The sequence below is a fragment of the Myotis daubentonii genome, chromosome 3, assembly GCF_963259705.1.
Source record: "Myotis daubentonii chromosome 3, mMyoDau2.1, whole genome shotgun sequence".
Classification (NCBI taxonomy): domain Eukaryota; kingdom Metazoa; phylum Chordata; class Mammalia; order Chiroptera; family Vespertilionidae; genus Myotis; species Myotis daubentonii.
The window spans coordinates 67,620,351-67,764,529 of record NC_081842.1 but is presented as its reverse complement, the minus strand read 5'-3'; the positions used below and the strand labels follow the sequence as shown (position 1 = coordinate 67,764,529).

General features: G+C 42.6%; 3 protein-coding genes across 11 annotated transcripts in view; 1 reads left to right on the top strand and 2 right to left on the bottom strand.

The window, feature by feature from the left end:
• The window catches only part of LOC132229610 (cell surface glycoprotein CD200 receptor 1-like), a 151,797-nt gene extending 130,603 nt beyond the window's left edge, over positions 1–21,194 (bottom strand). Inside the window, exon 1 of the mRNA XM_059686167.1 lies at positions 20,853–21,194. Coding sequence (XP_059542150.1) covers positions 20,853–20,919 — 67 coding nt within the window. The 5' untranslated portion in view covers positions 20,920–21,194. The remainder of the gene's footprint in view (positions 1–20,852) is intronic.
• A 23,290-nt stretch (positions 21,195–44,484) lies between these two features.
• GTPBP8 (GTP binding protein 8 (putative)) lies at positions 44,485–119,303 on the top strand. 5 transcript variants are annotated; one of them, XM_059687845.1, is made up of 6 exons: positions 44,485–44,855; positions 50,155–50,253; positions 53,248–53,378; positions 54,240–54,339; positions 56,044–56,162; positions 119,185–119,303. In XM_059687845.1, the coding sequence occupies exons 1-6, from the start codon at positions 44,517–44,519 to the stop codon at positions 119,255–119,257; spliced, it is 861 nt and encodes a 286-aa protein (XP_059543828.1). In that variant the 5' UTR covers positions 44,485–44,516; the 3' UTR covers positions 119,258–119,303. The 5 variants fall into 5 exon arrangements, with proteins under 5 accessions (XP_059543828.1, XP_059543830.1, XP_059543831.1 ...); XM_059687847.1 differs by lacking the exon at positions 119,185–119,303 and adding an exon at positions 70,435–71,168; XM_059687848.1 differs by lacking the exon at positions 119,185–119,303 and adding an exon at positions 70,424–71,168 and having other exon boundaries at positions 44,486–44,855.
• NEPRO (nucleolus and neural progenitor protein) lies at positions 68,168–84,608 on the bottom strand. 5 transcript variants are annotated; one of them, XM_059687838.1, is made up of 9 exons: positions 84,465–84,608; positions 82,208–82,362; positions 79,206–79,285; positions 78,638–78,769; positions 78,113–78,190; positions 75,725–76,086; positions 75,353–75,414; positions 71,730–71,986; positions 68,168–69,271 (listed from the first exon to the last, which is right to left on the bottom strand). In XM_059687838.1, the coding sequence occupies exons 1-9, from the start codon at positions 84,565–84,567 to the stop codon at positions 68,809–68,811; spliced, it is 1,692 nt and encodes a 563-aa protein (XP_059543821.1). In that variant the 5' UTR covers positions 84,568–84,608; the 3' UTR covers positions 68,168–68,808. The 5 variants fall into 5 exon arrangements, with proteins under 5 accessions (XP_059543821.1, XP_059543823.1, XP_059543822.1 ...); XM_059687840.1 differs by lacking the exon at positions 82,208–82,362 and having other exon boundaries at positions 84,465–84,585; XM_059687839.1 differs by lacking the exons at positions 78,113–78,190; positions 78,638–78,769.
• Positions 119,304–144,179: the final 24,876 nt, after the last annotated feature.

Genomic DNA, 144,179 nt, shown 5'->3' with positions numbered 1-144,179 from the left:
ATGTTTGTTCTTTCTGAGCCAGAATTTTCCCAGGGAAAAACACTGTTTTGCAAACATCTGAAATTCTAGGATAAAAATTATTTATATTAATGAACTACAACTACAAACTTAAACATGGGCACATCTCAAACATAATACTGAGTAAATAAAAGCAGTTATAAAGTAATATAGACACTATGATTTCATCTATGTACAATACAAAAAAGTCAAAACAAATATTATTACATACATGGTAAAATGTAAAGAAAAACAGGAATTAATTATCCCCCAAAGAAAATGATTGTCTCATCAGATAATGGCTACCTTTAGACCAAAGGGTGAGGGTATAATTGGAGAAGAACTGTCAATAGTTTATTTTTTAATTTACATGGATATTCACTGTATAATCATTCTTTGAAATGTATGAATATCATATACTCTGCAATATGTTATTTAGGTTAATATAAAAAACTTAAAATAATAAATACCAAGAAACACAAAAAGTACAATTAACACCTATTTTTTAAACAGTGTCAACAATTGATCCTGGTATCACAGCATATATTTCATGTTGTAAACACTTTAATTTATGAAAGTGATTTACATTTTGAAAGACATTCATTTAGTAGAAGACAACACCTAGTTAGGTGTTCAGTAAACAAAGTAATGGTTGGAAACCCAGTTTTAGTAGAGACAAAAATAGAAAGAAAAAAAAACACCAACATTTTTAGAGTAAGAAAATTGACCTTTTGGCTCTTCCATTTATTACCTCTATAATCTTGCATAGATTACTTTCTGAACCTCAGTTGCTTCATCTACACATGTAGAAATTTAGTATCTGATTAAAGTGGTCATTCAAGTTTGTAAGGGGAAGGAACGATGATTATATCATTGATAGGAGATATTAGGGGGAACTAGCTAACCATTTAGAAAAATAAGATAAAATAAAACCAAATTTCTGTCTCATTTCTCACATAAAAATATAACAAATAAATCAAAGATTTCAATATAAGTAAATAAGTAAACAAGTACTAGAAGAAATATAGGTAATTTTTTTATGTTAAACACTAGATAAGGTGATAGAATTCTGGTTTGTCTGGGACTGAGGGGTTTCTTGAGACATAGGAGCAGGAAAGCCCTAGGAAAACTGGGACAGTTGTCATCTTAAGTGAATAAACTTTTGCAGCCCTGGCACAAAACATAGAAATTATAAAGAAAAATATTGAGAAATTTAACTCTACAAAGAATTTCAAATTTTTGTAGGCAAAAATATGCATAAAATAATGTTGACAAGCAAAACCTTGTGGAATATTCACAACAGTTATGATAAACAAAAGGCTGCTTTACTCCCAAAAATATAAAGAAAACATAGAAATCATTTTTTTAAAAAAAAAGAGAGGGACAACCTAATTGAAAATATTGGCCAAAGATATGGAAGGCTGACAAATATTTTATATATATGTTGAAGTGTGACTTAGCTAGTATCTATAATTATACTCTTCAGATACTGAAAGGCGCACCGCCCGCCTCTCCGGGCGGTGCGGGGGGAGGAGTCTGACCGCCTGGCTCTGAAATCCCTCCGCGCCCGCCGTAGGGCCTGGCCTCCCCGGAGCGGTCGAGTCTCCGGACCGGCTGCGCGGTGGCCGGCGGCGGGCCGAGGGGTGGGGGCCTGGCGGCGACCGACCACAGGGGAGGTCATGGGGGCGGAAGGCCTCACCGCCTCGCTCTTTCCTCCCTTCCCCCGTGGTCGGCTCCCCGCTTGCCCGCGCTGAGGCCGAGGGTCCATGCGGCCCTCGGGGCCCAGTCGGGGGGGACCGGGGCCTGCGTGGGCCGACTGCCGGGCCCCATGTGGGGGGCCATCCTGCCTTGTGGCGAGTTCGAGCAGCAGCAGCAGGAGCCAGACAAGGACTGCGCCCTCCATCTTGCCTTGGGGTCTCCATCTTGGGACAGGACCATGTGCACCCTCCATCTTGCCTTGGGTCCTCCATTTTGGGATGGGGCCACGTGCTTCCTCACGGGAAGAAGCCGCTGCTAGCCACACCCAGGACTTCTCTGAATTAACCAATGGTGATCAAGGGAAGTGCACGCCATCACTATGACCACATCCTGTACCGACTCGCGCCTGGCCAATCAGCCGGGCCCACAGTGCCCTCTCCTGCCCTCACTCCATCCCCCTTTAAAACCCCCTGTCCCATCAGGCCTCGCTCTCTCGGCCACTAGACTTTCCGCTGTGTCGGTGGGTCTGGTGAACGGGGAGCGCAGGCCGGCTTGCATAATAAAGGACTCTTTGCTTTTGCATCGGACTGACTGGCTCCCTGGGGGTCTTGGGAACTTTGAAATCTGGGCACAACATTTTGGGGGCTCGTCCGGGATTCCCAGGACCATCGAGGGACCCGCAATCCGGAGAGTCTGACTGACCGCGGCAGGGGTAGGTGTGTTGTTTGTTTTGTTTGTTGTGTGTTTTGTTCAGTGTGAGCTCATTTCTGGAATCTGTAATTGCCTGAGAGGGTCTAGGTGGACGCACCCCAAAAGACCACAGGCGGGGGGGAGTTGGAAGACGTTCCGCCCCCCCAGGAGGGATGGATATGCCCCTCAGAGGGATGGATATGCCCCTCGCGGAAAGCAGGTCGCTCCTGCTAGCTAGTTTGGTATAAGGCCATTGTCTAGCGTTCGGGTTTGGCTTCCATGGAATTGGAAGCCTGTTTTGGTTCTGCTTCCATGGCGTTGGAAGACTATATTTTCGGGCCCGTTTGTTGTTTGTGTTTGTGTCTTTTTGGTTTTATTTTGTGGACTCACTGGACGGACATTATGGGACAGACTCAAACTACCCCTTTAAGCATTATGGTCGATCATTTCAGAGAGGTAAGGGAAAGAGCCAGGGACCTCAGTGCAGAGGTTCGGAAAGACCGGTGGCAGACTTTTTGTTCCGGGAGTGGCTGGGGGCGGAGTTCTGGGAGTGGCTGGGGGCGGAGTTCCGGGAGTGGCTGGGGGCGGAGTTCTGGGAGTGGCTGGGGGCGGAGTTCTGGGAGTGGCTGGGGGCGGGGTTCCGGGAGTGGCCTCGGTAGGAGGCCCGCCTCTCACCCGGCAAAGGGCTCAGCGGGAACTGTCTGCTGCAGCACCTGACTCCACTATCAAGACCCTGCCCTTACGGGCCGCTGGACCCCCGGATGCGGATGGCAACCAACCGTATCATTATTGGCCTTTTTCAACATCCGATCTCTATAACTGGAAGGCACAAAACCCCAAGTTTTCTGAGAAACCAGGGGGACTTATTGACTTGCTAGATTCTGTTCTTTTCACCCATCAGCCCACATGGGACGACTGTCAGCAGCTTTTACAGGTTCTGTTCACGACGGAAGAGAGAGAAAGGATCCTCAATGAGGCCCGGAAAGTGGTTCCAGGCGTGGATGGAAACCCAACTGCCAACCAGGTCCAGATAGATGTCTCTTTTCCCTTAACTAGGCCTGAATGGGATTTCAACACGGCAGAAGGTAAGGAGAGGCTTTCGGTCTATCGTCAGACCCTAATGAGAGGTCTCAGAATGGCTGCTAGAAAGCCAACTAATTTGGCCAAGGTGGGGAATGTTCAGCAGGAAAGGGATGAGTCTCCAGCTGCCTTTTTAGAACGGATCATGGAGGCTTACCGTACCTACACCCCCATGAATCCAGAAGCTCCTGAAAACAAGGCAGCTGTGATCATAAGCTTTGTAAACCAGTCGGCCGCGGATATTAAAAGGAAACTACAAAAAGTAGATAGGTTGGGAGAGAAGAGTTTACAGGATTTACTGGCAGTGGCAGAGAAGGTGTACAATAACCGAGAGTCTCCAGAAGACAGGCAAGCTCGTGTCGTGGCTGCCTCTAGCAGTAGGCAAGCTCGGGACCTGGCTAGGGTCCTGCTGGCTACGACCATGGACTTCCCCAAGGAGCGAGACCGTCGCTTCCGACAGCTTGCAAGCAATAAAGGAAGAGGTAAGCAGACCACCCAAGAGGGGAGGCGGGGGCTACGGAAGAATCAATGTAAGTTTTGCATGGACATAGGGCACTGGGCTCGAGAGTGTCCGAAGAAGGCCGGTGAGAAGGGAGACAGGACTGACCGAGTCAAGGTCTTAGAGCTGGGTGAACTGAGTGATTAGGGGAGTCAGGGTTCGGACCCCCTCCCCGAGCCCAGGATAACTCTCAGAGTGGAGGGGACTCCTGTTAACTTCCTTGTTGACACCGGGGCACAACATTCGGTCCTCCGTACCCCGCAAGGAAAACTGGCGAATAAAAAGTCCTGGGTGCAAGGAGCAACTGGTATGAGCCAGTATTCATGGACTACCCGAAGGACAGTAGATTTAGGAACAGGCCAGGTATCCCACTCTTTCATGGTAATACCGGAATGCCCCTACCCACTATTAGGACGGGACCTACTGACCAAAATTGGAGCTCAAATAACTTTCAGACAAGGGGGGCCTCAGGTCACCGATGAGGAGGGCCGCCCCATTCAGGTCCTGACCATGAGGCTAGAGGATGAATATCGCCTCTACCAGAAGACTTCCCTGGTGGAGGGCAGTATGGACAAATGGCTACAAGAATTCCCAACAGCATGGGCAGAGACAGGAGGGGTGGGGCTGGCCGCCCACAGGGCCCCAGTCCTAGTAGAACTAAAACCAGGAGAAGGTCCGGTAAGAATCAAGCAGTACCCTATGCCTCAGGAGGCACGGAAGGGGATTCAGCCTCATATCAGGAGACTGAAGAGCTTGGGGGTGTTAGTTCCCTGCCAGTCTGCATGGAACACTCCCCTACTGCCGGTTAAAAAGCCCCAGACAAACGACTACAGGCCAGTACAGGACCTCCGAGAAGTAAATAAAAGAGTTATGGACATACACCCAACAGTCCCAAACCCGTACACTCTCTTGAGCTCCTTGGCACCCTCTAAAGCCTGGTACACGGTATTAGATCTGAAAGATGCCTTCTTCAGTCTACCCCTAGCACCTCAAAGTCAGTCCCTGTTCGCCTTTGAGTGGCATGACCCAGAGGAGGGCTTCAGTGGACAGCTGACTTGGACACGCCTACCCCAGGGGTTCAAAAACTCGCCCACCATCTTCGACGAGGCGCTGCACGAGGACCTGGGTGAGTACAGAAGGGAACACCCCAACCTCACCCTCCTCCAGTACGTAGATGACATCTTGATTGCTGCAGACACAGCCAAGGACTGTGAGCGGGGGACCCAAGATCTATTGGCCACCCTGGGGGCCTTAGGGTACCGGGCATCCGCGAGGAAGGCTCAGTTATGTCGAGAAAGGGTGAGTTACCTGGGATACATCCTGGAGGGCGGGCAGCGGCGGTTATCGGATGCCAGGAAAGAGACTGTTTTGAAAATCCCTACTCCCACCTCCCGAAGAGAAGTAAGGGAATTCCTAGGATCGGCCGGCTACTGCCGCCTCTGGATACCGGGTTTTGCCGAAATCGCCAGGCCCCTATATGAAGCTACCAAAGAGGGAAAGGCGTTTGACTGGACTGAGAAAGATGAAGCTGCCTTTAGGCAGTTAAAGAAGGCCCTTCTAGGTGCCCCAGCCCTGGGCCTGCCAGATATTACAAAGCCCTTTCACCTCTTTGTGGATGAACACAAAGGGATAGCGAAAGGGGTCTTGACTCAAGCTTTAGGCCCCTGGAGCCGCCCAGTGGCTTATTTGTCCAAGAAGTTAGATCCTGTAGCTGCCGGCTGGCCACCATGCCTGAGAATTATCGCGGCAACAGCGCTCTTAGTCAAAGACGCCGACAAACTGACCCTGGGGCAGGAAATCTGGATTACAACCCCACATGCCATTGAGGGAGTCCTGAAGCAGCCTCCTGACAGATGGATGAGTAACGCTCGTATAACCCATTACCAGAGCCTCCTACTCAACCCTCCAAGAGTACGGTTCCACCCCAGTGCGGCCCTCAATCCTGCTACTTTGCTGCCCGACCCTGACTTAGATGCCCCACTACACGACTGTGCGGGAATCCTAGAGCAGGTGCATGGACTCCGGAAGGACTTGACCGACCAGCCCCTCCCTGATGCAGAGGCCACCTGGTTCACGGATGGGAGCAGCTTCGTGCGGGACGGGTGCAGGTACGCGGGTGCAGCGGTGGTCACTGAAACGGACACTGTGTGGGCGGAGGCCCTGCCCTCCGGGACGTCAGCCCAGCGAGCAGAACTCATCGCCCTTACTAAGGCACTGACGCTGGGGGCTGGAAAGCGGCTTAACGTTTACACAGACAGCCGTTATGCATTTGCTACAGCTCATGTCCACGGAGCAATCTATCAGGAGAGAGGGCTGCTGACGGCAGAGGGACGGACAATAAAAAATAAGCAAGAGATTCTCGATCTGCTTGCAGCCTTATGGCTTCCTGCCAAGTTAGCCATAATCCACTGCCAAGGGCACCAGAAAGCTGATGACCCGGTAGCAAGAGGTAACCAAAAGGCTGACCAGGCTGCGAAGGCAGTAGCCCTTACCTCGGTCCCTACCATGGCCTTACAACTCCCAGACCCAGGGGACCCAGTCTTACCAGGCCAGCCCAAATACTCCCAGGAAGAATTGCAACGCATCAGAAAGCTCCCCAGAGCCCATGAAATAAAGGGATGGTGGCATACACCAGAAGGGGAACTCATACTACCAGACCGGCTCGGGGACACGGTATTAGAACATATGCACCGGTCTATTCACCTGGGGACCCGGAAAATGAAGGACTTAATTCGACATGCTGGGATCAAGATTCACCAGCAGGATACCAAGATAGATCAGGTTGTATCTGCCTGCAAGACCTGTCAACTCACAAACACAAGAGCTGGATCAAATGAAAGAGGGACCAGGCTCAGAGGCACCAAACCGGGAGCACAATGGGAAGTCGACTTCACTGAAATTAAACCAGGGAAGTATGGTTATAAATATCTTTTAGTATTTGTAGATACCTTCTCTGGCTGGGTAGAGGCATACCCAACCAAGCATGAAACAGCTCAGACGGTGGCCAAGAAGCTGCTCGAAGACATCTTACCCAGGTATGGTTTTCCTGCTATGATAGGGTCCGACAACGGGCCAGCCTTTATTTCACAGGTAACACAGGTAGTAACCAGGGCTATTGGGGCAAATTGGAAATTACATTGTGCTTATAGACCCCAGAGTTCAGGTCAGGTAGAAAGAATGAACAGAACTCTAAAAGAGACCCTTACCAAATTAACCATGGAGACTGGTGGGGACTGGGTGGCTCTCCTACCATATGCCCTTTACCGGGTAAGGAACTCCCCTTACACCCTGGGCTTTACTCCCTATGAAATCATGTTTGGCAGGCCACCCCCTATCATTCCTAACCTTAAAGCTGACCTTGTCACTGAATTTGAAAATCAAGAACTATCTCTTTCTTTGAGAGGGCTCCAGAAGGCACATGAGGACATTTGGCCACGCCTCCGCGCCATCTATGAAGCCAGCCCAACCCCAACTCCTCATCAGCACAGACCAGGAGATTGGGTCTACGTCAGAAGGCACCGCCGGGAGACCCTAGAACCACGTTGGAAAGGTCCCTACACTGTGGTGCTGACCACCCCCACCGCTCTCAAGGTAGATGGCATCGCGACCTGGGTCCACCACACTCACGTGCGGTCAGCGGATCCATCCATGACCCGGAAAGACTTCATCACCAAATGGAGCATCGATCGAGATCAATGCAACCCGCTCAAGCTCAAGCTACGGCGTGCTCGACCTGCCTGATGCCGGTAACATGGCTCGCGATCACTCCTGTCACCAGGAGCCCCCACAATACTGTGTAATACACGTAGATAATGCCTGCATCTTCATGGACAAGGCTCCAAAGAGACAAGGACAATTTATGGGGTCACATGTTTAGTAGCAGAAGATTCGGCTGCCTAAAGCAGCCATGATGTTTCATTGTATTGATATGTTATATTAACCTTTGATTCTTTTGCAGGTTTCGAATGTATGTTGGCTGTCCTGGAAGGGAGCTGTGTGGGGTGGCCCCCAAAAGTAAAGGGTGTCTAGCTGGCAAGGGGGCAGGTGCCCAACTGGGCAGGAAAGGGTGCCCATCAGGTTTTGGACTCTGTTGAGAGACAGCTAACAGCTGGCAGCCTATATACTGCCTTGCAGGCCTGAGTCACCATGCCCATGTCAGGGGTAGTAAAGCTAAAAAAAAAAAAAAAAAAAAGAAGCCTGTTTAGAATAGAAGGTTAGGGGGATAGTTATGCATAGGTAGAAGGTTTTATGCCAACAGTTACTGTTTTGTTTTAAATCTATGAAAAGGAAGTAGCAAGGAAAGTCAGAAAATCTTAGAGTAGATCAGTATGTTCTTCTCCTTATGTAATTCCTCCAGAATCTGGCGATATGTGAAGGGATTTATTCCCTCCTGAGAAGGCACTTAAGCATTCTGTATTGCCAAAAGGATCCCAATTGTCTACAGCTGTTGTCTGAGCTCTCCGTTCAAGCTGGGTTTATGAAAAGCTGGTACCGTGGATCTGTCTCTTGCCCAGTGGCGTAAGCTGGGGCCTCTCTGTAGACGAAACCTGGACTCCCCAAGAGATGTGATCAATGCCGGGACCCCGCCAGCAGGCGAGGGGAACCCAAGGCAGTTGCTGGGCATGGAGGCCAGAGGGACATAGGCTATCAAGGAGACAGAACTGAACCTCACATCACCCTACTTGGCCCAGAGATAGCTGGTAGTCAACGACGGGTAAGATCCCACAGGGTGGGACGACCTAAGACAGGCACAGCTGGGGGCCAGTAGGAGAAAACTTGGGGTGCAACAAAGGTGGGGCACAGATCCTCACCCCCCCCCAATGGTGCACGGGCTTGAACACTCGCCCCTTCTGAGGAAGGTCTCCTGTCCCCGTGGCTGCTTCTTGCTTCCCATGCCCAGCCCAGACCAGGAACCAAATAACAGAAGAGACTTGGTCCAGCTGAAAATGGTGCCCAGAAAAACGGAGGCTTAGTTCAACAGACTCTAAATTTAAACCTAGCCTAACAAACAGGAATGCTTGAGCCTCTTCAAGGCAAATAATACTAAATCTTGATTTGTTTTTTTATGATAACCATGGAGGAATTCTAAGAAGAAAGATCCTATTTCAATAGAAGTTATTAAATCTAAAATGGTTTCTTTCACTTCCACCGGACCATTTGTTAGCCTTATAGGGATAGTTCAGTTGATAGTTTTGGTGGAATAGAATTGCAGCCCGTCTCATGATTGAGCCGGAAGTTCCAAGACAAGGGGGGAATGAAAGGCGCACCGCCCGCCTCTCCGGGCGGTGCGGGGGGAGGAGTCTGACCGCCTGGCTCTGAAATCCCTCCGCGCCCGCCGTAGGGCCTGGCCTCCCCGGAGCGGTCGAGTCTCCGGACCGGCTGCGCGGTGGCCGGCGGCGGGCCGAGGGGTGGGGGCCTGGCGGCGACCGACCACAGGGGAGGTCATGGGGGCGGAAGGCCTCACCGCCTCGCTCTTTCCTCCCTTCCCCCGTGGTCGGCTCCCCGCTTGCCCGCGCTGAGGCCGAGGGTCCATGCGGCCCTCGGGGCCCAGTCGGGGGGGACCGGGGCCTGCGTGGGCCGACCGCCGGGCCCCATGTGGGGGGCCATCCTGCCTTGTGGCGAGTTCGAGCGGCAGCAGCAGGAGCCAGACAAGGACTGCGCCCTCCATCTTGCCTTGGGGTCTCCATCTTGGGACAGGACCATGTGCGCCCTCCATCTTGCCTTGGGTCCTCCATTTTGGGATGGGGCCATGTGCTTCCTCACGGGAAGAAGCCGCTGCTAGCCACACCCAGGATTTCTCTGAATTAACCAATGATGATCAAGGGAAGTGCACACCATCACTATGACCACATCCTGTACCGACTCGCGCCTGGCCAATCAGCCGGGCCCACAGTGCCCTCTCCTGCCCTCACTCCATCCCCCTTTAAAACCCCCTGTCCCATCAGGCCTCGCTCTCTCGGCCACTAGACTTTCCGCTGTGTCGGTGGGTCTGGTGAACGGGGAGCGCAGGCCGGCTTGCATAATAAAGGACTCTTTGCTTTTGCATCGGACTGACTGGCTCCCTGGGGGTCTTGGGAACTTTGAAATCTGGGCACAACAATACAACATAGAGAAATAAAACACCCAGCTAGTTTTTGAAAAGGAGAAATGTTTAAGAAAAGTAATAAGTTCTAAAACACAAGCATTCAATAATGATCAATGAATGGATAAAATTTTGAAATCAAAAAGAATTGTGATAAGTAACAAATTTGATCTTTTCCAAAACAATATAATCACAGAGTCTGTATCAGTTGGTTATTACACAGTGCTAATAAAAACCATATTGCTGGGCCTAATTTTTTTTCCCTGAGGATAATCACAAAGTCTGTATCAGTTTGTTAGGACACAGAGCTAATAAAAGCCATATTGTAAAGCTAGATTTTTTGCTCTTTTGTTTTCTGGTGGGGTTTTCTTTTGTTGTTTTTTGAAGGGTTTCTTTGGGGAATTACTATCCCATAGCCCAAAACTAATTGTTGGAGACAGATTTTTTTTTGTACAAACATATATTAGTGGTAACAAGGATCAAGGTGTTTAATGAATATATGGTGAATATATATGCATATCAAATATGCAAAGATATATGTACAGGATATTAATTCCAGCATAGATTTTCATTCCAAAAAAAATGTAAACAACCAAAAAGCCCATCTGTAGGGGCTAATTAAATATTATGAAATAATATCTATGCAAGTGCTTTGAAAACCACAAAATGATAATTAAGGTACCATTTTTTGAATGTTTATAAAATTAAAACACAGTGCTAAGTGTTTTATATACATCATTTAACCCAATCCTCACAGCAATCCTAGACAAGGCTTTGGGGTAAAATCCTAAATCAAGGCTTTGGGGTAAAATCTCCCAATTTTTAAAAAAATTAGAAACTAGTTCAAATTTTTAAAAATATGACATGAGCCAACTAAAAGTGTCTGCAAGCCAGATCTAGCCCAGGGGCTGCCAAATTGCGCTCTCTGATGTGGAAATTAGAGGGGGGAGGAAACAAAGCCAGTCTTGAAAACATTTAAAATTAGGAATCTTTTGGAGGAAATGAAGTTAGCAAAAACGATGAAAAACATAGAAAGTAAATGCAGTTCCTTACACCAGGAAAGAGGAAATTTTAGGACAGGAAAGCCTTAAAATAAGGACTAGGAGGCTTTATGATTTGCTGACAAGAAGGTGGTCAGAGACCTTTCGGAGCCGTGAAAGAGTGGAGTCAGTACAGAGAGAGGAGCAGCCCCAGACTGCAAGGACCCAAGCAGAAGCAATTGTCAGCAAATGTGGGCTTATTCTTTCAGGAATTTTGACCTAGAAAGTATTGGAGAATAATTTGATGTGTTTTTTTTCTTTCATGTCAAACCGGAAAGAGATGGGATAAAGCTGGAACTATGAAGACTGAGAGGGTTATTTGAGAATAGAGAACACAGGAGATTGAAAGAGGGTGCGCTGCATTACAAAACTGAAGAGGCTAAATGGTAAAGCAGGATTCTAGAGGTGCTGGGAGCAAAATGGATGTTAGCTTTTGAAAAGACTGATACTCGGTCTCTGAGAGAGGCGCAGGAAGGGAAACAGTGGTTAGAGACGCAACAGACATTTTGAAGAAGTTTAGGTTGACAAACATTTTCTGAGTATACCTACTCAGCATCAGGTAGCTTTGGGAATGGTAGGCAAGATCTCTGCCCTAAGAAATCTTGTTGTCTGGGGGAGGTAAAGATGCCTACACTGGATGATGGATAAACCAGAGGGTGAGCAGCCATGTGCTGAATATAAGGAACAACAGTGACAGTTTGGGTGATAAAGAAAGACCTAGGACAGTGTTCTTAATCCTGGCTCCATTAGAATCATCTGCAAAGATGCCCAGAATCTATACTCTGAAAAGTCCAATTAAATAGTCTTGAGCAGGCACCACAGTATATTTTAGGCTCTACAGGCAACTCTGTCTGTCAACCTGCTTTAAATTACTGGTTTAAAACAACCTTTGGGGAGGGAGTTAATAAAGAATAAGATAGAATTATTTTTCTGGAGAATAAAAATAACTAGATTTCATTATTTTGAATCTACCAAGTTGTACTACTTGGATATTTTTTCAAATATTTGTCAGTACTACAAAATGCATCATATATTTAGATATTCTTATATTATGTAGTAGATAAAGCTTTGGGAAAAGATAGTATTTCATGGTAAATTAACAAAATGGAAAGGACAAAAAGAAATCACTAAGCAATTTAAAGCTACATATGTACATACCCAGTTTGGAAAAACACTTCTACCGAATCGTTGAATGTTTTCAAATGATACTCTTTGAACACATTCAGGTTTCTCATATGTTGATTGGGGTGTGGGGCGGGGATTAGATGCTGCTTTCTCCTTCTAGCTATCCTTAATCCATTCTTTGCTGCCAGGCTTCTAGAACGAGTGGTCTGTGCCCACAGCCTCGATTTCCTCCCCACCCACTCTCTCCTTGATACCAGCAATCTTGTGGCTCCCACACCCTCCCAATTCAAACCACAACTTTGAAGGGATATCGTCACTTAGTCTTTCTTCAGTGCTTTGTGATCCTGGATTCCTGGGCACATTCAGATGCTATTAACCACTTTCCTCTCCTAAAACCCCTTCCTTCATGGCCACCACTACCCTCTCCTTTTCCCTGTTTGCCTCCTTCTCTGCAAGCCTGCCTGTTTCCTCGGGCATCTCAGTGTAGCATTTCCCCAAAATCTCACCTGCTCTTCTTTCTCATTATTCTGTATTCCATTATTCTACCCACCCCCAGAACTTCACCTGGGCCTCTACACAGTTGATTTCTCCTGTTTTACCACTTTAATCACAATTTAACTCTTTCTGTCCTTCATACAAGCTGTTTAACCTATCTGGAATGTTCATCTTGCTGTCTGTTTCTGTTCGTCTTCATCTTAAACAACACTTCCATGGGTAAGTCTTCTTTAGCCCTCAGAGCAGATTAGATATGCCAATCATGTATTTCTATGTCATCCTCTACTTCTCTTCACACAATATGTATAATTTAATTATTTGCAATGATTTATTATGTATCTTTCCTAGAAGATTCTACGCTCCATGAGAGCAGGACCTGTGTCTGTCTTGTTCAAGTATCCTAGTATGAAGCACAGTGTCTGACACATGACAGACACTCCCTTACTTATTGACTAACAGAACAACTGACCCAAATTTTAACTTTGACTTGTTTTTCCTAAACAGGAATCTCAACTCTGTAGCTGTCCTTTCTTTTTTTATATTACTTTTTTTTATTGTTTAAAATATTACAAAGAGTAGTACATTTGTCTCTTTTTTTCTATTCCAATGCCTTCTGACATTTTAGTTGCATCAGATCTAAAAGTCATAGATTTTCCCACATGTACTTGCCACACGTCTTTTCCTTGCTATTTTTTGGTGCTATGAAGGAGTTTCAAGCTCAGCTCATCCAATAAAAGTTTGGTAATATCTTTAACAATTCCTTGAACACTCTCGGGCTTTATTTGTCTATGTATAAAATGAAAGGATTAATTTGAAGGTTTCTAAACTTCTTCTTTTATGAAAGCTCTATACTTCTCCATAGTTTCACACATTTCCTTCATTTCACAAATGAGGCTATTACTGTCTAAAGAGAGTAAGCAATTTGTTAAAGATGACACAATTATATCTCATGACATACTTTTAAAGCCAACAAAAACATACATAAGAATCTAGAAATTGGGGAAAAGAGGAGTGTGATTTTGTTGAGGAAGTGAAAAATACCAAGATATTCAATGTATGAATGAAATTTAAAAAGCAAAAGGGCATTTAATAATATAACACATTCAATCTCAATGTCCAAAAACAGTATAACCAGCCAAATCAATATCAGTTGACAAAAGCACAATGATATTAGCCCTAGCTGCTTTGGCTCAGTGGATAGAGTGTCAGCCTACAGACTGAAGGGTCCCAGGTTCGATTCCAGATCAAGGGCCCATACCTGTGTTGTGAGCTCAATCCCCAGTCAGGGATGTGCAGAAGGCAGCCAATCAATGATTCTCTCTCATCATTGATGTTTCTATCTCTTTCCTTCTCCCTTCCTCTCTGAAATCAATAAAAATATTTTTTAAAAAGCACAATGATTTTAAAAATACATGAATTTGAAGAAAGTTGCACTTCTTTTATAGCAAAATAAGCTCTCACATATAACTATAAGTTCTGGAAAAATATAAAAACAACTATCTAAAGCCACTGGAGAGTGGAAAAAGCAAGAAGAGTCTTGAAGAATGTCAATTATTGGAAGAAGGAAGTGGTTCAGGGTTGAGGGTGTGGGTTCCCATTTTTTCCCATTTTTACCACTTTTAGTCTCAAGAAAGGCTGCAATTGGAACCACACTGAACTTTTTAAAGCTCTAATAGAAAACCCACAGTTTTCTGAAGAATAAAAGGACAAATTTTGGAGCAACCTTGGTCTCTGGAAATTGAGAGAGGCAGAGAGAGAAAGAAAGAGTTCCAAATTCTGTGTGAAAGAGTTCCAAATTCTACCAACATCTCTCTTGCTGACTCTACGTCACACGTGGCAGGAAACACCTGAAGCCAACTAGCTAAAGGTAAAAGCACATCCAAGAGGAAGACTTAGCCATTTGAGTCCAACCAAGTTAAATGTTTTCTGGAGGAGGGGGTGGAGTTAACAAAGCAATATGACAAAATCCAGAGTCTCTATGATGCAATATTCAATATCCAAATAAAATTGCTCAATATACAGAGAACTAGGGAAATGTGGCTCATTCTTTCTTGGGAGAAAAAACCATTAAAGGGAAACCAAACTTAAGGTGATCCAGATGTTGGGATTAATCAAACAAGGACCTTAAATCAGATATTAAACTATGCTCAGTGATGTAAAGGAAAATATACTCACAATGAATGAAAACACAGAAAAATCACAACAGGAAAAAATAAACTAGTTAAAAAATAAATGGAAATTCTAAAATTGAAAATACAATATCGAAAATAAAATATTCCCTGAATGGGCCTAGCAGATGAATGGAGATGAGACAGAAAATCGTTGGCAAACTTGAAATATATCAATAAAAATTATCCAATCTGAATAAAAGAGAGAAAAGGGAGATTAAAAAACATAGTAGCCACAGAGACCAGTGATGAAATAGCAAAAGTTCTTTGAACATATGTGCAATTTGAGTTCTAGAAGAACAAAAGAGACATAGTTTGCAGAAAATTTATTTGAAACAATAGCAATTGAAAATTTTGCAAAATGTGCCGAAAAGCATAAATATACAGATTCAAATATCTCAGTAATCTCCAAGCAGGATAAATATGAAAATAACCATACATAGACATATAACATGTACTAAAAACAACAATAAAGAGAAAATGTTGAAAGCAGCCAGAGAAAAATGACAGATTATAGCCAGGGAAACAATAATTTGAATGTCTCCTGACTTCTTATCAGAAATGGTGAAAGAACATTTTTAAGATGCTGAAAAATAAAAGTCAAGCCAGAATTCTATATCCAGCAAAAATATGCTTCAAGAATGAGGCATATTTAGACAAAAGGAAACTAAAAGAATTCCTCACAAGCAAGCCTACACTACTAATAATGATAAAAGAAATTACTTAGGCTGAAGAGAAATAACACCAGACAAAGTCAGAAACTCAGGAAGCAATGAAGAACATGGAAATAGCAGCTCTGGTGGACATAGTGTGTGCACTCAGAATCTTGAAGGAATGACTCTTTGCTGTTACTGCTGGGAGCACTCTCAGCAGACAGCCTTCAGTTATCAGCATCTTCAGAGATCAACTCAATTATTCTGCCCAAGTCAGACCCTTCTCAGGGTACCGCACATTTAATGACTGACTGAGATGAAGATATAAAGGTCCAGCCACGTTGATGAAATGGGGGGCCTCTCTAAGATCATTCTAACTCAACAGTTTCCCATGGGTGGGGATCAGATAAGGTGTCAAGGATTGAGATTGAAAATGGACTTCTCCCTCTGCAAACTTGCCCTTCCAGGTGTTTCTTCCAACTGTCCTCCCTAATAAACATTCTCTACTCAAAACTCTATCTCAGATTTTGATTCGTAGAGAGCCTGCAACAGCAGCAACAACTCAAAGGAGCAGCTATTTTTAAAGAAAATTATTTGCTTCTAAACCCTTTCAGCTTAGTTTCTAGTACTTTTCTAGACTGCTTTCCATGAACACACATAGGATTGTGTTGTTCAGATTGTTTCAAGGCTTTTTGAACAGACAAGGCATATGAAATAGCTAAAAAAAAAAAAAAAAAACAAAACAAAAAAAAAAACCACACTTCTAAATTGTTTGCTCAATGTTCATGCATGAACAATGTTGTTTCTTCCTGCAAACAGTTAACTGATTGTGACCCTTAGGTGAGTTTTGTTAGAACATGCAAAGCTATTTCATAACCACCGATCTCCCTAATCCTAATCAGAAGTTACCAAATGTGTGTCACTGAAAACAAGGAGGAAAAGTATATCAATGATTACTGAATTTTAGTCACTGTGCAATCTGATTTTTTATATAAAACATAAAATCAAATGACAACTGAGTTATTTTATTGACTAGCAACATTAACTGAAACACTTATGAGTTATTGGGAGGCACTTATCTACTGTGAGAGTGTGGAACTGTCTCATCTCCTTATTTCTATTCTCAACTTATTAGAATCTCTATATTTATCTTTTCATCTAACTCCTCAATTTCAAGAGTTTTCTGCCCTAGCTTGTTTTGCTCAGTGGATAGAGCACTGGCCTGCGGACTGAAGGGTCCTGGGTTCTATTCCAGACCAGGCCCTGGTCAGGACGTATGCAGGAGGCAACCAATCAATATGCTTCTCTCACATCCATATTTCTCTCTGTCTTTCCCTCTTTCTTCCACTCTCTCAAAAAATCAATGGAAAAATATTCTCAAGTAAGGATTTTTTAAAAAAGTTTTCCTCTTCTTATTTAAGGTTAAAAATTGCCTTGCCTTCTCTTCTCAGATCTTGCTCTCTGTTATTGAGAGGAAAGAAATAATTATTGCTCCTAGGACCCAAATACAAAAATATATAGTGCCTATTCTACCATTTTTATCTCTATGAAGACTCCCTTTGTGAGATCCTCCACTCCATGAATGATTCACAAATCCTAGATTGTGTTATATTTCCAGGTACATACATGAATTTTCCTCCTAGTTCTCCTTCCTCCCTGCATTGAATTTAACATCTTCTTCTGCAAAGAAACTTCTCTTCTCAGCCACCAATGTCTCACAGCAGAAACACAGGACTTTCTAAAATAAAAACCCAAGAGTAGGAGCTCTTGACTCCTTCTGCAAAATTAGTCTTTTACCAAAAGCCACTCCCACTGAAGGGGACACTGCTGCCACATTATTCTCTAAAACTATCGCTTTATTATATTATTTTCCTGTTCACAAAACAACAGATGGCTCCTCAATACTTACTGCATAGTATCCAAGTTCCTCTATTTAGTTATCAAAGACTCCTGAAATTCAGCCTTATTGTCTCTGATCATTTCACACACAATCTCCATTCCATCAGGCAAGAGTTCTTTCTCTTCCCAAAACAACTTGCTTTTTTTTCCCATACTGCACATCTGCTCCTCCTTATTTCTATCTCTACCTTTCCACATCGACCCAAACCCATCATTGAAGGTCCAGCTCAAGACCCATCTCCTCCACAAAGTCTTTGACAACTCCATCCCACTGTAATTCCTCTCATGTTTTACTAGATTCATGGACAATTTCTTGCCCTGCCCGAGTAGCTCAGTTGGTTAGAACAGCATCCCATTATGCCAAGGCTGTGGGTTTGAGCCCCAATCAGGGCACATACAAGAATCAACCAATGAATGCATAAATAAATGAAACAACAAATTAATATTTCTCCCTCTCCTTTTGTCTGTCTCTTTCTAGAAATCAATAAAATTTAAGAAATAATAAAAATAAACACAGAAGGCAGAAAGGAGGACAGGAAGAGATTAACCAAAGAAGGTATATGCATCTATGTATTACCTATGGACACAGAAAATAAGGTGGCGGAGGCCTATACCAGGGCAGGAAGCAGGAGGAGGGAGGCAATGAGGGGCGGGGTGGGGAAAGGGGACATCTGTAATACTCTCAACAATAAAGATTTTTTAAAAAAGTTCTCTTAAAATGTCATCTTAGCTTGATTTCTCTAATTTAGTCTGCTAATAACTTTTAGGCACTATTCACAGATAACACACACCCTCCATACACACTCAGTCTTCTTAACAATGGCTTTTGATTAATTTATTAATTGTTTAAGCATGGATGTTTAGAGAAAACATACCTAAAAATATGTAAATTTGCAACTATCACAGGCCAAGAAAGGAAGATAGAACTGAAATTAATGAGAAAAAAAACCCTTCTTTTGCACAATTGCTTTTTTTTTTAAGTAGTATATGATTTCACAATTGCTTTTAATCGCTTGTTCCATTTTTGCAAACCTGCTGAAGCTATCAGTCCTGTCTTGATTATAACTCTTTTTCTTGTTACTGCCTGCCCCCTAGTGGAACATAATAATAAATGGTCAAACTTAGCCCAAGTAAGAAAAGGGGAAAATTTCTTTTCAGTAATTCACACATAATCTCAGCATCGGTGACTTTTATAAAAGGTCGAATTGTATTAATTGGAATAGCAAAATATAATTTGAACACAAGAAAAAAAACTAGAAGATAACTTGCTAAAATAAGGAGGAAGAAGTGGTGTGGGGTGAAGGGAATACAAAGAAAGGAGACCAGACAAAGTTGCAGGTTTGGACCATTTACGATGTTTTAATCTTTCCCCTCAGGTATTTTCTGAATAAACTTTGTCTACCCACTGCCATGTTGCTTGAATTTATAAGCAAATTAGTAAAGATGAAAGTAAATAGATTTTTTAAGTGCTATGTTTTACATTGAAGTCATTAGCTGAATTTATGTTGTATATTAAAGTGAGTTATTTATGTTTGGCAGTATTTCTAGGTTTTTTGAACAGAGAAGGCATATAAACTCTACCTAAAAATAACTTCAAATCTGTTTGCGCAATGTTCATGAGTGAACAATATTGTTTCTTCCTGGAAATGATTAACTGATTGTGACCCTTATGTGAGTTTTGTTAGAACATACAAAGCTATTAAAGTAGTACCAGAAATAAAGGCAAATTCATGCTCCAGGTGGTTTGCTTCTCATTATTCTAAATTATTTCATGGTGAATCTATTATGCCAAATCACTGCACAGATCTTGCTTTCCATATCTTGATTCTAAACATTTTGATAAGTTTATAATTATTGAAGCACAGACTTCAAGTATTTGATATATGTAGTATCCCTAGTTGTGCTTAGAAATAGTTTTAAAACTCAAACCTTTACTATTAAAATTCAAAATTATCAATTATGTTTTAATCTTTTAAGGGGAATGAAATGTTTATTACTTCATGTATAGTTGACATACAATATCATATTAGTTTCAGGTGTACCACATAGTGATTTGGCATTTATGTATCCTATAATGTGTTCACTATACTAAATGTAGTAACCATCTGTCATCATGCAAATGGCTTCTCTGACAAGTTGGGTTCTGCACAGGTTTTTGTACTAGCTTACTCCAATAAGATCTCAATTATTGAAAAATTCAGATCACTGAATTTTTTTATAAGTAAATATCCCACTAAATTTACAACCAATATTGGCTTAACTTTTTTTTTCCAGTGGTGCTATAAATAGTGGTGTGAAAAGTATATGGCTAAATATTGAGGAAAATTGCCTAGTCAAATGTTTAGTGATGCTTATAGTTGCACCCACTAATAGTATATGGTGTGACTCTGCCACATACTATTAGTGTTGGACAAATCATTTCACCTCTCTAAGCTTCAGTTTCTATCTTTGTAAAATGGAGAAATGCTTCTCATACCTGTTTCGCTGAGTTCCTTTGCAGATCAAAGGAGAAAAAGTATGTGAAAATTCTGCACAGGAAGGTACAGTAGTACAGTATGGTTTTTTTGTGTGTGTTCACCAGTAAGATTATCATGTGGAAAACAGAGGTTTTTGCTGGAAGATAGGCAATACTTTGAAGTCGCTCATATGAGAAAAAAAATAAAAAAACCTTTTCTTCTTTCAATTACCAAATTACAAAATTTTAAATTAACTACACTGTTTCCTTGCCACTACTCCCTTTACTAAAAGCGAAACCTAAAAGCTCCCTCCCAATCAACTCCTACCAACCCGCTATAGTGAAACCAGGACACCCCCACAATAGTCCCAAGTCCTCTACAACACCTTCAGCAACCTACACATTGAAGAGCATGTCCTCTAGCACAGAACGTGTCTTTTACAGCCTGCACATCTTAATGCTAAGCACAGACATACATTGCAGATGCACCACCAAACTCTGAGTATATTATGTCTTAAAAAGCACCTGGTCATAGAAAGTGCTAGAAAGCAATAAAATTTCCTAATTTACATTAACAATATGGGCTTAAATGGGTTTAAATTATTATTTTAATTTTTTTTTTTTTAAAAAAAGAGAAGACAAAGAGGACCCAGATGACTTGGATTGCTACTAGAAAGTATTTAATGTATTCATTCAAAAAAAAAGGGAGGGGAAAATAAGAAAACGGGCAATGAGGTAAATCATAGAAATGAGTGCACTGTAGTAGGATACAAAGTAAAATAAGTACAACAACGAAGAAAATAAGGATAATAAAGCGAAATAAATCTGGGAGCAGCCCTATGCCCCATATCTGTGAGTGTATTTATCTTGTACTGCACCATAAGAAAAGCAAAGAAAGCTGCGGAAAATCTGAGACCAGGTTTTTCACCAGTCATTCTCTTGTCACTCTTCCAAAGACAATTCAGACTTACCAGCCACTAAGAAGACAGTCAACATCAGTAGTAACTGCAGGTCAGAAGTTCTCCAAGAGCAGGGCATTTCTGTTCTCTTCTTTTCCGCCCTTCACTCAGCCCTTCTCCTCCACATAGGTGAAAAAGGAGCTGTGGGCATGGTGAGGCTCTCTCTGGCTGACTTCTCCGTGCTGAATCCTCTTAGTCCATCAGCAGCCGGACACTCCTTCCCTCCTGGCCCCTTCCTTCAACTCTATGTGTTTTTGACTGATTAGTAACTTGGAACAGATGAAACTCTTCTCTGGAACTTGACACAGCAATAGATTTCCTGTATGAAGCACTGAAGCAAAGACGGAGGAAGCAGATTGATTGAGTTATCTTTCAGCTCATTGGTTCTCCTCTCACTTCTGCTGTACAGAGATAAACTTTACAGTAAGGCATTGACCGTGCCCAAGATAAACGAACTTGTCTAAACGTGGATTAAAAAGCAAAACAGAGTATTTATCTATTTTTGGCCCATCCCATTAAACTTCCCAATCATGATAACTTTCAGAAGCTCTCTCCAAATTGAAGGGGTGGACAGTCTCAGTAATGAAGTTTGTAATAAAATATTTCCCTTGAAAAATTTTGCATAAAATTGCTGTCTGCAATATTTCCAACTCTAGATGCATCGTAAGTATATTAATTTCCTATCACTACTGTAACAATTTACCACAAACCGAGTGACTTAAAATAACACAAATGAGTCTAGTTCACAATGGACCTTGTGGGGCTAAAATCAAAGTGCGGGCAGGGCCATGTTCTTTCTGGACACGGTGAGAGAATCTATTCATTGACTTTCTCAGCTTCTAGAGGCCACCAGCATTTCTTGGCTTATAGCTGCATTATTCCCAACCCCTGTTCCAATGTCACATTCTCTTACTGTAACCCTCCTACTTCCCTCTTATAAAAACCCTTGTGATTATATTGGACCACCCAGATAATCCAGGATAATCTCACCACCTCAAAATCCTTAATTTAAGCATATCTGCAAATTCCCTTTTCACATATAAATTAACCTACTTACAAGTTTCAGAATTTAGGTCACAGATTGGGGGGGACATTACTCTATCACAATTTCATACTTATTTCCATTCATTTTCACTTTTGAAGAACTAGACTGGTCATTTGAACCAAATTACAAATAAGCACTCATCTTTAGTTGTCACAGAGCTGTAATTGAGAATTACAAAAAAACAAAACCAACAACAAAAAACCTCTGCCTTAAAGTGCTAGTTCATGTGCATTTGGATTGTTTGGAAGAAAGAAATTCTCTATGTGCCAAGAATTTCCTACTCCAAGGCAAAACTCTCCAGGAAGAGGAAGAAAACATTGCAAACAGGAAAAAGACTAAACAACATGCAATATTTTTCCTGTAAGTTAGCAGTTTCATCTTTCCTCTTGCCAAACAGTAAACTATATATATTCTCCCCCTTCCTCTTCTCCAGCTTTCCTTTCAGTGAACCAATAATACACAGTGAGACCAGGTGCTTGAGGGCATGGAATACTTGAAGATATGGGCTATGTGACAATGTGGACTATAGCAAAAACAACTTCCTGATGTCTAAAATTGTACCATCTGTCAGAAAAATCAGTGATGAAATGTCAGTTCAAATATAGCATTCTGGTTTCCATCACACTGGTGTTAAAGTTCATAGTAGTTACAACCATGAGTTTTGATATCAGATAGACCTAACATTGAGTCTCTGCTGGGCAATTATTAGTCAGATCATACTGGGCAAGTTTCTTAATCAAATCAGTAGCCTGTTTGTTTGTTTTTTCATTTATATTATCCTTACATGAGTATTTTCTTATGCCATCAGAACTTCTTGGTGACCATTTATTTTAATGCCTGTGCAATGTCAGCCAAAACCAAAGCACAAAAGGGCCATGTAGCCTGCTAATGTCTCAGAATGACTTGGTGACACAGCTAGGAGTAAAACTCACGTTGCTCGTTTGCTAGCCTTGTGTTTTTCCCACTCAGCTCCTCTGGTTTGAAATTTCAGGCAACAACTTTCATAGACATTCTCCCATACACTTATCTCAGGTCAGACCACAATCTACCATCAGCAGTTTAACAATCAAATGAATGGTGTCAAAAACTAGAATTCTAGAAGTAGATTTGGCAGGATGAGACTTCCTCCCCCCACCCTTTATCCCCTTCACCCTAATTCTCAACCCCCACCTTTACCTCCTAAGGACAGCAGGTGTTTGGAAGAACAATAAAGGGGCCAAGTGTTGGTTAGCATAACCATCCACCAAAGATATACCATGAGAGTCAATATAATAAGAGAAAAAAGTGCTTTTCTAGTTAATGCACATCTATGGAAACTCTAAAGGGCCCAGGTTCTCCTTAGATGTGCCCCTTGGGCACCGGAACCCAAAATGAAGAGCAGAAGAGCAAGACAAGATCAAAAGAAAGATGCAGCTCAAACCAGAAATCGAAAATTTTTGCTCCACCAATCTTCTAACTCCTCTCTAATACTACCAATTATGAGTGAGGGCACAGAAAAGACTAAAGAAACAATGTTATTGCTGGTTAATGTTGTGGTGGCCAAAACAAAAGGGCTTGGTCAGCTTTAGTAATTTAGAGCTGCTTTAAAACATAATGCCCCCAAATTTGCACATTTGACTTACTCACAAGTTGGTTTAAAGCTTTTGAAGTAAATTTTTCTCAGTCAGATGTATATCTGTCTCCAATGTCAGATTCAGACTTAGCTGCAACCTTAAACCAGTTAGAAGACATTGCTTATATGCATGTATACAAGTCCTTCGGTTGATCTCTAAACTGCCCCCCACCCACGCTCCCCTGCCTTAACGCTGTAGTTTGACAGTCTGTTCGATGATTCTTTGCCTCTGTATCTATTTTTGTTCATCAGTTTATAATGTTCTTTATATTCCACAAAAGAGATCAACCGAAGGACTTGTATGTATGCATATAAGCATAACCAATGGACACAAGACAATGGGAGGTGGGGGCTGAGGGCATGTGTCAGTGGGTAGGGGAATCCGGGGAGAAGTCAATGGGGGAAAAAATGAGACATATGTACTACTATTTGTAATACTTTAAACAATAAAACAAAAAATAAAATATTTAAAAATTGTAAAAAAGAAAAAAGAAGAAGAAGAAGACATTGCTATCTTGCCATTGGTATACCTCCCCTTTATGTAGAAGGTTTACATGGATCTTGAATCCTTAATGCTCAGACACTAATAGCCTTTTATTCCTGACTTCTTGTTCTCCATTGCCTGCTCTTTTAACTCCTGAATTTGAGTCTTGACTGCCTAGAACCCAAATACTCACCTGCCTCTGATACCTTAGCTAAACTTTCTGGGTGTATGCCTTTGCAAAAATATGGGGCAATATTTACTTGCCTTGTCGTTTTTACTTTCTGTGAACTCTCTTAGGTGTGTGGCCTGACAGCCTCTCATAGCATGCACACACATGCATATTCACACACACTACTGCAAACTTGTCCCAAGTCCCTCAATCTACCCTGTCCTTATGCTGCCCAAGTACTAATGTAACATTTTCAAAGAAGTGAAAGAACAATGCCTAACAATGTGAAGAATTTCAAGGAGCTCACACTTTACAATACTCCACTCTAGTTTGCTTTCCTCCCTGCCCTCGTAGCACAACGATTAGAGATATGAAACTAATGATTTGCCCAGAGGCATATAATTTAATGACTGCATAAAATGGCCGCTCTCCTGGCCAGGTCCTAGTTTCCTGTCCTCCAATTCACTTCTCTGCAATCTTCATAGACCCACGCTCCGAAGACATATCTGAAATCCTGGATCTCCTACACAATCACTAATTGTACTAACGAGAAACCTAAACAAGCCTCACAAAAATGTATATATCTATTTTTGTATTCTACTGTATCTTTGATATTTACCTTGAAATTTTCCACTTTCAATATACAGTTGATGCCAAATCAACTCCATAATTCTCCTTGGAAAGTTAGACAAAATATATATCAGATGAAGGTTAATCATATTTTTCAGTATGAATTCACAGATTGTATAAAAAGAACAAATTAGAAATAGATGCTTAAAAATAAAAATGTGTGCAATAACAAATTAAAAGCAAAACCGGAGAAAAGAAATTATTAACCACAGTTTATATTTTACCTAATATCAATTTTAGACCTCAGGGGTCATATCGATATTAAATAATCAATCCCTTAGCTTAACACCCGGGCCCTGTTCTAAGCACTTTATAAATATGGCCTCATTTATCCTCTCAACAAATCTATGAAATAAACTTAACTGTTGTCACCATTTTGAAGTTGAAGAAACTACCTGACCAGTGTGCCTCACTGGTTGAGCATCGAGCTCTGACGAAGCAGGTCACAGTTCGACTCCTGGTCAGGGCGCAAGCCCGGGTTGTGGGCTCAATCCCCAGGAGGAGTGTGTGCAGGAGGCAGTCGATTAACGATTCTCTCTCATCATTAATGTTTCTATCTTTCTTTCTCCCTTCCTCTCTGAAATCAATAAAAATATATTTTAAAATTTTTAAACTGAAGAAACTGAAGGTAGAGAGGTTAAATAAATTGTCCAATCATATAGCTAATAAGTGGTGGAGACAGGATTCAAGCCCAAGAAATCTCACTCCAAAGTTTGTTTCTTAGTTATGTGGCTAATTACTTTACTAAGTATTTTTTTTAACTGTCTTGTCTCCGATGCATGTTCCACAGTCTTCACCCCTCCTGAATCTGTTCATCTATTCACTCACTTTTTCTTCTAGTTGAGCACTCTTACAACTTCATTGTTTGTTTTGAAGAGAGAGAGACAGAAAGAAAAAGAAAAAGAAACTGCATTTCTCTAATTGTATTTGCCTTAAGAGCATTCTCTGCTGCCCCCTGCAGATAATGTGGTGAAGCCAAAGCTAATGTTTACAGCTGCACTTTGAGAATTTGATCACAAAGTATGCTAACATGCTAAACTTTGCACATTTATTTATATCTTTTGGAAACTAGTTAAACAACTGGCTACCTGATAAATACCAGTAGTGTGGATATTATAACCTGAAGAAATATTACTGAATAAGAAGTAGAATGAGTCTTCTGAAATGCCAGGATGGTTTAATAAAAATAGTAAAGAGATAGATGGGTGGGTGGATAGATGGATAGATTAATGAATGGAAGATAGATTCAATGCCTTGATTCAGACAAATTTGAAGAAGATTGTCATAAGTTGTGTCCCCTGTGAGGCAAGCCCTGAAATGGAGTTTAGTGTGAGGGGAGGTTATTAAGGAGTAATCTTAAACCGTTTCTTATAGAACTAAAGAAACAAACTAGAGTGGGCAGAGGGAGAAGTCAAACTATAAGGTAGGCCCATAACAGGCTCAGCTAACCCCTGGGGAGATCTGGAGTTTGAACTACCCTTTAGAGATGTCCTCTGTTGAGCTGAAATGGCCATATCTTAATACTCCTGAATCTATCACTTATTACATATAGCTCAGAAAAGGGGCATGATCTTGGGTGAGGCAATCCATAGAAGTATTTCAGAACTGCCGGCAATACTATCCTCCCTGGAACAAAGTCCTTCTTGAAGGGAGTCAGGTGGTACCTCACAATGTGGATAAACACTGGAAAATGAGCCACTCTAATTCTGGTCTCCAGTACAGTGGTATCCCAGTCAACCAATTATCTTTCATTCCCAAGACCAAATTAATAAGTAGAAATCTTGTTGAAAATTTTATTTTGGAGGAGCTCTGCATTAAGATGCATGAGAACCTGGGAACCCTTGCTTCCACTCCAGCACCCATCCCCCTCCTGGGGCCCACCCACACTACATCCTCTTCCAACATCCTCCTACCCCACCTTACCCCCAAAGAGAAACTGGACATGGAGAGGGGGAAGTGTGCTGGCCAGAAAAGAACCTTCTTCCTGTGGCATTAGAAAGCAGAAGGACAGCCTGGCCAGAGTGGCTCCGTTGGTTGAGTTCTCTCTCTCTCTCTCTCTCTCTCTCTCTCTCTCTCTCTCTTCCTCTCTATAAACATGACCTTGGGTGAGGAGAGAAGAAGAAGAAGAAGAAGAAGAAGAAGAAGAAGAAGAAGAAGAAGAAGAAGAAGAAGAAGAAGAAGAAGAAGAAGAAGAAGAAGAAGAAGAAAGGAAAGAGCAACTGGGAGTCCCACCATCCATTTCTCCATTTCCTCTCCCTCCAAACTTATGTTTGGGCCTCTTCATTACTTATAGACACCCCTCAAACCCATGAGTCTTTGGTGGTGATTTGGCAACTTCAGTAATAAATGGCAATTCTCTCTCTCTCTCTCTCTCTCTCTCTCTCTCTCTCTCTCTCTCTCACACACACACACACACACACACACACAGAGTCAGAAAAAAAAACTTTAGAGGCAGTTATATTGTTTTCATCTCTGAGTGACAACTGGAAAGGGGAAGTCCAAAAAATTACTGAAATGAATTGAAAAGACTAAAAAGCCAAGTCATGTACCTTGGCTAGAAACTAACATTCAGGCAAAGTATTCTGAAAAAAGACCAGTATCATCTGATCTCCAAAATGCCCTAATTACTAGAGTCAAGAAGGAAATTTTTTAAAAAAATAGCCAAATGGAGTCACCTTAAGTGTTTCGGACAGTATTAAATTAATAAAATGGTTTTTGTGCAACTTTCTAGTAAAAGAATATGAAACATAAAAATTATGTCAGTCATAGAAATTATCTGTCTGCAATTTCATTCAATATTCAGTGGATATTTTATCATGATTTTATTATATCAATTGCTTAAAAATTTTGTTCCCAAATTATGTATTTGACCATGGTGTCTTTTATAAGATGATGTATGTTTTTAATAAATAACTAGACAGTAGTTTAAGTTGGTTGAACTCTAGTTAAATTTGGAAGTTTAAGAATGTCATAATTTTTTCCTAGTTTTGAAAGTAGCTGTTAAGACTATGGCCCCTAAAGTTGCATTTCCTGAGTTAAAATTTCAGTTCTGCCACCTATTTTTGGTTACTGTATATCTTGCATTTGTTTTAGAATATCTATTTGATTCTTTTTTCAAATCTGATGTCATTTTTTATAATTTCTATTGTCCCATCAAAATATTTCTCTTTGTCTTTTGTCTTCTTTAACATAAAGATAATACTTTAAGGTCTCTAATTCCAATGGGAGACATATGTAATACTTTCAACAATAAAGAATAAATAAATAAATAAATAAATAAATAAATAAATAAATAAATAAATAGTTTCTGATTCCAATATTTAAAGTGGCTTGTGAAGTCTGGTTTTCTCCTGTCCTAGGCATTGTGTTTTATTTTTCCAAATAATAGAAATAATTTGAGACCAGGTAATTCTTCATTATTTTGAGAATTTCCTGATACCTTCCAGCATATTTTATTTATTTACTAGAGGTCTGGTACATGAAAGTTGTGCACTGGGGGGTGGGGGAGGTATCCCCTCAGCCTGGCCTGCACCTTCTTGCAGTCCAGCACCCCTCAGACCCCTGCAGGGAGCGGGCCTAAGCCTGCAAGCAGACATCCCTCTCCCAGTCTGGGATCCCTCACTTCTTACCACCCACCTGCTCGCTGTTCCTTACCGCTTGGCTTGCTGCTCTCATCAACCATGAGCTGAGCTTCTGGCTAAGCAGAGCTCCCCCTGTGGGAGTGCACTGACCACCAGGGGGCAGCTCCTGTGTTGAGCATGTGTCCCCTGGTGGTCAGTGCGCATCATAGCGACCGGTTGTTCTGGTTGTTCTGCCTTAAAGGTCACTTAGGCTTTTATTATATAGATTTATTTATTTGTTTGTCTGTTTATTTATTTATTTTAGCTTTTCTAATTGTCTGGGAGAGTTGTTCTAAATGTCTATCTGATATAGAAGTTCCATCCTTTGATTCTTCACTTTTCCGTTTACTCACAATCCATCAACAAATCTTTTTGGTTTCTCCTTTAAAATACTTTCTAAACCTGATCATTTCAGTAATCTCCACTGTACTGCGTTAGGAAAAAAATTAAAGTTATTATTTCAAAGCATGGTTTTAAAATAAATCACTATGTCACTTAATTTGTGGGCAGCAGCAAAAGGATAAACAGATACTAGAAGCTGAAGAATCCTTGCATTTGGTAGCTGCTCCCTTTTGTAACAACTTTTTTCCATCTGTTCTATTGAAATCCTTGTTTATTTTGGTCACTTATAACACTGATTATGTTAATGCCACATAAAAGCTCACATATTCTATACATTAAATTTAAGAACTTTAAAAGTTAGAAGTCTTACATTAATATATTTTTCCTTAAGGTAGTTCATGCTGCATTAATATCTTTCTAAAGTATGTTTTTGTAACTATTTTCCTATTAGTGATCTTTCTTTCTTATATGCTTTAATTCTGCTTATTTTTTTAATATGCTACTAATGATTTTGGAGTGGTTTCATATAATTTGAAAGTATGTCTAGGGGAATTTTTTAAAGAATATTGTTATGATTATTTCACCTTTGGAAAAGAAAAAGGGTTATAAGACTTTTGAAAATGTTTACATGATCAATGCTCCATATCGAGAAAAGGAAGTAGATAAGATCTCTTTTTCTTGATTTAGTGTTTCTATATTTTACTTGGCTGAACATGATAAAGCAATCAAACCTATAAGAAGTGGTGCCCTGCTTCTAACAAATTTTTCCTACAGAAGGAAAAAACAGTTATGACTGAGTTCCTGCTGGCAATGCAGCAACAGTGGGGAGAATGAACCAGGAATGAGCTTGCACCACAAGTTGATCGGTAAACCCCAGATCTTCAGCAGGAGAACCCCAGAACCAACAGCAGTGGGAATATGAGCAGCCGTGCCTCTATCTTCAACCGTAAAGCACTATCAATCTGTTCAATGCTTCTGTGTCTCTGGTCTGTTTTTGTTCATCAGTTTATGTTGTTCATTAGATTCCACAAATGAGTGAGATCACGTGATACTTATCTTTCTCTGACTGTCTTATCTCACTTAGCATAATGCTCTCTAGGTCCACCCATACTGTTGCAAATGGTAAGAGTTACTTCTTTTTTACAGCCAGGTAGTATTTCCATTGTATAGATATGCCACCGTTCCTTAATCCACTTGTCTGTTGATGGGCACTTAGGCTGTTTCCAAATCTCAGCTATTGTAAATTGCACTGCTATGAACATAGGGGTGCATATATCCTTTCTGATGAGTGTCTCTGATTACTTGGTATATGTTCCTAGAAGTGGGATCACTAGCATAACCCATAGACACAGACAATAGGGTGGTGAAAGCCAGGGGCTGGGGGGGCAGGGCTGGGGTGGGAGAGGTCAATGGGGGAAAAAGGGAAAATATGTAATACTTTCAAAAATAAAGATATAAATAAATAAATAAATAAATAAATAAATAAATAAATAAGAAAGAAATCCTCAAACAAACCAAAGGTAAAACACTATAAGGGCACCTCCACCCAAAGGGAGGACATCCCGACCGTTAGAATTTCTTGGGAGATACTTTTAGGAGCAGGGATGTGGGCAGCTATGTGCAAGTAGGCTGCTTTTATCTTTGTCTGTTGGACATGTATTAGATAATTTTTGTTTAAAGTGATGTGTTTTATGACTGCTAAAATTTGGTTTGCTGATACAAGAGGATCAGGAAAAGAGGGGAAAAATAAATTATTACTACTGGCCAATAGAGTTAAGTTCTCCTAGGAATATTTCATCAGGTATTTAACTCAATATTTGTCTTAGGTCCATTTGGAAGCTAATGACAACTTAACTCCTTGGCCCCTGGGATATCAGTATTAATAAGACTCAAGGCCCAGATTGGATCTAGCTTTTTGGAAGAGACATGATGAAATACTTTCCAAGTTTTCTTTGTTTGCTTTTTTTGTTTTATTTTTTTGTTTTGTTTTGTTTTGCCTTATTTTCAGTCTTTTATTCCACTGTTATACTTCCAAAAAATTTCCCTTTATTCAAGTAAAAATATTAACTAACACAATTACGCTCTACATATACCAATTTTTATCTCTATTAAATGGAATTATTTAAACAAATGATTTTAAAAGGCTATCAAAATAATACTTCCGCAAGGCAAAGAGATGCATAATGTAAAATTTGCCTTCCAAAAAAAATAAATTTAAAAATGACTGAGGGATCAAAATATATTTGTAAATAGCTGTTATAAAAGTACTATCTTCCTGGCAAAAACAGTTTAAATGGTAGCACAAAATGATATTTTTTTAAAGGTGAAAATCTTTTCCAAAGTGCTCTGCTTTCTACCTGCCTTTCCATTCCCACGTTTCATTTGTGATAGACAGAATAATGTCCCCCACCAAAGATGTCCATATCCTAATCCTTAGAACATGTGACAATGTTACTTTACATGGCAAAAGGGACTGCAAATAGGACTACGTCAGTGAGCTTGAAATGGGGAGGTTATTTTGGATCATCAGAGTGGGCCCAATACAATCACAAGGGTCCTCATAAAGGAAAGAGGGAGGGAAGAGAGTCAGAGAGAGAGCTGACAGATGCTTCACCTCTGGCTCTGAAGATAAAGGAAGGGACCATGAACTAAGGAATACAGGCTGCCTCCGGGCACTGGAAAAGGCCAGGAAGACGTTTCTCCTCTAGAGCTTCCAGAAGGAGCACCGCTTTGCCAACACCTTGATTTTTTAGCCCAGTTAAAGCTATTTTGGACTTCTGACCTCCAGAACTATAAGACAGTGAACTTGTGCTGCTATGAAGCCACTAAGTTTGTGCTACTTCGTTACAACAGCAACAGAAATTAATGCACCATTTAACCATTGCTGCACGTGTAGAGTCTTCCGAATATGTACAAAGGCCAGCTGTGATATTCTTTTATTATTCTTCCACTTTTATCAGGCTGTCCTCTAATATTTGCGTGGCCAAGGTGAGAGTGTAGATGGAATATATCTAAATATTTTAAAGTTAACAAGATAAAAAAGTAAAATATCTTCTATCCTCCTACATTAACAAATATAACTTCAAAACAAAAAAAAAGACTTTTGATGTAAATATAGGATTGTATAAGACCAAATGTTGGCAAAATATTAAAGGTGGCCAAATGTAATTACTATTACATAATTGTGGGTGTTCTCTTGATGGTGCATCTGGTTTGGATTCATTAGTCATTATATAATTATGCCATAAGCTCTTTTCATTTTTCTACAAAATTCCATTTCTTCCTCAGTAAATTGACCATTCATATACTTTGCTTAGCCTTTTCTTTTTCTATTTGGGTTAATTATATTTTTAGGTAATATATGAAATTTCCTTAAATTCTGGATATTTATTCCCTCAGCTGCCTCTTGCTTGCAATAAACAGTTTGTAAAAAGAAGTTAAAGAGTTTTATATTTTTATTTTAAACTTTGTCTCAAAGACAGCATGTAGAATTATCTGCTGGATTTGAACCTTGCCCCTTCCTTGTTTCATTTGGTTTTGTTTTTACCAATATAAGAAACCTGTCATTTGTTAGTTTAAACTATTTACACTTACTGTATTGCTGTGGTAGTAGGCCTTATTTTAGCCATCTTATTTCCAGTTATCTATTTACCATACCTTATAAGTTTGTTTACTTATCCTTGTCTATTACCGTCATTACAAGTATTCAGGAACTTCTGGTCAAGATGACAGTGTAGGTAAATGCGGTACTCACCTCCTTCCATAACCACATCAAAATTACAACTAAACTACAGGACAACCATCATTCAGAACTGCCTGTAATCTGGCTGAATGGAAGTCGTATAACTGAGGATATAAAGAAGAGGACACATAGAGACTGGTAGGAAAACAGGCTGGTCCCACACCTACATGTGGCAGATAAAAATTGGAAGAAATATCTCAGCTACAGTGGTCCCTCCTGGGGAGCAAGGGCTCCCAGCCCCATACCAGGTCCTCCAGCCCAAGGTTTCAGTGCCAGGAAGAGAAGTCCTCATAATTCCTTGCTGCAAAAACCAGCAGGGTTTGAAACTGAGGTAGACAGAGGGTGTCTGGTGCCCCGGGCAGATCCTCTTAAGGACTTACTTTCACTCCCTCCCTCTGAGCTTCAGCGCTGGGATAGCTTGAAAGGCACCAGAGACATACGGGAAGGGACTGAATTGTCCAGCATCAGGGCAAGAGCTGGGGGCAGCTTTATTCCAGACAGAAGTGCTGGCAGAGGCCATTGCTACTTTGATAAGCATTCCCACCACAAAGCCAGCACATGGGTGCCATATCTGAGACCCAATAACCTAGCTCACACTGTTAGCCTTGGTATTTCCCTGAAGCCCTGTCTCCCCTCACCCGCCTCCCCCAACTTTCTGCCTCACCCAAGCTGTTTCCAGTGGATTTTCCTTATAAATGCCCCGTCTTGGCTCATTATCTTGGCTCTCCATTATCTTCTTCTATTTGTTGTTCCTCTTGAAAAGTTCAAGGCCATTCTTTTTTTTTTTTTTAATCAAGAACAGACTTTATTTGAACATGAGTTCTATTGTGTGTGTGTGTGTGTGTGTGTGTGTGTGTGTGTGTGTGTGTGTGTGTGATCAATACGTATTTAGATATAGGGAATACATGACTACACAGTAACATTATTCACCACCATTAAAAATGGTGTTTTGTTTGGGAGGATTTTGTTTGGAAAAACAAAATTTTTGAAAATTGCACTCTAAAAAGATTTACAAAGCTTCGACAGAGATAAAAGATACAGACTTTTTAAAAAACATTATATTCTCCAACAGGATTGTAAAATAAAATATGGTTCGGGGCTGCTCTGTTTATGAATTTAGACAGAGTAAGACTTATACCGTAAAGTGCAGATTAAGTATTTTTAGCTTTTCTAATGCAAATACAGTACTTCCATTGGTTTGGTTTTGAGACATCAAAATCCCAAGCATTAAAAAATGAATCTTAAGTTTAGAATAGTACAGTAAATTCAGTAGTGACCATGTTTTTTTTATTTCCATTAACAACAGAAAACCTTAACAACTCAATCCTAGTTTATAAATTCTGCCATTTTTATACTTTCTTCCAGTAAAAGCCAATCATTAAAAAGAAAAAAAGCCTGTCTTGTTGCCAGTTATTTTATAGTTAGCAACAGCACCTTCCACAAGCCTACTTTGGCTTGTCGTAAATGTAATTAATATTTTAAACAAAATGAAGAACCTAATTCAAAAATAATTTTGGATACTTTGGTTTCTCTTCAGATCGCATAAATCTTTCGCCTTTTACAAAAATAATTTTGGCATTCATGCTCACCATATTGACCACAAAGTCTAAACAGGTATGTTTTAAACATAATTGCTCACAAAATCCATGACAATAGACTTAGTCATTAGCACAGACAGTAAACATACATGTTTTTTTTTTTTTTATCTTCAGGAGGAAGAAATTATTTAAGAGTAAAAAAAAAATCACTTAAGACTGACAAATTGAATAACCACACGCCCTCCTTTTGCTGAAATATACATGCCACCTACAGCTTTCTCTTACTGCAATGGAAATAATTTTTTTTAAATTTTAAATTTCCATTGAAGTTATTTTAATGTATTTATCTCTGCACAGTTTTCTGCAGAATAACAAGGTAATTATGAAATGTAATTTTAGAAAACAATATTTTGCAGTCTATTGAGACCCATTAAAATATCAATCACCCGGAGCAGAGTGAACAAGAGGCAAGAACAACCCCAGGATGACCACAGCCCTTGCGTCTCTGTATCCCTGTGCCCAGCACCTGTGGCCCGCCATGGTGACCTTCCTCATCCTGCCCTGGAGAAAGGAGATAAAGCCAAGGTGAAGGGGGAACCATAGAGAAAATCTGCCAGGTTACCTGCTAAACCTGCTCCTCCGAAGCCAGGGCCCAAGCCTAAAAAGGCCCCTGCAAAGAAGGAGAGAAGGTACCCAAAGGGGAAAAGGGAAAGCTGATACCGGCAAGGATGGGAATAACCCTGCAGAAAACGGAGATGCCCAAACAGACCGGGCACAGAAAGCTGCAGATGCCAAGTGAAGTGTGTGCATTTTTGATAACTGTGTATTTCTGGGACTGTACAGTTTGAAATACATTTTTATCAAGTTTTATAAAAATGCAGAATTTTGTTTTACTTTTTGTAAGCTATGTTGTTAGCATACAGAACACTTTACTGTTGTTTTATTGCTAATAGAATGTTTCCAAAGCTGAATTGACATGGGAAAAAACACCTTTCCCTTCTAGTTTTGAGAGACTTCCTCTTGGCTCCTGGGAGGAGGGATCTCTTGATGATGTTGACACACGTCAGCCACCTTGGCACAAACACTTTGTGGTGTGGAAAAACTATATCCTTTTCTCCCTCCCCACTTTAAGAATAGACTTGACTCCCTTAAGCCCAGAGACCTGTTGGGCCTGACCACCCCAACCCCCACAAAAATAATTGGTTACTAGTAGGATGTGCAATCTGGACTTCCCAATGTCACCACGGCAATGGCATCCCTCAAAAGAGCGGCAGTTTCTTTTTAGAGTGTGGATCTACAGATTGATAATCCTGCCATCCTCATCTCATTTCCTGAAAGTCAGGATGCTTAATGTGAAATGTCCGCCCTCACTCTAAACCAGCGGTTCTCAACCTGTGGGTCGCGACCCCTTTGGGGGTCGAACAACCCTTTCACAGGGGTCGCCTAAGACCATCGGAAAACACATATATAATTACATATTGTTTTGTGATTAATTGCTATGCTTTAATTATGTTCAATTTGTAACAATGAAATTGGGGGTCACCACAACATGAGGAACTGTATGAAAGGGTTGGGCATTAGGAAGGTTGAGAACCACTGCTAAACTGTCCCTCTTCAGAGTATCAGATGAAGACCTCATTGGATTTGATGGTGGTTTTCCGATTTGGGTAGTTTATTGAAGAAAGAAGTTTGAAAGTTGAGTACTGTTAATGATTGTCTGTCCATGTCCTGCCTGAAATACCATGATTGTTTGTGAAAAGTGTCCTTAATAAAGCTGGGGTGGTCCCAGGGCCTGTGTTGGATCTGGGCACGAAGCTCCCTGCCCTGCAGCCAGGTCCACACCTGTCCCAGGATCCTGTTCCTCTTGCCCACATTTTATTGGATTCCATCTGGGCCGTGGCCGGCCTGCTCTGTCCTTTGATTCTGGTGGGACTCACAGGTACTTCTTAGATGCTGGTAAGCATACATAGTAAAGGGTCTCCTGTCCCCTCACTCTAGGAAAACCCTAGTCGTGGTCCTCTTACTGCTCAATCTGAACGATGGGTCCTTTACCTCCCCTGAGGGAGGCGTCAGTCTCAAAGCGGGACTCTCACTGGTCCTGAGTGTTGGAGCAAATGTTCCCATGACTTGGACTGACTCGCTCTGAGCTACAGCACTGGCACAGCAGCTCAAACGGCACCACAGACACACAGGGAGGAATGGCACTGTCTGTCATCAGGGTGAGAGCTGGAGGGGCAGCTTTCTCCAGGACAGAAGTGCTGGCAGAGGCCGCTGTTCCTTTTCTGAGCTCTCCCCATACAGAGCTGGCTGGTGGGCACCATATTGAGTCTCCATAAACCTGGCTATCCAAGAATTCAATTTTCTTATTCTATTTTAAAAGATATACATACTATTTTTATTCCTATGGTGGATAGCCCAGTTTAATAAGATTCACAGTGATGCTTATTTTTCCACCATAAAGTTTTAAAATTTATTATATCCAAGTCTTTTCTCCACCACAAAACTGAGACAAATACCTATGTTCTCTGCCATGTCCCTATGGTCTTGTGCACCTCCACCCCACACCCTCCCCATAATGATATCATCTGGAGCAGTGCTACTCAAAATGTGGTGTACAAACTGGAGAGAGAGAGAGAGAGAGAGAGAGAGAGAGAGAGAGAGAGAGAGAGAGAGAGAGTTGAGAGCTTGTCCTAGTGTGAATCTACTGAATTACTTGGCAAGGTTTTCTCAATAAAAGAAGCAGTGTATTGATTTATATTCTTGTACAAGCGCTTTATCTCATCTAGACAGATAAACTATTCTTGGACTAGCACTTTGACTAGCAGTGGTCTAGAGTTTTAGTTCTAGATTGTTAGAATATGCTTTTGTATGCCATGGCTTATTTAGTCAACAGTAAAATTTACTAAGCTTAATGTTTATTTTCTTCAACGCTTTAAAAATGCTACTTTATTCCTTTCACTCATCCAATGCTGTTACTCAGAAAATTTAGTCTGACTTTTATTGCTTGGTAGTTGACTTACATTTACCCTTTGGAAACTTTTAGCATTTGTTTTTTGAACTTAGTGCTCTAAAATGTTAATTTAATATGTCTAGGTATAGTTTCTCTCATCTAGTCTGTTGTATGATTCCTTCCAAACTAAGGTCTCACATCCTTCATTCTGGAAATTTTCAATAATTATTTTTTGAAATCTAACTTTCTTTTATCTGTTTTGGTTATTCCAATAATATGATATTAACATTCCCTCTTCTATCCCCCATAGTTCTTAACTTTTTTTTTTTATCTTATTACCTTTGCCTAATGCTTTCCTAGAAGATTCCTGACCTGATTATCCAGCTCACTATTTTGCTCTTTGGCAACATATATTTATTCTGCTATTCAATTATTAAATCTGTTCATTGCAATATTTAGTTCAACAATATTATATTGATTTTTTAATATCTTTAAATCTTCTTTGAAGTTTCTTGTTTCATATTTCCCATATTCTCCCTTATGTTTCTGAGGATATTTACTGTTTTTATTTTAAATTCTTTGTCCACTACATCCATTCATTCTGATTACTCATGATTTTTTTTGTTTTTATCTTTTTTTTAATTGCTTCTGTATTTATAATGTGCGCTTGTGAGCTCCTATTATCATGGTAAAATCAGTTAGTTACCTTGGCAAATAACGGATAGCAGGGAGAAGACTGTAAGTGTAGGCCCTAGCTTACGGTGGTTGAGGAAGTAGAGGGGTACATCACAGCATGAAGACCATCTGGCATTACACTCCAGGCTCAACCACTCCTTCTATGCCCTGCACCCATGAGATCCTGCCTATCAGGCAAACTGCTGAGTGCTCTACCCCAGGCATTACTCCTTTCTAAAAGTAACCACAAAAAATATATTTTCTAATTTGTTGTCCAGACTATGGAGAAGGGTGAGTAAAGAGGTTGGTGGGAATATTCCAGTACTTAGCTCCACTCAACTCCAGCTAAATAGGCCAGGGCTCACCTAGTCAACTGAGGATCTGCTGCTCATACCCATTTAATCACTAACATTCATTGAATTGCCCTCTAGAGACCCTGCACTTCATCACAGGGAGCTGATGCCACAGCTTTGATTATAACCTTCTTGGACATAAACCTACATGTCCTGTGATAGAGGGCTGGATAAAGAAGATGTGGTACATATACGCAATGGGATACTACTCAGCCATAAGAAGATGAACTACTGCCTTTTGGGACAACAGGGTGGACCTTGAGAATATTATGCTAAACTAAATAAGTCAGAAAAAGCTAAGAATCATATGGTTTCACTCATTGGTAGGATGTAAAACTGAAATTCATAGACACAGACAACAATATGGTGGTTACTAGAGGGACATGGTATAAGGGGATAACATAGGGTAAAGGGTTCAAATATAGGGTGACAGAAGGAGATTTGACTTTGGGTGGTAAACACATAATGCAATATACAGATGACGTGTCATGAAATTGTACACTTGGAAACTAAATAGTTTTATTAACCGCCAAAATTTTAATTTATAAAGGATTTTAGTTTTGCCATTTTCCATTAACATGACTAAAGCAGGTTTATTCCACTTTTCTCAAAAATCTCCACAGAAATCATTTGTAATTAGAGCAGAACCTGGAATATAACTTTCCTACAAGTATACAATCTCATAATAAATACAGATGAGAACCTTTTCATTTAAAAATTATCTTACTTACATGCAGAAAAGGGTTAACCTAGCAGGCCTGCGACTGCTGTACTTAGAAAAGCTTGCTTATAAGAGTGACCATTGGCCGGCATCCAAGACTTTGATTAGAAAACTTGCCCTAAATGACAACAGCAGCTCACCATATCTATTCCATTTCCACAAGCAATGTGGTTTATGCTGAACACCTGCTCTCCTTCTTAGAGTCTGGAATTTCAGTGACTAGAGCCCATCACACAGGCACTATGTGCTTATATGGCCAGCTCACAGTCAAAACTCTGGAGTCCTAGGCTCAGGCCAGAATTCCTGGAAGACATTTCTCACCTGTTATAGCTCACTGCTGGTAGAATTAAGTGCATCCTGTGCACCTCCACTGGGAGAAGACTCATCAAAGGTTGGGGCTGGTTTTCTCCAGACTTCACTTTGAGTGCCTTTCCCTTTACCAATTTTGCTTTGTATATATCCTTCCACTGTGATAAATGGCCATGAGTATGATCACATGCCGAGACCTGTGAGTTCTTCTAATGAGTTACCAAATTTGGGGAGTTGTCTTGGGAACCCCTGACACAATCTGCCTGTGAGCAAATTAAACAGTCTCAACACCTCTGCCTCTGGAATGCCATCTCATCTACTCAGTATGCCCAGAAAGCACACCATTCACTGCCAATAAGGCAATCTATATACACTGAGTGGCCAGATTATTATGACCACCCCATCAGTACAATGAAGTGAATTAGTTATGCAAATAATAATAATAAAAATAATAATAGTAATAAAAACCTTGAGAGTACTTGCTTAGGAAGTTTTCAATATTCAGTATTTTTGGAAGTGTTAATGAAGTACTGATGGGGTAGTCATAATAATCTGTCCACTCAGTATATATAAAAGCCTAAGCAACCAAATGACCGAACAACTGGTCAACCAGTCACTATGCCCCATACTGACCACGGGGGGCAAACACTCAATGCAGGAGCTGCCCCTGGGTGGTCAGTGCACTCCCACAACCAACCTTCCACAGCCTGCCCACTTCCTGTGGCTCCAATCAGCCCCAATCACCCACCAGGCCGAGAGACCCCAACCATGCACAAAATGGTCCACTGGGCCTCTAGTAAAGATATATATTACAGGCATACTTCAAAGTAAACTTGTCCATTAAAATAACTTGGCCTAACCCTAGCCAGTTTAACCCAGTGGATAGAGCGTTGGCCTGCAGACTGAAGGGCAGTGGGTTCGATTCTGGTCAAGGGCATGTACCTCAGTTGCAGGCGCGTGTGGGAGGCAACCAATAGATGTGTCCCTCTCACATCAATGTTTCCCTCTCTCTATCTCTCCCCCTCCCTTCCACTCTTTCTAAAAATCAATGGAAAAATATCCTCAGGTGAGGATTAACAAAAATAATAATAACCTTGCCTAAGGGTAATCATAATTAAAATGTTAAAAAATGTTATCAGTGAGAACAGCAAAGTCCATGCCTTTCTCCTACAAAAAAAAAAAAACTGAATAAAAATACAAGTTGAAAAGTGTTCTAACATATTTTAATAGATTAATATGGCAGAGAGATCAAATACACAATTACAAATGATAAAACATGGCTACATAAAACAATTGTTTTTCTCTCTAGTGAGAAAAATAACCTTCAGGGAAGTGAAGCACTACACTCCTCCTCCTCCAAACCCAAATCATTCTAAGAACTCACCTCCTACACATGAGCACTGTCTGATATTTAATCTCCAGATCTCTTTAGAGAAATCTGTTAGTACATCAGGCTCAACCTTAAAAGAAAGCTTAAAAAAACCCTCTCTGAAGTTAACGATTTTTCTTTTTCTTTTTTTAATCCTCACCTGAGGATATTTTTTTATTGATTTTAGAGAGAAAGGAAGGAAGAGAGAAACATCAGTTGGTTGCCTCCCCTACGCACCACAACCAGGAATTTAACTCAAAACTTAGTTATGTGCTCTGACGGGGAATCAAACTTGCAACCTTTTGGTGTATGAGATGACACTCCAACCAAGTGAGCCATCTGGCCAGGGCTAGAAATATTTTCTAAAGGTTCATTAATATAATATACAGTAAAACTAAATTACTTAATAAGCTCCCACAGAAGAGGATCACAGAAAATATATCTCTGGCCCTGGCTGGATAGTTCAGTTGGTTAGAGCATTGTCCCAATACACCAACATTGTGGGTTTGATACCCTAGCAGGGCACATACAACAATCAACCAAATGAATGAATAAGTGGAACAACAAATAGATGGTTCTCTCTCTCAAAAATTAATAAATAGCCTTGGCAAGTGTAGATCAGTTGGTTGAGCATTGTCCATGCACCTAAGGGTTGAGGGTTCGAATCCTGGTCAGGGCACAAATCCAGGTTGTGGGTTTGATCCCTGATAGTGGGCGGCATATGGGAGGCAACCGAGAGACATTTCTCTCTCTCTCTCTCTCTCTCTCTCTCTCTCTCTCTCTCTCTCTCTCTCTCTCTCTTTCCTCTCTCTCTAAATCAATAAAAACCTATCCTCAGGTGAGGATTAAAAATAAATTTAAAAGTCAATAAATAAAAATTTAAAAAGAACATATATCTCTGTTGTTTCTTGAATGATGGTAAAATAATAAATTTTCAGAATTACAATTTATAGCTTAACTAGAAATTACATGGGCAAGTAATATATCTTGTTGCATGTGTGTTCCATAAATTTGTGTCAACATGTTAGGTGATATCTAACATAAATCTTTTAAAAGAAAAAATAGAATTAAATGTATTTTAAATTTAAAGCATTCATCCTGACAGTAGTTATTCAGATTAAAGCAATTTAAGTTATATGTGGAAAGTTTTCCCATGTTACTCTCATTCATAAAATGCCTCTCCCTCCTTTCTTTCTCCCAATATTTTCTTCCCAATACAAGAGTTTGAGGTCCAATTAGATTGTGACCATGATTTTCTTGTATTTTATTCCTGGCACCCAGATTAATTCTGGCATAGCCCGTACTCAATAAATGTTAATAAATGTTGTTAAAAGAAGCAGAAATTTATGATAGGAGAGGGTCTTGTGTAAATTACTGAGATCTAATCCATTACCTCTCTGCATCTAGAACTAACTTTCCCCAGAATCTTGTTTCTGTCAGAGCATTTCTAGCATAGGATGAGAGTTAATCTGTGCATGCTATGCTTGCTCACTCTCTGATGTCCCTGATTCTGCTTACCTACCCAGGCCTACATTTGCTTTCATGTCGTACATGGATTCCATAAACCTGATACTTACCGGATTTGGATGTATATTGAGATCACTCTGGACCCAGTGACCAGTCATTATGGAGGCAGACATTACTGAAGGAACGGAGATGATCAGATCCTAATGGTAAGACCCCACCACTGTTCTACCTCTGTTCCTTCCATTCTCATTAGATGAACATGACAGAGTGTAACTATGGCATTTAGGTCAGACAGATTTCAGCATTAGAAGTTGATTCTGATTCTGAAGAATGTGTGTAAAGTAACTTCTCAAGTCATATATTGAATGTATTGACCTCCCCTGGCTACCAGTTTAGCAAAGTACATCCTGACCTCCCTGCTTGAGGCACTAGACCAGTGGTCGGCAAACTGCAGCTTGCGAGACACGTGCGGCTCTTTGGCCCCTTGAGTGTGGCTCTTCCACAAAATACCGACTTCTGCGCATGGGCCACGAAGTTTCGATCGCACTGTACATGCGCCCGCGCGTGGTATTTTGTGGAAGAGCCACACTCAAGGGGCCAAAGAGCCGCATGTGGCTCGCGAGCCGCAGTTTGCCGACCACTGCACTAGATCAAGGGTGGATTTTCTGCAGTGCTTTGGGAGGAGTGATCAAATGCCCTTCTTAAGTCAAACCCCATCTCACATCTTCATTATGTTTGCACAATCTGCATGACTGAATAGCTGCTTGGATGTCCAATCCATACTTCCTTCCCCCACTAGGACTTAAATCCTATTCTGAGTCTCAGCCCTAACACCCAGAAGGCAACATCCTGACTCGAAATGCCTTATTTACATAGATACTTGAAAAAATAGAGTGAAGGAGGAAAAGGGGATGATTAAATAAATTACGTGATTTTCCTTGTTATATTTATTTACAATGTATTATTTGACTCCCCAAACTTTGGATTGAGACTGAAACCCAGCTATATGCCAGTAATTGAACGGGCAACTTTTTGGTGCATGGGATGATGTCCAACCAACTGAGCAACACCAGTCATTTATTATTAGGGAGTAATTTGGAACAATTCCTTCAAAGGATATTTTTCAATAGAATTGTTAAAATGTAAGTGCACATATCCAATACCCTCAAATCCTCTTCAAGAAATTTATTCCACACTCACAATTGTGCAAAGATAATTTATTTATGAGTGTTCACTGTAGCACTGTTTTTAATAACAAAATCTAATTAGTGATCTATCAGACTACGGGGAAATTAATAAAATGATATGCCTCCATTAAAAACAATCATGTAGGTCAGGATGTGCTGATATAGAAAGACTTCTAAATATACTGTTGAAAGGCAGGAGGAGGATTTGGAACAGTATTTTGAGTTAAATACACATACACACACAATAATAAATGTATCCAAAATATCTGGGTGTTTACAATATAGTGTTTTATCATGGAGATGCAAGGGGAAGGAAGGAAGCCTAAAAGCCTAATGCAAAGATTAAAAATAAGGCGGCCAGCAGCAGGTCAGACTACTGTAGAAGTCATTGGTCTTGTTCACTAATTTTTGTATGACATTCATTCAAGAATTGCCCTGATTAGTCCCTTAACAACCTAGAGCCGTGGTCGGCAAACTACGGCTCGCGAGCCACATGCGGCTCTTTGGCACCTTGAGTGTGGCTCTTCCTAAGCCTTATGAGTACCCTAATTAAGTTAATAACAATGTACCTACCTATATAGTTTAAGTTTAAAAAACTTGGCTTTCAAAAGAAATTTCAATGGTTGTACTGTTGATATTTGGCTCTGTTGACTAATGAGTTTGCCGACCACTGACCTAGAGAATCGTTCAAGAGGCTTGCATTACGATTGCTCTGCTGTTTGGTGCTGATGTTTCTGAAGACTTATATAGTCTTTTAAGCAGGAATACTTTTTAGGTATTCATTTCATAGTGATGCATGTATCTCCCATTCCCGCGCTGATGAGTTTGAATTGCTTTGAGAATAAACTTTTTAAATAAGTTGTCCTTATGTAACTTCCATGAAACAACTCTGTGACACCTGTGCAAAACTGTTTTTGCTTTTATTCTGTAAGACATCTCGAAAATGTAGTAACACTTCCTGCAGCTAAAGAGAGGGCGGAAATATAAACCGTCTCTTCCCTGTAAACCAGATGCCGTTTCAACCACTTTGTCACCAGCCCTTTTGTCTGCAAAACTGTTTTTCCTAGTGATGTGTAGGTCCAGGTCAAAGATCTGTGAGACAACCTGAAACTGTGAAGAGTAGACGGGCCTGAAATCTACCACAACTTCACTCGTTCTCTTCTTCCCTTGAGACTTAAGGGCACACAGCCAGATGTGTCCTTTGACTACTGGAAATCAGTCAACAGTCTTCCCACAGCGGCAAACAAGTCAAAGACACGTCACCAAGGTGTGAACTGCGCCTGGGGTATTGCTCCCCTCCCACACTCCGCCTGCCTCCCAGCTCACTCCAGGCAGACCTCAGGACCGAAAGGAGAGGCCACAGGAGACTACAATTCCCAGCAGGCGTAGAGGGACGGGGTCACGCACGCGCAGCCCACACGCTAGGCAGGAGGTCCTGCTGCGGGGGCTTCTGGGAGAGAAACATGGCGGCGCCCGGGCTGCTGCCCGGCGTGGGCCGACTCATTGAGATGCCCTCCGCGCTGGGGCGCTTGGGCCGAGCTTACAGCAAGTCCCACGCCTTCAAGGAGGTTCTACAGCTGCCCAAAATGGAACTGACGAAGCTCGTGTTCCCGTTACAGGAACTCCAGCGGCATCTGCTCCCTGACGCCCAGCCTGACCTTCTGCAACTGAGGATCTTTGACCCGAGCCTGGAGGCCATCGCGAGGGCGGAGAGCTTCTTCACGGCCACCCCGCGGAACCGCATCGAGTACGTCAGCTCGGCGGTGCGCCTGGACCACGCCCCCGACCTCCCCCGCCCGGAGGTGAGCGCGCTGCCCGCCCGGGCTGGAGGCTGGGGAGAGGCTTTCTAACTTTGTGGGAGCGTGCAACTATTTTAACTAAATAAGCAAGTCTAGTTTTAATTACTTCGGTAATGAAAATAGGAGACTTTAACAGGTTTCAAAGACAAAATTTAAGTGTTCAAAAAGTTATCCTTGTAATGTTTTTCTATTTAATTTGTTAACGTAAGAAACATTCAAGCCTGTGAAGAGTTTCTGAGAGTTTAAGCCAAACTGTAGACAGTTACCGGGAAGCGGAACAGCAGTGCGTTGAGGTAACGCCCCTGAGAAAGGCAGTTTTTCGCCTTGTTTTATACATTGCGGTCTAAGGAGCCCGCAGCGGGCTGCCTGAGTCCACCGGTGATAGATGGGGGCGGTGGGAGAAGGCCGAGCAGGGACACCTGGGACTGGAGGAAAGTGAAGTGAGAGACACGTGCCGCTTTTACTCGGGTGGGCACAGGATAGCTGACAGCCAACAGTCAACACATAACAACAGCCAGGGAATTTGTGGTCTCCTCCCTGGCACACTGGTTGTGCCCCGAGGAGGCAGGGAAAAAGGCAAGTGACAGGTTACCCTGACGTTCCAGAGGTATGTTCTCTTGGTCCAGTGATGGCGAACCTTTTGAGCTCGGCGTGTCAGCATTTTGAAAAACCCTAACTCTGGTGCCGTGTCACATGTAGAAATTTTTTGATATTTGCAACCATAGTAAAACAAAGATTTATATTTTTGATATTTATTTTATATATTTAAATGCCATATAACGAAGAAAAATCAACCAAAAAAAATGAGTTCGCGTGTCACCTCTGACATGAGTGTCATAGGTGCGCCATCACTGTCTTAGTCAGTGGTTCTCAACCTTCTGGCCCTTTAAATACAGTTCCTCATGTTGTGACCCAGCTATAAAATTATTTTCGTTGCTACTTCATAACTGGAATGTTGCTACTGTTATGAATCGTAATGTAAATATCTGATATGCAGGATGGTCTTAGGCGACCCCTGAGAAAGGGTCGTTCGACCGCCAAAGGGATCGAGACCCACAGGTTGAGAACCACTGTCTTAGATGCGGAAAGACATAGGCTCAGTTAAGGTCAGAGTTGATCTTTGTCAGGGATGACACCGGGTTAGGACTTGACTGTCCACCAAAAACTGCTTTCAACTTAAAGTTTAATTTCAGACCATCCTCTGTGACTTAGGTCCCTGAGTTTGCAAGGCAGCCAGGCAGGCCTTCTCTGAGCTAGTCAGCTTAGCATGTGCCCTTGTTCATCCACAAATTGAAGTTATTTACTATTATCTGTATATATTCTGTATATATAAAAGGCTAAGTGACCAACCATGCATCCATCTTACTGGCCAGCTGGTACATATGACACACACCTGCAATTTAAAAATAAACGTTAAAATTGCCCTAACCGGTTTGGCTCAGTGGATAGAGTGTCAGCCTGCAGACTGAAGGGTCCCAGGTTCGATTCCGGTCAAGGGCATGTACCTTGGTTGCGGGCACATCCCCAGTAGGGGGTGTGCAGGAGGCAGCTGATGGATATTTCTCTCTCATTGATGTTTCTAACTCTCTATCCCTCTCCCTTCCTCTCTGCAAAAAAAAATCAATAAAATATATCTAGAAAAATAAAAAATAAACGTTTAAATAAATAAATAAATATAAAAATAAATGTTGACTCGCATATGTGTGATACATATAAAGCTCTCACTGGCACCAATTGCATGCATATGCTTCTATCTGTCATTGTCGATCGTGAATTTGGTTGACACCTCTATTACAGAGAAATGGCGAATAGCGATATTAAAATATTTCTTCTAATTAATTTCCTTTCAACGTGCACGAATCCGTGTACCAGGCCACTAGTTTTTTTAATACTTTTTTTTAAATTTTGATTTCAGAGAGGAAAGGAGAGGGAGAGAGAGATAGAAACATCAATGATGACAGAGAATCATTGATTGGCCACCTCCTGCACGCCCCCTTCTGGGGATCAAGCCCACAACCTGGTCATGCGCCCTTGACCAGAATCGAACCCAGGACCCTTCAGTCCCAAGACCAACACTCTATCCACTGAGCCAAACCAGCTAGGGCCACACATTGAAGTTAGGAAAACAAAGTGAAGAAAATGAAAAGAATATGAAATGTTGTGATCATTGTCAATATCTAATTTTCACCCAATCTAAATTTCCTATCATGTGTAAAAAAATGATACATAGATAGTAATAATGTCGACTTAAAAAAATACTACTATTTTTTATTGATTTCAGAGAGGAAGGGAGAGAGAGATAGAAACATCAATGATGAGAGAAAAATCACTGAATGTCACTAAAGCTGCCTCCTGCACTCTCCACACTGGGGATCGAGCCTGTAACTGGGAACACACAGGCCCGACTGGGACTCGAACGGTGACCTTCTGGTTCATAGGTCAGTGTTCAACCACTGAGCCACGCCAGCTGGCGGCAATAATGCAGATTTTTTAAAACAACTTTAGTGACATTCCGTGATTGTGACAGTGTCTTGGAAACAGACTTTAAGCAACATAACTATAACGAAATCAGTTTTACCAAAGGCTAATTGATACAAACGAGTACTAAGTTCCTATGGCATATTTCTGGTCCCCAAAACATTACCTAACATCTAAATAAAGACCCAAAACATTTATAATATTAAACATTGAAATAAAAGTGAACTATACATACATTTAAGAATGAGTACTAAAAACAAGTAAGGTAATTATTTTCCAACCTATTTATTCCAGTTCAGGGTAACTGCCAGAGCTTCTGCTGGCAGCTCAGGATGCAAGGCAGGAACCAGCCCTGGACAGGAAGCCATGCCGGGCTCGCTCACACACACCCACATTCACTCAGAGTGGTACACTGTAGACTCACTCGCAGGATCGCCTAATGTGCACATCTTACGGACGTGGGAGTACCCGGAGGAATCCCACACAAACATGGGGAGAGCATGCAAACTCCACACAGTCAGTGACCCTGCCCATGAATTGATTTTTTCTCTCTCATCAACTTTATAACAAAACGACCATGAAGGAAAGGATGTTATTCAGGGATCCGCTGTATTTGTAGTAACTGTACCACTGCATTGAAAATGTTCTTCGAATATATTTAGAACTACTATAATTTAAGAGCATATATATCATTTAATAATTTTGAGATAGCATTGCTTTTAAATTATTGAACTTTTTGAGTATTTGTTTTTTAAAATTCAGTTTTATTAAAATTCAATTTTATTATCTGTAGATTATCTTTGGATTTGATCTGGCAGAGCATTTGAAATTTAAGCAGGATTCAGATCAATTCATTTTGAAGGACTGACCACAGTTTTGCACAATATATAGCATCCCTGACCCCTGTCTACTAAATGCCATCTGATCATATTGATAATCAAAAACTTTCTCACAAATTTCCAAAACACGCCCTCATTTGGAACCACTGATTGGTATTGTACCCTCTTCAATACCATGTTAGAAAGCAGTCATGTATATTAATGGTTACTATCAGGAATATTTTGTTCCTTTCTACACTATAGAGCAGTGATTTTCAACCAGTGAGCTACAAGAATTTTTAAAACATATAATACCTGACTAGTCAGGGGCACTGACCTCTTTTCCCCTAGATTCTCAAATTAAAAAATGACAACAGCCAACACAATAGCTATCTGGAGTGAATGAATCAAAATTATACCTTTTTTTTTTGGTCCGATTAGCAAAAAGTAATATGTATTTTTTAGTGTGTTGCAGAATTTTAGTAATCACTTTATGTGTGCCCTGAGCTGACTATAGTATAGAGCACTAAAGGAGAAAAGCTTAATTGGAAGAAGAGATTTCAAGAGAAAGGAATAACCTCTTAATTACATTGTACTCTGAAAGTTTGTGGGGAAATGTGGTTCTATTTTCAAAAAACTTTGTAAATGTAGGATGCTTAATAAATGTTGCAAATATTCTTGAGTAGCATAGTGTAATTAAAAGCACAGGTTCTGGATATAAATGTCTGAGTTCAAATTTCAACTCTTACTTTCTAACTGTATAATTTTGGGCCAGTTATTTAACCTCTTTCTGCCTCATTTTATCATCTGTATTATGGCGAGGCAGGAGTGAATAGCTTGACAGGTTTTTGCAGCTAATACATCATAATAATTTTATATATTAAGCTAGTACTCAATTTAAAAATTGAGTTTTCTCTTTCTTCTTTAAAAAATTTTCTTCTTTAAAAAAAATTTTTTTTTAATTTATTGGGGTGACATCCTATATTATAAAAGCCTAATATGCACATCGACCGAACAGCAGAATGACTGGTTGGCGGGGGGTGGGACCAGCAAGTGGGCAGTGCCAGGCCAGCCAAGGAGGTGCCAGTGGGCAGAGGGAGGGGACGGCAGTGGGGGGGCAGCAGTGACAGGTGGTGGCAGAGGGGTGATCAGGGAGCGGGCTGGCCACTGACCAGCTGATGCCGTCCCCGATTGCCCCGCCAGTCGCCTCCCACAGAGGGAGGCCACTTGTGGCGGCAGGGCAATGGGGGACGGGGTCATCTGCTCGCCAGCCAGCGCTGTCCCCTGGTTGGCCCGCAGGTCACCTCCCACAGAGCCAATCAGTCGGACATCCCCTGAGTGCTCCTGCTCTGCGAGAAGGCGCAGGTCAGGCTGAGGGACTCCCCCTGAGTGCATGAATTTTCATGCACCAGGCCTCCAGTTGGTTAATAAAATTATATAGGTTTCAGGTGTACAATTCTATAATATTAGAGGCCCAGTGCACGAACTTGTGCACAGGCGGGGTCCCTAGGCCTGGTTGGTGATCAGGGCCAATTGGGGCCATCTCACCCAGTCCCGAAGTCCCAATCGGGACCTGCCTGCCAGGGGGAGGGACCACGAGAGGTTAGCCAGCCACAGGGAGGGACCAGGGAAGGTTGGCCAGCCACGGGAGGTTGGCTGTGGGAGTGCACTGACCACCAGGGGGTAGCTCCTGCGTTGAGCGTCTGAGTGCCCATCATAGCAACTGGTCGACCCGTCATTTGGTCATAACGGTCGCTTAGGCTTTTATATACAGAGAGATATAAACATCATCTGTATATTGTATTATCAGTTCACTACCCAAAGTCCAGTCTCCTTCCATCACCGTTTATCCCTCCTTTACCCTCTTCCAACTCCCCCCATCCCCCTTTCCCTCTGGTAATCACCATACTATTGTCTATGTCTATGAGTTTGTTGTTTCAGGTTTTTTCTTTTGCTTAATTCCTTCACCTTTTTCACCCAGCTTCCCTTCTCTTTTTGTGTATAAGGTGTGTTTTATAGGCAGAAGCAATGTTGGAAAATCCTCTCTAATAAAGGCTTTGTTTTCATTGGCTCCAGAGGTTGAAGTCAGAGTCTCCAAAACCCCGGTATGTTGAAATTTCAAATCTGTTGGAACTACCTCTCAATTGACGAAGATGAATAAAGTGTTGGGGGAATACAAGAAATGATAATAGCCAAGTTTCTAGAAAAGTGATTTCTTTCAAACAAGTAGTAAAGTAAGAGATTACATCAATGCCTTTGTATTTCTTTGAAGAAAAGGAAATGTGTCTGGATTTATTTTAGTAGTCTTGCCAGTATCTTGAGGAAATCTTCCTTGGTCAAAATCTTTTCCAAAGAGTTGTTCTTTTGTTATTCTATACTAGAGGCCCAGTGCACGGATTCGTGCACTGGTGAGGTCCTTGGCGTGGCCTGCAGGAATCGGGCCAAAGCCAGCAGTCCAGCATCCCCCGAGGGATGTAGTAGTGTGTGAAGGGGCAGGCAGCCGGGGAAGAGCCCCAGCCTGGGCCAGGTGCTGCACCGCTCCCGCTCATCCCACGCCCGCTGCACCTGCCGCCACCACTCAGTGGGCTCACTGCCACTCTACTGCAGTCTCTGCATGCCCATTCTAGGGTGATACTAGTGTGCCCATGACTGAAAAGCATCCACGGGCTAGCGCCCAGACAGTCCCAGTGCTGGTCCCGACCGTAGTCCCGGTCCAGATAGGGGAGGGGCGTGCAGGGGGAGTGTCCATGGGAGAGGCTTGTGCCACCACAGCTGTGCTTGCCAGCCATGCGTCTGGTGTCTGTCACCCGTTGGTCAGCTGAGCAGCGCTCCTGCTGGTCAGTGCACATAGCGACCGGTCAAACGGTTGTTTAGGCTTTTATTAGTATATATATAGAGAGATTTGCTTTCAAGAATGATCATCTTAGTTCTACATTGATTTCAGAGGAAACGGTTGTATGTTATTTTATGTTTTTTTCCTCCCTGTAATCTTTTATACTTTGCTAACTCACACATATACACCAATCAGGCAAACCCTAGTCTACACCGGGCCAAATCATGTGCTTATTATCCCAGCCCGTCTGCATGTCCTACATGCTTTCTGTCATTTTCTGATTTCCTCTATTTCCTTCTCCATGACGCAGACTACCAATATCTAAGCACTTCAGTACTTCCCCCAGTTCCTCTCACCTTACTATCTATCCATGGCAAAACATTCCCACCAACCCAGTGCTCACTGCCCTCTTTCTTTGCATTGGAACTCTTCCAAGAGACTTCACTAGGCCTCTCTTGCTTCTAATTTCTTCATAAAGCTGATTCCCTGGCTCTGTCACTGATGATGGTTGTCATTCGTTAATTCTCCTGCCCTGCCTCACCAGATAACACAGCTAAACTCTCTCTTCTAGGCAGGGTGTTTGGTTCCTGCTATGAGAGGACAATGCAAGAAATGTATTTTTGACATTCCTCATCTATAATTCTAAAATCATTTTCTTACTGATACATAGTGACTGGGAACCTAAGCACAATTCATAACACCTTTCTTCTGAAAATATTTGTTCTAAGTTCCAAACAGTTGACTGCTTATTTATCTTAATCTTTCCTTTTCTGATTAATAAATGTCCATAGAGATAAAATCTTGAATAATCCACTTATCATGACATAAATATTAGTTTCACAGATGTTTAATAGTGTTGTACATGCTTTTTAAAAAAATGGTTTAATGAAAGCACTTAAACCCACCCAATGAAACATGCAAAACATGTTGATTTTAAGGAAGCGGTAATCCTATATAATAAAAGCCTAATCTGCTAAGTGTCCAGCCGGCTGGTCAGCCATTCAACCAATCAGAGTGTAATATGCTAATGATATGCTAAGGCCGCTCAACCACTCACCATGACGTGCACTGACCATCAGGGGGCAGATCTCCGACCAGTAGGTTAGCTTGCTGCTGGGGTCCGGCCGATCGGGACCGAGCGAGACGGGCCGGACATGCCCTGGAGCCCTCCCACAATCCCTTCCTGGCCCTGATGGTGGGTGGGTGGGTGGGAGGTAATCAAAGACCATCCTATATATTAAAAGGCTAACATGCAAATTGACCAAACAGCAGAATGACAGGTTGCTATGATGTGCACTGACCACCAGGGGGCAGACACTCAATTGCAGGAGCTGCACCCTGGTGGTCATTGCGCTCCCACAGGGTGAGCGCCGCTCAGCCAGAAGCTTGGCTCACAGCTGGCGAGCTCAGCTGCAGTGACAGGAGCCCCTCCCACCTCCGTGGCAGTGCTAAGGATGTCCGACTGATGGAGCGGGCCTAAGCCGTCAGTTGAACATCCTCCGAGGGCTCCCAGACTGCGAGAGGGTGTAGGCTGGGCTGAGGGACCCCCCCTCTGAGTGCATGAATTTCGTGTACTGGGCCTCTAGTCTAGGCATAATAAACTATCAGGTTTACATCTAGGTTTTATGGTTGTATGACTAACAGTATTTAATTTAACCTGTGCCAAATTCATTTACTTGAGATATATTACTCATCAGAGAATATTGACTAGTACACTCACACCAGGTTAACTTTTTTACTGAGAACTAATGAAATAGGAAAGACTCCAAAATATTTTGCCTACATATTTCTAATATGGAATCTAAAGTTCTTCTTAAGTCATATATATTATTTTAAAATTATGAATTGGAGGGAAGTAGTATCTAAGCATATCTCCAGCCACTTCTATCTTTTTAGTTTTATTTTTTTTTAATCCTTACCCAAGAAGTGAGGATATTTTTTGCATCAATCCTAAAGAGTGTGGAAGGGAAGGGGAGCAAGAGAGAGAGAGAAACATCGATTGGTTGCACGGGGATCAGACCTACAACAAAAGTATGCACCCTTGACCTTGGAATTGAACCTGTGACCCTCCAGTGGATAGGCTGATGCTCTAACCACACCAGCCAGAGCTTTACCTTCTTTTTCTGTTTATCAGCATAGCTGGGATTATATACAGAATATTTATACATGTTAATAAATATGATTGAATAGAAAATATTTTGAGGTATAAAATATATACTGAACTTAGTTGAAGAAAGTTTTCACTTTTTTCTATTTATTTTATCAGGGGCACACAAAGAAAATGGATTTTTTCAAAGTTGGAAAATATTTTACATTGGTGGACATGCCAGGTTATGGCTATCGAGCACCTGAAGATTTTGTTGATATGGTAGAGACTTATCTAAAAGAACGAAAGACGTAAGGGGAAAAATGCTTTATAATAGTTATACATTTAAACCAAAAGCATATTTTTGGTAATAGAGCATTCTACACGTGATGACCACTTCAGTTTTATCAAATGACTTTTAGAAAGTCCATTTTATTCTCATAATATTCTGCAACACAACATTTACAACCAAGGTATTTACTGCATGCTTTGTTTTTTTCCTGTAGGTTAGCTTAATCTGAAGTTCAAGTGTTTTTCTAAATTGAGACTACAAAGGGTACTTCAGCAGAGTTTACTAATGTTTTTATGCCAAACTCTTAGACGGCTAATTTTGAAAATGAAAATTGTTGGTTAATGTGGTATTTACTAAATATAAACAGATTTTGTAAATTCTAATTGTTCTTAAAGTACTCCTGACATCAGATCCTTTGCAAATGTTACCTTTTATGGTCTTCCTAGGTGGGCAAGTATTTCAAGCTTTGCACATATGTAGGAAAATTTATGTTAAACTTTTGAAGTATAAAGAAGTGTTAAGTATCTTTCTTGTGGTTTTACATAGAAATTAATATCAGATATTTATACAAGGTATTTATAGATGTCTCTTTCTTTCACTAGAGTTCAGGCTTTTAGAGGAAGGGGCTTACTCACCTTTGTATCCAATTCCAAGTATAGAGTCATGTGCAATACATGCTACTGAAATAAATTAATATTTATGTAACTATTGGACTGTAGGATGGACCTGGTGAACTGAGAATTCCTTTTGCCTAAAAAAGTTTTTAAATTTGGATTGAAAATCAATCAAAGGAAAATTTATTATTATAGCTTGAGGGGCGGGGAGGGAGGAAGGAATGAATTTTATATTGCCATTAATCTTCATTTCTGCATTCTTACAGTTTGCTGAGAACATTTTTGTTAGTGGATAGTGTTGTCGGAATTCAGAAAGCAGACAATATTGCCATAGAAATGTGTGAAGAGTTTGCATTACCTTATGTAGTAAGTATTTCTTTTGAATCCTGGTTACAATTAGAAATACATACCGGTTGTGTGTGTGTGTGTCTTTTTAATGAATAAGTAAGTTTTACCTCTTCAAGAGATAAAGGAGTACCTTTTGTATAATCTTTGCCATTGTTAGCCATTAATAAAATAAATCCTGTACTACTTTTATTCTCTTTTCCTTTTCTCAGCTTTTTAAGTTTTCAAAAGTATAGTCAAAGTAGTTTTTTAAAGCTGTTTATTTAGTGCTCCTAGGTGCTTTTCTTTATGATGTTGTTTTTGTTTTGTATTTTAATGGCAATGTGAATATTTGTCCAAAATGTTAGCAGCTCTTTTAACAGCAGCTTGGCAGATAGTACTTAACAGTATGTAAATAAAACTGCAACTGAAAATTTGTTAAACTAATTTGGAATTTAAGAACCATTACAAGAACATAGCAGGCTCCAGCACACACAGTAGGATTTTTATACTGTATTCTTAAAGAACACAGGATTTCTTCTGGGAAAATCTTACCAGTGTTCTATTGTTTGCTTTATAATAGAATACTGAATAGTAGGTTGGTAACATATTCATTTTGCTTTGTGTGTTTTACAAATGAAGTAGCACTCTTAAAGTACCTAAGGAAAAGTGAAGAACCCATTGGCTAAAATTTGGTCTTAAAAAAAAGTGAGACAACTACTAAAATGTAATACTGGAGTGTAATGCAAGTCAAACCATTAGTAGTCAGCAACTTTTTTGTATTGTTATAGTTATGGAATTCTTCAGGTTTGCAAAGCCTTTGAAACATTAGTGATAACCTACAGTTTTGAGGAGCCGAAGGGTTGATAAACTTAATCTACAAAGTAAAAATGCCTAAGTAATGCCAAACTTGGTTTTTTTAAGTGATAATATTCCTGATTTGGTATCATAGGTATCAGTTTATGAAATCATATATTTTCTTCAGTTTTAACTTTAAAGAAATATAACTTTCCTTTTTGAAAAAGAGTTTGTACTAGAGGAATTATGTTTCCTTTTAAATATCATCATTTGCCTTTATAAGGAAAGACTCCCATTTGGCGAGTTTCACAGGTCATTAGAAACCACACACTTTTTGCTTCTCGCTCCCTCTGCCAATTTACATTTTTATAATTGAAAAGTATGAATGATGAGTCAGGAAATTTAATTTTATAGAAACTCCCCAAGGAAATCTGATAGATCAAGGTTTTACTTTTTAATTGATTTTATAATGAGCCATGCCTTGGCCTTACCTCTAGTATGTAATTGTCTTTGAATAAGTAAATTATTCAATGTTATTATTTACTAGTAAGCCTAGTAAGTTCTAGGCTTACTTGGAATGTAATTATATAAAACTTGGAATAGTGGATACAACCTACAAATAGCTGGATTTCTAATTTTTTTCTTTAGGTTACATGTGAGATGGAACCATTTTGTATGTCAAAAATGATTATAAATTGCCAATTTTTATATGAATCAACCCAACCCAATAATACTAACATATATCTTTGATCACAGATACAGAGTGATGATGTGAAACATTTGGTTTATGGTAGTTGCAAATATGGCTTCAGGGTCCTTTTCACTGATTTTCAATTAAAGGTAGTATAGGCCTGTGTAGTTAAAGCACCATTAATTAAACAGCAAGCACGTAGTGTATGCTTTATAAATTGCATACATTAACTCATTTAGTCATTTGTTTTTTTGCAGATGGTGTTAACAAAAATTGACAAACCTTCCAAGGGACATCTTTTAAAGCAGGTGCTCGAGATCCAGAAATTTGTTGACACTAAAACACAAGGATGTTTTCCTCAGTTGTTTCCTGTAAGGTAAGAGTTCCATTGTTTTTATAGCTTTATATACTATCAACTTTTAGTATTAAATCAATGTTTCTTGTCATTTCTCAGCCTTTTGACTAAAAATTAGGAAAGTTTGGAAGACTATGCACTTAGCCAAAATTTATTGTACAGCCCATCAGTGCTTATATTTTTTCCTTCCCTTTATTTCTTCCTTCTGCAAATTTTGCTGTATCTTCCTGGTAAGGCATTTTCATTCTCTTTCTTCCTCAGCCTAGCTCAACCCTATACCACAGCAGAAGTAAAAACTTTTTACTTCTTTTTTTTTTTAATTATTATTTTTAATATATTTTTTATTGATTTCAGAGAGGAAGGGAGAAATAGAAACATCAGTGATGAAAGGGAATCATTGATTGGCTGCCTCCTGCACACCCCCTACAGGGGACTGAACCTGCAACACGGGGCATGTGTTCTTGACTGGAATTGAACCTGGAACCCTTCAGTCCACGGGCCGATGCTGTATCCACTGAGCCAAACTAGCTTGAGCAAAACTTTTTCCTTTTTAGAATCAGCTAAACAACCATTACAATAAAGATACTACCATCCCTTTCTTAGCTCCAAAGAAAAACAACTTATCTTTATGGTAGAAAACTCAGGCTATGAGGGATAAAAATATTCCTTTAAAAGGACCAGATGTAAAGAAGAAACGCTTCATATAAGTTAGAATTAAGTATTTGTAGCAGAAGGAGTGGTTATTTCCTGAGCTGGCAGTTTTGAGATATTAGATGTGGTTTAGCGATGAACCATGAGTTTGTACTTCCAGTGTATACCGTGGGCACAGTAACTAACCTGTCCTGTTGTAGAGACACAGTCCCCTCCCCTCTGAGTAAGAAAATCATACTCTTAACTTCTTTGTGAAAGACACTGCGAGTTACTTTAAGAAAAGAATGAAACCAAGTGACAGTTACATGTGGAACTGTCCTTTAAGTGGTCATTCTACTTCCTACCAATGCAAATCACATTTAAATTGTTTGTAATTATGAACATGCCTGTCAAAATCCTTCTTCATTCATTCCGACAAAATGCTCTTCTCCCTTTACTTAATTTTGAGTATTTGTCCAGTTCATTTGTCTATGTTCCATATATACAATGAAACTCCTAGGGGCAGGAATGAAATCCTAATTCTTCTTAGGGCCCTGAGCATTATCATAGAAAAATAGCTGTTTTTTTTAAACTATCTATAATAATAAAGATGAAGCCGGGGCTGCGAGGTAAGCCTGGGTCCAGGGTGCCTGCCAGCGGCCAAAGGGAAGCCCGGGTCCAGGGTGCTTGCTGGTGGCCAGAGGGAAGCCTGGGTCCTGGGTACCAGAGGAAAGCCAGTGCAGGCAGCTGGGCGGGGTGAGGGACGGGGGGGGGGGGGGGGGGGCGGGATGTTGGGGGGCCGGGGGAAGAAGGCCTACTCTTGCACAAATTTAGTGCATCGGGCCTCTAATTTAATAATAAGGAAGTGATTCTTCAGCTAAAAAGGCAACATAAACATAAGATGAGCAAATTATGCCTAATAGCATTTTTTTTAAAACAATTCAGTTGATCGGAAGCTGAGTTTGAGTTAACATATGGGGCTAGGGAAAAACTGACAGTTTTTTTGAGCTACATTAACAGAATTATAGAGTTTAAAACAAGGGAATGATCAAGCAGTAGTCCCACACTGCTATGAGCTCTATGCCACCAGACTAAGTAAGATTGTGGCTCTACTTAAGAACAATTAGCACTATCTGAAAACTGATGGTTGTGGGGGAGGTTATAACACTAGATCATTCAAAACACTTAATTGATCCTCACAGTAAACATTCCTATTTCACAGTTACAAGTCGGAGAAGTGAAGTGAGTTCAAAGAGGTATTGGCTGTAATAGAAAGAGCATAAGCCTTAGAGTGAGGCCATAGTTCTGCATGGTTCCTCTATTTCTGTGCTATAGATTTTAAAGCAATTTATTTCATTTTGAGTCTTTTCTCACTAGTAAAAATGTGGTTTAAAGTATCAAATAAAATGCATTGTCCTAGTACACAAAATATAATAGATGTTAGTTTCCTTCCTTGTCAAAGGTCAGTCAGCAAATGGTAGGGTCAGGCCAACAACCCAGAATATCAGATTCCCTAGTACTTTTTAGGGGAATTCCCTTCTTTCTTTTTTTTTTTTTCTTTTTTTAACTTTTAAAAAATTTGATTTTAGAGAGAGGAAGGGAAGGAGAGAGAAACATTGATGTGAGACAGAAACATGGATCAGTTGGCTCCCACATGTGCACCGACCTGGGATTGAACCCACGCCTCGTAATGTGCCCTGACCGGGAATCAAACCTGCCACCTCTTGGTGTACGGGATGACATTCCAACCAACTGAGCCATACCAGCCAGGGCAGAAGTTCTCTTCTTTAGATATGCCAGCATTCACTGCTGCATAACCCTGGAATGACTGCTGCCCCTGAACTACTCACCGTAGGTGACCAAGGCACTATAGAAGCCACACAGCACTTAAAGTCCAAGAATTGAGACACGGGAGCCCGCTGACTTTCAAGAACGTCAATGTTCACTATACCACGGTGACCACATAAAGGAAATTGGCAGGCTGTACTCTATAGTTTTCTACACCCAATTTAGAAAGTAGAGTTAAATATAATCCTTGCTTTTACTAGCATGACCAAATCCCAGTTCATCCCTCCAGATGGATATTGGACTCGTCTCAGAATAATTATTATAAAATAAGTTAGGAGAAAGGTGGAAATGTGAGTAGACGTGTAATCCAGAGAGATTTGGCCTTTAAGCCTTAAGTCAAAAGCTAACCTTCATGTCTGAACTCTGCCCCGGCTGAGTGGAGAAGTATAAATGGTGAAAGGCTCCTAAAGATTGATACTGGGATCAGTCTATTGTTATAAATGGTATAGAAGAACTATGTAAATAGGCACAGTATGATCACTTCTGTGGTTTTCTATGTAGTTAAATTCCAAGCAAATGAGAACTGATTGTAATGACAAAGAAAATCATGAGTTGACAAATGTTGCAAACGATTTCAAGGTGTCATAGTTAGTGTGTGGACTATCTAACTTGTATTTCCCCTTTAAACTATATATGTATAATTCCAATTATAATCCAAGAATCCTTATGGACTATTCTGAACCAGGCAGGTTTGGTCAAAAAGTCCAAAATTCTGTACTTTATCAAGAAGGGAATTAGCAATGCAAGAGAAAAGAATTATTTACCTATTTTATATACAAGTATACACCATACCTATATCCATAAAAGTCATAATATATTCCATAAAAGTCCATATATCCTGAGGAACCAACTAGTCACTTTAATGCTGACACATAGATGAATGGATATGGATGGATATACTAAGACAGGTAAATAACAGATACAATAATGGTTATGATAGTTGTTTAAAAATCATGAGAAAAGGTCTAAATTATCAAGGTGATTACATCTTGTCATAAAAAGAATAAAAGATCAAACAGTTTAGTCTGGGAAATAAAAAGCAAAATGGTAGATATTCCAGTGGCATTTTTCAGTGAAATAGAACAAACAACTCTAAAATTTGTACAGAATCACAAAAGACCCTGAATAGCCAAAGCAATCTTGAGAAAGAAAAACAAAGCTAGAGGCATTATGCTCCCTGACTTCATACTATATTACAAAGCTGTAGTAATTAAAACAGTATGGTATTGGCATAAAAACAGACACAAAGATCAACAGAACAGAATAGGGAGTCTAGAAATAAGCCCATGCATAATGGTCAATTAATTTACAACAAAAGAACCAGGAATATACAATGGGGAAATGACAATCTCTTCAACAAATGGTGTTGGAAAAACTGAACAACCACATGCAAAAGAATGAAATTAAACTACTATATACTATACACAAAAATTAACTCAAAATAGATTAAAGACTTGAATGTAATACCTGAAACCATAAATTCTTAGGAGAAAACATAGGCAGTAAGTTCCTTGACATTGGTCTTGGTGATAATTTGTTGGATCTGATTCCAAAAACAAAAATAAACTATAGACCCTGACCGGTTTGGCTCAGTAGCTAGAGCATCGGCCTGCAGACTGAAGGGTCCCAGGTTTGATTCCGGTTAAGGGCATGTACCTTGGTTGCAGGCACATCCCCAGTAAGGAGTGTGCAGGAAGCAGCTGAATTAATGTTTCTCTCTCATCGATGTTTCTAACTCTCTATCCCTCTCCTTCTCCCTTCCTCTCTGTAAAAAATCAATAAAATATATATTTTTAAAAATAAACTATAGGACTGCATCAAACTAAAAAGCTACAAAGCAAAGGAGATCATCAACAAAATGAAAAGGCTACCTAACTGGGAGAAAATATTTATAAATCATATATCTGATAAGGGATTAATATCCCAAAATGCACAAAGAACTCATTCATACAACTCAATAGCAAAAAAGATAATAATACAATTTAAAAATGGGCAGAGGATCTGAAGAGACATTTTTCCAAAGAAGACATACAGACGGCTAACAAATACATGAAAAGATGCTGAACATCACTATTCTTCAGGGAAATGCAAATCAAAACCACAGTGAGATATCACCTCCTGCCTGTTAAAATGACTGTTATCAAATAGACTTGAAGTAAGTGTTGGCAAGGATGTGGAAAAAGGAACTCTTGTGCACTGCTAGTGGGATTGTAAATTTTTACTGCCATTATGAAAAATAGTGTGGAGGTTCCTCAAAAACTTAAAAATAGAACCACCATTTGTTCTAGCAGTTCCACTTCTGGATATTTATCCACTGAACATGAAAACATATTCGAAAAGATATATGTACCCCCATGTTCACTGCAACATTTTTTCAATAGCCAGGATATGGAAGCAACCTAAGTGTCAGTCAGTGGATGAATAAAGATGAAGTGGTTAAATACACAGCGGGATACTTTTTGGCCATAAAAAAGAATGAAATCTTGCCCGTTTGTGACAACATGGATGGACCTTGAAGGCATGCTAAGTGAAATAGCGAGACAAACACCATATGATGTCCTTTATATGTGGAATTTAAAAAACAAAAACCAAGCTCCTAGATAAAGTGAAGAGATTAGTGGTTGCCAGAGGAAGGGGATGGCTGGTGGGAGAAATGAATGAAGGGGGTCAAAAGGTACAAGCTTCCAGTTGTAAAATAAATCCTGGATGTAATATACAGCATGGTGACTATAAATAATACTGTATTGCATATTTCAAAGTTACTGAGGGCAGATCTTAAAAGTCCTCATCACAAGAAAATAAATTTTGTAATTATGTATAGTGACGGATGTTAACTAGACTTACTGTGATCATTTTGTAGTATATACAAATATTAAATCTTTGTTATACATCTGAAACTAATATAATGTTATATGTCAATTGTTCTCCATATAGAAAAACAGAAACAACTTTTAGTCTGACAAATAAAAAACAAAATAGATAATGGTGAAATTTTTAGAATCATGAAGGTAATAGAGCAGATAGTATGGAGCACTAGATTTAGAGACTCAGGAAGAGGAAAGGCCAATTTAAGATGTTCTCTTTCATACATGAAACTCAGTTTGTAAACAGTTTTTTTGAGTTAGATGAATTCAGATCTGTTACTACTTCTGAAGTAAGGAAGAAAATGTTTTTTCTTTTCTTTTCACAGTGCTATGACCTATTCTGGAATCCATCTGTTGAGATGCTTTATAGCAACTATAACAGGAAATCTTAAGACTAATGAATGGCATCTAACTTTGCTGAAGACTCAACGTATTTTATGCCAACTGGAGTTAAACACAAGCATTTCAACATTGTTTTAAATGTTGCATATCTGCAATTTGCAGAGGTTCAGTTCAGCTCTAAAACCTACATCTTCTCAAAGCAAGAATGAATTTGTGCCTGGGGGAAGAAGGGTTTATAGATGATTGAATTATGCAGTTCATTAGAACAGATACTAGCAGTTTTTCCTATTTTAATAAACTGACAAACAAGAGCAACATATAGAAGTCCATAAGATGAAAATCTATTTACTACTGTGTAGAGAAAAGTTTGCCATGTTATTTATTGGGTTCATCTTTTTAAAAATGTCTATTATGTATATACTAGGGGCCCAGTGCACAAATTCGTGAACCTTGAAAGGAACTGTGGGCTGAGAGGCTGCGGTAGGCACAGGGGCAAGTGTCGGCCCATCCTCTGTGCCTCAGCTCGGCCCCTCCCGCCATGGCCCCGGTCCCCTGTCTGTTGGCAACCCTGCTCCTGCCGCCACCACTCCCACGCACTGACGGTGCTGGCCCCACTCGCACCCGCTGACAGTGTGGAGTGATTGGGTCCAGCAGCAGCAGCAGGTGTGAGCGCTGGGCAGGACCATGGTGCGCGGGAGCAAAGAATTTTCAGTAACCACCAGAGGCTTGCCCCGATGACATCAACCGGCGCCCCACTTTGGTCTGGCACCCCTGCTCACCTCCTTCATCATCCTGCCATGGCCGATGCCTGCCCTGTTCCACACACACCCCCTGGTGGCCAGCGCACATCATAGTGACCAGTTGTTCCACCATTTGGTCTATTTGCATATTAGGGTTATATATATATATATATATATATATATATATATATATATATATATATAAAACATACTAGGATGTAATACACACACACACTAGAGGCCCAGTGCACAAAATTTGTTCACTCGGGGGCGGGGGGATTCCTCAGCCTGGCATGCTCCCTCTTGCAGTCCGAGAACCCTCGGGGGACGTCCCACAGGGAGCAGGCCTCAGCCGGCAGTCAGACATCCTTAGCGCTGCCGCAGAGGCTGGAGAGGCTCCCGCCACCACCGCTGCGTTCACCAACCATGAGCCCAGCTTCTGGCTGAGTGGCGCTCCCCCGTGGGAGTGCACTGACCACCAGAGGGCAGCTCCTGCATTGAGTGTCTGCCCCCTTGGTGGTCAGTGCGTGTCATGGCGACCAGTTGTTCCGGTATTCGGTCGATTTGCATATTAGCCTTTTATTATATAGGATATATATTTTTTAAATATTAAAATAGAATAGGTAAAAAAGGAATTTTTCTATTAAGCTATGATAGGTAGGGTAAAGATAAATGATCCTATGTATGCCTATAATTTATCTTTTTCTGAGTCCTTATTTGAATATTTAAAAAAACAAAAAACTATTGATAAAATTTCAGTGGGTCCAATGTAGAAACAACCAATAAACTGAGGCTGGGATCAGTCACCTTCAGGTGAACATGGGATTCAGAATCAGAAGACTAGAATTCAAGTTCTAGTTCTGTTATTTTTTACACATTGGACCTTGAGCTAATTACTTCATTTCTCTGAGCTTCATTTATAACTTGAACCTCACAAGCTATGAAGATTAAAGTGGCATTTATTATATGGGAAAAGGACATCTGCATATTCTGCATGTTTGTAAAGGGAAACCAACTTAATACAGCAAAATATACAGTTCTATTCATCACAGATAATATCTTCTCATGGAGGAAGTGACACTTTCCCTAGTGAAAGACAAAAAAACACATATTTAACTGAGTAAACTGATTTGCAGAGAGTGAGAACAAAGTCAATAGGACTTTTTAGAAACATTAAGATTCAGAATGGAAAGATAAAGCCTTACTTTGAACTAAAGTTAATGGAAAAGATTTTTATTAAGATGCTACTCACCTATTCATGTAAGTGGCTTAGCTTTTCAAAGTGAGGGTGAATATTAGGAGGTTATAGCAATAGCATGGGATAAAAAATTAAGGCTGTAAAACAATTTTGTGGCTTTTTTAGAAAATTCAATTCTGAATGTATTTTCAGTTTTATAGTTGATAGCTCTGGTCTTTCCTAACCAGCAGAGTTTTTTTTAAAAAGGGGAGGGAGAGCAGGACTTTGTATATAGGCATTTGCAAAGTAAATTATATGGTGACAATAGAACCATCTTTCTATCTGCGTGTTACTTTACTGCTTGTCTTAGCTTTGGTTCTCCTCAAAGCATAGCCCCAGATTTCCATGCAGTTTATTTAGGAAGGGATCCCAGGGAACAGGGGTAATGGAGAAATGAAACAGAAGGAAGGAAAGCTAATTAAGGATGGATTGAGTTGGATACCACATAAGCACTAGTGCTTGATCTTGATTTTCTGAGGAGCCTTATGAAATACTAGAGGCCTATTGCAGGAAGATTCCTGCAAGAATAGGGCTTCCTGCAGCTGGAGTGAAGCAGAGAAGGGAGCAAAGCCCGCTGAGGCGGGCTTCGCTCCCGCTCCGCCGCCCGGCTGGTTTCCCTCCCACCTCTGCCACCTTGGTTCTGTTCCTGTCTCCACCGCCTCTACACATTGTCTTCAGTCTTCGCTCCCAGCTGGTATATGTAAATTAACCGCCATCTTGGTTGGGTTAATTTGCATTTAGTCGCTCTGATTGGCTGGTGGGTGTAGCAAAGGTACTGTCAATTAGCATCTTTGTCTTTTATTAGTGTAGACTAGAGTCCCAGTGCACAAAAATTTGTGCACTCGGGGGGGAGGGGGGTCCCTCAGCCCGGCCTGTGCCCTCTCGCAGTCTGGGACCCCTCGAGAGATAACGACCTGCTGGCTTAGGCCTGCTCCTGGGTGGCAGAGGGCAGGCCCAATCCCTAGGTGCAGCCCCTGGTCGGGCACAGAGCAGGGCCGATTGGGGAGTTGGGGCGCCGCCCCTGTCATGCACAGAGCAGGGCGATCGGGAGGTTGTGATGCCACCCTCAGTCACGCTCAGGGTAAGGCCGATTGGGGGGTTGGGGCACCGTCCCCTGTCACACACAAGGCAGGGTCGATGGGGAGGTTGCGGCACCACCCCCTGTCATGCACAGAGCAGGGCCAATCGGGGGGTTGGGGCACTTCCCCCTGTCACCCACAGAGCAGGGCCCATCAGGGGGTTGGGGCACTTCCCCCTGTCATGCACAGAGCAGGGCCAATCGGGGGGTTGGGGCACTTCCCCCTGTCACCCACAGAGCAGGGCCCATCAGGGGGTTGGGGCGCTGCCCCCTGTCACGCACAGAGCAGGGCCCATCAGGGGGTTGGGGCACCGCCCTCTATCACCCACAGAGCAGGGCTGATCAGGGGGTTGGGGCGCTGCCACTCTCACACTCAGGGCAGGGCCGATGGGGAGGTTATGGCTCTACCCTGTCACACACAGAGCAGGGCCCGTCGGGGGGGGGATGCTTGGGGCCCCGCACCCTGTCACAAACAGAGCCGCAGGGTGATCAGGGGCTTGGGGCGCCGCAGCCTGTCACACTCAGGGCAGGGCTGATGGGAAGGTTATGGCTCTACCCTGTCACACACACAGCAGGGCCCTTGGGGGGGGGGGGTTGGGGTGCCGCCCTCTATCACCCACAGAGTAGGGCCAATCAGGGGGTTGGGGCGCTGCCACTCTCACACTCAGGGTAGGGCCGATGGGGAGGTTATGGCTCTACCCTGTCACACACAGAGCAGGGCCCGTGGGGAGGGGGGGGGGGGGGTTGGGGCACCGCACCCTGTCACATACAGAGCAGGGCCGATCAGGGGGTTGGGGAGGTCCTCCCTATCAGGCACAGAGCAGGGCTGATAAGGGGGTTGGGGCACCGCACCCTGTCACACACAGAGCTGCAGGGCGATCAGGGGGTTTGGGCACTGCCCCCGTCACACTGATCCTGGTGCTGGGAGGCCTCGCGGCTCCGCTGATCCCGGTGCTAGGATGCATATTACCCTTTTACTATATAGGATAGAGGCCTGGTGCACAGGTTGGAGCCGGCTGGTTTTCCCTGAAGCGTGTCCTGGATCAGGGTGGGGGTCCCCACTGGGGTGCCTGACCAGCCTGGGTGAGGGGATGATGGCTGTTTGCAGCTGGTCACACACCCTTCATGGTGGGGGTCCCCACTGGGGTGCCTGGCCAGTCTGGATGAGGGGCTGAGGGCTGTTTTCAGGCTGGCGGATGACTGAAGCTCCCAACCGCTCCTTTTATTCTTTTTTTTTTAATTCTGGGCCAGCTTTAGCTCTGGCTCCAGCTCTGAGGCCTCTGCTGCTGAAAGCAGGTATCTGGTTTGTTTGGGTTCTATAATCAAAACACTGTATCAACTCCAGCTCTGAGATCCTGGCGGGCTGAAAGCAGGTTTCTTGGGTTTTGTTTAGCCTCTATCTTTGTAACTATGTTTCAAACTGCAAGTTCAGAGCCCAGCAGCGGCAGGCGGGGAACGTTGGAGTCCTCTGTCACTGAAGCAAGCAAGCCTCATGTTAGTTTCAAGCTGCCTGGCTGCCGGCTGCCATCTTGGCTGGCAGTTAATTTGCATATCTTGCTGATTAGCCAATGGGAAGGGTAGCGGATGTACGCTAATTACCATGTTTCTCTTTTATTAGATAGGATGCCTCTGAATTGTTTTTGAAGGAGGGAGGGTGACCCACACCTCTTCCGAGTTATACACCAAGGGCCAAGCAGTTTCTGCAGCTTGTCAGAAGCCAAGAGGCAGGAAGTGAGAGGCCCCTGGAGCAGGAGGCAAGGTACAGTTGTCTAGTCCTACTCCACATTGTTTATCATGGCAGCAGCTGAAGAAGGGCAAGAGGATTTGAAGCCTCACCATCCTTATAAACGACTTGACTGTTCTGATGCCACCAGAAGTGGTTAAATTGGTATTCACTATGGCACTACAGTAGTTTCTAACGTAATTTACTAGGTAAGTTATGGTTTTATTTTAGACTTTACTTTTAAAAACGTTAAACATTTGAGTTTAAGTTGTTTGGAAAATTAACTAATATAGAATACTACATTCCTTATAAATATATATAAATTATCATTTCGTAGTCTTGAACCTTTTATCATATGAAGCCTTTTACTATTTTTCTCAGAATTGTAAGGGGCACAAGATAAGGAGATAATGAAACTTACTCCAAGGAACATTAGTAATATGGAAAAGAGTGCTAGGTTCATAGTCTATTCAGGTCTTTATAGTTTTACCTTCTTAGACAACTCACTGACTCTGGTTTTTCCAATGAGGGATAATCAGTCTCTTTCAACTGTAAATGATTCTTGAACAGCAATGCTACTTCAGATGAAGAAACCTAAGCCCAAGGAAACTGGTCATGAGCTCAGTGGTCATGAGCAAAAAAAAAGCAGAAGCAAGACTGGACCATAAGTCTTCGAATCTTAGAAACTGATGGCTATTTCTAGACTTGTCATGAATGAGATCCTGCTATTGTCCATGTTTTAAGGCCATTAGTAGCTACTACCACTTGGTAGGAAGATAGGAGAAATAGAAACTGAAAAGTCACTCAAGATTGATTAAGAACTGTGCATTAAATCAGAGTGTTCAACTTTTGGGAAAGGAAGCTAAACCAATATTCATCTGACTGCATTTTGGGCTCCTTGTTAAAATTGCAAACTTCTGGCTTTATTTTGTGGCTGTGTTTATCTCTTCAGAAAGGACTAGGAATCAGCGCTTTTAAACCACCCACTAGGTGATTCTCAAACAGCCTAAAGTTTGAAAACCATTAGTACAGATAAGGGGAAATGGGCAGAAGCACAAAGAGAACGAGGAAGGCCAGATAAAGAAGGGAAAGGAAAGAGAAGAAAATGACAGGACGGCTGAGGAAAAGGATGCGGTATATACGAAAGCACTGTTTCATTTTTTTTATGTCTGTATAACATAAAACTTAAAAGCTACAATCTACTTAACAAAGAGAAGCTTATTAACCTTTCTAATGAGCTAGAACATTCGAAAAATTACCTCAAACTTCACACCATTGCTTGAAAATACGTAAGTTTACCCTCTTGGAACAACTGAACAAGCAACATACAAATGTGGGGGGACAGCAACAGTCCCAAATTATAAATACATGGTTAGCCTCATATCCGGGTCTATTTTGTGTCTCCTAATTCTATCTTCTCATTTACCTTTCTCACCTACTTTTACTTGGTTTTATCCTGTTGTATTTCATGTATAACCCTGGGTCACGTTACAGTACATCCTTTCCAGAATCAGACACACACACACACCCCATAAATAAAACAAAACAAAATAATCCCACAAACTTGAAAATTCCAAAAGCATTTTAATATCCTCTTCTATGAGAAAAGGTGAACAAATAAAGTGAAATAATGGTTGTGCCTGGCCCTAGTAATACAATTGTTGGCAAAACTTTTGAGTTCCTTTAATGATCAATTTTAATGTATCAACAAGACAGCACTACCATAGAAGCTACAAACCTTGATGTTCAGAAGTGGACTTATCTGTAATGGAGCCAGTAAGGCCAATGTGGTCTTTCAGGTGCTTCCTTGCTACTCCCCACCTCCACTCCCCATTTTTCATAAGGCTCAGAGTAGGTTTTTGCAAACCTAAGTATTCGGGTCTTTATTCCCAGGTAAGTTATAAAATTACTATTTTTCAGGGACCTACCAGATTCCGTCAGGATAGCTGCTTTTCAAGGGCAGGATATAGATTTTTCATCCTAACACCTGGCAAATTGGACTATTTAATAGTCTAACATCTGCCAATGAAATGACACAAAGCTATAAATGTTCACTGAACTGAAATGAACTGCTAATCAATGTTGCAGTAAATCTCTTGAGTCCAAGTGGTGCTTTCAGATCTTTCCAGATTTCAGAAGTTCCACTTAAAACAGCAGAACACTGGACTAGCTAGCTAATCACTTAAAAGTCTCACAGATGAGTATCTAAACTCCCATTAAAGCAAAAATATCATCAATGTCATCTGTCTCCTTAATGTTTCCTGATGTATTGTGTTTATTTATTTGCATCATTGTCCATGAATCCCTTTCATTTTCATTGCTTCCTGTAAGATTTTCATGATTTTGTTTCTCCTTAGTTGGTATGACAGGATTTGAAGCTCTGCTACTCAAGAGTTGCTTACTGTTAGCGTAGACATTAGTTTTATGAACTGCACGGTGTGAGAGTCTCCGTTTACTGATATCTGTCGAACTCTGAGTCCCTTGAGGGGATTGCTGAGTTTCCTTTAAAAGCGCCGGCTGCAACTTTCTCTGTGGTTTTCTCTGTCTCAGTAAAATCTTATTCTGTGATCTTCTTAGTCTCGGATGATGCTTTGAAGTTTTGCTATCTGAGCCACGAAGAAGGCAGTTGCAAATCGATGTTTTTATGCACTCTAGTTTCTTGGGCAAACTTTAAAGGACAGAGAAAGGAAAAATTTGAGATTGTTAAGTGGCAGAGAAAACACTCTCAAAAACTTTTAATTTGTCTCCTTTTCACCAACTTGCAACAGAAAAATACACAATTTATCTAAGTCCCATTCTTGTGTACAACCCCAGAATCATGATGAAAAATAAGGAAATAGGAACTTCAACTCAAATCTGTGTTTTCAGAGCACAACTTCCCTCATTCAGGGTGTAGGCAAATGTGTCCCCATTATAGTCCCAAAGTAAAGCAGCTCCTACAGCTGCCTAGCAAGGTAGCTTAGTGGTGAGATACCTCCATACTTAGTGCCAGAGCTTTTTCCTGATAATTGCTAATCTGTTCATAATGCAATTAATACGTAAAATACATTGAAAATACATAAGTGGAACTGAGGAAAGGATTATCTCAAATAGAAAAAAGTCTGTGAGGGGTGCATTCATCCATTTCTGGATAAACAACTTCCTGTTGTAGCAGGAATTGAACAAGAAAAAGGAATAAAAGTGAAGGAGTTTATATAAAGAATGAGAAGACCGGGCTTCTGGCACACCGAACTAACAGCCTTGAGCTACCCAATTTGTGATTCATCTATATCGTCTTCAAGTTTGGGAGTTCAGAACTCAAATAGCTGACTTAGGTGTTTTGCTTCTGAATAGGATGCACTGCCACAAGGAGCTCTGGTACCTTGCTAACTGCCTCACTGTTTGCCGTAGTCAGATTTCAAAAAGATTAGCATGGGTCTATACTTCCTGCCCAACCATCCTCCCCTCTTCCTTTTTAAACATACAGAACTTTGTGGGAGCCCATTATGTTAGTAATTCATGATCTCTGTCTCCAAACTACTTTTCTTGTCTTAATATAAGCAGAGATTTTTAAGTGGGGAGAGGCTAGATATACTTCCCAGTTGAAATAGAAATAGAACCCAGCCGGTGTTGCTCAGTGGTTGAGCATCGACCCATGAACCAGGTCAGGGTTCTATTCCTGGTCAGGGCACATGCCTGAGTTGTGAGCTCAATCGCCAGTAGGGGGTGTGCAGGAGGTAGGCAATCAATAATTCTCTCTCATCATTAATATTTCTATCTCTCTCTCCCTCTCCTCTCTGAAATCAATAAAAATATATTTTTAAAAAATAGAAATAGAAAGGATGAAAACAGAAGAATCAGAGGATTTGAATTGACTTGTAGATCTCCAACACCCTGAGCAAAACCCTTCATTTCCTCACCTATACAATAGGGATAATACTGCCTACCCTACAATTACTGTGGACACAAAGTAGATTTAAAATATTCTACATTTTTGAACAGCAAAACAGCACTATATATTTGTGCAATACAAAATAATGGTTTAACCAAATAAACACCAGTTGGTTATCCTTTTCATGAACTTTTAATGATTATCATCTCTCCTCATTTACCTCTGACATTAAATCCAGTCTTGAGCAGGACAATTCTCTCCATCTACGGCTGTTTCCACCCTGAGGAGATCCCTTTTAGATGGACAGGCCTTGTGGGGATCCCAATGTGAAAACCCTTCCAGAAATTTATTCCTGAGGAACACTTAATTTCTCCCATATCCTTTAATCAAAACTCATTACAAAACCCTTACTGTATCAAATTTTTTACTAAAATGGGAATATTTTTTCCATAAATTTAAAAATTTAACAAATTTTAGACAAAATGGGAACCATTTTAAAGTCCTGAATAGATATATGTCTAACTATAGATAAGAAATTATAGTGAGTGCACAGAATATTGCTTGAAGGATACATTAAAACCTGGTCAGAAGGACTGCCTCTGTGAAGGGGGAATAAGGATCTTTATAGCCATTTGTGGCTGATATTGTTACCATGAGCATCTATTATTTTTTTCAATAAAAATAAAGCCCTAAAGTGTCTAATTTCATGTATTATTTCAAGCAATACTTACTGGCTCACAATCAAAGATGCTATCCTTGGGCAGTTCTATGAAAGTAAGAAATCAGTACACGGAGAGTCTAGCTCCTGTGAACGAACATTACCTGACCCTGACCTCGGAGTGTGGTGTGTGCCCTTGTGGAAGGCAGGCACCTTCTGCGTCTGCTCTCATTCACTCATCCTGCTGCTCTGAAGCTGTGGGAAGACTGGCCATCATTTCAACTAAAGCTAGCATCCTGTGAGGATTAAGTCTGTTTCATATACAGTTGTATCCCCAGACATTCCTAATGCTTCTGAATGAATGGATGGAATGGTGAAAAGTATAAATGAATAAATTCAATTAACCAAGTTTACTCCTCCCAGTGATATAACTTTGCCCAACAAAAGCAGCAAATAAAATTACAGATTAAGTATATTCCACTTTTAGCCCCCCTTGGGCTACTGGACATGCCATTTTAAAGAAAGCTGACTTGAATATATATACTTATGCCCTAAATGACAACAAAAAAAGGAACATAATTTTTGTAATATACCTACCTATAACCTTGAGCTTCCACATGTTTAAGGCGGTTACTTTTAAGAAGTTTATTGCCCAGAAAGGAAGCCTGAGCCTTGAGTTTTTTGCTCCTGCACCACAGAATCGCCATTTGGATTTCTTCAGAAAGTTGTATGAAAGTTTCAGCCTCTTGGAATCTTTGCACAAAAGTTGTGGCACAGGGAGTTCCTGTCACTTTCTGAGAAGGTTTCGTTGCCTTTAGTTGGGATTGAGGACATTTAAACTCAAAGCTGGCCTTCTGAAATATGGAAAGGTGATTTGTTACTGAATTGTAAATATATGACAAAAGAGAAAAGCTGACTCAGACTATCAAAATTTGAAAATCCGTCTTTTTAAATATATTTTTATTAATTTCAGAGAGGAAGGGAGGGAGAGAGAGAGAAATATGATGAGAGAGAATCATTGGCTGCCTTCTGCATGCCTGACACGGGAATTGAGCTGCAACCCGGGCATGTGCCCTGACTGGGAATCAAACCTCCTAGTTCATAGGGTGATGCTAAACCAACAGCCATGCTGGCTGGGCTGAAAATCAGTCTTTTTTAAAAAAGAGAAACCTTTGTTAGTTCACTGTACCTTCCTTTTGTCCTAAAAAACTTAATTTTTTTATTCACTCACCACAAAATTTGTCCCCCTCTGAGCTACAATAGATCCCATCTACAGCTGAATTCAGTTGCACAAAGGAAACAATACAAATATTCTAACACATATATCTTTCACCCACACATAAGAATAAAGCTCCACATGATTAAATATTGGTCAAAGCCTATCTGATGGGGGGGGAAAAAATCACTGACGGGCCCCTTTCCTCTGTACTACGGGACTCTCACAACTTGTTTTTCACTTCCTTATGTACCCCGAGTCACGCTCCTCAGCGACGGGTTATAAATGTTACTGAAGACACATGAAGACAGGGATGATTGCTGAACATATGTTAAAATGCTTAACTAAGTACCATTTTCAATTTCAATTCAACCATCTTTTGATGTTGCACCTTTGTCTCTTCAATCCACCTTTCTGTATCAAGTCAAGTATGAATTTTATCAACTTACTAGGGGCCCGGTGCACGAAATTCGTGCACTGGTTGTGTGTGGGGAGGGGAGTGTCCCTCAGCCCAGCCTACCCCCTCTCACATACTGGGAGCCCTCAGGCGTTGACCCCCATCACCCTCCAATCGCAGGATCGACCCCTTGCCCAGGCCTGACGCCTCTGACAGAGGCGTCAGGCCTGGGCAGGGGACCCTCATTTCCCCCCATCACTGGTTCTGCCCCCAGCCCAGGCCTGATGCCTCGGCCAGAGGCGTAGACCCCCATCACCCTCCGATCGCCTGATCGGCCCCTTGCCCAGGCCTGACGCCTCCGCCAGAGGTGTCAGGCTTGGACAGGGGACCCCCATCTCCCCCTGATCACTGGCTCTGGCCCCCGCCCAGGCCTGAGGCCTCTGGCCCAGGAATCATGCCTGGGCAGGGGACCCCCATCTCCCTCTGATCGCTTGCTCCACCCCCCGCCCAAGCCTGACGCCTCTGACCCAGGCTTCAGGCCTAGGCAAGGGGACCATCATATCCCCCCAATCCCCGGCTCCGCCCCCCACCCAGGCCTGATGCCTCGGCCAGAGGAGTTGACCCTCATCACCCTCTGATCACCAATCACCGGATCGGCCCCTTGACCAGGCCTGAGGCCTCCAGCAGAGGTGTCAGGCCTGGGCAGGGGACCCCCAGCTCCCCGCAGTTGCAGGCTCCGCCCCTGCCCAGGCCTAACGCCTCTGGCCTAGGCGTCCGGCTCAGGCAGCGGGGACCCGCAGCTGCAGCGGCCCCACGATCGTAGGCTCCGCTTTAGGCCCAGGCAAGGGACCCCTAGCTCCCGGGACTGCCAGCTTCGACCGTGCCCAGCTCCCATCGCTGGCTCCACCCCTACTTCCTGCTATCACTGGCCAGGGCGGCAAAGGCACCTGATTCTCTGATCATGGCTGGGGGGCAGGGCATAGGCGGCCCTGCCCCCCAGCTCTTAGCTCCCCTCTGGGTTTCCGATCACTGTCAGTGGCAGGGGGCTTCTTCCTGCTTTCCCTTTCGCCTCCCTGCATTGTGCCTACATATGCAAATTAACCGCCATCTTGTTGGCAGTTAATTTGCATATAGCCCTGATTAGCCAATGAAAAGGGTATCTTCGTACGCCAATTACCATTTTTCTCTTTTATAAGATAGGATACTATTTCTGAAATTATGCCACATATTAGGTCTGCTTCCATCTTTCAATCAAAGCTTCCCTTCTTCCAAATTTCTTATCCTCGAGAATATAAAAATATATTTATATTTTTATAAATAGAAAATATAAAAGTAGAAACCTACCGATGCTTTGTGTTGGTGATTTGTTAAATAAGTCTTATCTGAAAGCAAACTAAGCATATTAGTGTTAATTGCTAAAAAATGTGGTAGTGATAGTCATGAATAAGAGGGATGCTGACCAACCAACTTCAAAACCTAGCAATAGGTGGATGGACTACAGAAGTTTCAGGATCACAGAGAACCACAGCTGTTACTATTTTGGAGGCTGGTGTAAAGGGTAAAGAACAGATTATGAAACCAAACTGCCTGCGTTTAAATCCCACCTCTGCTCATATTTGCCACGTGGCCTGATCAAGTTTCTTGATCTCTATGTATCTCAGTTTTCTCACCTGAACTATGGAAACTAATAATAGCACCTATCTCACAGGACTTCTGTGAGGATTGTATGAGTTAAAATATTTTGGACAATTCCTGACAAATAGCAAATGCAATATAAGTATGTATTAGCCATTATTATTATTATTATTATTCCTCCCTCTGGAACTCATGAATTGGACATAATGTAAATGCAAACTGGAAGCCTTATAAATGTTCAAGAAAGTACTCTAACATTAGAAATGACAGAATTCTTAAATAGAATATAAGAAATAATCCATGAAGCAAACCAGAAAAAAACAATTTTGAGAAGACAAAGGGTAACAGAAGTCAAGTAGTTACCAGATGAAAGAGGGTGACACTGACATACATATTGTTAGATCCAGAACAAAAAGAATTTACGGACACTGACTAAGAAGAAGAGTCGTGTTAAAGTTTGAACCTGGACAGGAAGAAATGGAAGCCTCATGATGAAGAGGATAATAATGACACTGAACCAATTATCTACCATACTCCTGACTCTATGCTGAACACTTTACTTGCATTAAAATGGCATAACCCCATGAGGTACATACTATTAGAAAATAGAGATATGAACAAGTCAAGAAAATTACATAAGGTCACTCAGCCAGTACAAACTAAAGGACTCAAACCATTTCTGACTGCAAGGCCCATTCTCAAGCTACAGTATAATCCACACCTACGATGGATCCTAGGGTCATTTTAAAGTTCTAGCAAAACTCAATAAAATGTTTCTGAAGGCACTTTATTAACTGAATTAACTCGATGCACTAAAATCCCTTGGAGTGCCTCCATTCATAAGCAGACTGAGAACTAAGATGGTACTAAGCTTAGAGCTAGGGATAAAAAACAGATTTAATCTCTGTCCTTGGTAAGTGGCATCTACTGTATACATTAGCAGAAATCAAGCTATAATAAATTAAGCCAAACCTGAATAGCTCTGTGTTTCAGCTGTTTGCAGAACGCCCTCACATCAAATTCTGATGACTTTGCTGTGGAGATGGAAAGATCAAATACAAAAACTTAGGCATACTATTTTCAAATCAACAAATTCTTAAGTGCATGACAATATTTCTTGCCAAACTACTACAAAAGAAGTAGAGGAAGCAAGCAAAGAACTATGAAACGACAGAAATAAACAATTTAAAAGTTCAAACTTAGAAAACACAGGTATTACCATACCTCTTTGAAGATAATCAGTGTGTGTTAAAATTAAAAGGAATGGGATATCTTCTACACAACCCATGAATGTATTGTAACTTTAACTTTTTTTTAAGTATGTGCTATATCAAAGCATATTACCTTTGAAGATTTTCTTATTCTTTACTGGCTGTCCAAGATCCACATTATTCTGTATATTGATCTTCATTTGATTAGCTTTTTTGGAATTCCTATGTGAAGTTTCTTCACTGCACCTCAGTGATTGCTCTTTTGTTGAGAACAGTTTATTTAGCAATTTAGTTACTCCCTTAGCTGCAAAAGCTGTAGGCATTTTTTTCTTAAAGACCTCTAAATAGGGCTGTCCCAAAAATTCAACAATATCAGAAGGAAAGGTAAAATCTTTGAAGTAAGGCAAAGGTTGAATCCTTGAGACCTCCTGAAGCAATCCAAACAATGACTCATATAAAGAAATCAGCCTTTTTAAAACACCTTTATAGAGAACCCTAGAGAAAGAAATAGGAGATCATGAATTAACCAGTAATTATAATTTGCAGATTACATAATTACCACAATTCAAAGCTGAAAATAAATGCCTATCAACCTACCACTAAAGATAAAAAACACTATCGCACATATTTGCAAATAGCCAGATTAGTCTAGCCTTAATAGAAAAACCCAAGTACAAAATGTTACTTAAGCCCTAGCTGGTTTGGCTCAATGGACAGAGAGTCGGCCTGCAGACTGAAGGGTACCAGGTTTGATTCCAGTCAGAGGCACATGTCTGGGTTGTGGGCCTGATCCCCAGTAGAGGATGTGCAGGGGGCAGCCAATCAATGATTCTCTCTCATCATTGATGTTTCTATCTCTCTCTCCCTCTCCCTTCCTTTCTGAAATCAATAAAAATTTATTTTAAAAATCAATTATTTAAAACACACACACACAAAACAAAATGTTACTTAAAACTAAATGAAGCCCTAACCGGTTTTGCTCAGTGGATAGAGCATCGGCCTGCGGACTCAAGGGTCCCAGGTTTGATTCCAGTCAAGGGCATATACCTTGGTTGCAGGCACATCCCCAGTAGGGGGTGTGCAGGAGGCAGCTGATCAATGTTTCTCTCTCATCGATGTTTCTAACTATCCCTCTCCCATCCTCTCTGTAAAAAATCAATAGAGTGTATTAAAAAAAAAAAAACAACTAAATGAAGTACTAGACAGAAAGCTGTCTCAAAGGATAGGCACCAAAATCCTAAGTTTGGTTTTATCTAGGTGGTGAGATTTTAGGTAAATTTCAGGTTCTTTACATTTTTTCCTACATTTTAAAATTTCTTGAAATAAGCATGTTTTATTGTTGTAATCACAAAAACTTAAGTTATTTTCAGTATAGACAAGAATGATTATTTGACATAGAAAATAATATGATTAGTAATTTTAACATTATTACCCCTAAGAATAAGTTGAAAAACAGAATGACTGAAAATAGTATTTAAGATATCCTCGTTGAGACAGCAAAGCAAGTTTTTTAATCTCCAAAGACAATTTTTGTGTCTTTTTAGTTTTAATTTAAATTAGAGATAACAATCCCAATTGTCTAAAGCAGCCCAAATCTGGTTTCTTTACAAATATGGGGCAGATTCCGAGTCCAATTATCCATTAAGTAAGCTTCATCCTATATAATAAAAGGCTAATATGCAAATCAACCTAACGGCAGAACAACCAGTCGCTATGACGTGCACTGACCACCAGGGGGGCAGACACTCAACACAGAAGCTGCCCCTTGGTGGTCAGTGCACTCCCACAAGGGGGTGCACCACTCAGCCAGAAGCCAGGCTCACAGAGCCTCTCCCACCTCTGCAGCAGCGCTAAGGATGTCAGACTGCCAGCTAGGCCTGCTCCCTGCTAAGCCATCAGTTGGACATACCCCCGAGGGCACCCAGACTGGGAGAGGGCACAAGCCGGGCTGAGGGACCCCCCCCCTTCCTGAGTGCACAAATTTTGTGCACCGGGCCTCTAGTAATATACAGAGATGCAAGAGAAGGTCTCTTTACCTTGCAGCTACTACCAGTGTTCTTATATCAACTAACTGTATTTCAAAAAGCAGTGGTGTTTCAGATGGAGAAAAAGAATCTGGAGCTCATAAGGAAGGTCATGCCATTAAAAATTATAAACCTAGAGGCAAAAAGAATTGAGTGAAACAGCCCGCCCAGAAAGACCTTCACTTTAAATGGGCCAGTTGCTGTATGATCACAGCAATGATTTTTTTTTTATTATTCTAGTTGCTAATCCTAGGATTTCATTTGCTTAATTGTTTAGTGTTGAGGTGGTCTCTTGCCTTCAGATTTAAAGCCTAATCTTTTGACATAAAACACTTAGCTTCTGAATCCACCCCACATAAACTCTGATCAAATGAAACAGAACTCCCACAAATTCAGCATCCCCTGGGAAAATAAATATGAAAACCAGTGAGAAACCTAGGCTGAGTTAAAGAGATGAAAAAGAAAACGAATGATTTCAAAGATGTGTACATACATACCATAACCTGCTCACCAGCCCAACCATCACAAGGTTTAAAATAATGAATTCTTGCAAACCTAGGTGTTTCACAGTCAAGCTGGAGATTCAAATTAAAGTTGGAAAACAGAATCAAAGTAATTTGAATTTTGTAAGTTACATTTATGAAGGAACTAGATTGGAAATAGAATTTTTTTTGATGAATTAAAGCCTTAAAACATGTTCTATTTAACTCATGGAAACTTAAAAATATAGTAGTATACACTCTGCTAGAGCTCTCATTATTAAACTGAGTTTCTGAGGTTTAGTTTCGAAGATAAGAATTTCTGTCAGTGTCCTTAGGATAATACATATGAGAGAGAGAGAGGCAGTCTCTGACAATGGTTGTATGAGGCAGTTCCTGGGAAAAGGAGGCCAAGAAGCAAATTTATAAGAATTCCATAGGTTATAACTCCTACAGACCCCCTAGCTTTCAAATGGAAATACTACTAAATTTATCCAAATAATTCCAACTGAGAAATAGGTATTTCAGTTGCTTCAAGGATACAGAAATGTCTTGCAGCAACAATCTAACAAGCGAAGTAACAATTTGCAGGCTCCCAAAATCTTCATCAACACAAATTCCACCACTGGTTGGCTGGGGATGACACATGCTTTGGTAGCTACAGGCTGATTTTCACTTGACAAAAATAGAAAAGTATATTACGTTCATTATTAAATATAAAGTACTTTTATATACAAAGTTGGGAAAGAGAACCAAAGTAATTTGGATTTTGTAAGTTACATTTATGAAAGAACTAGATTGGAAATAGAAATTATTCAATCAAGTACAGAGTTGCTTTAAGCTCAATTTGAGCTAGTTATGCTCAAATAGGACTCACTGAATTTCATGGACACTGATGTTTCAATATAATCTTATCATGTCCCGGATTTCAAGTGACATCAGTCCCTCCCACAAGCCAACAAAAGGAGATTACCACAAATACCAGCGCCCCTAATTAAAACATTTGTATAACTGAGTATAATTGGTTATATTCCAACACCAAGCAGAAAAAAATCCAAAGGGAGATCACAGCAAGACAGAGTTCTCACCACAAGGCAATTGGACCACTTACTTGGAAGAAAACAACTCAGACAGATCTTGAATTGAACTCTCCAAATTCATGTTTTTCAAACGTTTTAAACACTGTTCAACCTGAAAGGGGAAGAGCAGCTCAAATTCATATGCATATAATACAGACAAGGCCACTGATGGGACCAGCAAAGCAAAGAAAACCAAAATTTCAAAGTATGGAAATATACTGAATACCACAGAATACCCCCCCCCCTTTTTTTTAAGGGTAAAGAGTAAAGAAATCTGTAACTCAAAGTAATTGCTTCTGGCTAAAAATCTAAAATTTATCCAGCGAAACAAATTTCTCAAGTCAGATTATAACTAAGAATTTATTATGTGTGATGCTACAAAGTAGACCAAAGTAAGTATAAGATTATTCTCAAGATTATAATTTTTCTGAAGCAACATGATTTCTAATAGTGAAACTATTAAGACAAAATAGTAATAACTACTAAATTTCAGCAGCCTGAGTGCCACAGAAATGAGGAAAGTGATCAGTCTATTCATTTTACAACTGTATATTGAATACCTACTGTGTGCAAGGCATGCTGGGAAATAAACACTAACCAATTTCTAGTTGCTAAAAATCTAGTAAATTAGTGTGTGTGTGTGTGTGTATATATTAAATATTGAAATTAAAAGATATGCCTTATTTAAAATTGCAATCCCCTCAGCACTTTCTTTTTCTTTATAGCACTTATCACTATCTGATATTTGATTGATTGCCTTTCTCCTTTCAACTATAAGTTCCAAGAGAACAATATATTTTGTCTATTTTACCCACCACTGTACTCAGTATTGAGCATCAAGTAGGCATTCAATAGCATTTTTTATCAAAAAAAAAAAAGGGAAAAATAGTAGCCATCCATTATACAAAATGTGTCAAGAATTCTGTGGTCCTCAGGAAATACCACACAAAGGGCATGCATGGGACTGCATCCAGACTGAAGGATGTCAAGGTCTGGATGGCCACTGATACTGGCAAAGATAGTATCTTGCTAGAGCTACGTATATGCTACTAAAAATCCAATCAAAGTTATGGACTCTCGCCCTAACTGGTTTGGCTCAGTGGATAGAGCGTCGGCCTTCGGACTCAAGGGTCCCAGGTTCGATTCCGGTCAAGGGCATGTACCTTGGTTGCGGGCACATCCCCAGTAGGGAGTGTGCAGGAGGCAGCTGATCGATGTTTCTCTCTCATTGATGTTTCTAACTCTATCTCTCTCCCTTCCTCTCTGTAAAAAAAAAAAGTTATGGACTCTCTCTTAACAGGATGGTTTTCAGGACAATGGCAGCAACAATCCCTAAATCCTCTGGGGTCAGCTCTTTTTCATTTTTTAATAATGGACACCATCTTTGAGAGCAGTACTGGCAAACCAAGACGGTAAAGCACCTGGGGAGCACAGTAAGTGAGCTATGGTTCAAACAAAGGCAGGGAGGGGGCTTGAGAAGCTAGCAAGGAAGAGAGAACATGGAGAAACATACGAACAGTTATATTTACATACATATATATATATTTATACACACACGTACATACATTATATATATATTTTTAATTGATTTCAGAGAGGAAGGGAGGAGAGAGAGAAGCATCAACGATGAGAGAAACACATCAATTGGTTGCCTCCTGCAAGCACCCTACTAGGCACAGGGATCGAGCCTTCAACTGAGGCATGTGCCCTTGACCGGAATCAAACCCAGGACCCCCAAATCTGCAGGTTGACGCTCTATCCACTGAGCCAAACTGGCCAGGGCAGACAGTCTTTATATACTCAAAGTACTGTCACACAGAAGAGGAATCAAGACTATTTTCTATTCTCCTTTGGTGAACATTAGGGTGAAGATAATTCCAGTATCTAGCTTTTGAAGGTAGAAAAAAATAAATCTTAAAGTAGATGAAAGTTCTTTATAAACTGTTATGTGAAGCAGATATATAAGGTAGTAGTAGTAAGAGTAATACTAGTTGTAGCAGCATGATGAGACATGCTCCCTACTCTAAGGGATGGTAGGGACATAAAACACGTACACAAATGCCTGCACTGCAACACAGACCATGCTAAATGCCATAAGAGAAGCCCAGATAGCCAAGACTCACGAAAAGAGGAGTTCAACTTCACTAATCAGAAAGATGCAGCTTAAAATGAGATTACCATAGTAAACACTCATGTTACCCCCTGGGAAGAAGTGATGGCTGCGAGAAGACTTGAAATGGAACTTAGAGGATGAGAAGGCTTTTAACAGGCCGAGATGGAGGGGACTAGGCCTTCCAAACATACAGGAGCAGGTAAGCAAAGGCTCGGGTGAGGGAACAAACATGGTGAGGACTCGTGAAGAATTCAGTTTGCCTGGGATGTAAAATAGATGAAGGCAAGAGAGAAGCCTGAGCTAGGAAAACTGAATAGGACAGACCATGGAGGATCCTGTAAGCCAACCTATGAGGTTTGGTCTTTATTCAGGAGACAATGGAGGAACATTTAAAATCAAAGCTGTGTTTTAGATGATCTATCTACTTTGCTTTATAGAATATATCAGGGTGGAGAAAAGATTAGTAGGATAGCAAGACAACTAAAAGTTGACAAGGCTAAAAAAAGATGCAGCCAGAACTAAAAGGGACCAGAAGCAGAGGCAGTTTTGACTGATTCAATTAGATGGCACAGCTACATAAAAGGAAGCAGCAGAGAAAATGGAACACCAACTTTTTCTGACTGAGTAATTATTCACAACTTGGAATCCAAGAGGAGAAATTTGTTCAATCTGAGATAAACTTGGTTTTGGAATTAAAGACTCAGAAGGAGATAAAGCTGCCCAGACATGAAAACTCAGTTCTTTGATGAAGAAATCGTCATCTTTTTTATCCTAAGTAATGGGAATAGAAAATTAACCAGAGAGCATGAATCTGTAAGTTTAGACTCAGTTTCTGTAAATAACAAAATATTAAGTAGCAGTGTGGTCTCCATCTTCATCAAGCAAACATGTTGAGTCTCAAACACAAGGCTTCCTCCTTACCTGTTTGAGGGCCAAATGGGGCTTGTGGCGGCCCATTCTGTTGTGATTGCTGTAAAGGACTGCACATAGCACATCTGTTTCTGCATCTAAGGTTTGGCTCTTCAGTGACAGTGTAACAAGCCAGCATCCTTTAAGTACAGCTTCAATACAAAGGTCTAAAGCAGAGAATTTTAGTAAGACTTAAATATGTATTTCTGCATTAAGTGTATTATATAAAAATCACTGAAGGAAGCATCTTTCCTTATTTTTTTAAGATATTTTAATTATTGATTTTAGAGAGAGAAAGGCAGGGGGGAGAGGGAGAGAGAAACATTGATTTGTTGTTCCACTCATTCATACATTCATTGGTTGATTCTTTTTTTTTTTAATATATTTTATTGACTTTTTACAGAGAGGAAGGGAGAGAGATAGAAAGTTAGAAACATCGATGAGAGAGAAACATCGATCAGCTGCCTCCTGCACATCCCCCACTGGGGATGTGCCTGCAACCCAGGTACATGCCCTTGACCGGAATCGAACCTGAGACCCCTCAGTCCGCAAGCCGACGCTCTATCCACTGAGCCAAACCGGTTTCGGCGTTTGGTTGATTCTTGTATGTGCCCTGACTGCAACCTTCGGGTATTGGGATGATGCTCTAACCAACTGAGCTACCTGGCCAGGGCTCCTTATCAGTTTTAAAGCAGCATTTTTTCAATCTTTTTCATTTTGTGGCACATATAAACTAATTACTGTGGCACACCAAAAAATATATTTTTTGCTGAACTGACCAAATAAATAGGTATGATTTTGATTCATTCACACCAGACAGCTATTGTTGGGTTGCCTGTTGTCATTTTTTTTATTTGACAATCTAAGGGGAAAAGAGGTAAGTGCCCATAAATAGTCAAGTATTACATGTTTAAAAAATTCTCGTGGCCCTAGCCAGTTTGGCTCAGTGGACAGAGTGTTGCCCTGCGGACCGGTCAAGGGCATGTACCTTGGTTACAGGCTCCTGCCCATCCCTGGTCAGGGCTCATGCAGGAGGCAACCAATCGATGTGTTTCTCTGTTTCTCTCTGTCTTTCCCTCTCTCTTATACTCTCCCTAAACGTCAATGGAAATATATCCTCGGTGAGAATTAACAACAACAACAACAAATTCTTGTGGCCTACTGATTGAAAATCGCTGTTTTAAAGGAACCGAAAACAAATACATAATCAGCCTTAATTCTAAGGATGTAATTAATGATTAATTATGTAAGAAGTTGGAAAACAGTGACAGATTATATGGTCTAAAAATCAAGAGAATGTCTGTTAAACAAGTGTGTATATCTGCATCACATTTAACCAGGATTTTAATAATCTTTCACATGAGTACTTTGCAGTCATTTGGTGCACACTTACACCTTTAACCTTTAGTACCTTGAAGGTGGGGCACATGTTGTATACTTCTCTGAATCCCCCATTTTGTTACACACAAAAGACATTTTAAAACGAATCGCCTATTATATATCCTGCCATGTACTTTTTCCAAGTTTGTTTTTAACTACTAGTATAAAAACTGCTGTTTGACAGATTAAATTTTAAACTTATGTATAGTAAAAAAAAAAAAAAAAAGCTTGTTTATGTACTATTCTAAATATAGTCAGTGACCATAATTTTAAACCTAACAGTATTATGCAGTTATTCATTTTGCATGCGTTGCTTGATGCTTACTGTGTGCCAGGCACTGTACTAGTTTCTGGGTGTATAATGATGACTATAGTTAACCAGGGTGATAATAGAGCGGAACATTTAAAATTGAAACTGCCTCGGGAAATCTAGATTAACTGCTGTAATTATACACCGTAACTTGTTGGATATTACAAAATAAAAAAACAGCATCATTAGATGCTCCCAGCAACCGGTGATGGGTAGGGAGGGAGGCCTAACCCCATTTTACAAATGAGTAAGCAGAGGCCCGGAAAGAGCGCGGGGTAAGCCGAGTGCCTGCGGGGCTCCCCCAGCTGCTCCCAGCGAAAGCCGGAAACTGACGGAAGGTAAACGGGGTTCCCAGGCGCGTCGGCCCTCTCCGCCCCCTCGGCACAGCGCGTGGGCTCAGGGAGGCGCAGTGCAGCCCCAGGCCCCCCCAGCCTCCTTGGGAAACTCGGAGCCCAGGCTTCCCCGGCCGGCCCCGCGCCGCTTCCGGGCGCCCGGCTGGCTCAGGAAGTCCCGCCCCCGCGCACGTGGCCGCCGGCCCGCTGCCTGCGGACTGGTCTCCACTCGGGGCGCCTCACTCACCCAGGGCCGCGCCGGGGTCCTGTACCGTCACCGCGCTGCGGCTCCCCGCCTTTGGGATGGTCACGCGGTTCCAAGGCTCCGGGCGGCGCAGCACCGCAGCCATCTTGCCAGGCGGGGACGGGACTGCGGGAGGCGGGGCTGCGAGGGGCGGGGGCGGGGCTGCGAATGGAGGGGGCGGGGCTGGACCCGCAAAGCCATCTCGGCGGGGAGCTGAGACCAATCGGGGACGAAGAGGGCGGGGCCTGGGGCGGGGCGAGGGAGGGGCGGGGCCTTCACGGAATCGTGGCCCAAACCCTGAGCTGGAAAGGACCCAGGTAGAAACCGGGACGCTCTTCAGCATCACCTGGGAGAGTTTGGGGGAAAGCCCAGGCCCGGAATTAGTCAGAATCTCGGAGATGGGGTGAGGAATCTGCCTTTGGTTTATGCTACCCACAGGGGATTTTAAGGCACAACCAAGGTTGGAACTACAGTACTTGAAGGCATTTTACAGATGTGGAAACTGAGGCCCAGAGTTGAGTTGGCGTATGCACTCCCCCTCAGATATTAGGGGAAAAGGCTGCAAGGAAATAAAGAGGATTATGCAAAGTAGAGGTTGTAACACAGGAGTGATTTGCTTTGAGATAGTCAAGGCTCCTCTATCTGGAGCGATAGCAAAACCGGAATCACATCAAAGAAACTTGAACGTTGGCTGACTATCAGTTTCATCCTCAATGTAAGACTAGACAATATTCCAAGCCCTGCTGATTCCCACCTCATTATTATCTTCCTAATTGTTCATTTATCTTCAACCACACTGATGCCACCTTTCTTACGTCGTTAAGGCTCCCACAGTTAAGTATTAGAGAGGCAGTTAGTGGGTTTTGGAGACACACTGCCAAGGCTCTAATTAAAGCTCTGCAGGTTTGCTGGCTCTGTAATGTCAGGAAAATTACTTAACTCTGCCAAACCGTAGTGTCCCCATAGTAAAGTGAAGATAATAATAGTCTCTACCTCACAGAGTTATAAATGCGTTAGAACAGTGCCTGCCATACAAATAAACATTTATCAGAATTAATATTGTTGATATTACTTCTAACGTTTAATATACATAGCATTGCCTTGTTGACACACTTCCCATGCTCCCTGTGTGCCTTGCACACACTAACTTCTGCAGTCTCCCTTCCTCAGCTCCGGTGTCATCACCTCCAAGTAATTCTTCCAGAACATTCCTTCCCCACTCCATATCCCCTTTATGTGCTACTATAGTTGGCCTCTGTATTAGCTTCCTGTGGGTGCTGTAACAAATTACTACAAACTAGTCACTTAAAACAATAATGCAATCATTACATGTCTGAAGGTCGGAAGTCCAAAATTAATCTCAGGGGACTAAAATCAGCAGGCAGGGCTGCTTCCTTCTGGGGGCTCTAGTGGAGCATTCACTTCCTTGCTTTGTCCAACTTCTAGAGACCACCTGCATGTCTTGGTTCATGTCTCCATGCCCCATTTTCAAACTCAGTAGCATAGCATCTGCTAATCTCCCTCCATTCTCTCTCTCACACTATGGAGGCTAGGCCTACCTCCCTCTTAAAAGGACCCCAGTGATTACATTGAGCCACCAAAATAATGGGATAATCTCCCATCTCCGAATCTTAAATTTAATATCTACAAAATCTGCTTTGCAATGTAAAGTAATATATTCATAGATTCTGCTCTCTCCCTCTCTCTTCCCCTCCCTCTAAAAATCAATTTAAAAAATTTTTTTTAAGTAACAGAGATTCTGGGGATTAGGATGTAAACATTATTTGGGGAAGGGCATTATTCAGCTACCACAGACACTCACAAAATTTACCTCACGTTATTGTATTAATATGTATATTTGTATGTCTCCTTCTCCAATAGCATGAGAGTTTGCTGAAGGCAGTACTGTCAATATAGCTTACTGATCTTTATGTCTCAATGCTTTGTTCAGAGCTTGGCATGTAGTAGGACCTCAGTAAATTTTAGCAGCTTTATGGAAGTATAATTGATATACAAAGAACCCTACATATTTAATGTGTACAATTTCACAAATTTGTCAATAGTCACTGGTTGAGTAAAAGGCTTGATGATGTTTGAATAAAGGTTTTGAAGGATGAATAGGGTTTTCCCAGGCAGATAAGGGAAGAAGGACATTCCTGGCAGACAGGGTTCATCAACATGGGTTGGAAAACTCTTATCAGTGTTGCTGGATCATGATGTGTGCTGAGGGGTGAAGTTAGGACTGGGGTGTCAGAACATGGGCAGATTTTGGATTTTACCCTGAAGACTGGTGGCTCCAGAACCTGGCTGATCAGAATTACTTGGATAGCTTTTACAATTCAGCTCCCACTTTGGAAGTTTGAATTCATTAGGTCTGAGTAGGATTCTAATCTGTGTTTTTAAAAGCGCCTTGTGGAGGAGAAACTAAGATGGCGGCATAGATAAACACTGGGAAATTGCTGCCTCCCACAACAATTGAAAATTACATCAAAAACACAAAACGGACATCATCCAGAACTTCAGGAAGGCTGGCTGAGTGTAAATTCTACAACTAGAAGGAAAGAAAAGCACACTGAGAGCCAGAGGAGCTGCGGAGGTGGAGTGCAGAGGTACGGGGGCCCGAGCGTGGAAAGGGTCTGGCACCTGAGGACGAGGCTGTCTTTTTGAATCCCGAGGGAGACACAAGCTCCCGACGGCTCTGAAATCCGGTTCTGGGAAGTCTCTGGGGACCCAGAACTCATACCAGGAGAACCTGGTCTGTCTGGCAGCGGGCGATCTTGAGGGCGGCTTTCCCTCAGAGGTACTTGCAGCCATTGCCGGGACACTGGGACTCGCGACTCCTTAGGGCAGGGCTGAGGCTCTGCCATAGCTGCTTGCTCCGCCCTTTGATTCCTTGAGACCCCGCCCCACCCAGGCTGCAGCAGAGGCTTTTGCATATGAATGCCCCGGCCCTTTGCAACCTGATAATTACCTAACTGCAGCTGGGCCAGACAGACCCAGAGCTTCCAAGAGAAGGCCCAAGGCCCCACAGCGGCTTGCATTGCTACACAGCTGAGCAGCATCAGGGCACTTCCAAACTCCAAAAAAAAGGAAGGGGAATCTGCAGTTCTCTTCGTAGTTCCTGCTGTGTAACCTCAGGCAGAGGCTAAATTAGCACCTCCTTAGATCCAAGAGCCACTGTACCCAGTGGTCAGAGGGGGACCATCCAGATCACAACTCCTCAGATCCATAAGGGACACACTCAGGGAGCAGACTCAGTGAGCACCAAAGCCCCACTGAAGCAAGTCTTGCCCCAGAAGGGTGTCTCCAGCACAGAAGTTCTCCCAGTGCAGACACAGCTGATTCTCACTGCCAATTGGCCTGGAGGTCAATTCCTCCCAGTGATCCTACAACAACCAAGGCATAGCTACAACAAGACTGTGAACAAAGCCCACAAGGGGATGCACCAAGAGTGTCCACCTCAGGTAACTGGGGAGGCTGAGCCACTGGGCCCTACAGGACACCTAGCACACAAAGCCACTCTATCAACACAGGGAAGCAGCCAAAATGCGGAGACAAAGAAACAGGTCACAAATGGCAGAAACAGAGGAAAGCAAACGACTGGATATAGAGTTCAAGGCCACGTTTATAAGGTTTTTCAAGAATTTTATGAAAACTGCCGATAAATTTAATGAGTCCCTCAATAAGTATAGTGAGACCATGGAGGACATGAAAAAGGACCAACTAGAAATTAAGCATACACTGACTGAAATAAAGAATAATTTACAGAGATCCAACAGCAGACAAGAGGATCCCAAGAATCAAGTCAAAGATTTGAAATACAAAGAAACAAAAAATACCCAACCGAAAAAGAAAAAAGAAAAGATTCCAAAAATATGAAGATAGTGTAAGGAGCCTCTGGGACAACTTCAAGCGCACCAACATCAGAATTATAGGGGTGCCAGAAGATGAGAGAGAGCAAGATATTGAAAACCTTTTTGAAGAAATAATGACAGAAAACTTCCCCTACCTGGTCAAAGAAATAGACTTACAAGTCCAGGAAGCGCAGAGAACCCCAAACAAAAGGAATCCAAAGAGGACCACACCAAGACACATCATAATTAAAATGCCAAGAGCAAAAGACAAAGAGAGAATCTTAAAAGCAGCAAGAGAAAGACAGTCAGTTACCTACAAGGGAGTACCCATATGACTGTCAACTGATTTCTCAACAGAAACCATGCAGGCCAGAAGAGAGTGGCAAGAAATATTCAAAGTGATGAATATCAAGAACCTGCAACCAAGATTACTTTATCCAGCAAAGCTATCATTCAGAACTAAAGGTCAGATAAAGAGCTTCACGGATAAGAAAAAGCTAAAGGAGTTCATCACCACCAAACCAGCATTATATGAAATGCTGAAAGGTATTCTTTAAGAAGAGGAAGAAGAAAAAGGAACTCTTACCATTTGCCACAGCATGGATGGAACTGGAGAGCGGATAAATACCACATGATCTCACTCATTTGTGGAATATAATGAACAACATAAACTGATGAACAAGGACTGATCCAGAGACAGAGAGGCATTGATTGGACTGTCAGGCTTTGGAGGGAAGGTAGGGTAGGGTGGGGGTAAGGGGGAAAGATCAACCAAAGGACTTACATGCAGGCATATAGGCCTAACCAATGGACACGGACAATGCGGGGAGGGGTGAGGGCATGAGCGGGGGGGGGGGGGGTAGAGGGTAACGTGGGGTCAAGGACACATATGTAATATCTTAATCAATAAAAAATATATTAATAAAAAAAATAAATAAATAAAAATAAAAGCGCCTTGTGATGGCGGTCGGGGTTGGGGAACCCTTGCTGTAGGTGATAAAATAGTCACCAAGTCTGAGGCAGGGCAATTTCAATCACCTTGCATCAGAGGAAGAGTGCGCTGGAGAACAGATTTAGAGAAGATGGGGCTGGAGGTGAGGTAGTCTATTACAAAAGCTGAGGCAAGACATCATGAGGGCCTGAATGGAAACATTGGCACTGAAGATGGACAGTTTGACTTATTTAGATGTCTGATATTTAGATATTTAGGTATCTAGTTTGACTTCCAGATTTTTATCTTGAGTTTGAGAGATACCATTCAAACGAGTGGATTTAGGCGGTGATAATGAGATAACTTTTGATATACTGAGTTTGAGATTGCCCATGGGATTTCCACAAGAATATGTCTGATTCACCAGATGAATAAATGAGACTATAGCTAAGAGTGTGATTGCAAAAGCTTAGGTGAGAAGGGAAGACAGTTTATATCGTAACAGCAAGATGCAGGATCAAGAAGGGTATTGTTTTGTTCTAATTTTAAGGATAGTGTATCAGTCAGGGTTCCACCAAACAGATCCAGTAGGAGATAGATATATATAGATCTACTAGAGGCCTGGTGCACAAAATTTGTGCACTGGAGGAGGGGTCCCTCAGCCCGGCTTCTGCCCTCTCGCAGTCCAGGACCCCTCGCTCCTTACGGCCTGCCTGCATGCTGCTCCTTACCGCTCGGTTTGCTGTTCCATAGTGCCACTGCAGAGGCAGGAGCCTCTCCTGCCACTTCCCCTGCACTTGCCAGCCATGAACCCAGATTCTGGCTGAGCAGTGCACCCCCTGTGGTAGCACACTGACCACCAGGGGGGTAGCTCCTGCATTGAGCATCTGCCCCCTGGTGGTCAGTGTGCATCATAGTGACCGGTTGTTCTGCCATAACAGTCGCTTAGGCTTTTATTATATAGATAATTTATATATATATATATATATATATATATATATATATATATATATATATATATCCATTATATATATATATATATATATATATATATATATTATATATATATAAATTTTATTGGACTTATTGAAAGAAACTGGCTTGTATGTTTGTCGGGGCTGGATAGTCAAGTCTGAAATCTACAGGGCAGCCCATGAGGAAGGGCAGGCTGGAAACTCAGGCAGGAGCTGAAGCTGCTGTTCACAGGTGGGATTTTTTCCTCCTCCTCCTTGACTTCAGGGAAACCTCGGTTCTTTCTTTCAGACTTTTCAAATTGAATAGATCAGGCTTACCCAAGTTACCCTGATAATCTGCTTTACGTAATGTCAACTGATTGTAGCTAATACGCACATCTGCAGAATACCTTTACTGCAACACCTAGATGCCAATTTAACCGAATAACTGGGTACTAGAGCCTACCCATCACAGACAGGAAATTATTTGATCACATATAGGCTAAGGGAAAAGAGCCAAGAGAGTGAGGGAAGAGAGAAACCAAGATGGTGGCATAGGTTAACGCCGGAGATTGCTGCCCTCGAACAACCACTTCAGAGATATAACTAAAGGACAGAACAGACAGCATCCAGAACAACAGGAAGGCTGGCTGAGTGGAAATTCTACAACTAGGAGGAAAGAGAATATCATACCCAGACTCAGAGGAGGCGCAGTGCTGAAGTGAAATACTCAGGTGCGGAGTGCACGCGTGGAGCGGGCTGGCGGCAGAGGGCGCGGTTGTTGTTTTCAATCAGGAGGGAGTTTCAGACTCTGAGCTCCAGATCCAGGCGAGTCTCTGGGGACCCAGACTCAAATGGGAGAAGCGGGACTGTCTGGCTTCGGTCGGAACTCGAAGGCAGCTTTCTCTCCGAGGTTTGCAGCAGTTGCCGGGACTCTGAGAGGCAGAGCCCCTAGGGACGGAACTGAGAGCAGCCATAACTGCTCGCTCCACCCGCCCTATAGATCCCCGGGGACCCGCCCCGCCCAAGCCCTGCGCAGAACCATTTGCCGGATAGCCTCAGGCAAAGGCTAGATTAGCACCGCCCTAGAGATCCAGCACAGAAGCTCTCCCACTGCAGACACAGCTGACTCTCATAGCCAGTTAGCCTGGAGGTCAAATCACCCCCAGTATTGCCGACATCAATCAAGGCTTAAAGGCAACAAGACTGTGCACAAAGACCACTTGGGGGTGTACCAAGAAAGCATAAAAAATGCGGAGACAAAGAAACAGGACAAAACTGTCAATGGAGGATATTGAGTTCAGAACCACACTTTTAAGGTCTCTTAAGAACTGTCTAGAAGCCGCCGATAAATGTAGTGAGATCCTCAAGAAATCTAATGAGACCCTCGATGTTGTGATAAAGAACCAACTAGAAATTAAGCATACACTGACTGAAATAAAGAATATTATACAGACACCCAACAGCAGACCAGAGGAGCACAAGAATCAAGTCAAAGATTCGAAATGCGAAGAAGCAAAAAACACCCAACCGGAAAAGCAAAATGAAAAAAGAATCCGAAAATACGAAGATAGTGTAAGGAGCCTCTGGGACAGCTTCAAGCGCACCAACATCAGAATTATAGGGGTGCCAGAAGATGAGAGAGAGCAAGATATTGAAAACCTATTTGAAGAAATAATGACAGAAAACTTCCCCACCTGATCAAAGAAATAGACCTACAGGTCCAGGAAGCGCAGAGAACCCCAAACAAAAGGAATCTAAAGAGGACCACACCAAGACACATCATAATTAAAATGCCAAGAGCAAAAGACAAAGAGAGAATCTTAAAAGCAGCAAGAGAAAGAAACCCAGTTACCTACAAGGGAATACCCATACGACTGTCAGCTGATTTCTCAACAGAAACTTTGCAGGCCAGAAGGGAATGGCAAGAAATATTCAAAGTGATGAATACCAAGAACCTACAACCAAGATTACTTTATCCAGCAAAGCTATCATTCAGAATTGAAGGTCAGATAAAGAGCTTCACAGATAAGGAAAAGCTAAAGGAGTTCATCACCACCAAACCAGCATTATATGAAATGCTGAAAGGTATCCTTTAAGAAGAGGAAGAAGAAAAAGGTAAAGATAAAAATTATGAACAACAAATATGCATCTATCAACAAGTGAATCTAAGAATCAAGTGAATAAATAATCTGGTGATCATAATAGAATCAGGGACATAGAAAGGGAATGGACTGACTATTCTTGGGGGGGAAAGGGGTGTGGGAGATGCGAAAAGAGACTGGACAATAATCGTGCACCTATGGATGAGGACAGTGGGTGGGGAGTGAGGGCGGAGGGTGGGGTGGAAGCTGGGAGGATGGGGGGGAAAAAAAGAGGAACAAATGTAATAATCTGAACAATAAAGATTCAATTAAAAAAAAAAGAGAGTGAGGTAAGATGGACATACTAAAGAGATAAAGGGGCGGAATAGGTGGAGCAAGACCCATTATTTCTACAAAAAACTGAGCATCAGCTGTTTGCCAGGCACCATTCAGGTCCCAGAGGAGATAAGCAGGGAGGGGATCAAGTGCTTAGGTAGAGGGGTTGACTTCAATTTTGAAAAGCCTTCCTTTTCTGAGCCAGGAAGAAAAATAAAGATAGCTTTAGATGTGGATATGTTGGGGGAGCTGAGGGAGTCTCTGTATTTCAGTGAAGGAGGATTTGTGATCAGTACCAAGAGTGGGGAGCAGGGAGATGGCGTTCCTGGTGAGCAGTGGATATTTGAAATCAGAGCTTTCTTGAACTGGGGATGTGGAAGAGGCAAGGGCTATATACATTAAAGAGAAAGTAAGGTTTTAGAGCCATCCTTTAAAATTTCCTGGTCTGCAAAGAAAGACTGCCACAGACACAAATGACTATTAAATATACAAAACCTTGTCTATCTCACCAGTAATTAAAGAAATATATGTTAAAATAATTTTGAGCTACTGTCAAATAGACAACGAGTGAAAAGTATGTTGTACCATGTTACTAGACTTTAGACACAGTTTTACGTACAAAGTGATCCTTTGTTGTTATCATCATGAAAATGGAAAATGATATATTCACATAGTGACTCTGTTGTTTTCTAATATTTTAGCAGTAGAATTCTTTTCCTCACAAAATCTTACATAGAAATCAAATCCATTAAAAAAAAAAAAGCAAAAGCAGAATTTCAGTGGATAGGAGTATATAGTAGAACACAGGGCCCTCCCATTAAGGCCCCCAACCCAGACCCCCGGAGGAGGCTCATAAGACACATTCTGAGATCAGTTTTGAACACATTGTTGTAAATAAGTAAATATATATTGATGTGAGCAACTTTTGGTGATATAGTAAAACGTTTTTTAAAGCAGTTTAGAAAACTGTATGAATAATGGAAAGATACATATCTGTACATTGAGAACAAGGTCTGGAAGGATCTAAGTGAAAATGTTAACAATGATTATCTTTACAGCAGTAGGATGAATCTTTTTTCTTCTTTGAGCTTATTTGTATGTTCTATTTAAAGGAAATAAATAAATATATATTGCTACGGTAATGAGAAAAAAATATTTGGCCAAATAGTGTGTACCAAAGTCTTAGGAGTGTGTGTGTGTGTGTGTGTGTGTGTGTGTGTGTGTGTGTGTGTGTGTACCAATATATTCAGAGACAAATACCTCTGGCCCATCCAACTATGGCTTCTGAGCTTCAAACCCACCCTCTATACTGGGTGATTTTGTGGCTGGCAGGCTGTAATACCACATGGTCTTCGCTAGCTGGTAGTTATACCAACATGTACCACTAGAGGGAGGTTGGAAGGCAGGAGAGGAGAGAGGGGACCTGTTCCTTCTTATTTGCTCCCTTATTAGGACAGTGTTGCCATGCCACAGCTCTTCATCTCAGGTAATGGCAGCTGGCTCTAGTCCCTAACTCTTTGACACACTCGCAGACCCAATTGATCCCTCAGAGGTACTAGCAGCAACTGGATGGTGTTCTGCCCTCAAAGATCTGGGTCCCAATTCTGCAGATCCCTTCCTCCAAAAGTCTAAATTCTCATAACCCCAAACTCTGGCCCTGTTTCCCCAGCACCAGGGGTTGTATGGAACTGCTCCCAGCAGTTATCTCTGTGTTACCTTCAGTGTTGCATGTGTGCTTTCGGTTCTTAAGCATCTATATGTTTAACAAATTCCTTATATTAACTTTCCTCTGGTGAGATACTTAATATGATTGTGTTTAACTCTGACTGATATGATAGTTGGAGCGAGAAGTAGTCCTAGGAAACGGCCCCTCAAAATGGGATTCTGAGGTTGGATTGGCCCTGTCTTTAGCTTTGAACACAGTAGTGATCTCCTCTCTAATGGGAAATGGGATGTGAGAAGCCATGCTATGCTGTGACATCATGCTTCACCTGAGGCTGACTGTGATGAAATGCTTCTTGAAGCCCTAATGAGACCAGATAACCACTATGCTACCAGAACTACCAGAACTAGCAGTGATGCTTCTGAGTGCACTGGAGAGCCTCCCAAAAGTGACAAGCTCAGGTCTTTAACACCTAGCTCAAGGCATAGGGAATCAGAGAGCTTCTAAAATATTTACTTATACCTTACTAGAGGCCTGGTGCACGAAAATTTGTGCACTGGGTTGGGGGGTCCCTCAGCCCGACTTGCGTCCTCTCACAGTCCGGGGGGGAGTGGGCCTAAGCCGCAGTCTGGCCTCCCTCTGTGGGAGGCGATCGGATGGATGATCAGGGGACAGTGCCGCCCCCCTCATCACCCCTCCACCACCGCTGGTTGCCACCCCCTCACCTCCATCACCGTTCCCTCCCTCTGCCTGCTGGCACATGCCTTGGCTGGCCTGGCGCTGCCTGCTCACCAGCCCTGCTCCCTGCCAACTGGTCATTCCGCCATTTGGTCGATTTGCATTTTATGCTTTTATTATATAGGATTAAGAGTTTATTTTATTGTTTAATTGGCTATCTCCATTCAGTAAAAGCTTTTTCAGAAAAAGGATCTCATGTGTTTGTTATCACATGTGTTCCAATATCTAGCAGAGTACCTGGCATATAATAAGGGCACAATAGCTATTTATCAAATGGGTAGCATTGGACTGAAGGAAAATCTAGGGACAGAGAGAAGGAATAACCTGGTTATTCCTCCTCTGTTGTTTATTGTTTTTGGTCAGGAGAGAGAAGAGGGTTTCGAGGAGAAGAGCAGAAATCTTTCCACACATGAAGGGCAGATGTCAATCAAAATTTGACAGTATCTGAACACTTATTCTCACTTTCACAAGTCCCCTGAATGGGTGAAAGTAATTTCTATGACATTTACTATCTGTCTACAACTTATTTTCCTAAGAAAAAAATTATCCCTTTAGAAGAAATTTCTAGATTTCTGCAATGTAGAATAATTGTGATGTCCAAATCACATTCGTCATCTAATTCTCATTTCAGATGCCTCTCATTCCCTGCCCCCCCTCAAAGCTGAAACTAACCTCTTCCATCTCTGAACTCCCATCTCACTTCATCTCTAGCTCTTTTGCAATACTGGCCAGTCTGCCTGTTCCTGAAACAGTGGTGCTCAGTCTGCACGCACCATCATGCAGGGAATGTCCTCCTTCCTCCTGCTGGCACCCAGATGCTCAGTTAGTGTTTCTTGAGTAAATGCTAAATGAATTAATTCATGAATAAAAAAGCCTGATAAGAACCAGGTACTAGGCTGGCATTAAGAATTTCTTAATTCAAAAAACATGATAGCTCTGGAAGTCACTGGGACACAGTTGAAAGGTCAGTCAAACTTATATGCATAATGTGGGAATAATCCATGCACAATCTCCAAAAATTTCCTTGATTCTAAAAAGTATTCTGTCATAGATTTTAATTAAAAATGCATTCTTCGGCATGACAATACTTTTTTGAGACTTTTAACATTTTTAGGGCTTAAGAAAAAGATATAAGACTAACATGTATTATTTTAATCCCTGAAGTGAATTTTGGTTTGGATTTTGATCTGAATGTGGAGGTATAAATCCCAGCTTAAGATCTGAAGGATATTAAAATTAAAAATTTCTGGCTGATTTTCACTTTTTAGAAATATTTAGAGATAACCCCTTGAAAGAATATTATAATTATCTTGAGCTACATAAAATTATGGTTAAAGAAAAGGAAGAATTTAGAGAGAAAAATGAGAAACGAGTTCCCAGCAAACCAAGGGGGTGGAATTAAAGCTCCCTGTGCCTGAGAAATCCGATTCTCATACAGTTTGAAATCTTTCAAACTTTATTAATTTAACATCTTTCTATTATAACATTTAGATTCACATTTTAGTGTAACTGAATAACCCTACGTGTAATTATTCCCTGTACCTACACCTTAACAGCATTTGCTCAGGAAATAGTCTTCATTATGGCTTGTTCAATGCCCGCCTTTTCCACCAGAGGGCGGCAAAAGGCTATACCCATATTACTCTCTAAATTGCTCATTCTGGCTTTAGTTACAAACCAGCCAGAGGGACCTAATCTACATTCCAACCCGCTGGTGGAATCCCAGCTCCACAGCCTCAGACAGAATGGAGACAATCTACTTATCCCAGGAAGAGGAGATTCAGATAAACAAATGTCTCACAGGCACAGTGGATGCACATGATTTCAAGGCTTGGCCCTGAAGTGGAAACAGGTCACAGGACCTAAGAAGGCCTAACTTGGGCCAGGAGTGGCATAACCCGAGTTTATCTTCAGGGAGCAGAGTCACCCGACCCTGGGAATGGCTAGACTTTTAAAAATAAAATAAAATAAAGTTGATACTCAGATAATCAGATGTACAGTATTTTTTCTACATTGAAGACCAAATGTAGAAAACTGGCCTTGGAGAAAATTGAATAGTTATTTCTACTCTTTGACAGCCTTGAGGCAAAATTTCCAAGTCAAATTTATAAGGTGTATAGGGATTTGGTTGCTTGTTTTGCTTTCTTTTCTCTTGCCAGTTACCTCCTGAGAGCTGGGCATGGATCAGTAAGATCCCTCTACTGCGGCTGCCAGCAAGTCTGTGCCTGATTTGGCGAGTTTCTGAAAGGTACCAAGGCCTCTAGTGGAATATAACACCATAGTACTATGCCAAGGGATGGAGCCAAGCCACATTTCAGTGTCTGCTGCTGAACCAAGCCCCGAGCAGCGGCCATCTTTTCTGCCCAAAAAGTTGTTACTAGAATCTTTTAAGTGTTTGATTTTGCAACTAAACTGGTCAAGAAAAAAAATATATCTTTTTTTAAAAAATAGGGTTCACTCAGAAAGGAGGTGGTCTCTGTACAGCCAACATTTTCAAGAGACCCATCGTCTGTGCCCCCAGATCCACTCACAAAAACATACATGGGCACATGCCAAAAAAGCAAAACGTTCTCCCGAGAATCGGGCTCCTAAAAGCTTTCTTTTTCACACCAGTATTTATTGCTGTCTGTTCTCGTAAAATCTACTAAGGCAGATGCTGGCATAGCAGTAATTTTGCCTCAGGAGTGTATAAGAAAACACGATCAGGGCAGTAAGCAGATGTATTCAAATAGCTACGAGGTACTCAAGTGCGGCAAAGCCAACACATGGAGTCACATCTAACTCAAGTCAATCCCATTAGCATTCACAAGCTGCCCCCATGAGCACCGAGGCACCGTGAGAAAAGGAGTGTTTAGTTCCTTGTCCTAACAAGAAACTATTTTGTTCCTCATTCTATCCTAAGTGCCTAGGACAGTTCAGAGGTTCAGTGAATATGTATCAAATGGAGAAAATACTTAAGAAATGTACCACATCAGAGACCAATATCTATTAGCAAGTCCACTTCAGACCATCTCTCCCCCCTCCAGCACTAAAGCAGATCACGATTTATTCAGCTGAGCACTAGCTGAAGTAGTTGTCTTGGGCCGAGGGCCATGTTGGGTGCGTCCTTAACAACAGTCATGTCCAGAGAGGCAAGCTGCTCACCCCAGATGAGCAGGGGGACAGACACTGACTGAGTAAACGGAAGATTCCCACCTCGCACTCTCTCGGGGTAGGCCTGCCAGATTTAGCAAAGAAAAATACAGGTGCTCACCCAGCCGGCGTGGCTCAGTAGTTGAGCATAGACCTATGAACCAGGAGGTCACTGTTCGATTCCCATTGAGGCACATGCCCAGGTTGCAGGCTCAATCCCCAGTGTGGGACGTGCAGGAGGCAGCCAATCAATGATTCTTTCTCATCATTGATGTTTCTATCTCTCTCTCCCTCTCTCTTCCTCTCTGAAATAAATTTAGAAATATAATATATTGAAAAATACAGGTGCTCAGTTAAATTTGAATTTCAAATAAATGAATTTAGCATAGGACATACTTCTATCTAAAGAATTCAATATTTTTCTGAAATTAGAAATTAACCAGGCATCCTGTATTTTATCTAGCAATCCTAATCTTTAGCATATACGTTTCTCAGTAAGAGGCTGGGAAAATTGTCCAACTTAAATTGTGACCTTTCTCTTTGGACCCATAGGTTATATTCTTTTAACTTCAATGAATGTATGAATACCATCACAGTATGGTGATGAATTCTACTAATCCCTTTAGGTGTGCTATCAAAAGTCCCTAGGTGTGCTATCAAAAGAACCGGTTTGGCTCAGTGGATAGAGCGTCAGCCTGCGGACTCAAGGGTCCCAGGTTCGATTCCGGTCAAGGGCATGTACCTTGGTTGCGGGCACATCCCCAGTGGGGGGGCGTGCAGGAGGCAGCTAATCGATGTTTCTCTCTCATCGATGTTTCTAACTCTCTATCCCTCTCCCTTCTTCTCTGTAAAAAATCAATAAAATAAAATAAAATAAAATAAAATAAAATAAAATAAAATAGTCCCAGTGTTTGGAAGTGTTCCCTGAACTCCAGGTTTTGAAAACCACTCGTCGTCGGGTAATAGTCCTCCTTGATCAGAATGAAGGGTCTGCTGTATAACCTTCTTCATTCCCTGTGTGTTGGGAATGATTTCTGGGCAGGCACCTTCGTTTGGAAGGTTGAAAGTAGACTTAGGAGGTCCTGTGTTTGTAAGTAACTTCCAACCAATTATCTACCTCCTAAGCATCATGGGTCTAACACCCAGTTCTAGGGATAGGGCAGAGATTCATCATGCAGGAGGGTAGGTGACGATAACATGAATTCAGCTTTTCCAACATGAATGTAGCCTAATAAAAGCGATCCCTGCCTTCTGTTCACAAACATGCAACGTTCGTCCTAGACCAGAGCCAGCCTTCCCTGAGAACCCGTACCTAGCTGTGGTTCTGGACAAGTGACCAGTTCCTGGTTCCAGTCTCAGACGGACCAGTCCATCTCTACCCAGAGCTCAGCCCTTGCACTTCCTGGGTCAGCTTAGTGGGCAGGCACAGGGACTAACCCTGAGTGCCTTGGGTAGAGGTGGAAGGGGGTAGGGGGGTGACGGGGGGAGGGGGAATGGGAAGAATGGCAGGGACAGAGGAATCTAGCTAGTAACCAGGGAGGGGATACAAATGGATACCTTTCCATAAGAAAATCTTGGTTCAAATAACCTCAAAGCTTTAGTTGAAGAATTTTGTAAAAAAAAAAAAATGCTTTTTTTATCATTTGTGAGATTATCACTTTATATTAAACTATAATATAAATGAGTACCATTTCTATTATTAAATGGAAACCAATTAAATGGGTAAAAATAAAACTCATACCTTTCTAGAATGATGCATTATATTACATATCCTTTAAGACCTTTCACAAATTAACGCCGATCAATCTTTCCAACCTCATCTCCTGCCACTTCTTTCCAGAACTGCCATAACCTACCCCAGGGTTTTTAAACCTCAGCACTATTGACATTTTGAATGGAATAGTTCTTTGTTGTAAGAGTCTGTCCTGTGTAGAATATTTAGCAGCACACCTGGCTTCTACCCACTAGTTGAGCCCCCCAGGTCATGACAATAAAAAAATGTCTAGAGGCATTATCAAATGTCCTCTGGGGGACAAAATCACCCCCAATAAGAACCACCAGGGTATAACCTCCAATTGAGAAGCAGTGCTCCAGCCCAAGAGACAAGTTGCCTTCCTATGAACACATTTTCACACACACACACACACACACACACACACACACGCACACACGTGCACACACCTGCAACACACACTTGCTGTGATTTCTTCCTTCTGTGAGTGTTATTGCTTTTTTTCTGCATTCTAGATCTCCTCATAATCCGTCTTATCCCAATGGTCTTGTCTTCAAGTTGGACTTCACTCCTTAAAGGCAAACACTCCTCTTTTCACTTCAGCAGCTCCTCATCAAGTGGCTGGCACATACTAGACATCAAACAAGAATTTGTTGAATTGAATAGAAAAACCAGAGGTTGATTTAAAAACAGTTAGTTAATATCCAGAGACAAATGGGAATTTATATTCGGGATGGAAGAGGGTTGTGACACCATCAGAGTGAAGCTTTAGAAAGATTAACATATCCAGGTTGGAAAAGAATGGAGGCGCATTATCAAGCAACCACAATAGCTCAACAGCAAGGTGAAACCATTGCTCTGATAACAGCAAAGATAGCAGGAATCATTTCAAAATGACACCATACAGGACTTGGTACCTGACTGGAAATGGGCTGAGGGACAGAGAGGAGTAGGAATAAATAATGTCACTCAGATCCTGATTCTGGGAACTGGGATAGCGACAGTATCACCCACCAAACCATCAAGATGTGGGGAAGAAGGTAATGAGCTCAGCAGCTGAGGTGTCAGCAAACCACATCAATAAAAATATCACAGATGATCCCACATAAGATATAAATCAGTCACAGACCTGTGCGTGCTGCCTCCCACAACAACATTGAAAATACCAACTATAAGACAAAACAGCTATCATTCAGAACCATGAGAAAGCTGGCCCAGTGGAAGTTCTGCAACTGGAAGGAAAGAAAGAAGAGCCTTGAGACTGAGTAGGATGTGCAGAGGTGCCAAGAACAGAGGTATGGAGTCACACGCCAGGCGGGCTGCAACTGGATGCGCACTTTTTTTTCCATCGAAAGGGTTACAAACTCTCGAATCCAATGAGCTTGGCGGGATGGCTTTGCAGTGGGTTGGAAAGCAAGAGTGGCTTTCTCGCAGAGCTGCCCGCCGGCACGGAGACTCAGAGTCCTGGAGAGGTGAGGAGTTGTGGAGACGCCATTGCTGTTTGCTCCGCCCTGGTGACTCCCTGAGACCCCGCCCTACTCAATTTACATCCCCGCCCAAGCTGTGCCAGAGGCACAAAAGGAACCACCGGCGCTTTTACAGCCTAACCCAAAAAACTGCAGATTTCAACTCCTCGCATCCATAAGGGACACACTCAAGAAGCAGTTGTGTTTTTTTCAATCCGAAGGGGACACAAACTCTCGAATCCACTGAGCTTGTTTGGGGTGGCATTCTGAGGTCCCAGACCCCTACAGGGAGGGGTGGGATGGCCTTCCCTGAGACCTCACCCTACTCAATTTACATCACCACCCAAGCTGTGCCAGTGGCACAAAAGGAACCACATGCGCTTTTGCAGCTTAACCCAACCAACTGCAGATTTCAACTCCTCCCACCCATAAGGGACACACCCAAGAAGCAGATTCAGGTTTGGAGGAAGCTGAAACCGGATCTGGCTGGGCCAGCAACATGGAACAGCTGTACCAGCAAATGCACAAACAGGTCCACCAGATCCAGTCTCACATGGGATGCTGGGAGACGGCAGACAAGCAGTCTGTGCACTTAGTAGAAAACAAAATCCAGGCAAGCATACCAGAAATTCAGCCAGCAAGAATGCCTGGAAATTTTGTCCAGCAAGGAGCCACCCAACAAAAGACAGAATGCCAAACTTCGTGTTGCTGAGACGGCCCCTGTGAGGCTGAGACAGCCCCTGTGAGGCTGAGCCGGCCCCCGTGAGGCTGAGCCGGCCCCCATGAGGCTGAGACAGCCTTGGTGAGGTTGAGACGGCCCCTGTGAGGTTGAGATGGCCCCCGTGAGGCTGAGACAGTCCCGGTGAGGCTGAGATGGCCCCCGTGAGGCTGAGACAGTCCTGGTGAGGCTGAGACAGCCCCGGTGAGGTTGAGACGGCCCCTGTGAGGTTGAAACGACCCCCATGAGGCTGAGACAGTCCCGGTGAGGCTGAGACGGCCCCGGTGAGGTTGAGACGGCCCCGGTGAGGTTGAGATGGCTCCAGTGAGGTTGGGATGGCCCCTGTAAGGTTGGGACAGCCCCTGGTAGGTTGGGACGGCCCCTGTGAGGCTGCGACGGCCCCGGTGAGGCTGTGACTGCCCCGGTGAGTTCGAAAAGGCCCCGGTGATGTTTAGATGGCCCTGGTGAGGTTGAGATGACCCCTGTGAGGTTGAGATGGCCCTTGTGAGGCTGGGATGGCCCCTGTGAGGCTGGGACGGCCCCTGTGAGGTTGAAACGGCCCCTGTGAGGCTGCGACGGCCCCTGTGAGGCTGAGACGGCCCCTGTGAGGCTGAGACAGCCCCTGGGAAGCCAAGAAAAATACCACATGATCTCACTCATTTTTGGATAATAAAGACCATTATAAACTGATGAACAAAAATAGATACAAAGGCAGACAGAATTGAACAGACTGTCAAACTACAATGGGAAGCCTGGGGAGGGTGGGGGGTAAGAGATCAACTGAAGGACTTGTATGCATGCATATAAGAATAACCAATGGACACAAGATGTGGGGGTAAAGGAGGCCGGGGAAATGTCAAAGGGGGGGGGGGGAAGGAGACATGTGTAATACTCTTTGAAATACTTTAAGAAATAAAACAAAATTAAATTTAAATATATATATATATATATATATATATATATATATATATATATATATATATATCACAGAGACCATTGGATGTTCATGAATGAGGCTTAGAGAAGCAGAAGAACCCAAACATGGGGTGTGGGAGTTGGTTATATAGCTGATGCCAGGGGGCAGTGTAGATACTGAGGGGTGGGATCTGGGACAAGGGAAGAGAAGAAGGGCTGGTGGGAAGGCAAGGAGGCAACCAGGGAATGAGGGAAGGGGTGGGAAGCACAATGCCAAGAGAGAATGACATTCCAAGGATTTTAATGATGCGGAAGTGGGTGAGAATGAGGGCTGGAGATGGGCCTGTGGATTCCTTCATTTGCAGGTCTGTTGACTTTTGAGAGATAAGATTTAATGCCTCAGAAGGCAAGAGGAGGTTGACTGCTGGAATGTTAGGAGTGAAGGAGCAGTGAACATGTCATGCCTGGAAGCCCATTTCCTCAGCACCTGTGCCCGTGCCCGGGAAGGTGGTCAGCACCCACAGCTCGAGGGCATCGCAGGGCTCCCAGAAGTTTTGTTTTTTTTAGGCTGTGAGAGACTGGATCTTGTTTGTTGACAGAGGGAAAGGAACTGGAAAGTGGGAGGTTTTGAAGCTGTGAGAGACAAAACTATATAAGCAAGTCTTAGAGGAGGTGGGATGGCTTTGGAAGGAGAAAGGACCTGCTCCTCTGAGAGAGAAGAAAGGAAAGGGGGAGGAGTGAAGAATCACCTAACTCAGGCACAGAGGAGAGTGAAAGGACCTCACCCGCAGACGTTCTCATCTGCGAGAACAAGGGGTAGATGGTGTGCCGCCGCCTGCCCAGTGTGTGAAGCTGGCAAAACATGAGGATGGTCCCGAGACACACGTTTCGGGGAAGTGACAAGAAACAATATGAAGGCTGACACAGCAGCAGTGAGGTGCCAGGATTCCCTTCAGATGGCCATGTCTTTTCGTGAAAACTCCTACTCACCCTTCAAGACCCAGCTCAAATGTTCCCTTCTCTGGCTCACCCAGGTGGAAACTGAACTCACAGGAGTCACTTTTCCCACCTCCCACACCCTACAGTCCTTATAAAAATATTTACCATGTTGTATTTTAAGCTTTTTAAGTCCACTCATTTGTCTCTCCCACTTAATCTTGAACTTCTCAAAGGTCATGATTCATCTCTATATTCCCAGTGCCTGCAACATGGCTGGCACATAGTAAGTGCTCAAAAAATGATGAGTGAATGATTGAAGGAAGGAATACAGGGTGGGACAAAAATAGGTGTACAGTTGTGAGTACACAAAAGACGTTATTTGTATTACTATCTATTAATTACTGTATTACATGAACAACTGTACATCTACCTTTGCCCCACCCTGTATAGGAATGACTGACCTCCACCAGCATATTTACTAGAGCCGAGAGAGACCCAGGTCATCTCTGGCTGCACCAGAGCAGGGAAAGCTGCCCATGTGGATCCACGTGAACTAAAAATAAACAAGACCAATGATAGCCGTGAAATAAATGTGAAACGCAAATGGTTTTTCTCAAAACCCATATGCAGTCCTGAATAGCAGGGGGAAGGGTGGGAGGATGGGGAACGGAGTGAAAAAAGTAACAGGCCCAAGAGATAAATTACAGTTGGGAACAGAATGACTTCCTAAATCGTAGAGTGTGTGGTCCAGAGAGCAGAGCACCGCAGATGCTGTTGCCGTAAAAAACCACTCGTGACATTTTTTGGCAGAAAGAAAGTCTGTTTTGAGTCCATCTCTCCAGCAGCACACAACATTGCCTTAAAAAGCAACGGCTCCGTGAAACCCGCTTTCAGAAAGAGCCCGGTTTAATGTAACGCTGTGGGGCTCAGCCAGGTGGGTGTGACTGTCCCTGCTTCCCACACACAAGCAAACTGAGGCAAGGAGCAATAAGCGAGTGACCCAAGATCACACACCAGGGCACAGGACTAAGATTAAAGGGCAAGGCTTTCTGACTGCAAGCCCATGTCTTCCCGCTGCATTAACAGATTCCCCATTGGGTGTAATGAGCAAAGGGTGGTGATGGGACATGCATAGAGTTGAGGCCGGCTTCATGGGCACACTACCTGGGAAGGTGCGTAGGGCTTGTGCTTAGAAGGACCCTATGTTTGGTTCAATGTTCGGCTGTGGCTGTCTTGAAATTCTTAAGAATTTTTAACAAGGGGCCCTGCGTTTTCATTCCTACCCAACCCCACAAATTATGTAGACAGGCCTGCATGGAATTGGAGAATGTTGGAGGACTTTGAGAGGTCAGCTGCCCCACCCAACCCATTTAGAGATGAGGAAACAGACACAGAGCTTCGGTCACACAGCTAATTGGCAGAGCAGCAGCAGAACCCAGGTTTCCAGTGTTCTTCCTCCCTTATCACACCATCTTTAAAGTTAGAAAAGGGAGCCCTGGCCAGTGTGGCTCCGTTGGTTTGGCGTCGTCTTGTGCCTCAGAAGCTCACCAGTTTGATTCCCAGTCGGGGCACATGCCCAGGTTACAGGCTTGATCCCCAGTAGGAGGTGTGCAGGAGGCAGCTGATCAATGTCTCACAATGATGTGTCTCTCTCCTTCTTCCTCTCCCTTCCTCTCTCTCTAAGAATCAATTAAAAAATAAATAAACAAAAATACAGTTAGAGGAGGGAGGCGTTCCCCCTTCCCTACAGGAGCTTATCTCTAGCCAAAGTATCATTTGTGGCTGAGCTGGGTCAACTCATTTCACTCCTGGGCAAATGGCCCTGGGTTTTTCATAAAAACCAATGCCCATAAACCTGAATGTGATTCCAACAAAACCACAATGTCTACACTGTGGTAAGAGAAACCTGTAGCTCAGTCTCTCACCTAACACTCCTCTTCCCTGCCCCAACCACCTTAACATGCATTTCTTACATGGGAGAGGCCGGCTCAGCCAGAGTCAGGCTGGGGCCATGCCAGGGCAACCAGGGGTAGGCCAGGCGCAAGGCCAAGGCTGGGGGTCCTACCTAAGCTGACCCAGAGAAGAGGGAGCATCTTGGCACTGCCAAGGTGTCAAAGTCCCGCCTCTCCTAAATCGACAGCATGTTAAGCCCCATTAGCAGGGCCTGTCAGTCACACTCAGGTAACGACAGAAGTAACCAAGTATTTGTAAGGGTTTGTGTGCACCTCCTCCGTGCCCTCATACTTAGCAGCTGCAATAATGAAGACGTAGTATTATGACTTCCAGACCAGATACCCCAGAGTATGTGGCTCTGTTCAGTCAGATGCGTTTGACTGTTTTGAAGGCCACATGTGTCCCCCAGAGCCCAAAGGAGAAGAATTACAGCACATGCGGATCATGAAGGAAACTTGGTTGTCATTAAAGAGCCTCTCCAGGTTCCTGGTGTTGTGGGAAGGTTCTGCCTGCAGGCACAATATGAAGAGTTTCCTTTTTTTGAGTCAGAACAAAAACTATATATCAACACTGCTGTGACGTGGTCACAACTAGGTGGCGAATGTCACGGATGATGCACGTAAATCATCACCCTGACGTAGAGCACCACTGGGCAGGGGATCTTACCTCTCGTTCACTGATGTGTCCCAAGAACCTGAGCAGGGCCTGGCGCCTAGTAGGTGCTCATTAAACACTTGCTGGGTGGATGAATGCTACTTGTGGCTTTGAAGGATCTTTAAGATATATATCAGGCCCTGACCGGTTTGGCTCAGTGGACAGAGCATCAGCCTGTGGACTCAAGGGTCTCAGGTTTGATTCTGGTCAAGGGCATGTACCTTGGTTGTGGGCACATCCCCAGTGGGAAGTGTGCATGAGGCAGCTGATCAATGTTTCTCTCTCATTGATGTTTCTAACTCTCTATTCCTCTCCCTCTCTGTAAAAATCAATAAAATATATTTTTTAAAAAAACAAAACAACAACAACAACAAAAGATATATATCAGTATAAATGAACAATAGTGTAGGGTCATGGACTTACATTTTACCATGACAACCAAAGAGGGGTATTTAGGGGACTCTGAGGGAGTAGACTGGGTCTATGATGTCTGTGTGTGTTTGATCCAAATAATGATGAGTAAAGATGGGGATAATATTAGAAGTTACTATTTTATTTCTTGGATCACTCCCCTAGGGCTCTATATACTTAGCCTAATTCTAGTAACTCTGGCACACATACATGCATACATATATGCACACATATCCTATCTAATAATAGCCAAACATGGTAATTGACTATACCTTTGCTATTCTTCCCATTGGCTAATCAGCACGATATGCAAATTAATCGCCAACAAATATGGCAAGCCAGGTGGCCCAAAACAAGCTGGGTGGTGGAGGTGGGAGCAAAACAAGCCGGGCAGTGGAGGGAGTCAGGGGCGAAACAAGCCGGGCTGGGTGGCAGAGGGAGGTGGGGGCAAAACAAGTCAGGCCGGGCAGCGGAGGGAGGCAGGGGTGAAACAAGCTGGGCGGCGGAGACGGGAGTGAAGCCCACCTTAGCAGGTTTCGCTCCCTTCTCTGCTTCACTCCAGCCATAGGAAGCCCTATTCTTGCAGGAATCTTCCTGCAACGGGCCTCTAGTTTGTATATATCGATTAATTTGTAGACAAGTATTATATATATATATATATATATATATATATATATATATATATATATATATAGAGAGAGAGAGAGAGAGAGAGAGAGAGAGAGAGAGAGCATTGTTTTTTTGACATCCTGACCCATGACAACTAAATACTACATGTCTACTTCCACAAAACAAGAACACTATTCTGTGGTACTATGAAACCACTTTCCCAGTCTGAAAGTCAACATCAATACAACACCAATCCACTGACATTCAAATTTCTCCAACTGTCCCAACAATGTTCCTTTTCCTCATTCTTCTCCAGGAACACCCATTGCCTCGTTGTTCACCTTCATTCTGAAGCAGTTCCCCCTCTTTCCCTGACTCTGTGTTCTTGCCAGTCTTAAAGAACACAGACTCTCATTCATCAGGAAGACACTTGACTTGGATGAAACATGTTTCCTTGCATTCTTGGCAGAAAATTTGGAGAAATGATGCTGTGCTCTTCCCAATGCATCATATTATACTAACCTGTTGACTATTGGTGGTGTCCACTATGAGGTCACCATTTCCCTCTTGTATTTGATTAGTATTCTGTGGGGAGATATTCTAATATTAAACCAATGTACTATCCTTCATCAAACCTCCACACTCAGGTGTTATCCTCTTGTAAGAGTTGTCATCCTCTTCTCCTTCATTTGTTTATTTATACATTTATTTATATCAGTGTGAACTCATGGATTCTTATATTCATTGAGTTTCCATCCAATTTTCTTATTAATATTTTGACTCTTAAGTTTCCCTGAACTTGGCCAGTAAGAGCTCCTTTGAACTGACTTATGTGCTCCATTGACATGTCCCTATCATTCTTTGAGTATTTATTTTCTGTTACAACAAGATTCGGGGTCATCTTGTTCTTTCCTTGACCTAGCCCTACAACTAGCCATTCCTCTAAGAAGACTTGGCTCCTTTTAATGGAGGAGGTATTTAAAAGCCAAGATCTGTGCACTTGTTGTGTTTATTGCTACATATATCTATAACTACCTCTGTATCTATGTACATGTATTTAAAATTTATAAGTTCATACCAATACTTCTAATTTCAATCCAACACATCAGGATCTTTCTAGCTTCCCTATTTTTAAGTTTGAAAATCTTGTCTCAGAGGGTGAGAAATGTGGATCCTAACCCTAACCCATCCCAAACCTGCCTCCTTCATCTATCGCCTCTGCATCTTCCTCACTTTATTCCTCAGCCATCAGGCTGCCTCCCACCATCCAAACACCCCTTCCTCCCACTGCCCTTATTCTTTGGAGGATGGTGAAGAGGGAGGGAAATGGATTAAAATTTTATTTTGTATTTTAGTTTTAAAAATATTTTTTAATTGATTTCAGAGATGAAGGGAAAGGGAGGGAGAGATAAAAACATCAATGATGAGAGAGAATCATTGACCAGCTGCCTCCTGCACACCTCCTAAGGGGGATTGAGCCCACAACTTGGGCATGTACCCTGAGCAGGAATCAAACCATGTCCTCTTGGTTCATAGGTCAATGCTCAACCACTGAGCCACACTAGCTGGGCTATTTTATTTTTTAATCTGCACCAGAGAATGAGAGAGAGAGAGAGAGAAAGAGAGAGAGAGAGAGAGAGAGAGAAAGAGAGAGAGAGAGAGAGACATTCATCTGCTGCTTTCCATATGTCCCCAACCAGAGATCCAACCCACAACCCTGGTATGTGGTCTGAATGGAACCAGCAACCTTTCAGTGCACAGGCTGATGCTCAACCAACTGAGCCACTCAACCAGGCTGGACTGATATTTTAAAAGGCTTCCCAAGTCCTAAATATGCAGGCAGGTTTGCATGTTATTGGACTAGAAAGCAATAGGAAGGCAGTATTTACATCTAAATCTGAGTCCCAAATTATCAAACTCACCATATAATATTCTCCTGGAAGCATTTTTAATGAAAATTCAGTGCCTCAATGATGAGTGGAGCTAGAAAGCTCCTGGAAAGGATGGGGAGTCATAAGACTTGAGAAGCAAGATAGATGGTAGAATAACAGAAGTAGGGGAAGCCAAGATAAATCACATAATTTTGCTTCAGGCTGGCCCTGACTATGTCTTCTCAGAATTATCTGCTGTGTCCTCTTTGGAATGTGTAAATGCACCACTGCTCCCTAATCTGATTGGTAATAACCACTTAACACTTTAACCCCAGAAGTCTGTGAATATCATGACTGCTTTTAATTTGTTGACATCTCACTCTATTTGTAGTGGCCTTCTTGTATTTTTCCACTTTGGAGAGTGGATTGTATTTCTGGGAATGAAATAATTAGTGGATACAGTTTTGTCCTTGCCCAACTTTTCCAGCACACCTCAGCCTTGACCTATGATGTCTGCTTTTGGCTGTTGCAATCTTGGACCCCCACTCAGCAACCTTATTGCCTTCTTCATTAAGTCTTTGCTATGTAACCCGGTATGAATCATAAACCCAACATTAAGCTCCATGGGCCAGAACTGCCAGGGTAAAGCAGTGTGAACCCACCTGAGCCAAAATTATTGCACTTTCTCCAACTCCACACTAATGAAGAAATCTGTCAAATATTTTTTCTGGAAGAGAAATTGAAATCAAGTTAATAGGAAAGGAAGATGAATGATTGAATTCTGTTCTTGCCTTTCCTGGCTTTCTACATTGCTGGAGAAAGCCATAAAACCTTATTTTTGTTGTTCATTTTCATAGTATTTTCATGCTTACATTATGGCTGAAAGAAAAGTCAAGGCTGGCTCCCGATGAAACATCTCTGCAGGAAAAAAGGAACACTTTGTCCAAGAGCCACAACTGGCATAGCTCTTCAATGAGAGCTTGCACAACAAAGTTACAGCAAAAGTTAAACAAAATGAACTAAAACAAGAGTCCAACAGTGGAGGGTCCTTAAGTTATTAAAGCTTTCTGCAATCAATATCTGATTTGCTGATCAGAGGTTGGTCTCTAAAATTTTCTTTTGACCTAATGGTCAGTTCCAGAGATGGGATTTCAAGAAGGAATCCTTGAATAAATCACAACCTGCCATGGACCTCAAGAAGACTCCAGTGTGAGGTGGAGTTCAGGCTGCTTATATTTTGCTCTAGGAGAACCTTTCCTTTTCTAAGATACAAACTGGGAAAGCATCCATTTTTTTCATGGGTATATATGTATGCATTAACAATCAAAGTACCAGGAGAAGAAAGGAACAACAACAACAAAACTGGACTAATTTTTATCCTAAAAAAAAAATCACAATAAATAGAATGAATTAGGGCCAGGGGCCAAGACCAGGTTGGTAAAATATTGCTATTATTTTCCACAAGAAAGATTATGAAGACTGTGTTAGTCTGTTCAGGCTGCTATAACAGAATACCATAGACAAGATGGCTTATAAGCAATATAAATTTATTTCTCACAGCTCTGGAGGAACTGGAGACCAAGATCAAATTGCCAGCAGATTTGGTGTCTGGCCAGGGCCCCCTTGCTGGTTCACGGATGGCTATCGTCTCACTGTGTCCTCACAGGGAAGATAGGGGTGAGAAAGCTTTCTGGGGTCTCTTTTAAAAGGGCACTAATCCTAATCACGAGGACATCACCTTTATGACCTAATCACCTTCCTAATGCCCCACCAGCAAATACTATCACACTGGGGATTAGGCTTCAATGTATGAATTTTAGAAGGATACAACTCTTCAGTCTATAGTAGAAGGTAAGGAAGATTGTACTGATCAAGACATGAAGAGGCTCAGTCCATCAAGGGTTTCACGTATGTTCCTACTGTGTGCACTGTGCTGTGTTGATACCATGACCAATGAAAGAAATAGGTATGATTCCCACTTATAGCCTATATAGGCCAGTGGTGTGCTGGCATTGCTTCATACCAGCCCATGAGAACAGAGTGTTAATTATTCAGGAAATTCTCAAGCAGGTTGTTAAACCACTGTTAGATTGAAATCAGCCATAAAAGTCATAATTGCCCTGAAAATAGATGAATGATACCAATTCGGACTTCGTTTTTGGAGACCCAATTTATCAGGACATCACTGTCAGCTACCATCTCCCAAAGTTGGAGATGATAGACTGGGAGTTAGGAAGAATCTGACATGAAATAGGACTGGGAGGCTCCTGTGAAGTCAGTTTCCAGAAGAAGGCAAAGTCATCTAGTGTCTTGGGGAGGCTCCTGTTGAAAATAGGACTTGAGTAAAGGGGAGGAAGGAAACACCTGTGGTTTTTCCTAGCCAATCTTGAGAGCTTGTTTGGAGGTTCTAGCAGGGGAGCGCAGCTACTCCTATACCCTTGACCGAAGACCGGTCCTCTCCTCTGCGGGGAAGGTCGTCCTCTTCGACCGACCAAGCGTGCAGCTTCAGGAGGGATGCACATGGATCGGTGAGGGAGGAGGTGGACACCCGCCCAGCCAGCCAGATCAGTGGAATCAACCCTGGCGATCAATGCGGTGACAGCTGTCGCAGCCAGATCGCCCTCACATCCCCTAGCCAATCTTAATCACCATCCTCGCCTCATCCCCAGCCAGGGCCATCCCATCAGCCTATCCAATCAGCCTACTCACTTTCTAGGGAGAGACAGAGAGGAACACAAAGAAATCAGGAGAAGGTGGAAAAGCTGCTGAAGCGTACAAGGCATTGGTTCTTAGAGATGCAGGGGCTTCTTAGAGGTGTGGAAACAGAGCCAAAGAGGTAAACTGACACTGAGGTCGTACAGCTAGTTAACAACACAGCCAGGGCCAGAAAACCAGGTCTTATTCATTATCCCTGCTATGTACCAGGTACTGTGATGGCTCCCGATCCTTGTTCTGCCTACTGCTGTGTCCAATATGCCTCACTCATGAGCAGGGAGGGGCAGGGTGGAATTAAAGGAAGAACTGGAGCTCATTAATCCCACCCAGCACATTGAATATGCATTGTTTTAAGAAGAATCCGAAGGGCCTGCCAACCTAAAAAAGAGGTGTGTGGTTGAAGAGCTAATAATGAAGGTGCTGTGTGTGTACCATCTGGTGCAAATGGAAAAAGGCATCTTTTGTCCTAAATTGAGTTCCAAGTCATAACTTCTTAAGTCACAACCTTTGCTCCCTACAAAACTACCAAAACGATGGTGATTTCAATTTTTTTCCAGATGGAAAAAGGTTGATGTCATTTCAAGCCTGCCTCTGCAAGAGTCATTTATTCTGCCTGGTATAATGGGGCAGCTGTGGCCGAGGTGGCAGAGTTGGAATGAGTCCCTGAGACCAAGCAGGCCCCTCTAGGGCTGTTTCCTACCTGTCAGGGTTGCACCTCTCAGGCTGCAGAGAGAAACCTGTGCTGCGATGACACCAGCTGAACCATCCCAGGGAGTAGAAGGTTTGGTTCTAAACTTGCCATCCACCCCCTGTCATTGGCATTAAACTCACACTATGTTTTAAGGAACGAGCTTCTTATTAAGCCAGTGTAAATAAAGCCTCTGTGAGAGAACAGTTTCGTGCTGGTCGCTGGGAGGCGGATGGAGTGCACAGCTTGCTTGAACCTCTGCCCCTGATTGCAGTGAACATTCCAAGCGAAGTCCCAGGAAAATCAAGTCCACCTTTGGCGACGCGGGCTTCCCTTGGTGAGGGGATTACAGAGGTTTTCATTAAAGAATCCTGTTGGGGGCTCATGTGGGGGAAGAAGGATTATATCAGATTAATCTTCACAATTTTTATGTTGTGCCTATAATTAATTGCATTACTGAGACGACTTAAAAGACCAACTCGTCATCTAGATGTGTCTACTGAACAGGTGGTGGCTCTGCATAGTTGGGAATAAAGTAGAACAGAGGGGACACAGAGCAAAGCAAAACTGAAAACATTGCTTGGTATTTGTCCTCTAACATTCATTCACCCTGCCCTGAGGACAGCAGCTCCATCCAGATGAAATGCACTGTTACACGATGTGTGATCTTCTGAACAGTTCAGCGGGGTTATAAGCTGACCAACCATCTCGGTTTTCCCAGAACCATGAGAGTTCCTGGGATGCAGAATTCTAGGTTTAAAATCAGGATAGTTTCAGGTGAACCAGGAAGAGCTGGTAACCCCATTAAAGTCCAGTACCTCCTGCCCCCCAATCCACTGACTATAAAACTGACACTCCAGACCTGAATGTGTATCCCAGTCTGACTTCAAAGACAGGCCTCTCCTTTCAATGGCCTGTAAGGATATTTATTAATAGAGAAAGGTAAGAAAATATTAAATAACCAGATGTTTCCTTGTAGTCATCCATATTGGAGGCCTATTTAACAAGAAAACAGGGTTAAGAACCAGGCGTGGATGAGAAAGATTTCCTAAATTTCTTTGAGAAGCAAGCATGGAAAACTCAGGTCATAGAGTGTATCCCATATTTTATAGAAAATACAATTTCTGATGATGAAGACTAGGCCATGCATGTGGTAATCATACATTTCAGTCCTTTGGAAAGTCCTGATTTATTCCTGTTGTCCTGATGAATAATTGAGAGCGCTCCCTTTTACTCTCAAAAAAGTTCTGTTTTGGATCATAAATTATAAGATGCCTCTAGCCAACAAACCTACCATTCCATAATAGAATAAGAACATGATCCATTGGGATGAAAAGAAAGCCTACTCTTTCTGGCTGAGGAGTTATGAGAAGAGAGAAATAGTAAGTGAGAAAGAAACAAAGGAAGGTAAAGGAAGGTTCCAGGCAGCTGAATGTTGGAGTCAGCTTACACTGGTGATGACAGTCACTTTTAAAATATTCAGAAACTGTCTGAGCAGGTTGTTAAGTCACTGGTAGCTTCAAATCAGCCATGGTGGAAGTACTCACACCACAGAAGTCAGCAAACACACAAACCAGGGCCTTTTTCTTCTCACAGTGACTAGCACACTGCTGGTTCCACACAACTCAAATTCTCTCTCGCTCTCTAGCACACACGTATATACACAGACCATGAGCTGAAATGCTAGGGGTACTTTAGAGGCACCTAGTGTGGTCAAATGAGTTCTGGAAAGAGGAATCTTTATTCTGGTTTCTCAGTTTAGATTCTGTAAGCAGCTGACTTCTTATGCTGCCCTTGATCAATGTGGAATATGTTACTTTAATGCAAACCCAGGGGCACAGTGTAGTTTAACTATGCCAGCCTCAACATCATCTCCCAAGATAAAGCTACTTTACCCAAAGCAATGCTACGTTATAAGAACCTTCCAAGTTATGCAGGACTTGAGGGCCCTGCTGTAGTCTTCCTAAAGGGCCGGGGCCACATCTTATGCACGAAGAATCTGCTTTATAGAAGGAGCTTAGGAAATGTGTGCTGAATGTCTATTCGCAGCCTCGTTAGATGTGAGTGTTAAGGAGAGCAATGTCCAGAGCACCTAAACATTACATCTTAGTGGTTGGACAACTCCAACTCCATTCCTCATATGAGAATATATAGCATATGTACTTCTAGAGCAAGCTAGAAGGCAAATGCCTAGGCATAGCGCTGGAGTATATACTGTCAGTAAACAAAATTCAGCCCCCACCCACCGGGACACTCAGTACAAGTCCTCTGTAATGTGTTTTCTATGTAGCTGAGGATATATCTCTTGAAGGATCAAATCTTTTCATTGAACTATTCATTTTCATATATGTTGTATATTTTTTTCATTTGGCATATATATATATTGAAAATTACACACACAATCATGTGCAACAATGACAGAGGTGCATTCTGAGAAATGTGTAATTAGGAGATTTCGTTGTTGGGCAAACATCACAGCGTGCACTTACGCAAACCTATTTGGTATGGACTACTACTGTACTGTAATTGTATATGCTATACTTTTATACAACTGGCAGTGCAGTAGTATTTTTTACAACAGCATTGCCACAAACACATGAGTAATGTGTTGCACTATGATATTACTATGGCTATGTTGTCACTGAGTTCCACTATAATCTTACGAGACCACCATTGTATATACAGTTGGTCCTTGACCGAAACATCATTATGTGGTTCATGACTCTGAGTGTGTGTGTGTGTGTGTGTGTGTGTGTGTGTGTGTGTGTGTGGTGTGTACTCCATCTGCCTTCTTCATTTTTTTTAGTTTCTTTATTGATTAAAGTACTATATATGTGTCCTTATCCCCCATTACCCCCCACACACTCATAATTCTCTAAGTTCTGAATATCAAATATGGTTAAACATACTAATCCAGATTCTATAGCAATTGGATATGTCTAAAAATTAGTTAAGAGTGAGGCTCTGTCTCAAGAAGAAATCCATAGCTAGGCACTGGAATGAACTAAATGTTCTCCTAATTCTTTAGATTCAGATCAACAATTCAAGATTATGTCTATTCCATGGCTACCCAATGTCAGGCACTGTGCCAAGGGCTGGGAACCTAAAGAGCTCTCGGCCCACATGGGAATTCAGTTAAGGAGAGAGAGGGTGAGAAGAGCCCTGGGAGCCTTCCCCTCACAGTTAGTTTGTCCTCTACCTCGTCCAAATTGAATTGTGACCAAGTATTTTTTCCAAGTTTTTTTTTTTCATTGCTGTTTTCCTTGGAGAAAAAGGTTTTGTGTCAGCAACAGCAGCAGCAGCAGCAACTCTCTCAATGTGTTGAGTACTTATGCTAATCAGTGATCTGGCACTAGTTTACTGATTCTTTGGTCTGATTATTTATTATTTATAGAGTGTGGTAAGTGCAGATGGCATTTTGCAAAGCATGGAACTCTAAGAATGAATCCCCAGCCTCAAGGCGTTGACTGTCTGATTTAGACATAAACAAAAAACTGAATAAACAGTGAGACATCTAGTTGAGTTGATGTGGCTGGAAAGAAGGAAAAAACTAGGAGAACAAGAAAAAGAAGTAGTTTTATGGAGGGATTTGACAAGGAAAAAAGAAGCATGAAAAATGTGAGCTATTTCAAGAGGCATACAAGAAAGGTTACCAAACCAAGGGGTTTAAAGGGAAACCAAAGGAGCATTGAGGAGAAAGTCCCAAGAGAAGAAAGAACTCAATGGGAGTTCCTGCTTGAGTCTTTTGGTTGGAGAGGAGAGACAGGGATGTTCAACTGAAGAAAAATTAATGATCATGAATGAAGGTGAGAAGATCATGGCTAATATTTTATTTCAGGAGAGAAAGAGAAAAAGTTGGCCACCAGAAGTGTGAGAAGAGTAGGAGGAAGTGTGAATGAGAAGAGGGAGGGAAAGAAATGGAGAGTTCAGATGATGAAGTTTTAACATGGGTCAAGGGAACTGGCCACTTCTGTCAACTAAGCCATCTGCACCTGATTTTAACTTTTTAGTTCAGAAATTTCTTCTTATTGATTCATTCAGAGATGGTCATACTTTTAATATTTTATTCAAACTATTAAAATCCACAAAAGACTCTTAAGTAAACAGGAGTTTCATTGCATTTGATTCTGAGTGGATAATGTAAGTTGAAAGTAACTGGGTCAAAAGATAACTCATCAAGCAATAAGCATAAGAATTGTGGAATGACTATATTAATATCAGGTAAAATAGACTTAAAGACAGAGTATTTCCAGGTAAAGAAGGACATTTCATAATGATAAATGAGTCTATTCACCAGGAAGACATAAAATAATAAGTGAGTATGCACCTTATAACAGAGCTTCAAAATACACAAAAAAAAAATGGACAGAATTAAAGAGAGATCTACAGTCACGGGGGAGGTTTTAATACCCTTTCCTCAGCCATTGATAGACCTAGATCAGTGATGGCGAACCTATGACACGCGTGTCAGAGGTGACACACGAACTCATTGTTTTGGTTGATTTTTCTTTGTTAAATGGCATTTAAATATATAAAATAAATGTCAAAAATACAAATCTTTGTTTTACTATGGTTGCAAATATCAAAAAATTTCTATACGTGACACGGCACCAGAGTTAAGTTAGGGTTTTTCAAAATGCTGACACGCCGAGCTCAAAAGGTTCGCCATCACTGACCTAGACAAAAAATTAGTAAAGACATAGATGATGTGATAGATGATGTGAACAATGCTATTGGCCACCTGACCTGTTTAATAGTTCAGAACACTTCACCTAACATTTACCTACTGAAGACACACTCTTTTCTAACAATGGGTGATGTTTCCGACCCCTACACTATACATGTTAGCTGAATAAATTATGCCCACAAAGTGGCAGAACGTTTCGAGGTCACCCAGATCTCAAGTCCATGCATGAAAATAGATTACAGTTTACCCCATATTTTGCAGTCTTTGTGAGTTTTAAGTAGTGGTCCTAGGTTCCTTAGTAAGACTTGAGAAATACCTACAGATTTTCTTGAGGCTGAATTATTTCCAGAGACTGTATTGTCAATGTTAACTTCATTCGTCTAACAGAGAAAATTCATTCTCCAGTCACTCTCTCCAGCACTAGCTTAAAACTTTCTGCACCTGAATCCTAGAAGACCTGGTTCTCATATTCTCCCCACCAACTCCCCACTTCCCTGCCCCCAAACACACACACACACACACACACACACACACACACACACACACACACCTTCGTAGCTTTGTGACTTTGGACACATAACCTCTTTAAGCCTGACTCTGTTTCTTTACCTGTAAAACCCTCGGGGCGGCAGTGAAATCCAACTGAAAGGCTGTATGAAACCTTTTTACATACTACGAAGCACTATACAAATACCATGGAGCAGTATTTTTTTGTGCTAATACCAGTAGGGGTACCTGTAATCCTGAGAAAGGGACATTGGGGCAGGTATCCTGCTTCTGCCTGCGGATAGACGTGAGTCAAGCCTAGTGTGAGGAGAAATTGTAAGATGGGAGAATAAAGTAAAGGTTGAAGGGTTTATTCTGAAGTAAAACCTGTGAGAAATGTTAGATTTGCTCTCTCAGGAGAGACCATGAAAGGTGCAATGGGCACCTTTTTACGTTTGCACAAGAGGGAGATGGGAAAGCTTGGCTATAAAAATAAGAATAAGCTTTGGAAATTCTGTTCGAGGACCTGTTGGATAACATTGATCTTACAGGAAGGTGGGTGGATTTCAGCCTAGGAATGCTGCATTCTAGGCCTCCTCCTACCACGGGGGCTCTGAGTAACCTTGCACTAGAGATTCAATTTCTCTCAACCTGTTTCTCCATCTGAAAGCTGAGGGTATAATGCGTGCCACATGCAACTGTAAATGCTTTACGCAATTTGAAAGGGTATTTCCAAGAACACAACACATTATTTAGAAAAGTGGAAGAGCACTGTCAGAGAAGACGTGGAACATCTCCCCCTACGTAGCCTTTTCACAAGATTCCTCTTTTTGTCTTATAAGGAAAGAAAACCAAGTCTGGAGATGACTAATCCCACAAACTAATCTGTCCCCTTCGTGTGCGCTGGACTGGCTCTCCTCCTAAAGGGATATGTTGGAATTTTGTGTTCAGATTTCCTCATCACATGCATTCTTCCCTAGAAACCAGATAGTGAAAGAAGGCTGCGGTTTTCCCAAGAGCTTCCCAGGGTCCAGCCACCAGATGTTCTGGATCCCTCACTCTACCTTGGGCTTTGAGCGGATCACCGTGCTGTCTGTCTTCCTTTCCTCACACGTACAATTGGAATAAAAATTCTTCTCTCTGGGGAGGAGGGGTCAAGTGAAGATTAATTATCTGTGATTCCCTCAGGTTCCTCTCCATTGATATTTGCGCACTCTCTACCGTCATTAATTGGAACTATGCTTTCAGACATCACTTCTAACTCATGACCACAAAATTCCTAATGGAAATGGATGTGCAGAAATCTGGTAAGTTGACTAATCACTACAGTTTGTAAGACTCACCTCACATTTCCTAAGCTTTACATTTTAAAAAGGCACAGAGACCTTTGCCAAGTCTATTGGGTGCTTTCAATTGTGTTACATGAAGAACAAAAAAAGTGTTCATTTCTTTCTCCCTGTTTTCCTCTCTCCTTTTGTTGTTACCCCTTTTTGAGTCTCCCAGGATTTCACACTTTCTCATTCTCTCTGATTTCCCAAAAATTTAGGAAACTTGTGAAAGTGGAAGTTTAGCTGAGTGCTGTAATGTAACAAAGTTAGCCACCTTGCAGCCCCGCGGGGAAATACCGCTCTCCTAAATACAACTGTCATCACACTCATTAGCGTCGCCCTCCCCTTGCCTCTTTGGCATTGGGTCACTAACAAGTTACAATGTCTTCTCTCTCCTCTCCAGTCCCCTTGTTTGGGGTTTTGTTCTCTCCTTCCTCGTTTCTGTGCTGCTTGCTGCACCTTGGAAGCATGGGTTGCCCCTGCGGCCACTACCGCCATCACCCCCCCCCCCCTCAACGAACAGAAGCGCTAAAATGTCAGAAAATGCGTCGGTTGCCTCCAACAAAAGTGCATATCAGCTCCAAAAGGGAATAAATATGATAGGGGGCACAATAATAACAGGGTGCAGTTGTTAGCTACAGAGAGCCAGCAGGAGTTGGGGGCAGGGCGGGAGGGAGCCGAGGAGAATAGAAGCTGCCTGGGCAGGAACCCTGGGGGAAGGAGGAGGGAGCTGCTCCAGCAGCAACCATCAATTCTATGGGCTGGTTTTGTTCTGCTTTGTGAGGTCTGAACTGAGGCTCAGCTGATGGGCAGGGGTGTGTGTAGGAGGTGAATAAGGGATTTTACCCAAACCAGTGACTCTGAATGGAGGTCTTGGGCCCAACTGAGGAGGCCTAGGCAGCAGGAGCTTGAAAAGAGGGTCTTTGGACTATTGGGGTAGTGGGGGAGGGGGTGGAAAGATGGGGTTGGGTGGGGGCTGGGAGGACGTTTGGAGGCTTGGAGGGGTGGGGGAAGGAAGAGAATAGTACAATAAAGGGGGGAAAGGAGGCCAGCTTCTGAGCTCTCACTTGTGACAATGAGTCCCATGTGGTTCTCTTTATCTCAGCCATTCAGGAGTCAATAGAGAGAGCTTTTTTATTTTCAACTCTGAGTATACAACCACCCCACCCCCACCACACACACACACACACACACACACACACACACACACACACACACACTAAAGGTGCAGGACACTAAGCAAGACATTAAAAATGTCTCAAAATTATTTCCTCAGAGCCGATTTGCTGAATTTTATGCCACCGTGCTGGAACTGAACATATGGAGCATTGAGCTCACAGTCAGTCCCCGCCCCTGCTCCCTGCCTCTCTTCTCCCAGCACCCTCTCAGCCTCTAATCCTCCTTCCTCTGTTAGGCACCCCTCCTCTCCTCCTCAGTGCAGGCCTCCATTCTTCACTCTTTAGAAAGACATGAATCACAGGTGACAGGTAAAGTGGAGGGAGATCCTTGATTATTTTCAACCCCAAAAAGAAAAATAATTGGAGCAAATCCAAGCCTGACTCTAGACTGTCCTACTGTATCGCAAAAAACAAACAAGAATATTGTTTTTGATGGTGGGCTCCCGTGCAATGTCCAGTCCCCAACTGGACAACTTCCTTTCAGATGTGTTCCTATGCTGTCACCGAGGTAGCTGCATTCTCAGAAGATAGCCTGATAGAAAATAATTCCTCTATTTTCAAACAATATTGTTATGTATTCTCATAGGAGACATGAGTCTGAATAGGTACAACGTTCTTAATGAGGGATGGAAGCTTTTAAAAACATAGATTCCAGGCCTTACCTCTCCAAGATTCAGATTCAGTAGTGCTTGTGTGTGTGTGTGTGTGTGTGTGTGTGTGTTTGTGACAAGGCAGGCATTAGGCAATAACAGTCCAGTGCAGGCAAATGATGACTTGAGCCAAATCCATCTGACCAGGGGAAGGCTCTCTGCTATTCAATATGGCGGAATGAAAGAAATGGGAAGGAGGAAATTATCATTTTCATGACCAAGAAATGAGACAGTAATTGAAAATGACTATAACATCAAGCCATTGCTTAGTGCCATGCATTTTTCTTACAAGAATTATTACCCCATTGGAGAGGGAAGTGAGACTCAGTTGTCTTAAGCAACTTGCCCAAGGTCACAAAGCTGGCAAGTAGCAGAGCCAGAATTTCTCCTCAGTCTTGAATGACCTGAACAGCATTCTCTGAAGTCAGGGAGACCCCAGGAGTGGGCATAGGAGTGAGGGGGCCCTGGAGAAGCAGCCCCTAGGAATGCTCCTAAAGGCTGCTCATGCAGTCAATGGCTGAGCTGTTTCTTCTCAGCTGGCTCTGCTCCCACCAACTCTTCTTTGTGGTTTTCAAAGGCCTATCTCTACTGCACTGTGTGGATGTGCTCCCAGGGTTCATGTGCTCCTGGCAGCTGCCTCCTCATCGACCATTCCATGTGACTACAGTCAACAGTGCTGTAGGGTATATTTTAAAGTTGCTAGGAGAGTAGATCTTAAAAGTTCTCATTACAAGGAAAACATTACAACTATGTGAGGTGATGGATGTTAACTAATCTTATTGTGCTAATCGTTTTGCAACATATACATATATCAAATCATTATGTTGTGCACCTTAAACTAATACAGTGTTACATGTGTAGATGAAAAAGGGGCCACATACTAAACCTGACAAGCTCAGGAGAGGCCTGCATGGCAGGTTTATAAACCCAGAGACAAAAAGTAACCACATACGATGGTTTGAAATTAAAACTTCCTGACTAAAAGAGACTCATGGCTGGTAGTCATGTCCTAGGCCAGTATTTTCCTTGACAAAGGTCAATCTTTAACTGAGCTTGTCTATTGACTTTTTGCATCTAAGATAACATATCTTTGGAATTTCAGAGTAATCCCCTATTTTCCAGACCCCTCAGGGTACAATCTCCCACCAGCGCAGAGACCACAGAATGCCTCATTGTTATCTTGTTCTCCCACATACCATCTCTATGTGCTGAAATGTTCACTGTTAACTGTCCTGTACCCACCAATGTAAAAGAAGTGTGTATCTGTTTTACTTTTTATCCAATCCCAAAGGTTTCCCTGCTTTGCCTTCTCCTGCCTCCTTAATCTACCACCAGTGGATTGCATTTAGCCCCCTTACTTCGTCCCCTTTGATTCTAATGTATAAAATAAGTGGTAAATTGCAATTTTCCGGAGCATTTTCTCAATCTGTTGAGATTTTGCTTCCCAGCAATTGTGGTCAACTTGGCTCAAATAAGCTTATAAAAATTTCCTATAGGTTTGAGTATTTCTTATGTCGACTCATGTCAATTACACCTCAATAACACAGGGGGAAAATAAATAAGTAACTAATTCTTTTTTTAAATGGACTTCAGACTTCTCTTTACCTCACAAGTCTCATTTCTTCCTTTTAATAAATCATACTCTGCTAAGCAAAGTACCCTACACTGGACATAGAAAGAAGATGAGTATAGCTTTCTTAAAGGTGCAGCTCTGTGGCATGGCTGTGAATATTTGAAGGATGTGATGAAGTTAGGCAAGGGAATGACTCTCATTTTGCCACCCTAGATGCTTCTCAGCTGGCTCTGCTCCCACCAACTCTTCTTCGTGGTTTTCAAAGGCCTGTCTCTGTGGCACTGTGTGGATGTGCTCCCAGGGTTCATGTGCTTGTCTCCTCTCTAAGTGTTCTATAGCTCCTTGAGGGTATGGTGCTCTGTAAGGTCCTTTCCTTTGCGTGATTTCCAACCAGTGGCTTTTAAATAGTTTCTTGGATGCTCTTGTTCATCATGCTTAATCACCTTCCTCTTGCTATAGTGTCTGGATCATGCCAATTGAGGTCTATCAACACCACGTGGACTTGATGGCCAGCCACTTCTGCACTGCCTTCAACACCTTGCATTCTGGTACTTTGTTTCCCCCACTCTGTTGTGTTGCTTCCAATTTCTCAAGTCATGCCCACTGTCTGGTTTTGAAGTGTGTGTTTGTCCTTACTTGGCAAATCATGCTCATTACAGCTGTTGTTTAGCAATGCTTTGATTCACCTTGGTCAATTTCCTAACACAATTGGTCAGTTCAAACTTTCTCCATTCTTTCACTTTACCTCCTGACCCAGTGTTTGAAAACCATCTCACATACTAGTTTATTGAGGTGATGGGACCTGCAGGAGCCTGAATAATCCATCTCTGCATCCCTCTTCCTCCAGATATGTGGAGGCAAGGTTGTTTGGAGGTTTCATTTGCCATTTATAAGACTCATCATCCTTTTATCAGAGGGCCTATATTCTTTGAGATTTTACTACCTCAAATTTCTATCTTTCTGCAATTTTTAGATACCATTAATTTTTCTCTCCCCCTTATCTCTCCCCCTTAACCAATAAACAAAGAAATCTATGCCATTGCTTTAATAAATCAACAAACACACTTGTTCATACTTTTCCCTCCAGTTTTCATCTCATTTTTATTTTATCTAAGGGGAAGTCCACCATAAATCCTAACTTTGCTATGACTTGCTCACTCTTTAATCTCTTCTCAACCCCTTTCTACCCTTCCCCTCTGTATTGTTCCTCTGGGAAAGGCACCATGGCCTTGGAGCCTTCTCTTAATCTAATCTCTTAGTTTCTCTGCAGTGTTTCATGCTCTGGCCACTGCCTCTGTCCTGACACTTCCTCTTCCTCTCACTTCTTTAGTACTCTGTGTGCCACTGTTTCTTCTCCTATTGCTATTTCTCCATCCAGAGTACACATATGAGCATTTCTCAGGATTCAGTCTCTGCACGTTCTTCCTTGGAGATGTCTTCACCCTCAAGGTTTCAGCTATGACCATCTCTCAGCAGGGTCATACTGTCCCACTCCCAATTGTTTATTGGATTTTCCACTTGTCCTACTGTTACTTAAAACTGAAAATATTTCAAATTGATTTATTCCCCTGCCCCAAACTATTTATTTCCTATTCTACTAACTTCAAACCTCAAAATCACTGCCCATTATCTATATCTATCTATATCTATCTATCTATCTATCTATCTATCTATCTATCTATCTATCTATCTATCTCTCTCTATATATATATATATGGCCTAAGCGACCAAAGGACCAAACAACCGAACAACCGGTTGACCAGTCGCTATGATGCACACTGATCACCAGGGGGCAGACTCTCAACACAGGACTTCCCCCTAGTGATCAGTGCACTCCCACAGCAGGAGCGCCACTCTCTTGTCTGACGGGTGTCAGACACCAGATACAGGGCTCACAGCTGGCCCCCGCAGCCCGGAGACTGCAGCGGAGTGGCAGCAAGCCTCCTCAGCTGTGGCAGTGGCAGGCACAACGGGGCTGGAATGAGCAGGAGCAGCAGGCATTGTTGGGCTGCCAGTTTCTGCCCGATCCCTGCAGGCTATGCTGAGGGACCCCACTGGTGCACGAATCTGTGGACTGGGCCTCTAGTTAAGTATAATACCCCATCAGTCATTGAAGTCTCTGGTTCCTTTAGCTCAGTGGTTCTCAACTTTCTGGCCCTTTAAATACAGTTCCTCATGTTGTGACCCAACCATAAAATTATTTTCGTTGCTACTTCATAACTGTAATGTTGCTACTGTTATGAATCATAATGTAAATATCTGATATGCAGGATGGTCTTAGGCGACCCCTGTGAAAGGGTCGTTCGACCGCCAAAGGGGTTGCGACCCACAGGTTGAGAACCGCTGCTTTAGCTCAGTCCTCTATTCCATATATTCAGTTCCTTGGCCAACATCCTAATTCTGGCTCTTATTCCAGAATGGATGATTTAAAATCATCCATTTGGATGATTGAAAATAATCTATTCAAATACTATTGTTAAATGTGCTCTTCTATTAAAAACATTTAATGGTCTCCCATTATTATTTAACTAGAGGCTCGGTGCACAAAAACTTGTGCACTCAGGGTCAGGGGGTCCCTCAGCCTGGCCTGTGCCCTCTCTCAGTCTGGGACCCCTCGGGGGATGACCACCTGCTGGCTTAGGCCTGCTCCCCGGAGGATTGGGCCTAAGCTGGCAATCAGACATCCCTCTGGCAGCCCGGCAGCCCCCGGGGGATGTCCACTTGCCAGCGGGGAGCAGACCTAAGCTGCATTTGGACATCCTTAGCCCTGCTGAGGAGGCAGAAGATGCTCCCACCACCACCGCTGTACTGGCAGCTGTCAGCCTGGCTTGTGGCTGAACAGAGCTCCCCCATGTGGGAGCGCACTGACCACCAGAGGGCAGCTCCTGCATTGAGCGTCTGCCCACTGGTGGTCAGTGTGTGTCATAGTGACCAGTCATTCCCAGTCTTTCTGCTGTTAGGGTAAGTTTGCATATTACCCTTTTACTATATAGGATAGAGGTCTGGTGCACTGGTGGGGGCTGGCTGGTTTGCCCTGAAGTGTATCCCGGATCAGGGTGAGGGTCCCGCTTGGGTGCCTGGCCAGCCTGAGTGAGGGGATGATGACTGTTTTCAGCTGGTCACACCCCCTTCAGGGTAGGGATCCCCACTGGGGTGCCTGGCCAGCCTGGGTGAGGGGCTGATGGCTGTTTTTAGGCTGGCCACACCCCCTTTAGGGTGGGGGTCCCCACTGGGGTGCCTGGCCAATCTGGGTGAGGGGCTGAGGGTCGTCTTCAGGCTGGCCTGCAACTGAAGCTCCCAGCCTCTCCATTTTTTTTTTTTTTAATTTTGGGATTTATTTACCTTCTATAATTGAAACTCTGTTGCCTTCACTGGCGCTCCTAGCTCCGAGGCCGCGGCTGGCTGAAAGCAGGTATCTGGGGTTTGTTTGGCTTCTATAATTGAAACTTTGTTGCTTTCGGAGCTGTTGCTTTCGGAGCTTAGAGCTGGGCCGCAGCAGGCGGGGAACCTTGGCTTCCTCCATCACTGGAGCAAGCAAACCTCCTGCTCGCTTCAACTGCGTGGCTGCCACCATCTTTGTTGGCAGTTAATTTGCATATCTCGCTGATTAGCCAATGGGAAGTGTAGCGGAGGTATAGTTAATTGCCCTTTTGTTCTTTTATTAGATAGGATTATTATGATTACCAATTTACAGAATGAAGTCTAACATTTAAGACCTTTTTTAATTAGATCCCAATTTTTTTGTCCCCTCTGTTTCTCCCTCTACCATATTTTCCTTAAAGAAATAAATCACTCCAGCAAACTGTTCTGCTCATAAGATCCCAAACACTTTGTTCTCTTGGATCAATACACAATTGTCTTGTCCTTTCTGATGCACCCATCCTTCTTGCTCTCACCTCTCTAACCTTCCTTCAAATTCCAATGTAAGTCCTATCTTTTAGAAAACCATTCCTCAACCATCTCAAGCTAAATTAATCTCTTCTTTTCATAAACTCCCTTTAACTTCCATAAACCTGTGGCAAACTTCTACTTTAGCCTAAATATAAAATATTTTAAATCTCATATGTAAAATTACAGTATGTATTTTAAATTATTGCTTAATTTTTATGTATGTTATTGCTTAATTTTTAGATTTGGACTTTTCTATGCATTTTTTTTTTATTTTTTATTTTTATTGATTTCAGAGAGGAAGGGAGAGGGAGAGAGAGAAACATCCATGATGAGAGGGAATCATGGATCTGCTGCCTTCTGCACGCCCCCCACTGGGGATGGAACCCACAATCTGGCCATGTGCCCTGACCGGAATTGAACCGTGACCTCCTGGTTCATAGGTGGATGCTCAACCACTGAGCCATGCTGACCGGGCCTATGCATTTAAATATAAGTTAAAATTGAGTCCCAAGCCTGTGGCTTATGAGAGCAGACACCTTGGTAAGATTACCTATGTTCATGTATGGATATTTTGTTGTAATTCTTTCCAAACAAAACCTTATTTATTGACTATCAATGGAACTATATATACCTTACCTTCTCTTTTATTTTGCTTTTTCTTTAGCAGGTAGGAAAGAAGCAAGGTAGACAGCTAGTTGTATGTCAAGTAACCTCATTTATCATACAACTAGAGGCCTGTTGCACGAAGAGATTCGTGCAATAGGCCTTCCTTCCCCTGGCTGCCTGCACCTGGGACCCAGGCTGCATTGGAGAAGCCAAGCCTCTTTAGTCTTCAGTCTTCAGTCTTCACTCTGGCCAGAGCCTTCAGTCTTTGCTACACGCCTGTGTATGCAAATTAACTGCCATCTTTGTTGGGTTAATTTGCATAGTTGCTCTGATTGGCTGGTGGGCATAGCAGAGTGACACCAATTTGCATGTTTCTCTTTTATTAGTGTAGATGGCTAATTTCTTTCTTCATGATGAAGTAACTCCACTGTTTAAAGCAAAAAGAAAAACCACAAAACATTCTGATTCAAGTGCTAGTTAAAGTTTACGCTAGACAGACAGCTTTAGTATAGCTCAATGAGTTAATTTACTATTTCTGAGCACCTTCTACACTCATTTACCATAAGGGAAAGATATGAGAATCATAGATACAAATACATATTTTTTTCCTTGTCTGAGAAAACAAAATCTTTATTCCTGAGACTTTGCTTCTCTAGTTCAGGTTAGCATCAGTCCATCTTTACAAAGCTCTCCATTTCTTGTTGTGAAGTAGTATCTTGTGTCTCAGTGTCAGTGGACCAGCAACAGGGCATCACCTGGCAGCTTGTTAGAAATGTAAAATCTCAGGACACATCTCACAGTCATTTCCTTCTCATTTTCATGATCTTGCCAGTTAATTCATTCTCACATTAAAGTTTGTAAAGTACTGAAATAAAGCAGATTTGGTGAGCAGACATCAATGCAAATTCACCTCAAGTGGCTTGAATGTGAAGCTTGTTGAATCTGCAGCAATCTTAAAGTGATATGAGTGGTGATGGGTTTACAATATAAGATATCTGCCTTTGTAGACCAGAGCCCTACTCTGGGCAGTGTCTGCCCAATAATGCCTGAGTGTAAGATCTCTGAAAGAGATGCCTGAAGACTTACTTGGAAATTGCTCCGAGGTTTACATCCATCCTGTAGCCCTCACTTGTTGTGGTCACATTGCCCTCTTTCTGGACCTTCTCTCTCTGCCTGTCTACAGATTGCTGGAGTTGACAGGCTGGAGTGTCTTCCTGCTACTGCCGTTGTGACTCCTCTCAACATGTCCCAGGGCCAGGCTCCAGGACCAGAGCTCTGTAACCCAGGCTCCAGGGGAAGGAAGGGACAGGAACCCTGTGACCCAGGCTGCAGGGAACTGGAATTGCTCCAAAGGCTGTTTTCCTTTAGAGTACCATCTTCCTTTGTCTTGACTGTGTCATCTTTCTCAAACCCAATCAGGAGAAATGTAATCGCTTTAAGCATTGTGTTTGGTATAGCTATGAGCATCTGCTATTTTCTATTAGGCTTTTCCTAAGTATATCTTCATTTTGAATGGGAGAGAGAGAGAGAGAGAGAGGTTGAGAGAGAGAGAGAGAGAGAGAGAGAGAGAGAGAGAGAGAGAGAGAGATTGAGAGAGAGAGAGAGAGAGAGAGAGAGAGAGAGAGAGAGAGACTGGTACTCATATAAAAGAGCAAAGACCAGGAACAGGCAAACCATTTTGGTGTGATGCTGGCTTCTCCTTACCCCTAAAAACCACCAGTGAGTGACCTTCAATGTTTCTTTACTCGTGCATCCATTCTCAGCAAATATTAGTGAGCTCCTACTTGTGGCAGCTGTTGGTCTATGAAATGCTGACATGTTGGTGAACCAAACAAAGCCTCTTTGTCCTGTTATGAGAAATATTTGGGGTAGGGAGGAAGGGGAGAGAAAGAACAAAAATTAGTAAAACAAAATCCCTGGCCTCAGGTCTCCAGAGTAAGTGGAATGATCTAGGCAGGGACAGAAGAAGGAAGATGGCGAGCTGTGGGAAAGTAGAGTAGAGCAAGGCAAAGGGTAGAGAAGAAGTCAGGAGGACACGGGAGTGGTAGGCGATGGGAACCATAATCCACTGCCTCGGCCACAGCCAGTACAGTGCAGCGGGCTCCTCCCAGGCCGGTGGCCCAAGAGGGTGCATTTGTTCTTTGGAGGGAGAGCTGCAGAAGGAAAACACAGAGGCCACGAGGCACCTGGGAACAAGAAACCTTCTGAAGAGAGGGAGTTAGGACTCAGATTATAGCAAAGATATACATTGGAAAAGCTCTGTAATTTTCAGAGGTTCTAAAGACATGTCAGAGCCCCCAGCTCTGAGAGTTCTCACAGTCCTGTGCAATAGTCACACAAACACCTCAGTGTGTGAACATGTGTATGTGATGTGTTTTGGGATCATGGGGGCATAGCGCTTGGGCAGAGGGAAAGAAAGAGGGGACAGCCATTAAGAGCCTTGCTGAGAAAGGTATTTCTTGTGCACAAAAAAGAATCAGGCCCCTCACTCCCTACTGAGCCCATTTCTCCTGCCTTTACTGAGCTGTCAGGCATGAATCCCTGTAGCATTCCGTAACTAATTGACAGTAATGGGGGCCATTGGGAGCCTGAGAATACGTGGCATTGCCCGGCATGCCCTGGAAAGAAGGGGGGCTCTCAGGGAAAATAAAGGCTGTCTTGTCAACTTTTTTCAAATTGAAGGTAGGAGGTAGAAAGTAGGAAGGAGCAGATTTAGGCAAACTTCTACTTTCGCCTAAAAATAAAAATAAAAAATTGTAAATCCCATATCTTATCCTAAGCTAATACCCAGGATACTAAGTTTGCTGCAGAGAAGAAGCAGATGGAATTTCAATTAACCCCGGGGCCCCCTGTGAAATCTATATTGTACTCTCTGGATTTACAACATATTGTAATATATGACCGCAGGCTACAGAGATTCCATCACAAATCAACCCTCTTTATTCCGGGAGTTCAAAAAACAGCTACAAAGGCCCACTTCAGAATCAAAAGTGGCCAACTTTTTAATAACGTTCATCCTCAGAATTGAAATGAAATTTTAAATGTTATGATAAAATCTTACTTATTGAGCAGTCTCATGCTCTTTTAATAGGGGACATTTATTTTCCCCCCTTCCATTAATGATGACGTTTATGTGCTAGAAGTGTTTAAGCCAAATAGAAAATTGGAAAAGATACACCATCATCACACCTTCAAAAATGATTCACCACAGACCCCTGGTAAATGAGCTTCCAAGGATCTTTATATTCTAAACATCCTTACCTTTCTAGAATGTAGTCTTTAATAGTAAAGGCATTCAAAACAAAAATAAAGCAGTTATCTCTCTGTGACTATCACATGAAGTTGTAGCCATTGAAATGACTTTTAAAAATTCCAAGTTGTTTTTTAAAACCAGAATCACTTATCACATACCTACAAACGTATGGTTTTGACTTATTTTTTCTTGTCTTGTATTATTGGCCTTGCCTTTCTGCGTTTGTTCTTCATTTCAAATATATTATTTGCATAAGCATTCAGCTTACCACACACAAAACAGCTTTCAAAATTAATTTTGGCTTTTTGATTGTAGGGATCTGTTTTTAGCACATTTTTCTTAGCAGGCTACTTTTCCCAAACATCGCATTTCACCTCAAATCCTCTTGACCTTCTGTGGAGATGCGTTTTCTCCCTGCAGCAAGTTGGCCCTACTCTCCGGTTTGCTGCTCTGTTTCCAGTCCCATTTTACAGAGGATTTGCCTCCGGACTCCAGGGAAATATCTTAGGAAATCAGATAAACAAAGTTCCTGGACTTTGAGGAAAAAGTCATTTTGGAGAAGTAAAACATGCCTTTTTATAAGAAGATTCAGAGTTAGATATGATAAGGGTGTCCCTCTCTAAGGTGACCACGGGAAACTGAGGACTAGAGGGCTATCCTCAGAAACACAGTCTATCAGAGTGACAGATGTTGAGAGCCGGCAGGGATAAGAAGAGACATCATTCAGGCAGCTAAGAGATAGATATGTGTCCCTACTTTTCAGTTTCACAGAACTGAATGAGCAGACTTTAAAGAGTCAGTCCCAGGCACGTTTCTCTCCAAATTGTCAGGATGGCAGAGTTCTCCCACTGCTGCTCTTTCCTCCACCGAATGCACAGCCTTGGAGGAGCGCATCAAAGAAGTCTTGTTTCTCCATGTGGCTAGACCAACAGGGTCCATTATATGGTGCAGACATCCATCCAAATTGAGCAGAGAGGCCTTGGTGCGGCTCAGGGACGAGTGGGGGCCACCAGAGAACCCAAGGAACTGGTCAACCAACTCTTCCAGAAGGTTTGGAACCTTGATTCCAAGGTTGGAAGATGGTCCTTGTAATGGAACAAACCCCTCTTCTTAGTGATGTTGGTTTATCCCGTTAACCTATTCTTTAATCAGAAAAAGCTATAGTATTTTTAAATAGGCTGAACATTTGCCTGCTTTGGATGTCTTAATATTATGCAAAGATCATTTTAATGTAATTAGTAAGGTTTATTTCCTCATATGAACAGAAACATAGGTTTACTATTTAACCCAGACTAACATTCATTTAACCTGTCTCATTTCCATCCTAGATATCATTTATTTTGGAAAGAACAAATATGTGGTTACTTAAAAATATATAATAACCGACTATGAAGAGTGACTGGGTCTTTGTTTGCTTTTTTTTTTTTACTTTTTGTGTGTATTTTTCACATATGAATAATTACTTACCATATGCCAGGCAGTCTTCTAAATGTTTTCTATGCATCAATTATCCAATCATCACAATATTCTGTGAAGTATTGTCCTCCTTTCCAAAGAGAGACTATTAATGACATAAACAGTGTTCTGAGTATATGGTTGTTTCTCAGAGATCATTGGCCAAGCATCCGGTTCAGTGATGGTCTGTACATTTGCATAGCTGAAGGTGACGTATCTTTTGACCTTGTATGGTCCTTATTCTCTCTTCCTCCCCCTAACTTCTTCAAGTCTGCCCTGAACTCTATACTATTTACAATTTTTCATTTTGAGACTCTCATATTTGTTTGGCAATTTCTCTTCAGGTCATCACATTTTTATCTTTTATCCTATTAATTTCCTATTCCAACAGCACCAGATCTGAAGGCAAGATAAAAGGAAAAGGAAAGGATAACATAGAAGATGTTCTGAAATCACCTGGTTTAAGCTTCATGATCAGATAAAGTGGAGAAAGTACACTGAATAACTCAGCTAAAAAAATAGATGGTTGATGATTTTTTTTTTTGCTGTTACTTTCTTTAATTTTTCCTTGTGTTGTTTTTTTTCTGGGTTGGTTTTCCTGTTTGATCCTATCTTTTCCTGAAGATTCAAGCCAGGATTGTTTTTCATCACTTTGCTAAATCAAGGAAAGTGCATACATTACACCAAACAATCTTTCAGTTAGATCTTACACATGAGTTTTTCCCAAAAGTTTTTACTGACAAGCCTTTCCCACAGATATCTATTACCTTCTTTGAATTCTCTTGGCACCTACATATATAGACAGTACCTCACCGCCAAGCCCTTGTTTATTATCTTGGCTTGGAACTCTTCTCTTCTTGTAACTGACACACATCTTAGCTTCAGAACAAGGTTGCAAGGGAAAGAGTTATTCTTTTTCTTTGCAAATTCTGCAGTCTTATTTTGTAGGTCAGACACATTTGTTGAGCAAAATTAGGGGGTGTTATAATATATAAATGGCATATTTCCCTGAATTATGGTGGCTGCATACAAGAGCACTAAAATGATTGGGATACTGGGCCAAGTAGACAAGGTGTTACAGCAAAAATAGGAGAAAACCTGGTCTGGACTAAACCAGAGTCTGGATGTAGAAAGACAATCTTAGGTGAGGGCAGGCGCCCAGATGGCAGCAGGGATGAGAGCTGGAGCCTAGTGTGAGCCCCTGTATAGAGGTGGGACCAGAAGAGGAGGATGGCCTCGGATTTCGGAAGATGCTGAAGTTACAGACCAGCAGTAAGACTGGGTTTTCTCTCAACCAGAGAAGAGGCAGTCTCTGTAATTTCTGTAGAGAAGAATCCAGGAGAAACATCTGCTCTGGGAATTGAACACAAACCCATGCAACAGCAGAAGTGAAAATGTTCAAAGGAAAGCATTGATGCGGTTGAGGGACTGGCCAGTAATGTTTGATTGAGCTATTATGATGAAACAGACTCCAGGATCTCATTTTTGTGGTTTCAACAACTCTCCACCCATGCTCTGCAGATTTCTCTCTTTACCATAAGCATGAGTTTTTGACCTTTCATTCTCTTTGTCTTTGAAAGCTCGGAGGAAGTGACTGTTTAAGGAGGGTCAGATTCTGCTAGTGAGAGTAGAGTCACACCCAGGGGACAGTTGTGAGCTTGCTTTGGCCCCCTTGCAATGAGCCACTCCGTCCCCACAGTATTACTATTTCAGGCTGTATTTATTTCTGTTTATCAGCAAGTTGTTATCATCTTCAGAAGTCATTTCTGCCTGCCATTAAGATTGATAAAATAAATAGGCATTTATGTAGGTTCTTTCTAACAAGCAGCTAAAAGTAAAAAATGACAAAACATGAATGGAAGGCACAGAGTTCCCATAAACTCCCCAATTTCCTCTCCTCCTTCCTCCACAGTTTTTTCCTATCATTAGCGTTTTGTATTGGTATGATGCATTTCTTACAACCAATGAGCCAATCTATACTAAAACAAGCCTAGGTGGCCCTTGCACCCCCATGTCATCACAAGATGGCCACCCCACATCATCACAAAATGGCCACCACAAGATGGCCGACAGGGGAGGGCAGTTGTGGGTGATCAGGCCAGCAGGGGAGGGCAGTTAGGGGCGGCCATGCGGGAAGGGAAGGGCAGTTGGGAGGGGCCAGGCCTGTGGGGAAGGGCAGTTGGGGGTGATCAGGCCTGAATGGGAGGGCAGTTGGGGTCCATCAGGCTGGCAGGGGAGCAGTTAGGTGTCAATCAGGCTGGCAGGGGAGTGGTTAGAGTGTGATCAGGTTGGCAGGCAGAAGCGGTTAGGGACAATCAGGCAGGCAGGCAGGCGAGTGGTTAGGAGCCAGCAGTCCCATATTGTGAGACGGATGTCCAACTGCTGGTTTAGGCCCGATCATGCAGGGACATCCCCCGAGAGGTCCCAGATTGGAGAGGGTGTAGGCTGGGCTGAGGGACACCCCTCCTCCCCAGTGCATGAATTTCATGCACTGGGCCTTTAGTATTTATACATACTAGTACTTATTAATGAAAGTCCATAATGTATATCAAGGTCCACTCTTTCTGTTATATATCCTGTGTTTTTGACAAATGAATAATGAAAGTCATCTACAATGACAGTCTCAAAGAGAATAGTTTCACTCTTCTGAAAAATCCCTGAGCTCCACCTATTCCCTTCTTCCATCCCTCCTCCCCTCCACGTGGGGCAATCACTGTTATTTTCACTCTATCAACAGTTTTGCCTTTTCCTGAATGTCATGTAGTTGGAATTGTGCAGAATGTAGTGTCTTCACAGTGCCTTCTTTCACTTCATTTACAGTTCATCCATTGTCTTTTTGTGGCTTGATAGCTCATTTATTTTTATCACTGAATAATTATCTATTGTCTGGATGCACCACAATTTATCCATTCACCTACTGACTGAATCTTGGTTGCTTCCAAGTTTTAGTCGGTTTGAATAAAGCTGCTATAAACATTGGTGTGCAGGTTTTTCTCATTTTGAAGTTGAGCAGCAGAAGCAAGCCTAGAATTCTCTGTCCCCACACTTCCCCGTCTGGCTTGTTGACTAGCTGGCTCCACGGCTCTGGTGACTGATGCCTCACAACTGTTTTGGGTCTTCCCCCACGCTTACCATGGCAGAGGTTAAACTCACAGTTGTCTCCAAATTGCTTGATGGCTGATCCTAGGCCAGGGCAAGATGGGCTCTAAGTTATCTCCATTATGAAGGAGACGCAGTTTCAGCGAGGGGCTCCATCCTCCGGCCTTGGAATGTGGATTGCTCTCCTAGAAGTCACTTGGAGATGCCACTTCCAGCCACATGCCACAGACAGGCTGCTTTCGTCTTCCAAAGCCAATCCCCAGCTAGCTAGCTACCATTCTTAACACCCCTCTCTCACCACTGATCCACCTGTGTGTTTAAACTCTGCATCAGCCTCAAGGAAACAGCCACTGAGTTCTTTATTTCAGTAACAAAACAACAAAAAAGGAGAGGTTCTTATGAATTAGCACTGTCCACTTTAGATTTCTTCCATTAGTTCCTTCTCTATGTCAATTGACTATCACCGTCTTGACTTCTATAAACATTTAAAATGTATCTGGGGTTTTCCCCCTGTGGGTGTGGGGCTTCTGCTAGCAGAGTTGCCGTGGTGGCGGGTCACCGCAGGCTCCCCTCAGCCACTTCCTCTCCCCTACACCTTGGTGCTTCTGTACTCACCAGCCGACCCTCCCACCACCTGCTCTCAGGCTTTTTGGTCACCCATCCTTCCAGGCAGTAAAGGGCTAAAACAATGTGAGCATTTCCCCCTCCTCATTGCATTTCCAAAGGGATTGCTGGGATCATACACTCAGAAGCTCTGACACCAGCCCCACCTCAAGGTGGCGGCACTTTGACTCATGAGGTGGTGAGAAGGAAGGTTCCAAACTCCTTAAAAGCTTCCTTTCCAGGTTGTGTATTAGAAATTTCTTCCTCAGATAACTAACCTCTTGAAATTCCCTGAAGAAAGTTCAGCTTTCGGAGTGGGGTGTGTATGTGTTGGGGCGAGGGGCCGGTGTTTGTTTTGTGGTGACTCTTTGGGAGTTCAGACTGCACACCTGGGAGAGCTCCTCCGTTGGGGAATGCGAGCATCATCCTGGGTGTCAGCAGAGTGGCTCCTTCCTGCTGGGCCCAGGCCACCTCTCCCCACTTTGTTTAATTGTCTGTGAGATGCGGCCAACAGCACTTAATATGGGATCACCCCTAAATCTGCACATTAATGTGTTAGAAGGGAGTTGCTACTGTACCCGTCAGAACAATAAAAGCAGGACAGTGGGAGGTGGGTTTTTTGAGACAGCAATTGAGGCAGGAAAAGACATAGCAGGAAGTGGGATGGAGTCTTGGCAGTCCTGTGGGGAAGCAGGGAGGTAAAGAAGCAGTGAGGGTGAATTGAGTGCCATGGTTTAATTACAATGTGTTGTGTGAGCCAGGATCTCTGAGAATACAGACGTAAAGAAGGTAGCCTGCTCTCAAGATCTGGTTGGTGATGAAAACCAGTTCTCTGTTTGCTGTTCAAATAGTAACACTGGGTTTACATTGGGAGAAAGCTACAGATTATCTTACTATCAGAAAACTCTTGAGTCAGTGCTGCCTTGTCTCATAAGCAGCATAAGCAAGGAAATAGGCATGAGTGTTTGCACAGTGTCTGCCATACATGGGGATTTGCATACATTGCTCAGTTTAGGCAGTTATTTCTAAAACTAGAGGCCTGGTGCACAAAATTCATGCGGGGGGGGGGGGGGCGTGGGGGAAGGAGAGGGGCTCCTCAGCCTGGGCTGTACCCTCTCACAGTCCGGGAGCCCTTGGGGGATATCCAACTGACGGCTTAGGCCCTGCTCCCCATAGGCAGTGGGCCTAAGCCGTCAGTCGGACATCCTTAGCACTGCTGTGGAAGCACACTGACCACCAAGGGGCAGCTCCTGCGTTGAGCGTCTGCCCCCTGATGGTGAGTGCACATCATAGCACCCAGTCGTGCCGCCATTTGGTCAATTTGCATATTAGCCTTTTATTATATAGGATAGGAATCAAGGAAAGCAAGAAAGGTTAAGTGGCTTGCACAAGGACACTTAACTAATAATGTCAGAGTCTTGATTTAACTGTTTCCAAAGCCCGTTCTCATGTTGTGTAGATTACTTGAATTCAGCTCCCCTAAGAAAAAGATTTAGTCACTTAACCGGCACAGTAACTTGATTTAAAAACAAAAACAAAAACGTGTAGCCATATTCTCACAGGTACCACCTTTAGGAGCCATCACTATATGACCAGAGTCACTTATGTTTACAGTATTATTCTGTACTAGGGGCCCGGTGCACGAAATTCATGCACTGGGTGGGGGGGGGGGTGGTGTCCCTCAGCCCAGCCTGCCCCCTCTCACATACTGGGAGCCCTCAGGCATTGACCCCCATCACCCTCCAATCGCAGGATCGGCCACTTGCCCAGGCCTGACGCCTCTGACAGAGGTGTCAGGCCTGGGCAGGGGACCCTCATTTCCCCCCATCACTGGTTCTGCCCCCAGCCCAGGCCTGATGCCTCTGGCCCAGGCATCAGGCCTGGGCAGGGGACCACCAGACCCCTCCGATTGCTGGCTCTGCCCCTTGCCCAGGCCTGATGCCTCGGCCAGAGGCGTAGACCCCCATCACCTTCTGATCGCCTGATCGGCCCCTTGCCCAGGCCTGATGCCTCCGCCAGAGGTGTCAGGCTTGGACAGGGGACTCCCATCTCCCCCCGATCACTGGCTCTGGCCCCCGCCCAGGCCTGAGGCCTCTGGCCCAGGAATCATGCCTGGGCAGGGGACCCCCATCTCCCTCTGATCACTTGCTCCACCCCCCGCCCAAGCCTGACGCCTCTGACCCAGGCTTCAGGCCTGGGCAAGGGGACCATCATATCCCCCCAATCCCCGGCTCAGCCCCCTGCCCAGGCCTGATGCCTCGGCCAGAGGAGTTGACCCTCATCACCCTCCGATCACCAATCACCGGATCGGCCCCTTGACCAGGCCTGAGGTGTCCGGCCCGGGCAGCGGGGACCCGCAGCTGCAGCGGCCCCGCGATCGTGGGCTCTGCTTTAGGCCCAGGCAAGGGACCCCTAGCTCCCGGGACTGCCAGCTTTGACCGTGTCCAGCTCCCATTGCTGGCTCCACCCCTACTTCCTGCTATCACTGGCCAGGGTGGAAAAGGCGCCTGATTCTCCTTTGCCCTGCCCCCCAGCTCTTAGCTCCCCCCTGGGTTTCCGATCACTGTCAGTGGCAGGGGGCTTCTTCCTGCTTTCCCTTTCGCCTCCCTGCATTGTGCCTACATATGCAAATTAACCGCCATCTTGTTGGCAGTTAACTGCCAATCTTAGTTGGCAGTTAACTGCTAATCATAGTTGGCAGTTAATTTGCATATAGCCCTGATTAGCCAATGAAAAGGGTATCGTTGTACGCCAATTACCATTTTTCTCTTTTATTAGTTTAGATTATTGCAAATTGCAATTGTCCCCTATGTAAGAGCTTGGAATTTCACAATTAGAGATTTATTCCCTTTTTTTTTCCTAAAAACTATTCTTTGGTGAATTTCTGCTGAGAGGAATGAGCCATTAAAAAGTTTATCATTGCCCTGGCCAGGTGGCTCAGCTGGTTGAAGTGTTGTCTGGTACACCAAAAAGGTTGCAGGTTTCATTCATGGTCAGGGCACATACCTAGGTTGTGGGTTTGGTCCCCAGTCAGTGTGTAAAGGAGCCAACCAACTGATGTTTCTCTTTCTCTCTCTCTCTCTCTCCCTTCCTCTCTAAAATCAATCTCCTCTGGTGAGGATTTTTTTTTTAAAAGTTTGTCATTAATGTTTTCCTTACTGAGAACATATTTATGAGAAAACTTTGATTGTGTGCATGTGGAGTGGGGGGCAATGAGAAAAGACACCTTAGCTCTTCAAAATGTTTGTGGGTACAGTCAGTGCCACCTAGAAGAAGCCCCTCTTTGCTTCTCTTCCACCCTGTCCAGGGAACACAAGGGTAACTGGCCCCTTACATCCCAAAGAATCAGCAAATGGGGGGAGGTCAGAAGGAGAATCCTGGCGATAGCAGAGAGGGAGGGGTGGCAGGAGGGATGAAGACAAAGGGGGGAAGTAACTTTTTAAATAAAAAATGATAAGTGATGAATAGAAAGGCTAATCCTGGGGAGCCCTGAGAATGCTGGACCGCCAAGCAAGGGCCTCTCTTTTTTTCACTTTCCTTTTTCTTTTCTTTTTAATTTTCTTTTATTTAATTTCGCTGCAGCACGTATAATCAATTACAGCCTGAATCAGGATAAAGGGAGGGGAAGCACTTTAATTCATAAATCAATTTTATACGGTCATCAGTCAGGTTGTGAATGCAAATACCTCTGTCGGTTTAGGTTATTCAGAATTAATTGACTCCCACCGGGCAGGGCTGCAGATGGAGAGGGGCTTTCTCACACAGTCTCCTCCGGCCCAGCATGGGAGCCCACTGCTTCCTCCCTTCCCCCTCAGGCCCTGGGCCAACCCCCTCTGCTCCCTCTCCCTCTGGGCCCCCAACATGGACTTGATGGGGGTGGGCATCCAGCAAAGAAGCTGGGTGGATAAGAGCCCGGAAAGATTGTTTGAAGAAGGAAGGGGATACACAGAAAGATGAAAGCCCCCACACAAGCCCTCTTCAGCCCGGGCCCTGCGGAGACACCTTATGTGATTAGAAATGCTTAGCCTTCAAGGGTCTGCTTTTAAGTTCTCTTGAGCTTCTTAAATAAGAAAGAAAAAAGAAAACAAACAGAAAAGCCAGAGCCCCTGGGCTGAAGCTGAAGGGATATATTCAGAAACCAGCGGCTGCAGGGGTTTGTGTGGCTGCCAGACTTGAGCAGCCTGAGAGCAGCCCAGGCCTGAGGGCCAAGTGCGGGCAGGGCCCGGCCAAAGAGCAGCAGGCCCTGCCCAAGGCACCTGAGGCCGGCCCGGAGGCGGCCCTGGGCAGGGGCCCTGCACCACAGGGTGCGGGTTGAATGAATGGAGGCACAGGAGGGACCCGCTGAGGCTTTCTACCTGGGCAGCACCTGTTTCCTAAGTTAGGGTCTTTCATTACAGGAGTTCATTCTAATCTGGAAAAGATACACACCCCTCCGCCCACGGAGCATATCCTGTCCCCCACTTTTCCGTTTTACCCTCAGCCAAATGCACCCTTAACAGTGTTGCTCCAAATCAGAGTATCTCTGTGGTTTTCAATACTGTCCCCCACCCCCTCACCCCTCACCCCCACGTTAGAATCACCCAGGGAGTGTTTTGTTTTGTTTGTTTGTTTGTTTGTTCATGTCAATATCCAGTCCTAAAATTTCTGCCTTAATTGGTCTTGCGTGGAGCCCGCGAGCTGGTGTGTTTAAGAGAGCTGCCAGCAAGTCTAATGAGCAGGTTGGAACCACAGGAGTGTCTGAGAACCTCCCAGGTCCACATTGCCTCCCACAACCTGGCAGTGCCTCTCCAAGGGTGAATCGCAAAGGTGAGGGGGGTTGAGGGTGGTTGAAATGGGTTAAAAAAAAAAAAGAAAAGAACAAAATACAATTTGAGATTAGCTATGTTGCAGATTCCCAGACTCCCTCCTGACACACCATACAGTAGGGTCTCTGGAATCTGTAACTTCCACAAGCCCGCAGTAATTGTCAGAACCCTTGCTGAGGCGAAGCACCAATATGTTTGAGCTATTTTTATTTACAGTCGAATCCTAGCCCTGCCCAGTGTGCGTCATATTTTGCCTTTACATAACAGTTACATGTTTGTGGGGTTTGCCAAAGAGCTCTCTTGAAACACCAAGACCTGATTCTAGAAGCAAATGGAAAGCAACCTTTTGATGGGATTGTCTGAAAGGCTGCATGTTTGAAAACCTGGGTTATTAATCCATATCAAGCCTCTAAAAAATCAGCCCCAACATCAAAATGTATTTTTAACCAGAGCTCAAGTAATCAGGCCCTGCTCTTGAATACAGTTGTTTTATGCAAATGAGCCATATTTATTTATTTTAAAAGGCCAAGAGGAATTCTTGGAAATGCTCTGTTAGTCACGCATTTGCATTGCCATATGCTATTGGAGGCAATAAAACTGCCTTTCTTTAAAAATGTCAGTACTTCAGGCTTCTTTCCCAAGTCAGACTAGACTTCCTCTCCAAAAAGTCTGAAGGCCTTAATGGAGATTAAATGTGTGTTTTCTCCTGCTGCACTTAGCCAGCAGCAAAGTGAAATTGAGGCGGGGGTTTTAGAATGAAAGGGCACCTTGTTTGCAAAGCCCCCTGCTTCTAAGGTAGAAGACATCCGCGTGGGGGGGAAATTCTTGGGCCCTTAGGGCAGCGCGGCAGAGTCAGCACCTCCCAGCTCTGAAACTGCCTCCCACTTCCATCGGGTGAGCTGGTACCCTCTCTGTGCCTCAGTTTCTTCCTCTTCAAAATTGGGAATTTTAACAGGACCAACTTCACAGGGCTGTTGTGAGGATTGAATGAGATAAAGCACCTAAAAAGCTAAGCAGAAATCAAGTCCAATCAATGGCAGCCCTTACGCACTTGGAGAGAGACCATGGGTGAGTGGTTTCTAAAGAATGAGCCAGTGGGCCTGTTGGTCTGATTTGCACTCCCCTCTCCATACCCGCCCCTCCACCCCACCCCATGCCCTGCATCAGATCACCTGAGAGCTTGTAAGAAATGCAAAATCTCAGGCCTCACCCCAGAACTACAGCACAGAAACTCTGGGGGTGGGACTCAGCACCCTATGTTTTGACAAGCCTCCTTGTGATTCTGAACTGAGCTGAAGTGCTTAGAGAACCGCTGGGGGAAGTTAGGGGCCGGAGGCTGGAGGCTTGGCAAGCAAGAAGCTTCTTAGGGTCAAGCAGTTTGTGGTCAAGAAAGACGTTGGACTCAGCTCTCTATACAGGAACCGAGACAAATATGTCTCATGCTGTTTGTGAGTGTGGGATTGGGAGGAAAGGCATTTAGGGGCCTGGAGTGTCCAACCAAACCATGGGACGCTCACCAGTAACCAAAACGCCATGTACAGCAGCGTTGTTTGCAAAGCACCGCCCCCCGACCCCCCCAGACAGCATCTCAAACCTTTCCACCTCAGACGCCTTCTCTCCTCCATGCCCAGCCCCTCCCCAGGTCCCAATGCCCAGGGGTGCCCCCAGCCCCATTTCCCCCTGGGACTGGAGCAGACGGCACTGCCCCACTCTGTCACCAGACAAGAGCAGCAGAGAAGCCTGAGGCTCCTGCTCTAGACGTGTGCAAAGAGGGAAGCCGTGGCAGGAAAGGTCACAGAAGAGAAGTTCTAGCCATACTGTTTGAAATACCAGTACAGAATCTTCTCCCACTTTTCTCCTACTAAAAGGTCCCCAAAGAGCCAGAAGGTTGAGATGGAGGGAGGCAGGCTGGAGGGGCTAGATAGAACAAAAAACTTTGGAAACCATCTGATAAAGGCAATTTTACAAAAGTCTCAGGAAAAAGAAAACAGAGAAGCCTGGGGGCTTTGGAGAGAAGATACTGAGAGGAGGCACAAGGGGTGGCTAACGTGCTCCTTAAAGATTTCAACTTCCCTTCCACACACAATAGTTGAGCACCTACTCTATGCCAGGCACTCTGCTATAGACTTTGAGAGACAGAAGTGCATAAGATGCATTTCTTCTCCTCGAGGAAAGACAGGAGAAAATAGAAAAACTTCTCTTTGCTAAGTACAGCAGAAAACACACATTTAATCTCCATTAAGGCCTCAGACTTTTTGGAGAGGAAGTCTTGTCTGACTTGGGAAAGAAGCCTGAAGCCTGAAATTTTTAAAGAAAGGCACATTCCTTCTAAAATGACATCTGAAATTAGAAGAACAAGTCAACTCCCAAAGTGTCTTTAAACATTTGGCTCAGATTTGTGACGAGGGGTACAGCACACAGTTGTAATGCAAATTGTCCACCCCCAATACCTCTCTTTTACCGGCACATACAACCCTGTGTGTGTGTGCACATGTGCCCCTGTGTGTGCATGCACGCGTGTGTGCACACACGCACACACACTCTTCACCTGGCCGGTGAAGGTTAGGCCTCGCTGCTGCTGGCCCTGCTGTACTTCAGTCTCGATCACAAAAGCATCAGAAGTTCATTACAGAAACAAATCCTAGCAGTACATTAGCCAACTCGAACCTAGCTTCCCTTCAATGAAGTCAGGGTAAAGGAATCTGACAGGCACAGATTTAATTTCCTGTGAAATGCACAGGGGTTTAGAGGCTGCAAGAGAAGCAGGATTTGGACAAATGCATTTTGGGTTTTATCACACGATTCACATAAAACCCCTTTGCTGTGCTTAGCAAGCCCAGGCCCCTGGCTTTCACGGCCCTTGACATCAAGCATATAGAATCGGGGTCTGAGCTCAGCCCTCAGCCCTTGGACTGCTACTCCTTGGGAGGACATGAGTCAAAGCAACTGTGCTGGTGCGATGCTGGGTTTAGGCTGCACCACGCTGCCTGTCCCAGTGGTCACTTCCCTGGGTCGCTGTCCCACGTCCGCACTTTCTCTAGATGGGAGCCAGTCAGGTGTTAGGCCGGGGCAGAAAGGAGACTCTGAAAGGGACCCTTTGTTGCTCTACCTGCCTCAGCCCCCAGCTGCTCCAGAGATCTGTTCTCTTGCTCCCTGAGGAAGAAATGAGCTTTCATTCCCCCTCAGGCCTCTGCTGTTACCTATTTCCCAGCTCAGTCCCAAACAGCCCAATGAATTTTTCAGAAAGACCACAGCTGCTGTGTCAGGGTCCAGGTACAAATATTAAAATAATCCAGGGAGGAAAAAATCCCAGAGCCCCTTGGGTGTCGTTTTCACAAAATGTTCTTCTGATCATTCTTACATGTTTGGGCTCTTCTCCATTTGTCTTCTGTTGTCCCCTGTGGGCCTTTTCCTCTGCCGCTTCTCTTTTTCCTCTCTATGTTGCTTCCCAAAGCATAAGCTACATGTCTATGATACGAAACAAAGTTGATTCCTAAGTTTTTGGGTGTTTTTTTTTTAAAGGAGGTTTCTCATACAAAACACAACCCTGGCTGCAGCTGGAGGCTGCTGGGGTTTCTGCGCCTTGTTTTAATGCATGGCCCCTTTCATGGAACCCAGGGGAGTTCCCGGGAGTGGGGGTGGAGAAGAAAGAGGAGGGGGGAGGCGTGAACCTTTACACCCAAAGTGGGACTCAGAAGAATTTACAGCGTCTTTTCTGGAGACCGTTAAGATTTTATTGCCC

Coding starts and splice junctions, on each gene's coding strand:
- GTPBP8 (XM_059687844.1), top strand. CDS start 44,517: ATGGCGGCGCCCGGGCTGCTGCCCGGCGTGGGCCGACTCATTGAGATG. Junction 50,254..53,247: donor TCAGAGTCTCCAAAACCCCG/GTATGTTGAAAT, acceptor TTATTTTATCAG/GGGCACACAAAGAAAATGGA. Junction 53,379..54,239: donor TATCTAAAAGAACGAAAGAC/GTAAGGGGAAAA, acceptor GCATTCTTACAG/TTTGCTGAGAACATTTTTGT.
- NEPRO (XM_059687838.1), bottom strand. CDS start 84,567: ATGGCTGCGGTGCTGCGCCGCCCGGAGCCTTGGAACCGCGTGACCATC. Junction 78,770..79,205: donor TCTGAGTTGTTTTCTTCCAA/GTAAGTGGTCCA, acceptor ATTTTTGTCAAG/TGAAAATCAGCCTGTAGCTA. Junction 76,087..78,112: donor GGGCTGGTGAGCAGGTTATG/GTATGTATGTAC, acceptor TTCTTTCTCTAG/GGTTCTCTATAAAGGTGTTT.